General features: G+C 35.3%; 8 protein-coding genes and 2 long non-coding RNA genes across 21 annotated transcripts; 5 read left to right on the forward strand and 5 right to left on the reverse strand.

The window, feature by feature from the left end:
* The first annotated feature begins 13,441 nt into the window (after positions 1-13,441).
* LOC120339171 (kinesin-like protein KIF6) lies at positions 13,442-16,819 on the forward strand. The gene has a single exon (XM_039407250.2). The coding sequence runs from the start codon at positions 13,527-13,529 to the stop codon at positions 15,096-15,098; it is 1,572 nt and encodes a 523-aa protein (XP_039263184.2). The 5' UTR covers positions 13,442-13,526; the 3' UTR covers positions 15,099-16,819.
* Positions 16,820-16,954: 135 nt separating this feature from the next.
* On the reverse strand, positions 16,955-26,761 carry LOC120338937 (uncharacterized). 3 transcript variants are annotated; one of them, XM_039406949.2, is made up of 17 exons: positions 26,607-26,761; positions 26,132-26,256; positions 25,622-25,745; positions 25,430-25,513; positions 24,523-24,756; positions 23,960-24,063; positions 23,658-23,731; positions 23,374-23,460; positions 22,601-23,165; positions 21,790-21,874; positions 20,869-20,983; positions 20,740-20,783; positions 20,258-20,358; positions 19,717-19,848; positions 18,240-18,306; positions 17,982-18,022; positions 16,955-17,530 (listed from the first exon to the last, which is right to left on the reverse strand). In XM_039406949.2, exons 1-17 carry the CDS (start codon positions 26,751-26,753, stop codon positions 17,197-17,199), a joined length of 2,463 nt encoding a protein of 820 aa, XP_039262883.2. In that variant the 5' UTR covers positions 26,754-26,761; the 3' UTR covers positions 16,955-17,196. The 3 variants fall into 3 exon arrangements, 2 of the variants coding, with proteins under 2 accessions (XP_039262883.2, XP_039262882.2); XM_039406948.2 differs by having other exon boundaries at positions 21,790-21,877; XR_005569152.2 differs by lacking the exon at positions 16,955-17,530 and adding an exon at positions 19,026-19,140 and having other exon boundaries at positions 17,992-18,022; positions 21,790-21,877.
* Positions 26,762-26,809: 48 nt separating this feature from the next.
* LOC120338938 (mitochondrial glutathione transporter SLC25A40-like) lies at positions 26,810-32,811 on the reverse strand. 2 transcript variants are annotated; one of them, XM_039406950.2, is made up of 2 exons: positions 32,747-32,811; positions 26,810-28,380 (listed from the first exon to the last, which is right to left on the reverse strand). In XM_039406950.2, the coding sequence occupies exon 2, from the start codon at positions 28,249-28,251 to the stop codon at positions 27,229-27,231; it is 1,023 nt and encodes a 340-aa protein (XP_039262884.2). In that variant the 5' UTR covers positions 28,252-28,380; positions 32,747-32,811; the 3' UTR covers positions 26,810-27,228. The 2 variants fall into 2 exon arrangements, with proteins under 2 accessions (XP_039262884.2, XP_039262886.2); XM_039406952.2 differs by lacking the exon at positions 32,747-32,811 and adding an exon at positions 31,184-31,202.
* Positions 32,812-38,542: 5,731 nt separating this feature from the next.
* LOC120339029 (uncharacterized) lies at positions 38,543-65,095 on the forward strand. Of its 9 annotated transcripts, XR_005569170.2 has the most exons (5): positions 38,592-38,750; positions 41,169-41,258; positions 41,336-43,395; positions 43,919-43,997; positions 44,238-65,095. It is a non-coding gene; the product is annotated as an uncharacterized LOC120339029 (long non-coding RNA). The 9 variants fall into 9 exon arrangements; XR_013477770.1 differs by having other exon boundaries at positions 38,543-38,750; positions 41,336-61,736; positions 62,213-65,095; XR_013477771.1 differs by having other exon boundaries at positions 38,545-38,750; positions 41,336-59,830; positions 60,098-65,095.
* Positions 65,096-66,080: 985 nt separating this feature from the next.
* On the reverse strand, positions 66,081-76,783 carry LOC120339026 (uncharacterized). The gene is made up of 16 exons (XM_039407069.2): positions 76,639-76,783; positions 75,693-75,850; positions 75,186-75,378; positions 74,875-75,102; positions 74,345-74,508; positions 73,225-73,819; positions 72,485-72,568; positions 71,044-71,120; positions 70,328-70,412; positions 70,123-70,252; positions 68,871-68,917; positions 67,870-67,940; positions 67,519-67,723; positions 67,234-67,336; positions 66,477-66,613; positions 66,081-66,245 (listed from the first exon to the last, which is right to left on the reverse strand). Exons 1-16 carry the CDS (start codon positions 76,729-76,731, stop codon positions 66,126-66,128), a joined length of 2,490 nt encoding a protein of 829 aa, XP_039263003.2. The 5' UTR covers positions 76,732-76,783; the 3' UTR covers positions 66,081-66,125.
* Positions 76,771-78,776, reverse strand: LOC120339027 (ATP-dependent RNA helicase SUPV3L1, mitochondrial-like). The gene has a single exon (XM_039407070.2). The coding sequence runs from the start codon at positions 78,774-78,776 to the stop codon at positions 76,848-76,850; it is 1,929 nt and encodes a 642-aa protein (XP_039263004.2). The 3' UTR covers positions 76,771-76,847.
* A 72-nt stretch (positions 78,777-78,848) lies between these two features.
* On the reverse strand, positions 78,849-80,145 carry LOC120339028 (oxidized purine nucleoside triphosphate hydrolase-like). Its single transcript, XM_039407071.2, has one exon. It carries the CDS (start codon positions 79,891-79,893, stop codon positions 79,384-79,386), a length of 510 nt encoding a protein of 169 aa, XP_039263005.2. The 5' UTR covers positions 79,894-80,145; the 3' UTR covers positions 78,849-79,383.
* A 10,829-nt stretch (positions 80,146-90,974) lies between these two features.
* Positions 90,975-94,614, forward strand: LOC120339018 (uncharacterized). The gene is made up of 5 exons (XM_039407060.2): positions 90,975-91,456; positions 91,544-91,697; positions 92,860-92,943; positions 93,029-93,126; positions 93,212-94,614. The coding sequence occupies exons 1-5, from the start codon at positions 91,098-91,100 to the stop codon at positions 94,431-94,433; spliced, it is 1,917 nt and encodes a 638-aa protein (XP_039262994.2). The 5' UTR covers positions 90,975-91,097; the 3' UTR covers positions 94,434-94,614.
* Positions 94,615-117,231: 22,617 nt separating this feature from the next.
* Positions 117,232-118,587, forward strand: LOC144427344 (uncharacterized). Its single transcript, XR_013477910.1, has 2 exons — positions 117,232-117,680; positions 117,756-118,587. It is a non-coding gene; the product is annotated as an uncharacterized LOC144427344 (long non-coding RNA).
* Positions 118,588-123,678: 5,091 nt separating this feature from the next.
* Positions 123,679-124,775, forward strand: LOC144427414 (uncharacterized). The gene is made up of 4 exons (XM_078116601.1): positions 123,679-123,790; positions 123,852-124,130; positions 124,284-124,421; positions 124,532-124,775. The coding sequence occupies exons 1-4, from the start codon at positions 123,679-123,681 to the stop codon at positions 124,684-124,686; spliced, it is 684 nt and encodes a 227-aa protein (XP_077972727.1). The 3' UTR covers positions 124,687-124,775.
* The last annotated feature ends 19,404 nt before the right edge of the window (positions 124,776-144,179 follow it).

Genomic DNA, 144,179 nt, shown 5'->3' on the forward strand with positions numbered 1-144,179 from the left:
CAAAATAAATGTCACAAAATGCATTGTTTTGCGATATAACTTTGTATTTTCGGAGAAGGCATGTCATATATGTACGTAATTTAAATTTTTCGCAAATAATTAATATTTGATCTGAATTTATTGCGAATAATGTTATAAAATTTAGGCCGCGAAATGATTTAATGTAAAATGAAGCATGGTAATCGGAATATCGTCAATAAGTCGGCATCAATAATTATTATAAAATTCTAACTAAGTAGTAAAGTCGGATATTGTGAAAAAACGGTGAAATAACTAGTCTGATTATTAAATTATAAATCTGGAATTTTTAATAATTACGAAAGTCGTATTAATACGTTAATACGATTTTAAAAAGTCAACTATCGTTTCATAAATATCCGTATACCAGTGTTGGTAATGATAAAATTGATCGCATGAAATTAGGTGATAAAGGAAAATCAAAGCTAATACAAAAGATAAAAATCAGAATAAAATTAATTTGAATTCACTCCTTGATATTTGTCTTAAACATCTGTCGCCGGCGTGTAGTACTGCCGGGAATATGAAAACCAAACTTCGATGTCCCATTCGGAATAGAAGTGCATTCAATTGGTTGTTATGATAGTTTTAAATGTGTGAAAAAAATATCGCAATTACGGGGTTATTACGTAATCGATTTGGCCGTAATTACGGAATTGATTTTTGTCAATTACGTGCAAGCCTACTTGTGGTACGCCCATACTAACATTTTGTGAAGTAGATCTAACATTACCAAAACTGACATATTGCATACGTTCACTTATGTAACTTTTTATCAACGCCAGTGCATTACCTCTTATACCATAATGATGAAGTTTGTGCAGTAATATTGAGTGATCAATTGTATCAAAAGCTTTTTTTAAGTCCACGTAAATGTTAACCGAATGTTGTTTTTCAGCAATATTCATATATAGATGAGTAACACTGTCTAAAACCGCGTGAATTGTTGAGTGTTCAAGTCTAAAACCGAATTGTTTATCTGACAAAATGTCAAATTTGTCCAGATATTCTGCCAATCTGATGTGTAATAGTTTTTCGAAAAGTTTGGCTACAGCTGGAAGAACTGAAATTGGTCGATAATTGCTTACTATGCTTGGATCTCCTGATTTAAACACAGGCGTCACTTTTGCCACTTTCAGGCATTGCGGAAAGACTCCATGCTGCATGCATGTATTAAAGATATCTGTAAGATTCTTGCTAATGATATGAATCATCATTTTTAGAAAACGAATAGACAGGCCGTCCGGACCAGAAGCTTTTCTTGAATCCATTTTGTTTACAAGTGAAATAATTTCATATTCTAGTATAGGCTCCAGATAAATTGAATTTTTCTGGGGTTCGCCTAAATATTTCATAAAATTTATAGAATTATTTGTCAGATTTGATGCAAGATTAGGACCAACGTTTACAAAGTAAGTGTTAAATTCTTCGCATATGGACTGGTAGTTGCATATAATGCCATAATTTGTCTCAATTTCGTGTGGAAATTTTTGTTTATGCTTCTTATTAGTGATTGTGTTAATGAGATTCCATGTCTTTTTTGTGTCACCCTCTAGTTCTTTGAATTTTTCTTGATGAAATTTTATTTTAGCCTTTTTCTTGATATGTGTAAGAATGTTAGAGTATCTTTTGTAATATCTTATTTTTGTTTTGTCCATGGATAAAAAATGACTTTTATATAAACGTTTACGAGTCGCGATTGATTTTTTGATACCTATCGTAAACCACGGTTTCGAGTCGAATCTCAGTTCTCTACGCGTTTTTTTTCTCAGCGGAGCATGTTTGTCAACAGCTGATTTCAGAATTTCCAAAAGCGTATCAAATGTTTTTTCGATATCAGGATTGTGTGTATTGGAAATGTCTAATTCAGCTGCTGAGTTTTCAATATCTTCTAAAAAAGAGTCAAGTTGGAAATACTTCAATGATCGCACAAATTTAGTCTCAGAGTTCTTTCTTAAGGTCGTATTGCGAATTATACACACTATAGGTAGATGGTCAGAAATATCATACCACAAGGCATAACCTAGCAACTGTAATTCATTTTCGTTGCTGTATATGTGATCAATTAATGTACAAGAATTATTAGTGATTCTGGTGGGCGCAGATATTAACACTTGTAATGAATTTGACAGTAACATGTTTGAGTATTCCAAAACGAAAGAATCAGAAGTTTTGCACAAATTTATGTTAAAGTCACCAAGAAAAAAAACTATTTTTTTGTTTGCCATAATTTTGTGCATCGACTCATTTAACAATGTGTAAAAAATTTTGCGATCTTGTTTGGGGTGTCTATATATAACTGCAATAATCGCTTGTTTGCCATTGTTTAGTTTGACACTTATCCACAGATCCTCACAGCCAACAAGATTAAGCTTAAATTTATCAGTTTTGAAATATTCTACACAATTTTTTATGTAAAAACACACACCCCCGGCCGCTGTTGGAGAATCCTCGTGTATGAAAGAGTAATTTGGCAAGTTAATATTTACCACAATAGACTTGTGTATTCGTGTTTCTGATACAGCTATGATATCAGGAAAAAAATTTAAATCGTCCAAAAGATTACCAAGTTTTTCTAAATTTTTACCAATCGATCTGATGTTCACATGGATCATAGATATATCACTTGGTAATTTTGTTTTGTTAAGATTGTGAACATCAATATACCCAGGTGAAGATTTCCAGGCTGGGTCTATTTTATCAAAATCTGTACCAGCGAAGGTACTGAAAAACTCTTGATCATTTTCTGACATACCCGGAAAAATATCAATTAAACAGTGATTACAGTAATATGGATCATCTGATTGGCCAAGTTTGATAAATTGATCAATTTTAAGGCCAGAGCATTTCAGATGCAACCATGAGTTACATAAGTCACAGTAAATTACATTGGAAAGGCATCTTTTTTTACATATCTGGCATGGAAATTTAGTAGGCATTCAATACAAAAAGTTCACTCACAGTATGCCAGAATCAAGAGTTATGGGAACTTCACCAGGTCATTTTCTGATCTTATTTCCTTCTTTTCATTTCCTCTTTTGATGAAAATTCTCCCATTGTAGGACCATAAACTTTGGTATCCAATTTCATGTTTCTTCATTCTGGTTTGGTACATGAGGCTTTTCTTCTTCTTGGTCAGGTTTTCGTTTATATACAAAGATGTCATGCCGGGAAAACCATCAAACTCTTTCATCCCTTTGAGGGCTTTCTTACGCTGTAGAAACTCATTTCTTTTATTCCGACTAACAAACTTTGCTATAATTGGTTGAGGCAAGGTACCTCCTTTTGAGATGGAACTGCTTCCACGTACAGAGTCAGTGCCATTGATCACTTCGTTATCATACTGGCCAATTCTATGAGACACAGATATGTCTGATTTCTCAACATCGATCCCAAGTAAATTGCCAAGTTGGGCGATTATTTCATCAGTCTTTTCACCTTTGGAATGCGGAATACCGTGGAATTCAAGGCAATCACGGCGGATGTATTGTTCCAGGGAATCGCAATCACTTTGACAACGGTGATACATCCTTTTCAGGTCCATGCTTTCTTCCTTAAGATTCATAATTTCCTTATTCATTGTTTCTAGTTGTGTATTTACTGCGGCCAACTTTGTCTTAAGATCATCGTGTTCATCGGATAAAAATTGCTGACTTTTTTTCAGCTCCAGCAAGTCTTCCTTGTGCTTAAACATGTTTTTGCTCTGTTTGTCAAGTTCATCTTTCATCTCGTGTTTCATAGTCTGTAGTGACTTGTCAATTAATTCCTGTATGCATGTCTGAAGAACTTTTTTGATGTTTGCTGCCATACTTTCAGTTAGTTTACTTTCCATAGGCCTACATTCCTACATTTAAAGCTGTCTCGGCTGTCTTTATTGACCATATTGTTAACGAAATTTCATGCGCATATTCTCTGTCCAAATATCGGGTTTAGTTCAAAAAATAGGAAGGAATTGACGTTTACGATACCGGTACAAATAATTCGAATTTAGACTAATTAGTATTGGTTTTACATGCGATACGTCTGCCATCAATGGGAATCAGCGGGAAACGAACGCATCCACCTTCAGTAAGTAGGCTAGCGCTGCGCTACACAGAAACAACAGTAACGAGAACATGTTTGTGTATTATGCTGCAAAAGCGGGCCTTTTGGCTGACTTATCGGGACGGCGGGACAAAACGCTGAAAAGCGGGACTGTCCCGCCTAAAGCGGGACGTATGGTAAGCCTACTCAAATATATGGACAGCAAACGAAGCAGTAGTTCGTAACATTATGAGTGCCGGTAACCTCAAAAATCTTTCGAGTTTTTGAACAAGATTTTCCAGAATTGGTCGTCACGCTTGGTGGATTAAAAATCGTGTTCCCGTGATTAAAAAGTGATACAGCAAAATTTTTGATGAAATATTAAATCTCATAGGATTCACAGAAAGTTTGAAAAAAAATAAAAGTAATAGCCTTCTGGAAATTTCAATTCAATTGGTCCAGTACTCGATGAGAAAAGCGATTTTTTAATGATAATGATGACGAAAAACAACAACATAATATTGAAACGATCGTTATGTCCACTATGGTCCAATTATGCAGAGAGCAGCCAGTAGAGTCAGAGTTATTTAATCTATCTCTTCAGTAAAAACACATTTAACAATAATGTTTCTACGATAAGTATCGAAATGAGAGGTGTTGGAAAATACGGCAATATCAGAGATTTTCAATCAATAACCAAAGTTTCGAACCGAGTATTATATTACATCAAGTACACTTATAAACTCCAGTTGAGTAGGTCAAGTCTTCTGCTTCTGTATTTTCTTTTCATTTATGACAATCGGCCTTTCATAAGCGTTTGGTTGGCTGTAGTATATTTTTGGATTTAAAAAAGGCATTCGACACAGTTGATCACAAAATACTTGCAAATTGAAACATTATGGGATCCGCGGTACTGTGAGTAAACTATTTTCTAGTTACCTGCACGGTCGAAATCAATTTGTCACTGTCTCTGCCAATGAATCACCTCACGAACTTGTTTCTGTTGGCGTACCCCAGGGCTCAGTTCTCGGCCCAACCCTTTTTCTTGTTTATATAAATGATGTAGTTAACTGTAGTTCAGGAATATTCAAACTTTTCGCTGATGACACAAGCATAACGTCAATATCTTCCAGTATCATTGATTTGTCCAATCTAGTCAAAATAAACTTACAAAATATTTCTAATTGGATGAAATCTAATAAGTTAACTATAAATCCTGAGAAAACACAGGTACTACTAATAAATCATCCCTATAATAAAAATATCAAGTATCCACATTGTCCTGATTTTACTCTAAGTGGTGTTAGACTAAAAGTTTATGACGCAGTTAAATACCTTGGAATATTCATAGATAACAAGCTTAAATGGGACCAACAGATCAGCCAACATATACTGTTGCGTAAACTCAGTCACTACGGAATTCGAGGCTGTGCTTATACCCTCTTTGAAGATTACCTTCAGGGCAGACTCCAATATGTTGAAGTTGATACTTATCATTCAGAAGTTCTTCCAATCGAAACGGGAGTAATTCAAGGGTCATGTTTGGGCCCGTTATTATTTACCCTCTATATAAATGACATCTCGTATTGCTCTGATTTGCGGACAAAATTATTCGCTGAGGACACCGGTCTTCTCGGCAGCTCTAATTCCTTGTCCGATCTCCAACATTTCTTTAATCTAGAATTGAAAAAGTTTCAAGATTGGATGCTATGCCCCAACAATCATTCAAGTATAATGGTGTAATTCTGTGGAATGGTCTCCAGGGTGAAACACGAAGCATGTCTTACCAACTTTTCAAACCCACTATAAAAAAAAAATAAAATTGTTATCCACTTACAATGAATGTTCTTGATATCTCAACAGACTTGTGGCTTTTCTAGTACGAAACCTGAAGGAAAATATAATAAAAAAAGTTATTAATTCAGGCCATAACTCATTGAACCTTGCATTCAATTATTAACTACGATTGTCGATTTCGTGACATAATATACTCGTATTATTTGTTTATTTTTTATCCGAGCACGTTAACTCTATATAGTGATTTCGCCAGTAGAGTGTTCGTTACCGTATCTTGCCAGACCTAACTGGTCTCTAATTTGTGCTACCGGTACCGGTATACAGTAAATTCAAATGAGTACTCATACCCTAATAAGTATGATTTCATTACGTACCTGTTTTTCTGTAACATTTCCTCACATGTCTTTCAACTAACTTCACCAAATACCTGAAGCGATGGACTGTGACAGAGGCAACTCATGCTCCCACTCAGGCCTTTGTTCAGGCCCACTCTCAGCATTTTTTTCTGCTTGGCAGCGAGCTAAATCGGAGAATACCCTTTTAGCCTCCAAGCAGACTTAATGTATTCACATTTGATTTGTATTACGCGATGTTGGTTATTTATTGGACACGTAGTGGACATAACGATCGTTTCAATATTATGTTGTTGTTGTTCTTGTTCTTTGACACGTTTTTAAAAAGTCGCTTTTCTCTTCGAATACTGGACCAATTGCTTTGAAATGTTCAGTGGTTAAAGATAAAAATTTTCTCCAGAAGGCTATTACTTTTTTTTTCGCTATGACGTCATCAAAATTATGTGACTCTACGTGTCCATATATTTGAGCATAGCTCTCTTGTTTACCTATCGCATCAGATAGTACAACTACCAAGCCTCGATCATCAATGATAACAGTTCTCCAACAATCAAATTGCTAAAACTTGGCTAATGTTTATTTAGATATTTGAACCTTGGGTGTCGCTGCTTGATAACCAGCTTTGGTTCCCCGCGGCTTCCCTTCCCCAGTGAAATGTGTATTCAATATTATTCATTCGTCTTAATTTTGCAGGTTAACTTTTTTTACGGGATGGAAAAAATAAACTTGACTATGACATCAACTCCCTTAAATTGAAACTATCTAGGTCTGTAGGAATAATGACAAGGATAAAAAATTTGATTCTTAAAAAAATCATGCGAACTGTTTACTTTTCTCTCTTTTATTCGCACTTACAGCATGTAATTGTGGCATGGGGTTCCGCTGATAAAACTAGACTTAATGCTATAACTGTATTACAAAATAGAGCTCTCCGGGTTATGACTAATACCAGTGGCGGCGCGTCAATAGGGCCAACCGGGGCAATGCCTCGGTTGTTTTTTCGGTATAATAAAAAATATTCGAAAAATACCTCAATATCGGTTGCACAGACTGTCTACACTAGCCATATTCTCCCGACATGGTTCATTTTTCGCTCGCAAAGCCTTCTCCGAACGTCGACGGGGCGACGCCGATTTTGCCCCGGTTGCTCATTGTATATCGTATTCTCTCTTTTATCTTCCACTCGCCGCGTTTGTCTCGTTTGTTTTCTGTTTCTTTTACTAAATCATCGGGGCTAGCCCCGAAATTATGACGACACAATGCCGACGTTTCTTACAACAACGTGTTGACATATTCACGCATTCCTTCTCGTTCGTTGGTTGCTTGAAGAGTTGATAGTTTCCTCGCCTTCGTTTTTGTCGCTTGTTTCGCTATTTGAATCAGTTAGAGACCTTTAGTCCATTTGCTTTCGATTTTTCACATTCCTTTTGAGCTCCTCACTTCTTTCCAGCTTCGCATTTCTTAGCCTTAGACCTCATAATGAATAAGGTTGATGCAATACTTCGCACTCCGTTTTTGCAGCTGCCGCTGGAACAAAAATTAGAGGTACAACGTCTTGGGCCTTATCAACCAAAAAATTGTTCACTGGAACAATCCCATGACGGAGGAAAGCGTCGGCGTACATTCTGCGCAGAAACTTGGTATAAAAAACACGAATGGTTGTGTTACAGCGAGGACAAAAATGCACTTTTTTGTTTTTATTGCCTACTTTTTGCTACCGCCCGTGACTCACGTTGGTGTAAATTTGGTTTTAGAGATCTTTCCGAGCGTGCCAGGGATCATCAATCTTCTATGGAGCATCTGGACAATGCAGTAATATACCGAACATTCGGAAATGTTAATATTGCAGCACAGTTGGATGAAGGACGCGCGGTTTCTATTCGTCGGCACAGCCAAAACGTCGAGAAAAACCGCCATGTTCTCGGTCGATTGATAGATGTTTTGAAGTTCATTGGTTGTCACGAGCTGTCCCTCCGTGGGCACGATGAACGGGCTGGCTTTTCTAATAGAGGGGTATTTTTGGATATGGTGGAATACACCGCATCTCTAGATACAGTATTGAGAGATCATCTTGATGCCGCAACTGTTTCGAGAGGGACATCTAAGGATATCCAAAATGATTTGCTCGACTCAATGTATAAAATTTATTTACAACATTTGGCTCTGGAAATTGAGAATTGCCAGTTCCTTTCGATTCAGTCTGACGAGACAACTGACATCACGTGCGTTTCCCAATTGGCTGTGATTTTTCGGTTTGTGAAAGATGGTAAACCTACCGAGAGATTTCACAGCTTTGTACCAATCGTTGATCGCTCGGCTTGCGGGATATCGGCTGTACTGAAAGAAGTGTTACAGCCTTACAACGCGAAGTCAAAATTGATAGCTCAAACTTATGACGGCGCGGCAGTCATGAGTGGGTCGAAACATGGTGTTCAAGTTTATATAAAAGAAGATTTTCCTCATGCGCATTTTTTACATTGTTATGCACACCAATTTAACCTCGTCCGTATATTTTTTGCAAATGTTTCGGGGTTTTCTTTATTTTTTTCCGTTTCGCTGAAGCGCTCTGACCTCCTTCGCCAGATATGTAGCCGCCGTCTCCCAGCTTGTGCACCAACACGTTGGAACTTCCCATCACGCGTGGTGCAGGGCGTGTCCGAAATTAGGTCTGAGCTCATTGAGTGTTTCAATGGCATTCAGAGCTCTCCGGTTTGGGACGAACGCTCTGTGAGGGAGGCGGCAGGTCTAAAGCGTCTGCTAGAAGATGGTGAGTTTTCATTTTTTCTCGCTTTTTTCTCCACAATATTCTATCACGTGGATGTATTATACGGCGCATTGCAGTCAAGGCTAATGGATGGAGCGTCTGTGCAGTCGTGTATTTCAGACTTCTGCGATGCTGTATCTCGTATCCGGGAAACAATAAAATACGACGACACATGGAGTGCTCTTTTACGCCGCGGGCAAACAACGCAGCGTTGGATTTTGTCTGCAAAGGAATGCTGTGACATTCTGGTGAATCAAATAGGCGATCGTCTGCGCACTGAACACCTTGCCGCGTTCTCTTTGATGAACCCCAATTTTTTTTCAAAATTTGCACGTCAATTTCCCATCCATTTGTTGGCTACTGTCTCCAAATTTCACCCCATGATAAACGTGGGTAAATTGGAAAATGAATTGCGATGTATATACACCAATCAAACTTTTTTGAACATCACATCAACTTGCGCGCTCTATGGGTTCCTCATAGATAACACTCTAGTAACTACCTTTGCGGCGTCTGCAAAATTTCTGGACATCATTTTGACGACGCCTATTCCTTCCGCCGACGTAGAGCGAACATTCAGCACGCTGAAGCGTATTAAAGCGTATCTCAGAAACACAATGAAGCAAGATAGATTAAAATCCTTGGCTGTTTTATTCATTCACAGAGACGTTATTTCTGGGATGCATGACTTTAATCAGCGCGTTATTGAGCATTTTGCTTCCAAGAAACCGCGGCGTGTTGCATATATGTTCAAGCAGTAGAAGTCTAGCAGCATATATATCTATGAGTGAGCGACGCATGTCCTTATCTTTGCATAGCTTTCCTTTCTTCATAGTAACGTTTTAAACCTTATTTTAGGTTTTGTCTGCTTTCCCGAAGTTTCTGTTAATATGTCATTGTATTTATCTGGGTAAATATTGCCTTTCCCTTTGAAAGAGGTTTCAAAATAAACTATGTCTATATTTATTAATCCCTTGACTTGGACCGGTTTTAAAGACACTTTTTTATCGTTAAAAATTGTCGCTTTTGTCGATTGGTTGTTACCGATGGAATGGTTTTTATACTCATAAAATGATGGGAGAACTTACAGCGCTCATCCTGTCCCCGTAGATGGGGGTGACTTGGTCCCGCAGTAGCTTGCCCCGGTTGTCAAAATGACCACGCGCCGCCACTGACTAATACTCCTTTGCATCATAGTATGAGCCCTATTTACAAGCGTATGAACCTCCTAAAATTAAATGATGTTTATATCTATGAAATTGCTAAATTAATGTTTCAATTCAGGCATTGTATGTTGCCAGAGGCCTTTGACTTGTATTTTAATGAATGTAGTTCTGTGCATTCTTATGGCACTCGTTCCGCTTCTAAGGGAGCATTTTTTATCTAACGAACAAATTCAAAATTTGCTCAAAATTCTATCAAATTCATAGGCTCTAAAATTTGGAATGATATCCCAGACATTCTCAAAACATTCTCGTACAAAAAATTTAAATTTGAGTTCATGAAATACATCATATCCAAATATTAACTGCAAAGCTTAAGTTCTCCAATTTCAATGGGATACTGATGTGGACATGTGTCTAATATGCTTATTTTAACTTGTTCTACATGTATTGGTTTAGTGGATTTACACATATGACTAGTGCCTGATGGTTCATAGTTATTAATTTAATAACTGTATACCTACTTTTGGGCCACCCTGTATGTGCCATGGTATAGTCCAACTATATGGCTAACAAATTGCGAGTCAATATGTTTTGAAACCTAGCTAGATCTTGGAATTATGTAGGATACATTTTTGTAGCATTATGTGATATTTATTCACTCTATTCTTCTTTCCAAACCAAGGTTCAAGATTTATCAATACTTCATGTATGGCATCATATATATTTACATAGTGGCTTAGACATTCCTGAGATGTATTGTACACATTCATGTGCAAATTTTAAATATGTGGTTATTATGCTTTTCTGTAGTTAATGACCTGGGCTAACTGGGTAAATCTGAAGGTGAGAACCTAAATGAATTTCATTATACAATCCAGTATTCTTAATTCATTTTAATAATTAGATGTGTAGTGTAATCAGAATTTCATATTGTGAATTTCATATTAAATCTCATATGTTATAGTTAACAAAGCATGCACTGTTGAATGTGAATCACAATACCATTTCATTATAACAACCAGTTAACTTTTGACGATTCAAGAATTCATGGTTTGTCTCCCATAAAATTGATATACATAACTTGTTTAATTGTATTAATATAATTGTTATATAAATTTTTTATTCTTTAATCATAAAACTCACTTGCTACATTCTAATATATTCCTCCACTCCTCAATTGCGGTTCATGCTACAATGGCTGGAAACTGGTCTCTTTTGGCCCTACAATTAGATTATAGTGTACTTGTGTATATTATTCTTGGTCTATCCTGCCAACTTAATCCACCGTTTCATGTCCTGTCATTTATTATTCTGCAAACAATTCTAATCATTTTCTGATATCCCACCTATGCACAACATTAGGTTGATATTATATAATTACTGTTTCAATTACCATTATGTGTTTGTTATGGTTCATTTAATCAACTGTGAGTGTGATTAACATTTATCGATATTGCAATAAATTAATAAATTTGGCAATTTTTGATACTCCTACCACCAAAGTTTAAGTTTGGGGGATACCAAATTAATCCACTTTTTTTTTTATATATATCTCATGTATTATCATTCTGCAAACATTTCTATTCATTTTCTGCTATCCTATCTATGCACAACATTAGGTCTGGTGTTATATCACCCTAGTAACCCAAAACTGCTCCGCTAAGTGACTTTTGAAATTCATATGATGCTCCTTAATATAATTACATTTTCAATTACTGTTAAGCGGTTGTTATGGATTATTTAATTAACTGTGAGTGTGATTAAAATTTATCGATATGCGATATCTTGATAGATTTGACCATTTTTTTTATACTACTACCACCAAGGTTTACGTTTGGGGTAGACTATGAATTATTGCAAGAATTGAAATGGTTTCTGGACTATTGTAACTGTCTCATCTTTGTCTTTAATAAATCATATCTGCTTAAATTTGCATATGTCTATTTATGTACTATTGTAGTATTATTTTTTTATTTTTTCATAGTGTTAAAATGATGTACTAATTGATTCTCATATATAGGCTCATTTAGGTTAAGTATCTATTTCGGAAACGCACTCCTCTTTTTCTACCATTAAATTAATTTAAAACAAAAACCACATTATGTTACTGTTATAAATGTGTCATTTTTCACAATAAATTCCCAACCCTGATTAGATGAATCCAAAATTTATCCTCGTTTTAATCAGATTTATCCTCGTTTTGTAAATAGTGTAAATAGTTCTCTATAAACTGAGAGTTAAATAAAAAAGAACCTGTGTCAATTTATGTATTTATTCATGTGTTGTATTGGGTGGTAACTGACTCAGATGACCGTAACTGGTCGTATCGTTACCTCCCAGTCATACCGAAAACTTCTGTTTCTTTTATTTTGTTATTATTATATTTTATATTATGTGTTTTCTGGTTGACGAAATAATAAATTCTCTCTCTCTTTTCTCTGAATGATTAGCATGAAAATGCACATCACATTAAATGCTGCTATGCATTAGTATGCAAAAGAAGCACGAAGCTGTTCAGAAGCGTCAACTGTATGCGACGCGCCGAGGTGTTTACATTGCGCGCGTCAATTTTGTATCGCTCAATGGCGCCAGGGGCGGTTGCTTACGAAACATAGACGCGACAAATTCAGTTAGAAATTTCGTTTGCCACTCGCTTAATTATAAATAGAACAAAACAGCGAACACAATTAAAAATATCATATTGATTTAAGAGCAATTAAGGTATTAAATATGAAGTTAACGTTAAACAAGAAGCCGGGAAAATGAAAGTCATTTGTATAATTAATCATTGAAGAACATTAAATTTCAAACTTACCAAGTTTAATAGAAAGCTGGTTTGAACATCAAAAATTTCCCATACTTGGAAATAAAATGCGTTGTGACCTACTCAATTACAAAAAAGACAAAATTGAATGAAAAGACTATTTCAGACTATGCGAGGGCACGTGCAGAAAGATAATTATTATTATGAATTATCATCAATATTACAATTCATTATGTTGAATATTGACAAAATAGATTTGATTAATTTTTATTCTGCAATGTCAGACGATCAGGAATACCCAATTACCATATTCTGATTATCAAATAAAATTTAACCAAGTATTCACTACAGCGCACTGAGCTAATTTTAAATACAGTTCATTATTCAATACATTTGTGCTTGGACATAAGCAGTTGTCTATTTTCGGAAATTGTGGATCAAAACAAACTTTAGCACTGGCAACGAGCCTTATACTTGAAACCAACACCTCAAAGAATGGTGGGATGGAAACAAAAGCCTTTGTTGAATTGTGTGTTTGTTGTGTCGCGAAGTTATATAATAGTTTGGTATTTCGTGGTTCAGAAGTCTAAACAGGTTTTACATTTTGTGTATGTGTAGCTAGTGTTGTATGTAACATCATAATGTCGTCAAAAAATTCAAAAAGAAACGGAGGTAAAACTATATCGACATTCTGCAGAATCAGACCGCCTATCAGTAATGCGAGATTACAGACTCAAATATGGCCATCCTACGATGACTCCTCCCACACACAACTGATACAATTCACAAAACCGACAGATGTTCTTCTAAAATCCAACTCAGCCAAAGAGAAGGAAACGCAGAAATTCGCATTCAACGAAATATTTGACGAAAACGTGTTACAAGCAGAAATATTTCAAACCGTCGGCAGGCCTATAATCGATTATGTGCTCAATGGCTACAACGGTACAGTTTTTGCCCATGGACAAACTGCAACTGGAAAAACATACACCATCATGGGAGAGGAACTGGAATACGAAGCAGACGAAGAATGTGGAATAATTCCTCGCTCTATTGATTACATATTTAAAGATTTGAAAGCCAAAGGCGATCCGTTCGAAGTTCAAGTTTCTTTTCTGGAAATATACCAAAAAAAGATGTATGATTTACTCGGCGCGGAAAGTTATTCTGTTAACCACAAGACATTTTTGAGCAAGCGCGAGGTTATCTGTAGAATGCGTGACACCAAAGTAGAGCTGGAGAATTTGGCTTTACGTAAAGTGGAAACATCAGATGAGACTCTAGACGTCTTTTTGGAAGGGAATTCAAACAGAGAAATTGCACAGACCTATGCCAATAACAGGTCGTCTAGATCTCACGTTGTTTTTACTGTTTATATTAAACGAGAAGATGACACTGGTGTTGTAGAATCAAAACTTCATTTTGTAGACTTAGCTGGATCCGAGCGAGTGGGTAAGGACCAACTTGGGGATAGTTTGTTGGTTTCCGAAGCCAAAGATATAAACCGATCCCTTTTATTTCTGCACAAAGTCATTCAGTCGATTGCCAACAACAGTCAGCCAGAAACATTTCGCAATACCATGATCACAAAAATTCTCCGAGATTCCCTCGTTGGAAATTCAGTGACGAGTTTGGTGGCAACTATCAGCATTGATGAGCATAACCTAGATGAAACCTTGTCTACATGTAACTTTGCACAGAGTGTTTCTATGATTAAGACAAAACCCAAATTAAATCAAATCGAGGATCTGAACCTTATAATCGCGCGACTCCAAGAAGAGAATATTAGACTGAATTCCAAGTTAGATGAACTTCAGCGCTCTAAAATCAACGATCCGTTGACAGAGGAGGAAGTAGAGAATCTGAAACAAATGGTTTTGAATTATTTTAACGATAACGACTCAGACGCCTTTTTGGATGTTTTAGAAGACGATATCCGGGTTCAATTTTGCTTTAACGAGCTGAAAGAACTCGGAAGAGGCTACAATTCTGAACTACCAACTGAGATTGAATCACAACAGAAAAAACTCACAGATAAAGAAATGCGAGATTTGAACGTAGCAGTTGAGGCTTTTATTGCTGACCGACGTGAATTTGCGGAACTCGATTATGGCGGAAACACCGAGTCAGCTCAATATTGTTTACAACGATTGAAATATCTCGTCAAAGAAATGGGTGACAGCAATCAGACTAAAAAGAAAGGCTGCTGTTAAATGAAGATAATATATATATATATATATAAATGAATCGTGCAATCCACTGCGATGGTTCTACAAGTTTTACAAAAAGTATTGTGCTTTAGTTTTGAAGCTCCTATCATTTATACTTACCGTATTATTTCCTCGGGCAAAATCATGGACAATAGAACTCGAAAATTGTTTAAATTTGATATCTCTCCAACTTTATGCCATTGGTGGTAGAACATCAGAAAACTGGGGGTTTTATTTTGTTTATTTGTTCTTGCATTTATGACAACCGATTCTTCCGTAAGTAATTGTCGTAAATAAAATGGAGGAATTGCTACACTTATGCGTTCACCACAATATTTTATCTTGTCGTATGTGTTATAGCTGAGTGTGTTAGTAGTGAATAAATGCACTTATTTTTGACTTTTATTGTGTCCTGGAAGTTGGAATACATATGCTAAAATTCATAAGTGAAACATTATGTTCTTTTCATAACACTGACGACCATACAGCTGATATATTTGTACAGGTGCGTTGTGATCAACGAAGGAACCATTTTGACTTTTCTCTCGTTTAAAAACAACGATAAACATTATTTCTTTTTTATTATATTTGCATAGAACTATTTATGTCAAGTATCATTTTGCAATTTGGAAATTTTGTGAGTTTCATAAAAATCCAATTCTTGTCAACCGACTGAATTCATCTACGTTTCTCGTCTGTAACTCCCTATGAGCCACGCATTATTTGCCACAGATATTAACAGTTCCGCACACAATGGCTTGATGAAAGGGTCATGAATCTATTTTTTCCTGATCATTTCAAAGACAATGTGTGATGATAAATATTGTTCAAAACGATACCCTTTGTCGCGACCGAGACGTGAGTATACCACACAATGAGCAGGACCACCTCTCTGTTTATTATTTTACCAATTATAACAATGGCGGAATCATGGCCCGACCCAGTAATAAATCTCACCTCCGCCAAATTGGATAAGGACATAGTAGATAATAAAAATGACTCCAAACTTTAACATCGTTGTGTTCAAATTACCTGGTCGATATATTTGGTATTTTTGAATAAATTGCACTTGTAGGCCTGCTATGAATTTTTTGTCGACATTGCTGGGAAGTGGAGACTGAAATCACGATTTCTCATTTATACTGATCTGGGTACACACATATGCTATATTACATGCGCATTAACGATAAGTGTAGTTTGTTGGCACGATATGGAGTTTGTCCCACGCTCCAGATTCGAACTTTTTTCATTTGGTTTTTATATAAGAGTTGGTACATGTAGAATATTTGCACATTGTTAACATAATGTTTGCAATACTCTCATGAAGTGCTGTTTTTCTGTTGCCAGTTGTGTCGACATTTAAAAAAATACAATAGTATGGTCACGTTAATATAATCGCTAGCTTTTTTATTCCTGACCGCACAACTGCCACAATGGAAGTCTTGCTCTCCAGTTGCTATAACGCTGACACTGGGAAACTACGGCTCGCTGGGCAAATCCGGCCCGTTGGGTTATTCAATTTGGCCGCCTGATACTGCATAACCAAATTTTAATGTTTTATGTACCACAATAAATATTGTTTATAAAATGTAACTTTTTACGTTACACTTACATGACACGTCAGACTAGGTGGGCAAATATTTTGGCTCCCGGTCTAAAAACTTGGATCTCCCCTGGATAACCCCTTCATGAATATCATGCCCACCAAGGATTTGATATATTTCAGGTTTTCAGACCCCATTAAGTTCGAATAATAAATGGTACGTTTGGAAAAAAATAAATAAATCGGGAAAACTAATCACTGATTGCCGACTTTTAATTGCTATCAGATTAAAATAATAAAATGACATAAATAAGAATTCGTTCGACACCAAAGGTGGCTTGTAATTATTTCAAAAAATTGCAACCCAAATAAGCAAAATATAAATTTTTATCAAAACAAATAATGCAAAATATCACAAAAACAGCTGAAGGTATTCAAAGTAATAAACCAGTTAAATTTTGACTCTAAATTCAGTTCATAATATTCAAAATCATGAGAAAAGAACTAGAAGGCAGTGGTGTGCATGGACAATAAGGAAGAAACATGCAAATTTTCTTGCTAAAATCGAGAAGGCCCCGGCCCGTCATCCCTTCGCAAACCTGGTGGAGGAGATCTACTAGATCGCCTGTGGCTTAGATGAGGTGGCGAACCCCACCTAGGTTTCGGATGTGGAAAAGGTGCCCTGTCGCCAGGAAAACCACCCATCATATGCGGTGGAGGAGAATAAGGACGTCTGGGTGGCGAACGGGGTGAACCAAATGGCATGGGCCCAGGATACTCCATTCTTGGTCCTGGACTGTAACGTAGAGGAGGGCTTCGTCGAAATGATGGAGGCGGTGAAAATCTTGGATGACGAATAGGACGAAAATCCGCAGGATACATCGGTCTGTCTCTAAAATAAGAGTTAATTGTGTTTAGACAAAACATACGCCATGACTCTACTTTCCAATCGTCATATTTTGAACTTACGAACTTCGGATCGTTATATAATCTTGAAATTACCTAATTCTTCCACCAAATTGGGCTTAAAGCAGTGTTATCAACTACCAATCATTTGACCAGTTACAAGAAGCGAAACAAACAATCTAGTTGTTTTATTATTCACATAAACTTCATTTGATTGTTCTTTTTTACATTTACACTTTTCACAAGTGTTGTTAATGTGAATTTCCTCAGATCAATATAGGCCGTTTAATTTGAGCTATATGCAAAATAAGCTTGTTAGGCATTGTGTTATGAAATGAATGAAAGTATCAGTTTTTAATAATTAGATAAATAACCCACTTTTGTGTCATAAACACTTTGATGGTAGCCTATGACACTATGAAAAATACAGATCTTACCTGAAATGAGGGCCTGATGGTCGATATCGTTCTTCTTTAAACTGAAACAGAGAATGCAACGATATTCAAAATATCTAGCAGACAAAATAGTACCAATTTTAAATAATATTGTTTTATTAATTTTAAATATATTCCAATTTATACGAAGATACAAGTCCTGAGATAAGGGATGTAAACTGTGAACAGTGGACAAGCATAAAAGAGAGTGATGTTATATTTATATAAACCATCATTGCGAGTTTATAGGAGTCCACTCACCCTGTGAAAATCAGGAGAAAAAGGTCGCCGTGTAGGTGAATATGGACGTCGCATTCTACCGGGTGAACTGCATAGAAATGAAAAAATATGGTTTGAGATTTCAAAATCAATAGTCTAATATACCAACAATAAGCACCTGGTTCACTGACATAAAAAGCTTTGATAAGTGACTCGAGGGTTCGTAACCAATGGAACTTGTTTTTGAGTTCCCTCCATTACTACCAAATATTGCCTTCATGTGCCTCGTCAGCATTTCATACCAACAGAACATTTAAACATACAACATACCTGATTTAAATTTGCTAAATTATGGTGCGGGCAGTTCATTCAACTCAAAACTTGCTATTCAAAATTAGAATTCAAAGAATATCGTGCTTAATCTACACAAGAGTAAGTTTCCATATAATCATGAGCTGAGTATACCAAATTTAATAAACCGTGATACCTCTTGTAGTCAAAAATTTGGTTGTCGGCCAGAAAATTCTAGTCAAAAATTTTACAGTACTCGCATAAAAATTAGGTGTTCGAGCACCGGAACGCATCGCTGAGTGAGATGACGTCACCCAAGGCACTATCAGAGATTTCCAATCAACAACAAAAGTTGGGAACCGAGTATTATGTTACAGCAAGTACACTTATAAACTCCAATTGAGTAACCATACAATATTTTCCCTTCTGTTTGAAATAATATCCCATTGACACCAAACCTTCAGACGGTAGAAGCTAAAACGCCCTCAAAAATCTATTTTTTTTTAATCTCAACCTGCCTTAAACTAATATACCTACAATCTGAACTTATCTTGTACTGTTGTCTACTCATCATTAATAATAATAGTAAGTACGGTCACGTCTTCTGCCTCTGTATTTTCTTCTCCTTTCATTTATGACAATCTGCCTTTCTCTGAATGATTAGTATGATAATACACATCACATTGAATGCACAGCTTAAGATTTGCTGCTATCTGAGAAAAGGGTACTCCTGAAGTATGCGTACCAAGATAGCGGACACCGGAACGTAGCAGGTTAGGGTTGGGCCTTAATTTTAGGTACAAATACTACGGCAGTCACTTGGCTAGTCCCGAACTTGTAATAGAATGAAAATAAGGAAAATTGGAATAAAATTATAGCCTAACCCTAACCTGGTAGTAACTGGTACACATACTACGTTCCGATGTCCGCCATCTTGGTACGTATCGAGAAAAGCACTCAAAGGATAATATATCAAGGTGCACTCAGCTGTTCAAATGCATTGTACTTAATGCCAATTTCTGAATTCATGAAAATTACTCTTCGAATAATTAAATTAAATTCCATTTTGTAAGTGATAAATAATAATCACAACTTCTTTTGGTAATAGTTCTTATCAAATAAATATCATGCAAGGTCAATAAATTTAGAAAAATATATATTATTACCAAAGTTGAAGATATTATCAAAATCTACCACACTAACAACTGATGAATTTTCAGTATATTACCTGAGATAATCTGAAGAAGATTCTGTATTTTGCCAGAAAGGACGATCTCGAGACGAATCATCTATGTGAACTCTCCTTCTTTCTTCTAATTCATGCAGATCAAGAGGTTTCTGCTTTGGAGGACCTGTTGGTCTGAAATAGTTAGGAGGTGACTAAAATAGAATTTCAAAATATTTATAAAGAGTAGAAAGATGACAAGGTAGTACGTACTTTGGCACAAACCCATTCCACAGCCATTTATAAAGTCACTTGCCAAGTCGGATAAAAACATATCTATTCATTTTACGGTTGGCATATGCATGATAATCAGAGCGGTAGCAAGAGCAACTCGTAGTGACAATAGTTTCAGGTGTACAGTAAACATACACATACAGCAATACAGATGTAATGCAACTTTCATTGATGACCAAGCATTCTTTTAAAATATGATTAAAAATCTGATTTTAGCATTTCAAAATGGTCTCAAAGTCTAGACTTAAGTGTTTGATCTATTACTTGGATTCGCGGAAACCTTACTTATCCCATTCCCAACAATAAATACCTTGTCGGTCTTCTTTCATTACTTGATGAATCTGAAGACAGTTCCCCACTTGATGTAATTTCCCCGCTACTGATACTACTCGATCTATGCCGTTTACGAGCCTGAAGCATAAATATTACTATTATATAATATCATAAAATGTAACTTTCAAAATCAGATAGGCCAAAGAACAATTGTTATTTCCGTACTAAATCTGTGATTGTAGACGAAAGTCAACTTTAAAACTCACAGTTTCACTGGTTAAAAAATAAATCAAAACATATAAAAAATAATAATGCAATTTACTTAATTTTGAGAAAGATGAATCAAATTTGAGGAATCTCAATATCAACTGTTCGGTTGAATACCAAATATTGATTGGTAAGAGTGTTATGTTCATGAACCAATTATAACATAGCAATAGATGGCATGAAACAAACAGCCTAAATCTGACTTCAGTCATAATCTGACTGAATTAGAGAAATATTAAACCAATAAAATACCTTTTTTGTTTTGCGTTTCTTATTTTTCTTTTTCTTCTTTTTATCTATGAGAATGAGATAAATTCAAACTAGAGAACTGGAAAATTGCATGTGACCCACAATGAAGAGATATATATTCTATAAAATCACCTTTAACCTCTGCACTTCCATCACTTTTAATTTCTTCACCTTCTTCTATCTCTATATCTTGTTTTTCTGTGCCAGAATCTGAAGTATATTCTTCAACCACTTCAATTTCCTCAACCTAGAAAGCCAAAAAGATGCCTCAATCATATGGCAAAACACGGCTTCTTGTCTGCTCACCAGCCTATGTCGGATATGGAATCAACAAGCCAGTTATTTGATGCACTTGGTAATAGAGGAAGCCGTAACTGACAAGCGGATACGAGAACTACCCTACAACTACAAGGGGCCCAGCATTCTACTCATACATAATCATCCCTGAATGTGATTCGAACCTGCAAACGCAAGCAAGGTAATCAGAGGTGAAGTGGCGAGCGTATTCCTAACGCTTAGCAAATTGGTTTTCAAAGTAGGGTCTGCAGTCGCTTAGCGATTTGTGAAGCAATTTAAGAGGTACCAAGGAGCAACTTCGACCGTGACACGGAAATACTACTGAAAAAACTTTTGATGTCATGATAGCCTAGCACACGGCTTCCCAAACTTTTAATCTCAAGAACCCTTTCCAATATATTTAAATTTTCACAACCCCTGTTTACGCTTGAAATGCTAAACCATTCGATGCAAGTGAGTGGCTTCTAGGGTCTTACAATCAAAGTCGCTTTCTCTGGTCCTATCTCCTATGTATTCTCAAAAAAAGGTCTTGCAGGATGTGCCACAACGTCGGACTAAGCATACACCATAGCACATGTCATGTTTATGTGTGTTACACAAAACAAGTGATGGTCTTCAAAATGCTTATCCAGTTTGAACATTTTCATTATATATTTTATAGCTGTTTTAAATATACACAAATCAAATATAGAACAAATATTTTCATAAATGTTTGTATTGTGACGTTCTATTCAATGTAATCATATTACTGCTTACCATTTCTTCAACTTCTTGTACAATTACTTGTTCAACAACTGTTTCATCATTTTCATCTTCTGATGACGATGATGACAGAGATCCACTGCTGAAATATTGACAAAGGATTGAGTATAAGAATTCAAGATGTTGATATTTACAATTTTTTTTTAATTTCTCTGACTCCGTGTGAAGATTTTCTAATATTTGATTTTGCCATATAGTTAGTATGTCATGTCTTTGTAGGGTGGATAAATTGGGGAAAAATGCTATCACAGGAAAACTTCAACTTGCCAACCATTATGGGAAAAACGGTTTATTTTAGATACATTTTTTATCTTTATCATAGACCTTTTATTCAACATATGGCTCTGCATAAGCGGCCACTGATAGGAGGAGCTACTTTATTTTGGAAGGATTGGCATCTTTCTGGTTCGGTATTGCCTGCCCAATTTATGACACCCTTTGTAAGGTAGTGAGCATGGAATTTGAACCTGAGATTTTAACCTAAGATGCCATCATAGTTGATTCTAACGCTTAAACCACTGAATTCGCAGCATCTTAGATAAAAACTTCTTTGCTTGAATATTTAAATTTGAAATATCAATGAAAACCACTTTGAATCTGATTAATTACTATTAAAATACATGCACAACGATATAAAATGTAAAAATTGGCTGATAACCATATTCAAAAAAATAACACTTATCATTTCAAAGATGTCTATGAGCAAACAATATCCAAATTTAAAATCAAATTTGCAAGAAACAATGTAATATAATTTTACCCACGTCATCCAGTTGAATTCAACAAACAACAATTTAATACAAACCTGCTACCAGATCCCGATGAACTGGAAGTTGATTTATGTTTACGCCTCCGATCCTTCACTGGTTTTTGATAAAAGCTATCATCGGTTTTTCTCATATCAGTGTCATGTTTACTTTCTTCTGAGAACAAATGTAAATTATCATCTGTGTAACGACCTCTGTCTGTTACGTCTGTGACATCACCCGAGATGGGTGAAGGTGGTGACTGCGCATTCAAGTCTTCTATGTATTGTGTTGAGTCTGACATGCGTTGATACGAAAACTTAGTTGGATCATAAGCTGGAGTGTCTCCCTCATCTAGATTTCTTGAGTCCGTATCAGACCTTGGATCTGCATAAGCTTTGGGAATTTTTTTATGACTTGAGGAGTTACTTGCTGGAGAAACAACTTCTGTAAACTGGCGATTGGGTGAAAGTGGAGAATAAGGACTCGTTGGACTATACGGCTCACTGCAAGGTGGAGATGTAGGAGAATATTGTTCAGAAGGATCAGGACTCTTCGATACATGACGCATTTTTGGTGAATATGGTTCAACCTTCCTTGGAGTCTGAGGTCCAAGGTTTTCATCTAATGAAAAAAAAAAAAAAATTTACCTTACTATCATTAAAGACAACTAAAAAACTATGAAATCATGTCCCACTGTTGCTTCGAAATTTAGACTGTGATAATGTAAGCATGATGTCATTTTTCTAATTACATATTGACTACCTAAATGTTTGAGTCAATAAGACTGACATAAATGAGGTAGAGATAAATAAATATTCAAAACACTGACTTTGAGTTTGTTTTTGGGAGTTGTCATCATCTGCTTCATCATCTGTGAAACCTTCAATCTCCGATGGATCAATAGTCGGTGAATAACCTGAAAACATAACAAACAAACACTCAGGTACAACCACCGCCAACTTGAAACACATCTTCGAAAAGATCAAAATTTTGGTAATAAATATGAAAGTAGTATGCAGGATTAATCAAACAATTTGGATATTTTGCATTTTCCATAACTAATAATCCAGTATACTCGTACAAGACAAAACAATATATTTCTTCAATACAAACCTTCCACTTTTATTGTTTCTTCGCCAATGTCCATCGATTGTTCATCAGCTACTTGTGTGCTTTCGTCATCATTTCTAAAATATTAAACTTTGAATACATGAAGTGAATTTGTTGATCAATTTTTAACAGTCGCATACTTGCATTATAAAACTCAAACAATCTTTAAACAGTAGTCATGAATTGTCAACAATTGTCTATTTAGTAATTATTATTGGTTAGAAATTTCTGTGGGAGAAAAATCTCCCAAATTTCTTGATATTAAATTAGTTTTAAAAAATCAGCAGCAATTAGTGCTTACGTACGTTTCAATGATTGACTTCTTAGAAACGAGCAAGGATTGAATCAAACTTCTAAGAGGATTAACAGCATCTTCCGGTATCTTTGGTGCTTCATCTTCATTCAACTCCTGAATGTTATTATATGTGTGATTTTTTTTAAGAAGTGAAACAAGAGAGCAATGCTCAAAAATATAGACACAAAGTTCAAAATGAAATGACTGCCGACTTCGCTGACAACTAAATCCCTGAAACGCTAATTGTAAATTGGATTACATCACCAAACAAAATTTCAAACAATCCTCAATCCCTGAAAATTTCAAAGTAATTGGTTTAGTAGTTATTAAAGAGAAGCATTCTTTTTACAACAACAAAGCTGACCACAACAACAAGTCAACATCTTAACGAAATTATTCATAGGTCCACTTAATAATAGATAATAAGCTGAAAACAAAACCTGGGATGCAATTTCTGCAATAGTATTGCCCACTTAATATGGTAGCTCTAAAGTAATTGAATCAATTCATTTAATAATCACTGTATTACGAAAAAAAACATCAGAACGAGAAAATAAAATAAAAAGCTCTCACTGGAGAATGCTGAGGTGATGGGGTATTAATTGCTTTTACTATCACATCTTCTGGAGCAATATCCTTCATGCTAATCTCTTGTTCTGGTAAATTCTGGATTTCCTCAACCGTTGTTTCCATTGTAACATCAGTGACTGTTTCGGGAGTCATTTTTGCTGTTTCATTCACGATACCAATTGATGGAGATTCAGGAGGAGGAGGTTGGGCTGGCATTGGAGGAAGATTTTCAGGATGCTGGTAAAAATAAAAAATGCTTCATTTCAAAATATATACATACCTATGTAACATGTACAGCAGGGGCGGGCAAGGTTTTTAGACAAGGGGCCAAAAATTTTACCCACCTGGACTGGCGGGCCATGTAAGTGTGACGCGTAAAGTTACATTTTATGAACAATATTATCAGTGTTACAAAAGCGAAAGTCAAAAACAATGAGCCTTGTGGCAAAGCTAAATTGATTCGCAATCTCAACAAATTCCTTGAGCTATTTTTTAGCTAAAAATTTGATTTTAGTTTAGTTGTGGCAGCATCAGGTCGGCCAGATTGAATTACCTAACAGGCTGACTTTGGCTCTTGGGCCACTGTTTGCCCATGTTAGATGTACAGAGACTCTGAACTATGGTATTGATCTTTTGCAAAATTCTGCGCAGACACTAAAGAGCAAAGTTTTTACATTTATCGAATAGGATGTGTAAGCTTTGATTTAGATTTTGAGAAACTTAGTGGAATTCATAAATAACTGGATGAAAGTTGTGTTGTTTTTCAGATATGCATGATCACCATTTTTATTTTTCATTTTCATGAATCATCGTCATCGTCAATCATTTCAAATGAATTTACTTTAAAAACACAGTTATATAGTTGCATAAATCTTTTAATATTTTCATTCTAAAAATTTATTTTACTTACCATTTCTGGTGGTACAGGAGCTGGAGGAGGAACAAATTGTGCATTTCCCATCATAGGTATCTCCATCGGAGGTGGCAAAAACTCCTGAAGTATAATTGAACAATATTACAAGTCTACCATCATCAGATAAACGAGCAGGTAGTTTCCTTTTAACAGTAACACTTCTACCAAGTAGTAATAATGTAAACGAACTTTTCTCAACTCATCTCCATTTTCTTTTATAAATTCTTCGATCTTTGGAAGAAAAAGAGAATGAACTTTGGCATTGAAAACTTGGAATAAGATTCTTTCAACTCCTTCATTTAAAATTCCGGATCTGTGAACATAATATGACAAAACTTGAAATTCATGAACTTGCTAAACAGTAAACACATTTGCCATATCAATATCATGCAAGAAACAATGATACACTAAATGTGTACCTCAATTTCTTATTTTTAAACTAGGTAAGAGCGATATAAAATGAGCTATTATATAACCTTCAATAAACAAGATTGTTTTGGTGAAAGGCGTATGAATGTGTAGCTGAATCAACTGTCATCAATTGAGGAGTTGGGAAATTCTATTATTCCTCATGCTCTATAAACGAGGTTGCAAAAATTACAATAAGAAATACCTTTTATCAGGATTAATAATTTGGCGAAAATGAGAAATGACACAAAATCTGCAGGTAAAGCATACACCCACACAAGCACAACTTACTGCATAACAGATTCACGAATTTTGCTTCGCAGTTGATTTTTGTTTAAAGTCGGACTCCAACGTTGTCCATCCAATATTCCAGTGACATGTCCTTCGACACGTTGCTTCAAATTTTGAAAAGCTGGCTGTAATATTAAAAATTTTGTCAAAAACATTGATTTCACAAAGAAAAGGATAAAATACATTGCACCTAAGTATATTAACATTGTAGCTTATACATCGTGAAATTAAATTGCATGCACAAAACCTCAAACAGGGTAAAAAAGACTGTTTATACAATATTCCAGTTCTACCATAACAGACGATGGTTAGATAAATTTGCTCGTAGTGAAAGGCACTGGGTTATATATTTTTAATGCAATTGCAGGAATGAAAAATATTCAGCGGGGACCTGCGATTTCTTCTGATATAGTAATATTAAAAAAAATTCAAAAATGTGTATACGTATACCAATATACCAAACGAAGGGTCAAACCTTTGTATCAATATCAGCTAAACAGTCCCTTCTCATTTCATCAAACAGTCCATTTATCTTCAGTTGTTGAACGACTTTCTTCACCAAATCAGGATTTGGAAGATGTTCCGGTACCATGTTTGGTCCCGGTGGCATCATATGAGCCATAATATTAGTTTTTGATACTATACTAAATCATGACATGTTGCAATACAATTGCTATGCTAAAATTATAATAAAATCGCAACACAGTCATGACAGAAATAGGCGAATTGAAACCTGGGTGAAGACGAAAAGGCACTTTCTCAAAAATACGGCATTAAGAGAAAACAAGATAATCATGATAAATTAATGAATATTCCAAATGTTTATCTAGAACTTTTTTCAACTTGTTACCAGTGCAGCAGCAGTAAAGTTATTGAGAACATAATAATAATACTTTATAATGCATTCTGTTAATTATTATTTAAAAAAATTCTTTGCTACATTGAAATTTGAAGAACCTACAGCCTTAGCTTATGATTGTAGAATTGGCAAATAGCGAGATGTGATTATTAGCACAGTAATTGATGACTATAGCATAAAAAAAAATTCAATAGAATTATGAAAAATATTCAAATACATACATTATCAAAATACAGATTCATGTTTTAAAAGATTTATTCAAAGCACCAACATTGTCACTATTATTATCATTATTAAGTGAACCAATATGATTATAATCTCGAAAAAATCTTTTACCAAATTCATACGAACTTATCATTATCGCACAAGCAGGACCTATTTTTGCAAGTCTTGGTAGTAAACCAGAGAAAATTCCCCTCAAACCATTATTGTTTACAACATCTCGCAAAACAGCAAATGTATTCATTGGGGTTGAACTAGAAACTCCAAAAACTTTTTCACCCAGAGCAATTTGTCGTCTTGTTTTTGTAACATCCATAGGGTGTGTGATAACTGTAGCAATAGCACCTGCAGTAAATCCCGATAAGAAAGATTTCAAGAAGAGATTATCAAAAGACAATTTCTGTTTGATTAGTTCATATGAAAACCAATAGAACATTGAGAAAGGTACATCACGCAATATAGTCGGCACCCAGCCAGTCCACAATGATCGTAATCCTGACTGCTGCACCGACTGCCTGATGACCGAAGCTACCTCCTGGTAGGTGAGTGGCCTGGACTGCATTTTTGTTCTGATTAACTCAAGTGGTGAAATAATTGTAGCAGTTCCAGTCCTTGCAACTCCACCAGCTATGGCAGGTATGAATAAAGTATTTCCATATCTACTCTGTAACCTCGACTTCAGCTGATCATAGGATGTGAAATATAAAACGGTCGCTGGAACAGCCATCACTAACGTTGGAGACAATCCACTCCACAAAGAAGAGATGCCTTCATATCGAGTTATTTTGATCATTGCATCGAATGTACCAGAAAACTGCCCAGGTCTTCGGTACCATTTTTCTTTGCCATTGCCATTCATACATACGCAAAGATGATCCATTAATCCATTACAGTAAAGGAAGCATTTGTTGACATTAGCGGCTGTTTGGGATTGAAGTCTTATTTTCACCACATCCAAAGGCGTCACCAAAAGAGAAGTGACCACAGCACCAGAACATGATGCTAACATTTGTTGCGTAGGTGTGATGTCAGTTCCCATAATAAATTTTCAAGGTATTAGTGGAATACTTCAATCATCAATCAAGAAGGAGCTTCATATTTTCATAAGCATCAGAGGAGATTTCAACTGTAACCCCTACAACTGTATTATCATTTGACAACTGCTTTGCTGAAATTTTTACAAAATATAGGCCATTAAAGTTTGTAAGTATGTTTCTTACACAAAGCATATCTATGGTGGCCCAACGTTGTCACGCGTAAAATTTAAAAAAAAATGAAAAAATAAAATGGAAAAGCGAAAATAAAAAAATTGTTGTGGAAAAACATAAAAATAATTGAAAAAAAAAGAAAAGAAAATTTAAATAAAAAAAAAAAATTAAAAATAAAAACAAAAAATACGAAAAAAAAAAAAAATTGGATAAAAAGAAAATAAAAAGGTTGACAACGATGGTCCGCCTCATGGCCCATCGTTGTCACGCGTTTTTATTTTTAGAAATTTTGATGCTGCTTGGGACCAATGTTGTCAGGCTTAATCCTACACGCACAAATGTGTTTCCTGGGTTTCTAACTCACTACTGATTTTCATGAGCAATATCCAATAAATTCAAAACGAAAATGTTCTATAAATTCTCCATGCTAAGTTCAACCACAAGCAATATATTTATAATAATGATAGGAGAATATAGAATTGAATACGAAAATTTGTTTTTACGTGTAAAAGGTAATTGAATTGGAAAATGCTGCTTAACTGCTCAGTTGTCTGGACACTCGTGCGATGCCGGTACGGTACCGTCTGACCGTACCGGTACCCATGCAATCACTCATGAAAGAATGGGAGATACGGATAGTCTTGTAGAATATAGACTACTGAAACACTCTCTGCGCCTGCCCCATAACGTACAGCCGTAACGTACCGATCCAGACAAATGATGAATCGCCCGTGCTCAATTATTTATGTCAATCCATACCTCGACTCACTATATTCTACTAGGATCGAGGTATGGATTGAAATAAATGGTTGAGCACGGGCGATTTATCATTTGTCTGGATCGGTACGTTACGGCTGTACGGTATGAGACAGGCGCAGAGAGTGTTTCAGTAGTTTATATTCTACGAGACTATCCGTATCTTCCATTCTTTCATGAGTGATTGCATGGCTACCGGGACGGTCAGACGCAAAGCGACTATAACCGACTATCGGTATTTGGTAAGACGGTACGGTACCGGCATCGCGAGTGTCCAGACAACTGAGTAGTGAAGCAGCATTCTCCAATTAAATTACCTTCTACACGTAAAAACAAATTTTCCGAATTTTCGTATTCAATTCTATATTCTCTTATCATTATTATAAATATATTACTTCTTGTTGAACTTGTAGTTGTAGCATTTAGAATTTATAGAACATTCTCATATTGAATATTGCTCAAGAAAATCAGTAGTGAGTTGGAAACCCAGGGAACACATTTGTGCGCGTAGGATTATGCCTGACAACGTTGGTCCCAAGCAGAAGCAAATTTTCTAAAAATAAAAACGCGTGACAACGATGGGCCACGAGGCGGACCATCGTTGTCAACCTTTTTATTTTATTTTTATTAAATTTTTTTTTTTTTTTTTTTAATTTTTTTTCACTTTTTTTTTTTGTTTTTTTTTCGTTTTTATTTTTAATTTTTTTTTTTAATTTCAATTTTTTTTTTAATTTTTTTTATGTTTTTTCACAACTATTTTTTTATTTTCGGTTTTTTATTTTTATTTTCAATTTTACGCGTGACAACGATGGGCCACCATACATATCCACTCAAATTACAAAGGCTCAGCAAAGAAACAGGCCATTTCAACAATCAGTAAATTCCACAATATATGGACAGTACAGCCGTAAGTACAGGTTAGGTGTGGTCAGGGTACAGTGGTATGGTCATTCAAATCTCAATACAGGTACGTTGTCATTCAGACTTAGTGCATGCATGCGCCTACACTCCTACAGCCTTGCAATTGACTGCAAACTATATTTATTATGGGTCTAACAAAGTACACACCGGCACTGCAAGTACTTATAAATAACTTATTCGATTTATTGCATTTTATGCTTATCATAAGGGGTGTATGCCGCACGTTCATGTGTTTTAGGCCAGTATGGTCTTGTGTATACATCCCGTCTTCAATGTTGATATTTAAAAACTCCTGTGTTTTTGCTTTTACGAGACGAATACATACAACGCTATACCCTCCCTATTCAGGTATTTGGGATGGGACATACAGACATACCGGAACCTGCTTAGTTTAAAATTTAGTGGGTTTGATTACAAGTGCTAAAACAACTTGATGAGGTGACCGTCCTAATTAAACATGTCTGTTTGTCTGTCAAGAATTTCATTCCATGCCAGATCAACAGATAGACTTTTTTCTCAAAAAACACATCGCATTTCTGTTTGACGTTACTCAATCACACTAGGTCAGTGAACACGTTTCACTTCTTTTTGGCAAAACCTTCCATCTTATATCAGTATGTTTCAGTGTTTTGAACTTTATCCAAGGTTTTATTTGCTCTTCTGATTTCATAATCAGTTTTTATTTATTTGTTTTTATCAATCATTCAATAGTCTTTTATGCTAATTATGGAGTCGAAATAAACTTATCTTATTTCATGAATTTATATTCAATCCATCAAAATGCTAATTATGGAGTCGAAATAAACTTATCTTATTCCATGAATTTAGGTATATTCAATCCATCAAAATGCACATTCAGACATTACATTACAGCATTACCGGTATCATTTTGTTAGCAATGACTGAATGCAGGAATGATGATTGAGATCATAAATATATAAAAGATACGGTACATTAATAAACAAAAATAACAATCAGTAAATGTATATTTCACACTGTTCAGCTGTTATTTCAGCATTTATAAATTATGACTGTATAATACAGTAATAAGACATTACAGCATTCAGTTATTACTGTATTATTTACCAAGAATGAAAGAACTTATCTTTCATCCATCATATCCAGATATCCTTGGGCAAAGGTATTCATATTAAAACATTGTTATTAATATATATATATTTTTTTTTTTTTCTTTTTTTTTTTTAATATGTGTTGATATATACATACATACAATACATATATACAATAAGGTTCATCACATTACACGTCATCATCCAATATGATCCCCATCATTATTATTGTATGTTCCATTCAGCATTAGTATCATCCAATTTTTTCAAATACATATCATTAATATAATCAAATATTTAGGTTATTAACAATAGTTACATAAAAACAAAAATGACAATTAGCAAATGAATAATTCACACTATTGGTATTAGATTAATTTAAAACAATCTTTCTTACATCTATCAAAAACATTGGCATAATATATTTAATATATTAACATATTTGTTATCATTTCTATGCCTTTCTAAATTAAGTCTGTGTTTTAACCCCCTTTTAATTTTTTCTTTCACCCTTGTTACATCTGGAGTAACTCCTTGAAATATAACATCATTTCGTTCCATCCATACTTTAAATCTAACAGTAGACAGGAGCAATATCAAAGCATCTATTTGAGAAGAAGTAGCATTTTGATACTCCTGTCCACCCAGATCCAACATTATGCATGTCCGAAACGTTTTTAAAAATTGACAGTTACAAACTTAATGATAATATCATAAATATAATCATATATGTCCTGTATGAATAAACATTTCCAAAACAAGTGTTCATTATATTCAGGTTCTTTATTACATAGAACACAAATATCATTACCCGCAATAAACTTTATTTTGGGTTTAGTTTTTAAAGGTAGAATTTTCCACATAATCTTGAAATTGAACGTTTTTACATAATTTGCCAAGATACCTCTATGAATATTTTTGCAACAATTGTTTACATCAACAGGATACAAAAAATTAACCAATTCTGAATTCATATTATTGACAATTCTTTTATATATGGTTCTATGATCTCCTTCTGCAATTTCTTTCACCGTTATATTGTGCATTCTTATAAATTCTAATAGAGCATTGTAAAAATAACTTGGTTTTACACCATGGGTAATATTATTTTTTGCTTGTATGCCGATGATTACACTTAATTGTTGACTAATATTATATTCCAACCATTCCATATCTATTTTCTGTTTCACATGATCTACATGTATAATATTCATGCACACTCATTATATACAGAAACATCAAAGATACAGGTATATGTTATTAATATATTGACATATTTGCCATCATTCCTATTCTTTCTAAAGTACGGTACGGTAAGTCTTTGTTTCAATTCTCAGAATTTGGTATATGTCAGAATGTAGTGACATACAGACAGACATAAGAACTATGGCTTTCCTCTCCCCCGGGATAAATATGTAAATCCTTACCCTAACTACTGAACTATGTACTTCATAGCAAGGCAATGAGCGCATGCTGCTGACACGTGACCCACGTGCCTCTGAAGCTTGTATCAACCTGACCTCTGACGAAAAACAAAGCAATTTATACTATCATGAAGGAAGGGTCTCTGTGATATTACCTTATATCCCTGCAACAGAGACGACAAAGCTTTAGTCGTGCAATATATTTTATCCCATAGAGCAGGGGTTCTCAAACTTTTGGTGTTGCGGGGCCCTTGAAAAGGTTAACTATTATTCACGGAGCCCCAAAATAAATGTTAAAATTGTTACTTTCGGATTAATATTCCTGAGCAAGTTAAAAGTACTTTACTCAATTTAAATGCTGAACCTTTTTTGAAAGGGTTAATAAAAGTCATAAAAAAATCTAAATTTCAAACATAAATTATATATACTAAAGCTGTAAATTTGACACTTGACAAACATGGTCGAATCTTTTCCCTTTTGACATGTTTGGAAGACTTAAAAGGCCGCTAATAATGTGCGCGATTGCATTTTGTTACAATCGCCGATTTTTCCTCAGCATGGCGTGTTTTTGAACCTTTAAACATCTTCACGCCGGTGTTTATTCTCCCTGATTCAAATTTCCCTCTGCATATACATGCATTGTTACACAATGACGACGTTAATGGCTTTTGTGTTCTCGTGGGGAATTATGAGTTCAATGTGAAAAACATGTTACCATATTATAGTCATCGGCGACGAAATGCTAAAAATAATAATTAATAAAGAGATAAATCTGCAACTCAAATTTCTTGATTAAAAAGCGGCATTCTGAAATATTAAAACTAAAACTTAAAATGGAAGATCACACGTTTGGTTTCAGCAGACTCACCTAGGATTGAAAACGCTTTTATAGACATTGCAAATCACAGAATTTGGTGTTATGTTAGGTTTTCACTGCGAAATCGAAACACAAGTCAATTGTGCGCGCGATGTAGGCCTACCTTTTTTTCCCTTTTTGAAACTACCGACGGAGCCGCACGCAATCAATTGTGCGCGCGATCCGCGATGTACCTTTTTTCATTCTGAAACTACCGACGGAGCTGAATGCAATAAAATAAATTTCAATTGTTCGTATTTTGCCCAGACATTGTGTTTTTTTAAAGGGCGATATCTTGCTTAAAAATAATTTCAAGTGCGAAAGAACAAATCAAGTTTGACGAATTCCAATATCGCAAAAATACGACTCCAATTTATTGATAGTTGGCAGTTTATCACATATTTTATGTTATTTCAGAATAATATTCTTCCATTTTAGTAATCCTAATAGTAATCTTGAATTAAACGTGAGTAACGATGAGCACAATTACATTTTAACGACGAGACACGTTAAATGCTCGCATTGGTCATGGATTGAATATTTCACACAACAGAAATCTTGTTATACGTTTTTTTTAATCGCGAAGAATGTTGCGCGGTAATTTCCGATTCCAATTTTGAACCACCTCCCTCTTAAGAATCCTGGCTGCGCTCCTGCTTATAAATAATGTCATTTTTTAATTCAGCCTCTTTGCCATATTTCGAGGCCATATTGTTGTCAGATTTTATCAAAGCTGTTATTGCTTCTTTAAACAGTTACAAAATTAGTCAGTATTTTGAAAAGTAATCGAATAGCTCGCGGAGCCCCTGGGTTCCTCTCGCGGAGCCCTGGGGCTCCGTACGGAGCACTTTGAGAACCTATGCCATAGAGCATAGACGAAGACTTCCGGTCATCGATTTAATTGATGTCTGTCACATCAGTGTTTCCTAATGTGCGTTTGATCGAGCACCTGGGGTTCGATGGAGCAATGAGATAATTTATATCCTCATTGGGTGGTGTCATTCCAACGGTTCAAAGAAGGTCTCCTGAAACAGTTTTCAAAGAAAATTCATCTGCTGCCGGTCGACAGATAAAATAAAAATGTCACTGCAAAATCTGGCAAGAGTGCCAAAGGTTTATGAAACCCTTCGAATGGACCAGATTCCGACTATCAAGGGTTTTCGCTACAGAATAAGCACATGACAAGAATACGTACGCGTGAGCGATTAATTAACTAGAACAGGGCTACTCAACTGGCGGACCGCGGTCCAAATCCGGACCTTTCGAGTATTGGATTTGGACCGCACCTAATTATTTATTTTGGATCATTAGCCCCACTTTTTGAATTTCCTATTATAAAATGACTTTCATAGTTTTGAATATATACGAAAAGAACTATAACACCATAATAAACAATTTTAATTTGCTACTAATCATCAGTCGGTCGAGAAAGTGCTCGTTTAAGGATGCCGAAATATCATTTCTGGAAAGACCGGACCCAAATAATTTTAAAGTTTTGTTTGCGTACCTAGTTGAGTAGCCCTGACCTAGAATTCGAGTAGATTACTCAATTCCGGGTGTGGGGGTAGATTACTTTATACAATTCAAAGCGTCATTTTTTTCATCCTTCGATTTTGTCGGGTTTCGCAATGTCAGCAAAAACAAATAGAATATTAAAATATTTGCTACTGCGTTTTATTGTTTTATGTAGGCCTACTTTTATTTGAATTATCAATGGTACATTCGCCAGTAACCCTGGCCTCCCCCGCGCAGGGGGGCAAACGGTATTTATAAAATAAATACAAATAAGATTTTAACCTGAATAAAAAATTGAATTGAACATGTAAAAGTATAACACGTCAATATGAGGAAACAGTATATATTGCTCATAACCGAGCCAGCCAGAAATGAATAGATAAATATTCGGTGGAACGTTGTCCGGCGGATGTTACATTTCAAGATAAATAAATATAAATAAAAGACGCGTCAACGGCAGATACGGACAACTCACAGAGAAAATCATATGCAAAAAATAACAATGTTAAATTGTTGCGAAGGGCTGGCAAACTCGGCGATAGGTTCTAAACATGAAGACTAAATTATAATTACCGTTCGCCTTTTCCTATCAACCTGGGTGAAATTCTGAAACAATAAAAGTGGAAAATTTTGATAGAGTATCAGATTAAAATGACCAAACTAATAAATCCCCGTGGAAAAGTGTTTTAATACCTGCAAATTAAAATTAGGATAATTAAGGCAAGCCGTATACACTAGTATATATGGCATCCAGGTGGGTCCAAGGCCATCGCCAAGCGTGAGTTTGTGCAGGTAAGTGGTGGAGAAAGGAATAAAATACAAACAAACTAATTTTGAGCCACGGGATTAGTGGACTAAATTTAACGAGCAAAGAGATCAAACGACCCAGGGAAACCACTAGTGGGAATCGATCGGGCGAGTATGACCAATTTAATTACCAAACACACATGCAAGCTCGCAAGCATAACCAAGAAGGAAGAAGAAGAAAATAAGACACAGAAAAATTCAGTGTCACAAAAGAGGCTGTGTCAGGCGACACTGTGAGGAAGTCCACATCAGGCCATCCAGACGCGATGGGAACCCCGGATGGAGTTCCTGACACAGTTACGGGAGACCGCTGTAGCGGCACCCCCGGTCACACCCAAATGCACGAAGAGCAGTCTGGTTCCCAACGGCAAAACTGCCAGGGGAACCAACTACAAATGCTCAGAACTCCACCATCTTGCAAGTGGCAAGAGCAATGGGGCGACATAACTCTTCATACTTTTGAGTGCTTCCGATGGGCCGCATCATCTTTGGCAGCCTCACCGTTGTCCGAACCCCTAAGTTTTTCTCACGGAGCCCTGGAGCACTTTGAGAACATAGAGGCCTATCATATACACCTCAATGTTTGTTGAACTCGTCCACATCAGACGAACCCGCGAGGATTTGCCGATAGCTATACTGCTCTAACGGTGAGAAACGCGCGTTGCGAGATTGAGTAATACTCGTAAGATAAGATGAATAGGCTCATTATCAAATATTCACGCTGGTCACGGTCAATATTCGCGGTCTTACAATAAGCATAGCCTAGGCTAGGACGGCTCATCGTCCAAATTTGTAGGTTGCCGTCAATCTGAGTATATTTCTCATTATCGTAACGCACTTGTTTTGTCGGAGGCTGCCCTTGATCCAAATGCTTTTGGATTGTATTGGGCTCTTGAGCTATATCAGTGGTTCTCAAACTTTTTGAAAAATTATGCGTAACGGCCCCCTTGCAATTTTTCTGATGACCCTCGGTCCACTAAAGAAATGAAAGCAAATAACAACGCGGTATATCAAGCGTTCATCTATTGAATGACATTAAAACAGTTCAATGGGAAGGTGCGCTTGATTCTTTTCCTCCAGAACTATCACAGCAAAACCTACTATGAATCATTATATCAAAATCTATTTTTTACGGCCAGGGGGGCATTTTTAAATAAACCCGAAAAAACAAGCCCTTGTTTTGAAACAAGATGTTTTCTTTAGAATTGATAAAAAACAAAACCCTATCGGTCAACGCTCTCACAATGATAATATCCGTGTTGAAAAAATCCAGTGCTTAGGAAATTTCAATTAAATACAAAGAAAATAATATAATGGAGAATGGCTGTTTCCCGACCTCTGATCTCAGAAAAATTCTCTTTCCACTTCATTATTGCAAAATTTTTGATGTCTATTTTAAGAGTAGTTTCGTGAGAAACTGGCCTACATGTTTTAAACCATCAGCATGATTGAAATTATGCAAGAACCTGTTATTTGAAAGTACTGGTTGCAAATTTTAGCTCAGTCTATCACAGCCTAATAGGGTAATGAACTTTTTTTTTGCCCACGCCACACATGTGTCATACGCATTGTTGCAATCGTTCCGCGATAATGAATTATTATCGTCTTTCTTATAAGATAACTGTTACGCCACTGAGACCTAATAACCGCCAAATACGCATTTTGTAGCATAGCTCCAATATTTTTTATTCACAAGTGGACACTCGTGAAATCTAACTTTTGAGTCGAATTCATATTAGATGCTTTTTGTGTAAGGATGGTATTTTATTTTTTGTAATGAATATTTGGAGAATTTTTTTTTTGTAGGATGTGCAGAGATAATATATATGTACTTCAAACATGAAATGATTTTATTAAAACAAATTTTCTGTTTTGGGATTTGACATCGTTTATTCTGTAAATTACCAGCGTTTTTCGAATGTTGGCTGTCAGGATAATGCATATAATCAATTCGCAAGTTATGTATGTTATCAAATCATAGGCGCATTTCTTTATCATAGTTCGCCATTATAACTTCACGTGAGTGTGTCATACTAATTAAATTTTTATCCGGTTACGACTAGAAAATAACACCATGGCAAATTAGTTACTCATTTTGACATAACGAATGAAAATAAAACGTAATTCTCTGATACGTCTGCCTCTATTTCAGCGATGGAATACGGATACTGAATTTCTTTGTTTATCCCTCTGCATAATCATGGCTAAAAAAAATAGCTAAACGCACAATTGTTTCGAGTGCATGAAGTGAAAAATATATTCCACAAAAATTTAGCTGCTATTTATAATATAGAAAGTAAAAAATTCACAAGCCGCAGTATGACCAAACCTACAACAAAACGTTAAGTTAAATTGGTAGTTTAAGCCACTTTTTATAAGTGAATGGATTTCAATGTATATTTTGCAACTACGTATTTAACATATCTTTCAACATACTAGGCTTCTGGAGTCTAAATCAATATGCGAACGTCACTGAAAAGGAATTCTCCTCAGTCGACGTCGAACGTGCGATCACAAACGCAGATCGAACGTCAGTAGTCTAATTTCATCACCTCGGGGCAACACAGCTGATCTCATTTCAACCCGTTGGTATTTTTTCTCTATGACGTAACAGTATTTGCACCAATTTTCACAAGTATTCTTCCATGTAAATAGTACAATATGTTATGAAACAGTAATAACATATTGGCACAGTATATGAAATACTATATTAACCGTGTATATTAAAGTATTAGTTATTTTAAAATATTTGTATTGTATTTAAGTGGAATACTAAACGTCAAAATACCCATTTTTGCTCGCGGATGAATATTTTGGTGTTACTTTATCACGTGATGTTATTGACAACACAGCCAATAAAATCTTGTTTACAACCAGCGTCGTCAGTCACTTGCCGTTTTGTTGAGCGTGGGTGTTCGCGCATTCGTTTATGTGATAGTTGAAGGTTTCGAAGACTTTAAAGAGATGTGAAAGCGGTTCGGGTGAGTTTTTTTTATTCAATTTAAATGAATAGTCTAGCCTATAGAATTTTGTGACTATCTTGAACTCTAATTCCTAACTTAATTCCTGCTCTTTGATTTTAAACTTAACTCACTCAAAGTACAAGTAAAAAGATCAAGTAATTAACATTATTATTTTCTATACGCTTTTCGCAACCATGTTTTTCTTGGATTTATGCACTGGCACAGTTTTTTGTGACAAATTCGGTCTGTTCTCATCAATTAAAATGCTGGAAAACGAGGTCGAAACCATTTGTGGTATTTTCACTAATCACAATACAGCAATACTAAAAAAGTCAGGCATACATTTTTTCTCCAGCAATGCTTATTGTGTATTGTGATTGCTATTTATGTATTTGTTTTATTGTAATAGTCTGATAGTTAAGCAGTTATCTATGAAAGTGGGGCGTTAACATCTCTGTTGACTGTATCTTTTGTGAGTGTTTGCTGCTGAGTGGGCACATGATATACAGGTACTCATGTTTTAAACTTTTTGAAATTTTGCTCGCTCTGCAGAATTTTGGACTTTATTTTGGTTTTTATTTTGGGTGGGTTATGGAGTTTTAAAAAAAAGCTATCCATCCTGTTGCGTGTAAGAAATATGTTTGCCAGTTCTCCCTCATCTCACAACTATGTAACGCAACCGGACAACCATGTTTTGTCCCACGAGGATGGGTTAATTCTGTAATTAATCCTTCTCTGTGGATCCAATGAGAAAAGCAGAAAAAAGAAAATGTCAATATTCAAAACACATAAAAAAAAAAATATGCTGTTCATTACCTGGTTCAATATATAGATAGATAGATAGATAGATAGATAGTTTATTTCGAAAACTCCATAACAAACCTAAATTTAAAATGGAGAATTCTGGAGGGCAAGCAAAACCTACAAAAAAGTTTAAAACATGAAGTATCTCATGTGCCTGCCCACCAGCACGCACACAAAAACGCAAGCCCAATTAAATGAGGCTTGGGCCAAACTTAGAAAACAAAACACACGATAGTAATAAACTTTCGGGCTGTTGTACTCTTTTCAACAATTACGTTGATAATGACCAATACCTACAACCTCATGCAAAGATAATGTGGGGAGTGGAATGTAATAAATTTGCGATGATAGTCATACTCATGAAGCCATGAAAGCTTTAAGAAAAACCAAGCCATGAAAAACTACACTGATTGCTAGATTGGGCATCGCGGAAAAGGTGATAAGTGGTTTAATATACAAACAAACGCAAAACCATGGCGGCAAATTCGGTGTGCGGACACTCATAAAAGCAATTATTAGGAAAAACACTAATCACACGTGAGCAGGTCTGTAGCCTAATTGATACATTGACGTGGCCAACATTGTTAAAACAGTACCGGTATACACACAGAGAGAACAAATCAAAAATATGCCACTAAATGAATGTTTAAAAATGTTACACTGTAAGTTACACTGCAAACTATTTACACATATATAGTTGAATACTCAGTATTCAAGCCGAATTTCTAGAAATAGCAGTATATCATACTCTTTGTCACAAAATAAAATATCTGAATCAATCCCTGTTGTATTCATCTTTCGATTCTGTTATGATGTCCGTATGTTGCCTTTATGCTGCCATGTAATTTCATATTTCGGCCTTTACTTGTTGATATTCCTTAAGTGCTGTTGATTGTTGTCAATCTAATCTTTCTGCGCCGTTCAAAAATGCGACCGCACCCGACGACTGCCGAACACAAACTTTAAATCCAATCTTTTATCCATAAACTTCTTTAATTCCGGTGGATGGGCCTTGATCATGTTGATATCACGAGATACAAATCTAATAGTATTATATAGTATTATATAAACCCCACATTCTTTTCAAGAGCCAGTTTAGCAATAATATTATTTTAGACACTAATTTGCAAGAAGCACAAAACTTATATTTCCCTTTATGAGTATTTGAGAAGAAAAGCACAGTAAATTACTGTAATGACGTGTCCTATTGTAGTATTACTTATTCTTAAACTACTGTCAAGATCGGAAATGGCTTTTTTTGATTGGTCATGGATTGCATATTTTCTGCAATAGAAGAACCACTTTCAGTTGATATCCCGACGTCACAGCTGTAATCTTCGCTAAGAAGGAACAGATGATAAGAAATATGAAACAGTGAAAAATTATTCATGTTTCGGGATATTTACTTTATTCATGTCTCAGCAGTACTAGTACCAAGGGAGACTAAGTTATATGCTTCTAGCCTATAAAGCCTGAATGCCCAAGTTGAAAAATTATTAGTGCAGATTATGTTTGCATGCTTGCAGATTAATGTATTTGCCTCACAAAAATATTCAAAATATCAATAAATACAATACAATTTTTTAAAATATATATCCACATTTCTTTGAGTGCTTGTAATATAATTTTCAGGACTTAGTTGTATTCGTCTTCTTCGTAATGCATATTTTTGCAATGGGAGCTTTGTATTGATGGAGTGGTGCGATACAAGATAAGATCATGGTATTAATTTTTTGAATTTTGTTGTATTTGACAGTTCTTGACTTGAATCTGACCACCCTGCATGTTTCACTTTTCAGAAATCTCGACATATCAAGAAGTGCTGTTTTCAACTTGTGCCTTGATCCCAGGTTGCGGATAATTGGGTCGTGGTTTTGGCTTGTGTATTCGTAGTCTTCACTATAAAGTCAGCTTAGGATCTTCCTATATTCTTTGATCAGTGATTGCCTTCAACCATGTGTATTGTGGTCTTGGTCTCGTGATTTTTGCTGCTTGAATCTTGTTCAGTGTTGTGAGAATATTCAATGGAATCCTGTTCATTACTCTTTGTCTTCTGGTTCACAGATCTTGTGCGTAGGAGTGCAATTGATTCAATAATGTTCAGATCAATTAGCAGTATATCGTGAAGTACAATAATTTGGTTTAATATGCAAACCACAGGATTAAACTGCATTACAGCACAATCAAAATCTGATGATTAGGCAATTATGGCTAGTGAATATCTATGCTCTTGCATTAAGTACAAAAGCTAATGAGGGTGTTTGATTGCACATTGGACCTCATTAACCCTTTGATTTATTATGAACAGGAGGGCATCAAGGGCAAATTTGTTTACCCCACTAATTTTACATCTATGTGTTAATTGATTATACAGTGTATCAAAGTCTAAAGGGAAGAAGTTTTTTGATAAAATGGAATGATATTGTATAGTTATCACATATTTATTGCAGAAAGAAGTTTGTTGTAGTGAGATAAGGATTGTTGATACAAGTTTCTCTGAAATGGAGCGAACCTTTTTGATGTGGTAATGTTCCGACTTTTTTTTTTTTTGGCATAAGGTTGGTTTTAATTGCACAACCTAACAAGAACAAAGGTAAATTGTTATTGTTTAATTCCCAGTTACCCCGTTTCAGTTATGTTTCACTGTATCGAGTGCTTAGCATGGATTGAAATGAAGACAGCATTGAAAATGCATATACTAAACCCTATATGAAAATGGCGCAAAGTAAAACATTGAAGAATGGAATGAATTTTTTGTTGTTTTCAGTTTCATCTAGATTCTAGCTAGAAGTATCAGATGCATTATCCACGGGTTAGCTTGAATGAAATAAAAACAATGAGCGATGCGGGTGTTTTGACTGATAAGTAAGGTAAATTGTTGACTCTGTTTTATCCGCCTAATATATGTCCGTAACGTATCATGTGCATAACATAGATTGAAATAAAGATGGCATTATTGAAACAATCATGAATGTAAAGTGAATCCATAGCAGCTTGGGAATGGAAAAAATTGCAAAGATTATTAAGGTAATTGTAGTAAATTGTGATGCATTAGAGTTTTTATCAATATGCGAATTCTGAAAGAAACATGTTCATTTTTTGTTTAAGCATTTTTTGTGGTTATTAGCATCTTTTATGCATGGTGGGGGTACTAATATTATGTTAGCAGGTAAAAAAAGGATCAAAATCAAACCGAATTGTGTGTAAATCGGTCTTCTTCAGTTGAAGACTAAACAGGAAACATAATCCGTCGATTCACTAATGAACACCTGATAGACCGCAAGTAGTTTACCAGAGCAGCAGTTAATTGGCCTGAAAGTTCCCATGGTTGATTAGAGATCTACTACTCACCACTTAGTATGGTGCACATTTGCAAGTTGTGAAGCCTTGATGACAGAAAGGTTTTGTTTAATGAAGTTTTGTAAGCAGAATTTGTGATGTTAAGTCCGTTCAATTTATCGATGACCTAATATTTTTTTACTCGTGTGGATGTGTTAATGTTGTATTAGCAGGTGAAACAAACGGGATCGGAATCGCTACGTATTTGCATATATGCAACGATTTGCAGAAACAAGAATCAGACTCTAAAATTTTCATCTGATAAAGCTGCGCAATATGCTGATGAACGCCTGTAATTGTAGTAAAGTTACTATGGGAAAACAATCAACATGAAATGTCGCACTTTCAAAATATTGTTGCTACTTGGATTCATAATTGTGAAGCGAAGACTTTCGATATTGTGATTGACAACAGATACACTGGGTTAATCGGATTCGTCTACATGAATATAAAACAAGAATGATAGAAAAAATTTTACTCCAGATCTTGAAGTCGAAATTGCACAATAATTTGGATTTTGGTAAATTCAATCTTTCCATATAAGCTAGTACAACACAAAGTTGATTTTTCAGAATCTCCAATAACTTCGATTGAAGTAGTTGCGTCGTTTGTAAGATTTGAAAAGGAGCGATCGATCAGCGTTGCAAATAAAGTTCATGATAAATAACTTAAATGTGTTCGTGCAAATTTTTCATATCCTTAAGATGGAAAGTGGAACAAGCAAAACAAAATTATCAATTCTTTTTGATTACATAAACAAACTTATCTCTTTTTGCGGCGATTTTTGGTAAGGGGTGACCCTGTAGGTAATTTAATAATGCTCGATTAAAGAAATAATCCAATATACTGTACACTTTGTGGTATTGTCTAAAACTGCCCGAACATTAGTTCTTGTATATTTTAGTATAAAAATATTTAAAGTCTCCGATCTTAACAAATCTAGCTAGAAGTTTTCACGAAATAATCGCTCCATATCGCTCAATTTTTGCATACTCGGATCTTTCATCATTGGGGAGCAGGGGTTTTGATATTCTAATTGGCAGGTTGAGTGGTTTAAGCAGATTCATCCATGAAGATCCATGTGAATATGAAACAAGAATGATTGAAACTTTTTACCCATAGGTAATGGAATGAACTTTGCTCGCTGATTCAAATTTTGGTAAATTGATCATTTTTGTAGGAGATTGTGTTGCAAACTTGAATACAAGGTAGTGCCTTGGTTCTCACAGTATTGAAGCTGCATAGTTGAAATTGATCAATCAAGTATTGTAAGCAGAATTTGTGATGTTAAATATGTCTGTTCAATTTATCTATGATTTAATATTTTTTTTTGCTTGGGTGGGTGTGTTAATGTTGTATTAGCAGGTGAAACAATCCGGATCGGAATCGCTATGTATTGGCATATAGGCAACGAGAATCAAACTAAAAAATTTCATCGGATAAAGCTACCCAATATGCTGATGAACGCCCGTAATTGTAGTCAAGTTACTATGGGAAAACAATCAACCAGAAATGTCGCACTTCAAATATTGTTGCTACTTGGATTCTTAATTGCGGAGCGGACTTTCGATATTGTGATTGACAACAGATTCATTGTTTAAACCGGATTAGTCTACATAATTATAAAACTCGATGATAGAAAAATTTTTGCTCCAGATGTTGAAGTCAATCATGCACAGTAATTTGGATTTTGGTAAATTCAATTCCATATAGGCTAGTACAACTCAAGTTAATTTTTCAGAATCCTCACTAACTTCAGTTCAAGTAGTGGCGGGGTTTGTAGGATATGGAAACTTAAAAAGGATTGGTGGATCAGCGCTGCGAACTAAATTCATGATGGTTTTTTAAAATATGTCCACGCAAATTTTTGGTGACAAAATATCATATCCTAAAGATGAAAAGTGGAACAAGCAAAATAAAATATCTAGTCTTTTGGAATGCATAAACAATATTATATGTCTCCTTGCTGCGATTCTTAATTAATTGAATACCTCTGTAGTTAATAATGCTCAATCGAAGAAATAATCCATTTGACTGTATACTTGTGGAATTGTCTAAAACTGACGAAATTTTAGTTCTGGTAGATTTTTTCATATTTGTGCGGGGTCTTAATGCCGTATTGACAGGTGGAACTTTGGTGATCGGAATTGCTATGTTGTGGCCTATGTGCATCGATTCACTGTAGCTGGAAAGGAATATGAAATTCATCTAATAAAATTATGCAATACGCTGATTAACGCCTGTAATTGTGGTAAAAGTTATTATGTATCTTTTTTCAATTACAATTGTGAGCTTTTATGATACATAATTTTCATTAAACTTCTGCACTTTCGTGATTTTCGGGTTGGTTACTTGCAGGTGAACATATCAATGTCGCGAAAGAGCAAAAAACAAATCAACATAAGTCCGGCTATCAATGATGATGAAAACCAATCCACAAGAAAGCTTGAATGCGTATTTTTACATATAGTGCTATTTTGATTCTTCATCATTAGGGATTGGGTCCACTCGTATTGTAATTGGCAAGGAGTCAACAACCATATTCGGTAACGATGATGTACATCAATATGAAACAAGGACGATAGAAAATTCGCGCTCCATGGTAATGCGATGAATCTTGTTCGTTGATTCGGAATTTGGTAATTTCCATCAATTTTTATAGGAGCTAGTGCAAAAAGTTGATCTTTCAGAATTTTCATCATGTTCAATACCTAGTGCCACGGTTCCGACAGTATGCAAACTATATTGCTGAAAACAATTGATCGATGAAGTATTGTCCTTCATTCAACTTTTTGATGACATAACATTTCATAAAGATGGATAGTGCCCAATACTATTGAGAAAAATTGGTAAATAATCGGGTCCAGTGGAACATGAAAAAGAAATTATCCAGTATTTCATAGAAACTAGAATGTACTCATGCGACATTGTGGTAAAGTAGAAAATTTTTGAGAAGCGCCACTCAGTTTACACGAATATCCACCAGGGTTTGAATATTCCAATGGTGAGGAATCATTTAAAAATCTGTAATTGGGGTAATCTTACAATAATAATTAGATAATTTGCATCAACAGATTTTTTTTCAGTATTTGAGTCTAATACGACTTTTTTAATGGCAAGTTGTGTTTGGAAATAAGATTTCGGAACTTTTTTAAATTATATGAGAAAATTATCGATCATGTACAATTTTAATGTAGAAGAATTGCAATATTTATATCTGCTTTACTGTCAACTGCTTGGTAATTGTTCATTTGTTGTATGCTTTGCCTATTATTATTCGGTTGGGGGTTGTTTATTATGTGTTTACAGAGATGACCTTAGCTTTGCTTGACAAAGAATGATGGTCAACTAGACAAACTAGAAATCCATTTGTTCTGACGAAGTTTGGATAGATTTCTCTACTAAAGGTTCATATAGTTTATTGCCACAATTTTTTTATGTTGCAGAGGAACTAATATAAGGTTGACAGGGGAAAAAAATAAAGGACAATACTTTTTGTATGCTTTTGGGTTTATGCTTTGTTGATGTTGTAGTTGGTTGTGTGGTGTTGATTATATATTTACAGAGACGACATAAGCTCTGCATTAAAGGTTTGTCAGGCTGGACAAGTTTGCAAAAAACATGCTGATGAGATATCATTTGTCAATAGAATAACTTCCAGGAAGTTTTTGGTATTTATTTTATTTGGGAGTTATACTAATATAATTTCAGGATTTTATTAAATCTGTATTTAGGGGAATCTTATAGACATGAAAGTTTCTGAAATATGTCATGTGGGAAATGCTTTTACTACCTACATTTATTTAAACATTTTCTCTACTGTCGCTATTTTATTTTTTTGTTGGGCTTGGGGACTAATATTATATTGGCAGGGAAACAATGAAAATCAGAAGCGAATATTAACATGAACTGTTAATGACAACTACAAGCAATACTAAAATGTGATCATGTGACAAAATCATTCAATTTACTGATGAGAGACTGTGATTGTGGTAAAGTTTGATTGCATCACCTTTGACTCGTATTTTTCATGTAGGAGGAACAAATCGTAGAGCAGTGATTTAATCCTTAGTTTCAATCGCAATTCAAAATTTACAAGTTGATGTGGTAAAAGTAATAAAGAAGGGAGTTAATGCTGGTAATTAGGTTGAAAAAAACACAAATTTTATTGATATTATTATCTAGTATTTGCAACGTTATTGCATGTTGGATTTGATGATACCGCTATTTTTTCTTATGATTGTGTCTTACATTTCTCATTTAAAGTAATTTTTCTTTAATTGGGTGGGGGTGTTTATGTTATGTTAACAGGGGGAAACTTGGTCGCTACTCGGATTCCTCATCATTGAGGAGCGTGGGATTGTGATATTGTAATTAGCAGGTTGAGTGATTTAACCGGATTTGTCCATGAAGATTGCTGTTTATATTGAACAAGGATGATAGAAATCTTTCGCTCTATGGTAAAGAAATACACCTTGCTCGCCGAGGAATTTGGTAAATTCAATAATTTTTATAGAAGTTAGTCCAACACAAAGTTGATTTTTCAGAATGTCCATTAACTTCAATGCAAGTTGTGCCATGGTTCGCAGGGTATGAAAACTGGATAGCTGGATAAATTTTAATCTGATAAAGTTGTGCAATACACAGATGATGCCTGTAGTTGTACTTGTAGTGAAGTTTAAAGAAAACAAATCAACATGAAAGTTTGCGCATTAAAAAATACTGTTGCTACCTGGATTCTCAATTGTGGAACGGGGGTATTTCGATACTGTAATCGACAGATTCAAGTGGTTTCGGATTCGTTTATGAAAATCTAGATAACCACAAACCAAGGACGATGGAAAATTGTTTACTCCAGATAATGAAGTGGAATATGCACGCTAATTTGGACTTTGGTAAATTCCGGCGTTTTTAAAAATATACTAAAACTTTTATTGATTCAAGTAGTGTCACAGTGCACAGAATATGGAACTGAATGGTTAAAAATGATCGATAACTAAGCAAGTGCATTAAATAGTATTTGTGATGATTTATTTCAAATATGCCCATGCAATTTTTTTGACGACTAAATAACATCTCATGAAGTTGAAAAGTGCCTAATACTATCTAGGATCATGGTAAATAGCCAAGTGAAACATAAATAATATGTCCAGTATTTTGAATATCTCAGTAGCTGATTCTCAGTTGTATGTAGAAATATCTAGACATACTAGAGAAATGAATCCAATATTCGGTTGATTTCTGGTTTTATAAATATCTGAAAAGGCATCATTTTTTTTTTTTTTGGTGGGCTGGGTGCTAATGTCATGTTTAGCAGGTTGAATGGTGCAGATTATGGCGACACAAGGATGAATATCATCAAAATCCAGTATTAAGAATATTTTCAGCAGTACCAACAACACTTACGCACTTTCAATTGCGGTAATTTGAACATATTTTATTGCGTATTCTGTATCAGACTTTTTTAGTATTTGAAAGTACGGTATGTGTATAATTTTTTATATAAAAGTATTGCAATATTTATATCTGTTTCATTGTCAGTCGCTGGTTGTTTTGAGTTTGTTACATGTTTTTTGGTTGGAGGTTGTTGATCATGTATTCCTATAGATATTATTAGCTTACTGGAAAAATGGTGGACTAGACGATGTCACATTTTTTTTTTTATCTGAAGCATATGGTTTGCTTCTGAATTGCTCGTATTCCATATATTTCTTTATTAAAGATTACTTTTTTATGACATAACTTCTTTTATGCTTGTTGAGAACTAAAATGGGGTTATCCAGTGAAACATGAATAACAATGGGTGTTGTGGTCTACTTTTTTCCATGCTTTTGGTTGTATGCTTTTTGGTTATGTTGTAGTTGGGTTGTGGGTGTTGATTATGTATTTGCAGAGGCAATATTTGCTTTACTTTAACAAAGTGTTATTTTCGACTGGACAAGTTTGCAAAGCATTCTGATGGGGCATCTGAATCAATTATCAATAGAACAACTTTCACAAGGTTTTTGTAATTTATTTTAATTAGCAGTTGTAAGAATATAATTTTTTGGATTTGATTAAATATGTATTTAGTGAAATCTTTTATATATGTAAAAATTTTCTGAAATGTGTTCAGTGAAAATTGTTTTAACAACCTACACCTGTATATTTACTGTACTCTCTTTTTAATTTTTTTGGGGAGTGGGCGGGGACTAATATTATATTGGCAGGCGAAAGAACAGAAATCAATACTGACATGAATTGTTAATTGCAACTACGAGCATTACTAAAATGTTTTCACGCTACAAAACCATTCGATTTACTGATGAGGGACTGATTGTGGTAAGGTTGAAATTTATGGACTAGGCTGCACAATGTGACTTGAAATCCTACAACAGTGATTTAAAACCACCATTTTTACGAATAATTACATAGGAAAAAAACACATTTAATGGATACCATTCGATGTTAAGTATTATTTCTATCGCTATTATTTCTCATGATCGGGTCATACACTTTCAATCTAAACAATTTTTGTCTAAATTAGGTAGGGTGTTATAATTTTATGTTGGCAGGTGAAACTTTGCAATCGGAATTGGCATGCAGTGGCATATGTGCATCCATTCGCTACGACTAGAAACAATCATGAAACTTTTCATTTGATGAAATTGTGTGATACGCTGATGAACGCCTGTAATTGCGGTGAAGTCATACAATTTTCTCAATTATTAGTGTGAGACTTAATGATGCACAATTCGATGTGTAATCAGTAGCAATACCAAATCAAAAGGATGGTTGTTATACGTCTGCATTGTCACATATTCGGGGTTGTGTTTTTTTTTTCTATTCGAGTAACCGCAGGTGAATATATCAATGGCGCTAAATGCAAAAAGCAAATCATCCACAACCAACAAAAGTCAAATCGATAATTAGGAGAAACCAAACCAGAAAGTAAGCGTATTATTTTACTCATGGTGCTTTTCGGATTCTCATTCATTGGGGAGCGGGCGCTTCAGATATTGTAATTGGCAGGTTGAGTGGTTAAACCAGATTCGTCTATGAAGATCCTCATAAAGATGGAAGAAAGTTTTCGCTCTATGATAATGAAATGAACCTCGGTCGCTGAGTCAGAATTTGGTAAATTTAATCATTTTTATAGAAGCTAGTGCAACGCAAAGTTATTTTTCAGAATATTCAGTAACTTCAATACAAGTAGTGCCATGGTTCGCAGTGTATGAAATCGAGATCGCTGGAAAAAATTGATCGATCACTTGTTCTCATTATATGAAATATGTCCGTTCAATTTACGATGACAAAATAACATTCATAAAGGTGGAAAGTGCCCAATACTACTCGGGATCGTGTTAAATAATCCAGTCCAGTGAAGAAATAAAAAGAAATTATCCGGTATTTCATGACAGAACTAAAATGTACTCGTGCGACAAAACCATTCAATTTACTGACGAGGACTGCGATTGTGGTAAAGTTGAAATTTTTTTGAGCGAGCGCACTAACTATACCAAAACAGTGATTTGATCTGATTGCAACGCAGAGTTACACAAGTTGGTGCAATAGGAATGATGAAAATGGAAGTCAATTCTCATAATTGGGTATTCAAGTGTCTAATTGGTTAGTTAAACGCATTATGACTTGATGGATGGAATTTAATCTAGTATTTGTGATGTTTGTGTTTTCTGGCTTTGTTGGTGCCTGCTATTTTTCTTGTTTGAAGGGTAAATGTCGGCGGGTTCAAGTTATTTTGGCAGGTGAAACGTTGAGGATCAGAGGTTCTAATGTAATGGCAAATATGCATCGATTTGCAAAAAAACAGGAATCAAACTTGTGCAATTCACTGGTGCCTATAATTGTAAAGTAAATATGACAAACCATTCAACATGGAAGGTCAAACATTCAAATATAATTGCTACTTGGATTCTCAATTGCGGAGCTGAGGCGTTCGATATCGCAACTAATAATGGTGGTTTAACTGGTTTCATCTACATAATCATAAAACAAGATTGATAGAAAATTGTATGCTCCAGATGATAAAACATGAACACTAGTTTGGATATTGTTAAATTCAATCATTTTCATAGAAGCTAGTACAACTGAGCTGATTTTTCAGAATTCTCAATAACTGCAATTCAAATAGTGTCGTGGTTTGCAGGTTATTTAATCTTAAAGATTTATTCATCAGTGTTGCAAACGGAAATCATGATGATTTATTTAAATATGTTGATGCAATTTTATAGTGACAAAATAACATATTCTTCAAGATGAAAAGTGGATTAAGCAAAATAAATTATCCAGTCTTTTGAAAAAGCAAACATACTTGTATATCTTCTAGGGTTTTCAATTAATTGAATATCTCTGTAGTTAATGCCAAATTGAGAGAAGAATTTATCATACTCTACACTTGGTAGGATTGTCTAAAACTGACCTAATGTTAAATTCAGTAAATTTTGGTATTGAAAAATTTGAACTGAAATTTATACAAATCACCCCAAAGTTTTCGTGAAAGAATCGCTTAAAATCGCTCAATTTTTGCATACTTGGTTGGGCTGGGGATAATTTCATGTTTAGCAGGTTGAATAGTGCAAAATGCGGTGCCAGTGGATTACTTCACATCAATATCAACAGGGTCCAGGATTTGAATATTTCAATGGCCACGAAGCATATGAACATCTGTATTTGGGGTAATCTTATAATACTTATAAGATATTTTGCATCAACAGATATTTTTTTAGTATTTGAGGTTAATGCGACGTTTAACGGCAAGTTGTTTGAAAATTAAATTTTCGAGACTTTTCTGAATATATAAGAAAATCATAGGTCGTGTACAATTTTAATGTAAAAGAATTGCAATATGTTAGGTTGGGGGGTTGTTAATTATGTATTTACAGAGGCGACCTTTGCTTTAATTGCCAAAGATTGATGGTCAACTGGACAAATTTGAAATGCATTTGTTTCAATGAAGCACATGGTTCGCATTTGACCTACTCTTTACGTATGTAATGCTATATGATTTAGTATTTGTAATGTTACTGTATTTTTGTATTTGTTGGTAAACCGCTATTGTTTCTCTTGACCGAGTCCATTTCTCAATTGAAGCAATTTTTTCTTATTTGGGTGGGGGTGTTGGTGTTCTATTGACAGGTGGAGCTTTGACGATCGAATTGCTATTTAGTGGCATATGTGCATCGATTTGCTGCAACCAGAGACAAACATGAAATTTTTCATCTGATAAAATTGTGCAAAATATTAAAGAACCTGTAAAGGCTGTAATTGGGGTAAAGTTATACATGTTTTCAATTATAATTGTGAGTGTTTACAGTACATAATTCAATGTAGAGTAGTATCAAATTTTTTATTTTACTTTTGCACTTTCATAATTTTCGGGTTTGTGTGTTTTTTAATTAGATTACTTACAGGTGAATATAACACTGGCGCGAACAAACAATAGATAAATCCACAACATATGCCAGGTTATCAGTAATGATGAAAACCAATCAACAAGAAAGTTTAAACGCATTTTTTCGAACATGGTTCTATTTGGATTCTCCATCGTTGGCAGAGAGGGCTTTATTAAGTATTAGGATATGATTAGCAGGTTGAGTGGTTTAACTATATACGTTCGTGAAGATCCACATAATATAAAATAAGGATGATGGAAAATATTCGCTTATGATAAAGAAACGAACTTTGCACGTCGATTTGGTGAATTCATTTATTTTTATAGGAGCTAGTGCAACAAAGTTGATTTTTCAGAATTTTCATCAGCTTCAATGCTAGTCTCATCGTTTGGAGGGTATCAAAACTTAGGTCGCTGAAACGATTGAACGATCAAGTATTATAAACCGAATTTATGATATTTAATATGTCTGTCCAGCTTTTTGATGACGCGATGACATTCTGTATCCAATCAACAAGAAAGTTTGAATGCATTTTTTCGCTTATATCTTTATTTGGATTCTTCATCATTGACAGAGAGGGTTTCAAGTATTGTAATTGGCAGGTTGCGTGGTTTAACTGTATTCATTCATGAAGATCCACATAAATATAAAACAAGGATGAGGGAGAATTTTCACTCATAATAAAGAAATGAACGTTGATTCGGTGAATACATTTATTTTTATAGGAGCTAGTGCAACACAAATTTGATTTTTCAGAATTTTTATCAACTTCAATCCTAGTGCCATGGTTCGGAGGGTATAAAAACTGGGTCGCTGAATCGATTGATCGATAAAGTGTTGTAAACCAAATCCTTGATATTAAATGTCTGTTCAGCTTTTTGATTACGTGATGACATTGCGTATCGATAATGATGAAAACCAATCAACAAGAAAGTTTAAATGCATTTTTTCCGCCTATATTTCCATTTGGATTCTCTATCGTTGGCAGAGAGGGCTTCTAAGTATTGTAATTGGCAGGTTGAGTGGTTTAACCGTATTCGTTCATGAAGATCCACCTACGGGTAAATATAAAACAAGGATGATGGAAAATTTTTGCTTATGATAAAGAAATGAACTTTGCACGTTGATTCGGAATTTGGTGATTTAATTTATTTTTATAGGCGCTAGTGCAACATAAAATTGATTTTTTAGAGTTTTCATCCGCTCTACTAGTGCCATAGTTCGGAAGGTGTGAAAACTAGGTCGCTGAAACGATTGATCGATCAGGTGTTATAAAACGAATTTGTGATATCAAATATGCCCGTTCAGCTTTTTGATGAGGTGATGACATTTCATATTGATGGAAAGTGCCCGATACCATTGAGGACCTGGTAAATAATCCAGTTTAGTGGAACATGAAAAAGAAATGATCCAGTATTTTATGGCAAAATTAGAATGTTTCCATGCAACAAAACCATTCAATTTACTGATGAGGGACTGCGATTTTGGTGAAGTCTAAATTTCCTATATTAGTGAATATAACTGTCGTTTTTACAAATAACTACCTTAGAAAAACACATTAAATTGGAATGTTATATTATTTTGGATCAGTTGGTAAACCGCTATTGTTTCTCTTGACGGGGTCCTATCATTTCCCAATCTAAGCAATTTTCCCTTATTAGGGTGGGGGTGTTGATGTTATATTGGCAGGTGTAGCTTTGACGATCGGAATTTCTACATAGTGGCATATGTGCATCGATTCACTGCACCTAGAAAACAAACATGAAATTCCGCATCTGATGAAATTGTGCAAAACATTAATGAACCAGTAAAGGCTGTAATTGTGGTAAAGTTATGCATTTTTTCAATTATAATTGTGAGCATTTATGATACACCATTTAACGTGTAATCAGCAGCAGTACCGAATCGAAAGGATTTTCATACTTCTGCACTTTAGGATTTTCATACTTCTGCACTTTCATAACTTTCGGGTTTGCGTTTTTCTTCAATTCGATTACTTGCAGGTGAATATATCACCGTTGCGAACGAGCAATAGACAAATCCACAACATATGCCAGGCTATCGATAATGGTGAAAGCCAATCAACAAGAAACCATGAAAGCATTATTTCACATATGGCGCTATTTGGATTCTTCATCGTTGGAAGAAAGGGCTTTCGGTATCGTAATTCGCAGGTTGAGTGGTTTAATCGGATTCGTTCATGAAGATTCACATAAATATGAAACAAGGATGATAGAAAGAGATGAAGGATGATTTTTGCTTTATAATAGAGGAATGAACCTTGCTTGTCAATTCGGAATTTGGTGAATTAATTCATTTTTATAGGAGCTAGTGCAACACAAATTTGATTTTTCAGAATTTAACTGAATATTAGTGCTATGTTCGGACGGTATGAAAACTGGGTCGCTGAAAGCGATTGATCGATCAAGTGTTGTAAACCAAATTTGTTATGTTAGATATGTCCTTTCAGCTTTTTGATGAGGTAATGACATTTCGTTTCAATATTGATGAAAACCAATCAACAAAAAAGTTTAAATGCATTTTTTTCGCTCAAATTTCTATTTGGATTCTCCATCGTTGGCAGAGAGGGCTTCCAAGTATTGTAATTGGCAGGTTGCGTGGTTTAACCATATTCGTTCGTGAAGATCCACATAATATAAAACAAGGATGATGGGGAATTTTTGCTTATGATAAAGAAATGAACTTTGCACGTCGATTCGGAATTTGGTGATTTAATTTATTTTTATAGGAGCTTGTGCAACATAAAATTAATTTTTCAGAATTTTCATTAACTTCAGTACTAATGCCATGGTTAGGAGGGTATGAAAACTAGGTCGCTGAAACGATTGATTGATCAAGTGTTGTAAACCAAATTTGTGATGTTAAATATGTTAGTTCTTTTTGCTGACGTAATGACATTTCATAATGATGGAAAGTGCCCGATACTATTGAGGATCTTGGTAAATTATCCAGTTCAGCGGAACATGAAAAGGAAATGATCCAGTATTTTATGGCAAAATTAGAATGTTTCCATGCAACAAAACCATTCAATTTACTGACGAGGGACCGCGTTTTTGGTGAAGTCTAAATTTCCTACATTAGTGAATTGAACCGCCGTTTTTACGAATAATTATGTTAGGAAAACACATTAAATTGGAATGTTATTGTATTTTGGATCAGTTGGTAAACCGCTATTGTTTCTCTTGACGGGGTCTATCATTTCTCAATTGAAGCAATTTTCTCTTGTTTGGGTGGGGGTATTGATGATATATTGGCAGGGGTAGCTTTGACGATCGGAAGTTCTAGATAATGGCATATGTGCACCGATTCACTGCACCTAGAAAACGAATATGAAATTCCTCATCTTATGGAATTGTGCAAAACATTAATGAACCTGTAAAGGCTGTAATTGTGGTAAAGTTATGCATTTTTTAATTATAATTGTAAGCATTTATGATACGCCATTTACTGCACAATCAGCAGCAGTACCGAATCGAAAGGATTTTCATATTTCTGCACTTTCATAACTTTCGGGTTTGCGTTTTTTTCTTCAATTCGATTACTTGCAGGTGAATATGTCACCGGCGCGAACAAGCAATAGACCAATCCACAACATATGCCATGCTACCAATAATGATGAAAACCAATCAACAAAAAACCTTAAACGCATTTTTTCACATATGGCGCTATTTGGATTCTTCATCGTTGGGAGAGAGGGCTTTTGGTATCGTATTTCGCAGGTTTAGTGGTTTAATCGAATTCGTTCATGAAGATCCACATAAATATGAAACAAGGATGATAGAAAGAGATGAAGGATGATTTTCGCTTTATAAAAAAGAAATGAACCTTGCTTGTCGATTCGGAATTTGGTGAATCAATTCATTTTTATAGGAGCTAGTGTAACACAAATTTGATTTTTCAGAATTTAACAGAATATTACTGCCATGTTCGGAAGTTATGAAAACTGGGTCGCGGAAAACGATTGATCGATCAAGTTTTGTAAACCGAATTTGTGATGTTAAATATGTCCCTTCACCTTTTTGATGAGGTGATGACATTTTGTTTCGATAATGATGAAAACCAATCAACAAAAAAGTTTAAATGCATTTTTTCGCTTGAATTTCTATTTGGATTCTCCATCGTTGACAGAGAGGGCTTCAAGTATTGTAATTGGCAGGTTGCGTGGTTTAACCATATTAGTTCGTGAAGATCCACATAAATATAAAACAAGGATGATGGGAAATTTTCGCTTATGATAAAGAAATGAAATTCGTACGCCGATTCGGAATTTGGTGAAATAATTTATTTTTATAGGTGCTAGTGCAATATAAAGTTGATTTTTCAGAATTTTCATCAACCTCAATACTACTGCCATGGTTCGGAAGGTATAAAAAGTAGGTCGTTGGAAGTTGGAACGATTGATCGATAAAGTGTTGTAAACCGAATTTGTAATGTTAAATATGTCCGTTCAGCTTTTTGTTGATGTAATGGCATTTCATAAAGATGGAAGGAAAGTGCCCGATACTATTAAGGATCGATACTTGTTAGAAAATCCAGTTCTGTGGAAAATATAAAAGAAATGATCCAGTATTCTATGGCAAAGCTAGAGTGTGTTCATGCGACAAAACCATTCAATGTAATGATGGGGGGTTGGAATTAATTTCAGAACAGTGACTTCATCCACAGTCTAGTTTCCAGGTCAAAACTACAAATTGATTCGACAGACATAGGGGGTTAGTTGAACTCTTGAAGATTTGATGGATGTTTCTTATTAAGTAATTGTAATTTTTTGCATTACCTATTCGAGGGTTCAAATATTTCTATTTGGGTTGGGGTGTTGATGTTAAATTGGCAGGTGAAACCATGAGAATCCGAATCACTATGTAGTGGCATAGATGCATCGATTTGCGACAAGGGGAAGCAAACTTGATAATGCTGCGCAATATACTAATGACTTAAATGTAGTGAAATCGGTATGAAAATCAAGAAACAAGACCGATAGAAAGAAAATTTGCTTCAGATTATAAAATGAAACATGCACATTTGGATTCTGGTAAATTCGATCATTTTCTTAGAAGCTAGTACAACACAGTTGATTTTTCAGAATGTTCTATAACTTCACTTCAAGTAGTGTCGCACTTGGCAGGATATGAAAATGAATAGCTGAAAAAGATTAATCGACCGATCAAGTGTAAAGAGTATTCGTTATGCTTTATTTCAAATATGCCCATGCAGTTTTATACGAGGACAAAATAACATCTCAGGAAAGTGAAAAGTGCCCAATACTATCTGTGATTGTGGTAAACAATCCAGTAAAACATGATTAAACTGTCTTGTATTTTGAATAATTTTCTTCCTTGTGATGATTTCAAAATAATTGAATGTCTGTGGACTGTAGCTGATGCCCAATTGAAGTAAAATCTAGACTTACTCGGGTTATCAAAAATTGATCCAATATTTGGTAGATTTCTGGTTTTATAAATATTTAAAACTTCTGTTTGTATGAATCTCTCTCAAACCTTTCGCAAAATGATCTCTCCACATAGTTCAAATCGTTTTTCTTGGGTGGGCGGGGTTCTAATGTCATGTTTAGCAGGTTATATGTTGCAGAATGTGATGACACATGGATGAGTATCAGCTAAATCAAGGATTAGAATATTTCAACAGGCAAAGCTTCATGAAGCACTTTTGCATCTGTAATTTGGGTAATTCTACAACACTTTCTATTAGATAATTTGCATCAACAAATTTTTTTGTCGAGTCTTCTAAAGATTCTACTAATTAGTTGCCATATGAGAGTGGATAATCCCAAATTTCATGAATTATATAACAAAGTTGTGGGTTATTTTAATTTTTTATGTAAGAATATTGCAATATTTTCATTGGTTAAACTGTCAACTACTTGTTTGTCATACATCATTTACATATAGTTGTTGGGTCGGGGGTTGTTGATTATGTATTTACAGAGACAACATTAGCTCTGAAAAAAAGATTGTCAACTGGAGAACCCTGAATTTCATTTATTTTAATGAAGAATCTGAATTTCTCCTAAAAGTTTTTGTCTTCTTGACATAATTTTTTTTACACTAAATGAGAAACCAATAGAAGGTGGCCAGGTGAAGCAATAAGGATGACAGTTATTGTGGTTTACTTTTTTGTATGCTTTTGGTTGTATTTGTGGATATTGTAGTTGGGTTGTGTGGTGTTGATAATGTATTTACAGATTGTCAGTTGGACAAGTTTTCAAAACGTTCTGATGAAGTACATGATTCATTCATCAATAGCATAAAAAGGTTTTTCACAATTTTTTTGATTAGCAGTTGTACAAATATGATTTTTGGATATAATCAAAACTACAATTAGTGGGATATTTTATAGACATGAAAAGTTTCTGAAATTTATTATGTGAAAATTGTTCTTGCTACCTATGCCTATATTTTCTGTACTTTATATAATTTATTCGGGCAGTATCGATTTAAAAGGTTTTCCATAACAATTTTATGCTATTTTTGGGGGTTGGGGTGTTTTTTTTTTATCTGATTACTTACAGGCGAATATATCATTGACACCAGAGACCAAAACCAAATGATGCACAACATGAGTCAGTACACTTTCGTTTGCGAGGAAAAGCTAATCAACATGAACGTTTGGACGCAATTTTCAAATATGGCGCTATTTGGATTCTTCATCATTGGGGAGCGGGGTCTTTTGTTATTGTAATTGGCAGGTTCATTGGTTTAACCAGATTAATCTGCGAAGATCTCTGTGAATATGAAATAAGGATGATAGATTGTTTCCGCATCAGATAATGAAATGATTCATGCACACTAGTTTGGACTATGGTAAATTTAATCATTTTTTAGGAGCTAGAACAAGACACACTTGATTTTTCAGAATTAAATTTCCAATAATTTCAATGCAAGTAATGTTGTGGCTCGCAGGATATGAAAACTGAATAGCTGAAAAAATTTGATCAGCGTTGCAAACGGTATTTGTGTGTCCAATACAATCAAGAATCCTGGTAAATAATCCAGTGGAACAAATTGTCCAGTATATAGACAAAAGAGCGAAAAACAGAAACATGCACAATATATACCAGTTCATCAATAATGAGGAAAAACAAATCAACAAGATAGTTTAAACACAATTTTTTAAATACGGCAAATACTTGGATACTTCATTGGAGATAGAGGGCTTTTGATATCATATTTGGCAGATTTGGTACCCAATTCGTCCATGTGGATCCACATAATTATGAAACAAGGATGATAGACAATTTCTCGTTCCAGGCGATGTGCGCAAGTTTATTTGGATCTTGGTAATTTCCATAATTTTCTTAGGATCTAGTACAACAAAAATATGATTTTATTCAGAATTCCTGTCAGCTTCAATTCAGTAGTGACACAGTTTGCGCAGGGTATGAAACCGAATAGCTGAAAACATCTTTTGATCGGTGTTGCAAACAGAATCAGTTAAAGTTTTATTTCAAATATATGTCCATGCAATTTTATGACGACAAAAAACAATGAAAGTGAAAAGTGCTCAATAGTTTTCAGGAATATGGTAAATAATCCGGTGAAATATGAAAAAAATATGATTTAACTAGCATTTCGAATAAATAGATGATTTGAATTAAATGAATATCTCTGTGTAAGTAAATGAATATCTAAACATACTAAACTGTATAAAACTAATTCAATATTCGGTAGATTTCTTATTTTTACAAATATTTAAAAACTTTGATTTGATTAAACCTCTCGCTTGGCTTTGTTCGGGCTTTGTTCCATTTTCTTTTTTCTTGGGTGAGCTTGGTGCTAATGTTATGTTTAGCAGACTGAATAGTGCAGAATGTGGTGACACATGGATGAATATCATTTGAATCCGGATTTGAAATATTTTCAACAACACATACACATCTGTAGTTTGGGGTAATTTTAACATTTTTCATTGTGTAAGTTGTGTCAGCAGTTTTTGTAAATACCAACTTAACTTTAGATAGAAGATTTTCCAGAATTTTATCAATCTTATAAGAAAGTTATTGTATGTGTGCAATTTCCTATGTAAAAAGTATTGCTATATTAATATGCATTTCACCATCAATTGCTTGTGAATCGTCAGTTTTTTGTATGCTTTGCGCAATATTGTTGGGTTGGGGTTTGTTGATTATGTATTTACAGAGACAACATTAGCTCTGGAAAAAGGTTGATTGTCAACTGAACAAGCTTGAATTTCATTTATTTTAATGAAGAAGGTGAATTTCTTCTAGAAGTTTTTGTCCTCTTGAAATATTTTTTTTACACTGAGAAACCAATACAAGGTGGCCAGGTGAAGCAATAAGGATAAGCAATTATTGTGGTTTACTTTTTTGTATGCTTTATGGATATTGTAGTTTGGTTGTGTGGTGTTGATTATGTATTTACAGAAGCACAATTGCTTTACATTAAAGAAGGTTGTTTGTCAGTTGGACAAGTTTTCAAAACGTTCAGATGAGGTACACGATTCATTCATAAATAGAATAATAACTCTTTGTGAGGTTTTTCACAATTTTTTTATTTGGCAGTTGTACACATATAATTTATGGATAAATAAAATCAAAACAATACTTAGAGGGATATTACATAGACATGATAATTTTCAGAAATTTGTTATGTGAAAATTGCTCTTGCTAACTACGCCTATTTACATATTTTCTGTACTTCATATAATTAATTTGCGCAATATCAAATTAAAAGGTTTTTCATAATACTTTTATGCATATTTTTTGGGATTGGGGTGTTTTTTGATCTGATTACTTACAGGTGAATATATCATTGACACCAGAGACCAAAACCAAATTATGCACAACATATGTCTGTACGCTCATACTTTGAGGAAAAGCCAATCAACATGAAAGTTTGGACGCAATTTTCAAATATGGCGCTATTTGGATTCTTCATCATTGGGAGCGAGGGTTTTGGTATTGCAATTGGCAGGTTTATTGGTTTAACCAGATTCCATGAAGATCCCTGTGGATATGAAATAAGGATGATAGATAGTTTTCGCATCAGATAATGATATGATTTATGCACACGACTTCGGATTTTGGTAAATTCAATCATTTTTTAGGAGCTAGTGCAAAACAAACTTGATTTTTCAGAATTTTCAATAATTTCAATGCAAGTAGTGTTGCGGCTCGCGGGATATGAAAGCCGAATAGCTGAAAAATTTGATTGATCAGTACTGCAAACTGAATTTGTGATGAACGTGCCCAATACGATTCAGGATCCTGGTAAATAATCCAGTAGAACAAATTGTCCAGTATTTTCACAACAAAACTAAAATACGTTATATATACCGATGAGGGACTGTGATTGCGGTAAAGTCAAATTGGCGGCACAATATATCTTGATATCCATTCCTAGAACAGTAATGCGATTCAGTTTCATTCGCTACTCGAAAGTCTAAGCGGTAGGAGCGATGAAGCAAGGAGGTAACGCAGATAATAAGTCTTTTTTTGGTTAGAAATACATGTTATGATTTTAGCTATTAGTTGGTGTTTTAGGTTTATAAATTTATTCATATTATTATTTCACATGGATGTGTCATGCACTTTTCAATCGAAACATTTTTTTGTTATTTGGATGGGAGTGTTAGTGTTATGTTGGCAGGTGAAACTTTGACGATCGAAATCGCTATTTATGTTCATTGATTAGCAGCAACTAGAAAGAAACTTGAAAATTTACATTAATGAACGCCGTTAATTGTGGTAAAAGTATTTTGGAATTTTTCCAATTAGTCCTGACAAAAGAAGTTGATTTCCCAAACCAGCGATGATATTAAAGCATAAATGTTAGCATCCATAATACACAATTCAAAGTACCTGTATAACCTGTACCAACTCAAAAAGATTGTCATTAAACTTCTATGCTTTGCATAATTTTTGGGGTTGGGGTGTTTTTTCATCAGATATCTTACAGGCGAATTGAATTGTGATCAAAGAGCAAAAACAGAATCGTGCACAATGTATGTCAGTTCATCAATAATGAGGAAAAACAAATCAACAAGATAGTTGAAACACAGTTTTCAAATACAGCAGATACTTGGGATTTTTTTTCATTGGAGATTGAGGGGTTTTGATATCAATTTGGCAGATTCAGTAGTTGAACCAAAATCTTCCACGTAGATCCACATAATGTGAAACAAGGATGATAAAAAATTCCAGTCGATGAAGTGATGGGTGCACGTTTATTTGGATCTTGGTAATTTTCATCATTTTCTTAGGATCTAGGACAACAAAAATATGATTTTTTTTCAAAATTCCTGTCAGCTTCAATTCAAGTAGTGACACAGTTCGCGCAGCGCATGAAAACCGAATAGCTGAAAACATTAATCGATCGGTGTTGCAAACAGAATTCATTATGATTTATTTCAAATATATGGCGACAAAAAAATGTAATGAAGGTGAAAACTGCCTAATACTATCCCCGATTATGGTAAATAATCAAGTGGAATATGAAAATAAAGATTTCCCGGCATTTTGAATAAATAGATGATTTAAAATAATCGAATATCTCTGTAAACCTGTCTAAAACTAATCCAATATTCAGTAGCTTTCTCACTTTTACAAGTATTAAAAAACTTCTGATTTGATCAAACCTCTCACTTGATACTGTTCAATATTTTTTTTTTGGGGTGGGCTGGGTGCTAATGTCATGTTTAGCAGATTGAATAGTGCAGAATGTGGTGACACATGGATGAATATCATTTAAACCCAGACTTGAAATATTTTCAACAACACATACACATCTGTAACTGGGTAATTTTAACATTTTTACTGTATAATTTGTGTCAACAGTTTTTTTTTTAGTAAATACCATTAGAAGATTTTCTAGAATTTTATCAATCTTATAAGAAAGTTATTGTATGTGTGCAATTTCTTATGTAAAAGTATTGCTATATTAATATGCATTTTAACGTCAATTGCTTGTGAATTGTTAGTTTGTTGTATGCTTTGCATATTATTGCTGGGTTGGGGGTTGTTGATTATGTATTTACAGAGACAACATTAGCTAGCTCTATTTGAAAAAGTGATTGTCAACTGGACAAGGTTGAAATGCATTTATACAAATGGATCACTCAGTTCGCAGCGATTGTTGCCACCCAGGATATAACAGTTATTCGAAGCAATAGGACAGATTTGTACATGAAGATAATTTTTTTCACTCGAATGGGTTCTGTTAATTTTAACCATTAGGAGCTAGTACAACGCAATATCTTTTTTACAGAATTTACAGTAATCTGAATTCATGTGGCGCGTCGAGCCATCTTCATTTAGTGGTAATAACATGAAGTCGAATAGAATTCATCTTATGTGATCGACAAAATACATGCAGCCAACCTCACTGTGTGGAAAGATATGACGCTTCCTTGTGATGACTAGTATTCTTGTTACATCTCAAATTTGCACGCTACTGGGACTTTTAGTGAATTCGACTGTATTTTTAGGCCCTAGTGCATCGAAAGTTAATATTCCAGATTTTTCAACGATTTTGTCAAACTGAAAACAACAGCAGTGGTCGTAGTTTGCGGAGAATTTGTGAGAGTTTTGATCCGAATGTAAGATCAATCGTGCCGTGTGTTCAATTTGTGAGTCAGATTCTTGCAAAGCTACCGTAATAGATGGTTGGGATATTTTCCATATTCAGTATGGTAAATTTTTATTTTATGAAAAAAAATTAACGGACATAATTTTTTAGACTTGAGTGATGTGCATGCTCGTAGCTCTGTTCAGACCTAAGCCAGGAGTGTAAATTTAAACTTGTTTTGTATGGTGTAAATAGTGTTGAATATAGTGTTTTTTTATTGAAAATACTTTGTGCCCCATTTTTTTCTGGCATATAAAGAAAATTCCCATACATAAAAATTAAATAATGCTATCAGGTAGGGTTGTTTCTTTCTTTTTACTTACAGGTAAATCTCATTGACAATAGAACCAATGGCCTATTTCTTGGTGGCAAAAATGATAAACTCCTTTACAATTTGTGGCTTACGCTGTCTAGTCAACTGGCAAAATTATATGTGATATCATGCAGATATATTGAGGTTGTGACTGATTAATGGTTTGTAAAACTTCGAAAATTTTCATTTGTGCAATGTCGTTTTTCATATTTACTGGCTCAAGAGCCTTTTTCTTCTAGTCGCTTGATTTTTCAGAGTCGGAAGACACCATGCAGATTGTTCCTTGTTTCTTTGTAAATACTCCACAGCCTGACATTTCTTTTCTCTTGGTGGATTGTTCTGTGTATTGATTCTCTACTTCATTCTTCCCAGTCTCTTTTCCCTGCATACCGATTTCTGTCTATGTATGCAGGGGTTTCTCCTGTAAAGAGAAACCCATCACAAAGGCTGCCACCTTGACGTGGTGTGATGGCTTTATACCAAGAACAGCCGACAGAAATGTTACCATGTTTACCATCTGGAAAAACCTTTTGGCAATTTTTAATGGAGAAATATGTCATGACAGTTTTTTTTTTACGAATAATTTGTACGGGGTTTGGGGTGAATTTTAAAGAAAATGCACAATTTTGATTGCATTAATCATAATAAAGGCACCAGTAGAGCTAATTTTTTATCTGTCAATCAATAAGACTGCAGCATGAGCAGAAGAAAATGCTCTCTGCAACATCATAATAAAACAGAAACAAGCAGGTAGCCTCTGTTCGTGTTATGGGGCGAAATGTGAATTCCTCTTGGTTTCAGCCTACTGAGCAATTGTATGGAAGTGCCAAATCCTGCATGAACAACTACCGACATATTTCTATTTTTCCGACTAATACATCCATCAATATATCTTGGAGTTTTGTGAACTTTTAAATGGGATGGTCATGGACAGTTAGTGATATGCATTGACCCAAATTTGGGCATCCTCGAGTTGTTTTAGGCTCTGACTTAATCAAAAAAACAAATTTGATACGTTGGAGTGGTAAATCGATTTGGTATCGTATAAGTACTCATTTTTGGCATCATTAGCAGCAATCTACTGGTGACAATTTTTTATGCAACCAAAGTAACATTTTTTTTCAAGAAGATGTAATTCATTTTATAGCAACATACAGTGTCATCTTCCTATAGTTTACTTATCATGATTGTATAAATTTTTCAATATTCAATGTCAGATTTTGTAATGCAAGTAACAAAACCATGGAAATCAAAAAGGTATATATTAACCATGAAGAATAGTGGTTATGGATATTTAGTATATGTTTCTAAGTGGTTGATTTAAATGCTGCCAGTCTGCCATACCCATTCGAAAAGATAGTGAATATTGGAATTTTGATAGATACAGCAGCGGCTAATGAAAATTAACGAAACAATTTGGCAAATTTTAACGGAAATGGGTTGAAACAGGCAAAATTAACCAAAAAATAATAGTACCGTAATTATAAAGTTATTCAATATATCATATCAAGGACGCCCAAATTGCGACTGTTATGGAGCTGTCAGCCATTTTGTATTTAGGTAATCACAAAAATAGAACATGTGGAAGTCTAACATGACCTCAGAATGTCTGGATAATTGCAAGAGATTTGGAATAGCGATCCTCTTTTCATACTCACATAAGCACCTGAGAACCATTTGAGAGCAAATTTTTTCTGGAGAGACTGAAAAAATCTACTTTTGGAGCGCCCTGAATTGAGTCATAGATGGAACGGTACTGGAAGTGTTTGTGCTAGGGATCGCAACATCTAAATTTTTTTCCTTCAACATCCCCAGACCCCAGCCATGACTGAATCACAAATAGGTTGTCATATGGATTTTTTTATTGCTAGCTTACACGATATACAGTGACTGCATATGATATATGAAAAATTTATGATAATTAAAAGGCTGTGATAGTTCCACAATGTTCGAACATAGATTCTTCACAATATTTGAGTTGCCAAATCTTCCCAGCCCACTGTTCAAACCTCACACGACCCAGCAGTGCAATCAGCTCTTCCTAAACGAATATGAAAAAGATTTTGTCAAGGAACAGAGAGCTAATTAGGATTCCAGAAATATGTGTCTGGTAAATGATGAACAAACACTACACTGCATTTTCATAAAGTCAGGCAGTCATAAAATGGTACAACCATTTCAAGTAAAAATAAGTAAAACGAGTATAATGATGTCAAAAATCATCAAAAGTCCTATTCACACAACTATGCATATTGCATATGAAACTATGTACCTGTAAGGCGTCATCGTTCTCATTAGCATCTAAGACTTCATAAGCACGATGGAGGAGTGGAACGCCCAAACCTTGTATGCAATCTTTCCGAAGAGATACAATGCGATCCATAAGCCTTTGTGTTGAACGCAAGGTAACTAGAAACGAATAATAAACATGCTTATGACATGCGTGAACTATAGACAAAGACTAACTTAGAATGTGGATTATGAAATGCAGACCACAAAAAATGTGAAGTAGTCTGCTTCAGACAGCTGCTAGTGTTAAGTGATACATCTGAGTGATCGGAAAGTGGTTTTGGTCAGCACTGAACAAGTGCATGGTTGTGAGGGATTGTATTGGACACAAATCCTCAAGGTGTAGCCTATATCTCGCGCTCCAGAAGTATGTGTACCAATATAGAAGGGACTAATTTTGTTCGCCTACATCAAGTTGTGTAAAGAGACTGAAACTTATGGGCAGGAGTTACCTATTATTCACTTGGCTAACACAGACAGTCCCCACCCAACTCGTAATAGAACTAGAATAATGAAAATAGCTAACCAGAACCTGGTACACACACAAAAGGAGTACTGTATATCCCATATGTGAAATATGAAACTTTGCTTTTTTTCTAGAGACCCAGTTGCATGCAATTTTACTTAAGATTAGCGAACGACCAACCCCAAGTCCCCAGTAAAAAATGTCTGAAAGTTCAATCATCTATGCTTCCCTGCTGCATAGGTATAAAGAAGAAAAATTGTCTTCGGTCGCTTACCTCCAGATATTCCTTGTTTAGCATCACTGCGTAATTTGTTTGGTGCTAAACCAGGTACATTTATTGGTGTTGCTGCTGGTGTATTCCTCGAGTATGGATTAGACTGAAAAGAATTGTTGTTGAATATTAATACTCAGCAATCGGGAAGGCCTGAGAATGAATGACCCACTCACATGACACGAGGTTGATGTATATGAGATTGAAAACTATGAGTCGTATATAAGTAGTGTAACTTGATTACACATTCAATAAATCAGCGAAAACATGACAACACAAATACCATACCTGATTTGTTACTGTTGAAGATGATGAACTCTCTGATAACTCAGGAACCGGTGACAATTCACCTCCTTGTTCTTCAGTATTATTAGACTCTCTCTCACTTCCCAGATGAAGTGTGGTGTGTAGTAATGTCATAAATTCTTCAATTTCTGGTTGTTGCTGTTGTTCTATATTTCCTAATGCCTGATTTGTATCATTTTCATGAGACCTAAATAAGGATGTACAATTTCTGTCAAAATATATTATCTGCACATAATCGAGTCCAATTATATATGACCGAAACATCTTCCTAACCAACAAACCCCCAGTAAGACTATCTAATACACTAGGTGAGCTTATAGGGATGGAACATACCTTGAAACAACAGATGCTTGGTCACCGGAAGCTCCATCAGTGACATCAGCGAATACTTCATTATTCAGTTTCTGTACAAACAACAAAACGTTTAATGAGTATCATGACATAATATCGTGTCAAAGCAGTATTATCAATTCCCACATTTGTGAGGTGAAATAATAATACTGGTGAAAATAAAGGTTTCATATTCAAGTTCTGTGTTCAAATAATTGAATTTCGGTTCTCGTATATTCTAAATGGACCCTCTACAACAGGGGTTCCCAAACAGCGGCCCACGGGCCAAATCCAGCCCGCATAACAATTTAAAATGGCCCGTCAAGCTTAAGTGAAATAGTGTTCAACAGACTTTGTTTCTACTTTTTTGTGATCTAAAGACACTGCTAATTGTTATGTCATTTTTGCAGTTTAAGACGGCACACCCGTCTCTCAATTATACGTATTAGGTATTAGGATAATATAGGGCAGTAATTCAGATATCAACCATATAAGAAAGCTTGAGATGTCGAATAACAAACATAAACTACACTCTGGAAACAGATTTTTATTTAAATCTTAAATAAGGAAATGGCAGCGTTCGTATTTTTGTATTGGAAAGACTCAAACTTCAGCGATTTGTCTGTCTTCTTTGTCAGCAAACCATCCCGATTCTGAAGGAATACGTCATAAAGCACCATTTATGAGTTAACAAACATGTTTAAAAAAAATGTTGTGATCAAATCATCGCGCACTAAGCTCTTCCGGCCCGCGAACACCCTTCCGATTCTAATTTTGGCCCGTGGCCAATAAAGTTTGGGAACCCCTGCTCTACAATATAAACAATTGAAATTACCTTTAGAATACACAATTTTCAAATTGTTCTTAACTAAAGGTTTTGCACCTAAGTGAAGACAGTATAACACTTTGTGCCAGAAGAAGTAAGTAGGAAAGTGCATATCAACAGTGCTTACACAATCACTATCAAATTTTAGACTATAAATTGAAGAGAATAGTTAACTCACCTTCTCTCTTGATTTTTCTTTCGTTCTGATAGCCTTAGATGGTTTTGCTGTAATTACAACTTGAATTAAAATTCAGTTTGAAACAGCGGATTTGAGTGCTACAACCCGTACTCATTGAAATTTCACCAATGACAATGAAAATACCAATATTCTCGTAACTTTATGCCAACTAGAATCAATTGATTCTAGTTGGAATAAAGTTACGAGAATATTGGTAATTTCTGGAATCTGTACTCATCATATCATATATATTTATCATACAAGTTTGTTAACTCGAAAGTGCTGATTTTCTTCTTCATCAAGGGAATTATATACTTGGATGGATCATTACTTATATCGCAAACATATTTATATTTTCTGCATTACAGAAGATGACTTGTGACAAATAACTGTCTTCAATCTTTTAATGTAGATGTGAGAAAAAGCATATAAAACTAAATCAGTATATGTTCGCGAATAGGCCGAGTTTATTAAAACTCAATAAAAAAGTTGCAAAACTAAGCGACCGTCTTATCCGCGCATAACTCAGATTGCACCAAAAAATCAGCTCATTCGTGCATCAGAATTTGATCACGCAACAAGATGATATTATGCTGACTTGCCGCTAATTCCAAAAGCTTCAAACCATACCAAGTTCTCACGATAAAAAGCGTGCACGCACACACAGTCGCTTGTGAAGGTGGATTGTCTCATCATACAGCTGATGACTTGTACATTCTGTGATTGGTTGTTTAACACGTGACGCTTGTACAGTCTGTGATTGGATTGTTTTCGCTCGCTTGTGCAGGTGTGATTGTCTCATCATAGGCAATTAACGATGCGCGACTTTTAATCACCTTTACGATATGTTATCTGTTAAGGGGCGGTGATAAGGTCTTATCGAAATTAACCGCGTTGTGGACGATCAAAGGAAATTGTTTTATGCTGATTCAAGAACTCTATTTTAAACTTCAGACACAATCACGACGCACTGAAAAGCAATATAGACTTTATTTAACATGAATTAACAAGTAAGAGTTACGTGTAATAATCCACCTACGGCCATCGCTAACATGCTGAAACGATAAACGTGAGAAATGTTTGCATTACAGTAATTTTGTTCTCTTTCTACGTGTTTCTTAAGGCGTCCCGCGTGTAACAATTGGAAGGACCGACCGGCTTATTCGCGAATTTTTATGTAATCGCCGTTTTAAGGGAGTCGGCCTTTTCGCAATATAGGCGTAATTTCGAGTAAATAGGGTAAATTACTTACCATCTCTTTTACTTGAATCTGGCTGTATAATTCCGGAATTTCTACTTCTTCTTATTTCTTCAACAATCGGAGGTGTTTTTGATTTCTCTTTCCTTTGTCTTTCTCGTCTTCGTTGTCTCGCTGAACTAATCTACAGTAAAATATCAACTTATGTTTTTACAGTTCTAGAAGTTGAAACAGTCGAAAGAAGCAGTAGCACACATACCCTAGGAGTACCATCATCATTAGTTGCAGAAGAAACAACAGAGGAAGCTACACTCTCTCCAGATGCATGTAATATATTTCTGTCACTAAAAACAAAACGCAAATTATACTCATTATCGGAAATTTAATATTATTTGATGTTTTCCATGTTACTAAAAATTCTTATTGAAAATAATATTATTGTAATACTTCCCAAACTAAGCTATTTTGTCTGTTTGTAACAAAGCAAACCGTTGTCAAAGCATTTAGCCACATGATCAATGATCTGGCATGCACATCCTTGTAAATTTTAAGTTAAACCAAACAGGCAAAGTAGTATTGAATAAATACCAGTAACAATGCAAGATAGGCATTCAAATCAATTTAATATAATTTATAAAATGCCACATGATCAATGATCTGGCATGCACATCCTTGTAAATTTTAAGTTAAACCAAACAGGCAAAGTAGTATTGAATAAATACCAGTAACAATGCAAGATAGGCATTCAAATCAATTTAATATAATTTATAAAATGCCACATGATCAATGATCTGGCATGCACATCCTTGTAAATTTTAAGTTAAACCAAACAGGCAAAGTAGTATTGAATAATTACCAGTAACAATGCAAGATAGGCATTTAAATCAATTTAATATAATTTATTTTCCAGGAATAGCTTTGTAAAAGGCTTATTCTGAATTTAGTAGTTAGTACCGAAATATCACTTCAAGTTACCTTTTTGGTAAATGGTTGTCTGGCTTGTATTCGAATGATGGTGTGATTACAGGACTAGGCAAAGGTCTTCTATTTCTCTGTAACAAACAATCTTATCAGACCAATTAATCCTTTATTCTATAATCTGTACCAGGGGTGGCCAACCTGCTTTCGTCCGCGATCGACTAAAATCTTCAAAATAGTTCGCGATCGACTGATTGGTAATAAGGTCATATACAAAAACGAATGGGTACTGAATATGCATAACTGCAAACACGCATACAAAAAATACAGCACTGCAAATAAGCTCAGCTCTGTGGGCACATTCTCAATTAAAAAGCCACAAAAATTTGTATGTTTTCTGTTCCATTTAATTTGGTAATTTGATTATGTGATAGTAGCCGGAGTAAATGTTTCATCATCCATTTATCCAAATCATACAATTCAGACCTAACACCTGCCTATTTTTAGCCCAGAGTGTTGTAAATTTCGTAAAGGTATAATAACGTACTATATAAATAGAGAAAAATAAATTTTCGAAAACCATTAATGTAACACTACTGCTCGAATTTCAGCATCCAATTTACAATAATTCAACTCACTGCACATTTGTCAGTTAAAACACACAATATTCGGCGTTCAATTTAAACTTGGTAGCGGCGAAACATGCATTTTTTACGTAATAACATGTAAATCAGGCTTGTCCAGACTCAAATACTGTATGTCTATTTTTGCACATGTACAGTACAGGGAGTCCTCGACTTACGACGTTGGTCCGTTCTTGAGACGTGTGTAACCTGAATTTCAGTATAAGTCGAAACAACCAAAATGGCGTTCACTATCACTGAAACTGTGTACTATGTGACTGAAGCTTAGTCATTATTCTTCATTAATCGTAATAGTTCGCAATTGTTCACGTCATTTACGATGTAATTACGAAAACCAATGAGCCCAAAGCACTGATTTTCTTGATCACAATGATCCAGTGTAAGGGCTAGATATTACAGTACAGTATTATCGTTTATATTTTTATAGAGTGCGATTGAACCTCGAAACAGTGTTATGGAGTGCGCGTTCGTAACCTTGAAACAGCGTAAGTCACGATCGTCGCAACCCGAGGACCCCCTGTACTGTTATTGTCCTGTTTTTAAACACACAACAGGTGCTGCATGAAACTGCTCCAGGAAATTTTGGGGGTATGTTGTTAAATTTACCAACAATAGACGCGATCGACCACTCGGAGCGTGAAGATCGACGAGTTGGCCACCCCTGATCTATACCAATTAAAAAGAAAACATGCCATTATTGTTTATGTGATGTAGAAATGTCCGAATACTTCACAGCACTGCACCTAGTGATATGTGACAGGTCATTTACTCATAGCTAAGAAAATAATTCAACCACTTGATTCAGATTAACTTTTGATGAACGATAGATAACTAATGTGAAGCATATTATGTACCTTTGAGGCATTGGATGCTGAAGAGGAAGTACGTGAGGAAGATGAACAAGATGACGATGCTGAATTTGCACGAGGAGATTTACTCTGGAAGAATATTAAAAAAAATTGAAAGTGTTTGACAAAGCAATCACATTAAACAAGAAATATTACTACGTAAGTACAAACTATATGATATAATGGAATAATGATCAAATTTAACCAACTACTATTCAGCAATTATACCTATATCACGATTAAATGCAATCTTCACTTGAATTCAAGCGAATTTGATCATTTTGGAATGCATGAGAAATCAAATTAGAAGTCATTGTTTGAAGCAATGTGTATGAACCACATGTCACATACTGACTGGCTGGCTGTATTTTCATTAGGTATCGCTTTACGATTTAAGAAAGATACAGATAATGGTGCTCCTGAAGTATGCATACCAAGATGGCAGACACCAGAACGTAGTATGTGTACCAGGTTAGGGTTAGGCCATAATTTTATTCCAATTTTCCTAATTTCAGTTCTATTAGGAGTTCGGGGACTAGCCAAGTGACTCTCGTAGTATTTGTACCTGGAATTATGGCCTAATCTTAACCTGGTACACATACTATGTCCCGGTGTCCGCCATCTTGGTATGCATACTTCAGGAGTATCCAGATAATGGACTTGTGCAATCTTGGTAGATAAAACGTTCAATAATAATTATTTGGTTCGAAACAGTATCAAGTTGTTATTATAATAAAAGTGGGTACCTTTTCAGAATTGGCAGAACTTGGCTTTGGTGATGAATGCTGATTACGAATTTCAACTTTTTCATATTGGTGAGGTTCAGCGAAGTTAACATAAATCCCTGAATCATTATGCACTGCACCAGGACGAGAATTGTTTGAGTTTGTATTGATAGCATGTGAAATATTACTTGGTAATGGTGGTGAAACAATTTGAGGTTTTGGAGATGATGATACAACTTTTGGTTTTGTAATTGAGGTATAATCGGTCTTTATGTCTTTTGGCTCTTGTTTAGGATTATCAATTGGATATAATGGAGAGAGTGGATCCCTTATTTCCTTCATTATCTGAGGTGAACTTTGCTTCGGTGATGATCTGTTTGAGTCTTTTTGTGAATCTGACACCACTGATACCGGTTTGATTGAATTTGGAGAACGAGCTCTGCCGACTCTTGAAGCTTTATTTGGTTCTGAAGCAATAGCAGAAGGTGGGTGAGGGGAAGGTGATAAACAACTACCCTGACTGTTTGTTGACGCTTTCCGTGCTGATGCTGGTCGTGATCCTGCTCCACTTGATGCAACAGAACTTTTTCGAGATGATCTTTCTGATGCGGGTCTCCTGAATACAAAACAATTGTGAAATTCACTAAAATTTGTCTGCAAAATAACTTATGTATATACGTACATGCCAAGAACACTTGAATCCACTAAAGAAACAATCGAATAATATTACAAAATAACGGCGCTCCAGAAGTGTGTGCACCGATATGGAGGTAACTGATTTTGTTCGCCTACTTTACGTCAAGTTGCATAACGGGATTGAAACCTATGTGCAGGGGGTATATTCACTTGGTTAACACAGACAGTCCCCGAACTCATAGTAGAACTAAAATATAGGGAAATCGTAATAAAATTATGGCACAACCCCAACCTGGTACACACACTAGGGGAGTACCCAAATCACTAAGTCGTAACAGATATAGGAATGCATGAATGAGGCTGGTGAAGAAAAAAGGTGCCCAATTCTGAAGATTTTCTCAAAGAGTAATCAGCATCACAATGACAAGCAATACGGCCCAACCATCAAGTAGTATTAAGTGCATGACAAAAATTCACCTCTACCAACATTTCTATTTATTACTACCTTTTACGACTACTACTCTCTTGCAGGAATAGTTTGATGTGCTCTTTGATAAACGGATTACGAAGTATTCTATTAACACTTGGTCTTTTGTCAGGATTTTGATTTAACATATCTTTGATCAGGTTACAGAGTGCCGAAGAATATTCATCTGGCATAGGTGGCATCTGACAAAAAATCAAGAATGACAATTTTCATTATCTATATAGTCAATTGACTATAACAAAGCACATAGCTACTGAAAAGTTGTCTATGTTTTAAAAATTGAAATGCCGCATGCACATACAAAAATGCTAATAATCGCAAGAAGCTGCAACATATCAAAGAATGGCCTTTTTTACAAACAAGTTACTGCCTGGCTCATAGTGACTTTATTGTTGTTTGTTATATGCCGAAACATGTCTCACAAACATATATTAGCCCAAAGTAGAAAGTAGTGACGCAATATAGAAATGATTTCCAACATTGGTAAAAATACATTTAGCTCAATAGTTACCAAAATATGTACAATTACAAAAAAACAGTAAACTTACCTTTCCTTTTAATATTTTATACATTAAAGAATTGATGTCTTTAGCATTGAAAGCATGTTTTAGTGTCACCATCTCATACATACAACATCCGAGAGCCCAAACATCTGATTTGTGGTTGTACGGTCGATTGGAAAATAATTCAGGACTCATATAATAGGGTGTGCCTATGAGTGTAGTAGCCATATCATTTGCACTTTCTAGGACCCTAGCAATTCCTAAATCTCCAACCTGTAAGTCGATGAAAATTTTTTTAAGCGAACTATAGTTGAAAATAAGAGTAAGAGGTTTCTATACATACTAATACGTTATACCTTTATCATATTAGTTTTGGTTAAAAAAATATTTTGAGTTTTGAGATCTCTGTGCAAAATTCTTCTTTCGTGTAGATATTGCAGTGCCATACATATTTGTATGTACCATCTGACAGTTCGCTGTTCACTCAAAGGATCTTTCTTTTCTCTGTGGTCTCGAAGCTTTGTGTACAAATCTCCACCTTCAGCAAATCTATTGGTAGATTGATAGTCATAAATTACAACAGATAAAACTATAACAGTATACAAACAAAGTTAGGTTTGAGAATTTTTTTTTCAAATCCTTAATTAAAAAATAACATGACGCATGATATTGCTGCAAAAACTCTTCAAAAACCATTGTATCTAAATTAGTTAAAAATTTATCAGAATCTTTTAAAGAGACTGTTTGGATTGATTCATATTCAATTTGAAAATATAATTGTTTTTAATGTATTATGTGAATTAAATGAACATGACATGAAGATGGTATATAACTTCAATTAAATTCATATCCAATTACCCTACCCCATAACAATGTATAAATGTCCACTTTCACTTTCAAAAGAATCTTTGTAAGAGACGATATTTGGATGTCGAAGATCAGATAGTAGTTTGGCTTCTTGCTCTGCTGCTTTCCTTTCTTTTGCAGAAGCTTTCACAAGTGCCATTTTCTTAATAACATACTGTAAAATATAAAGATTTTTTAATAACATATATTTCCAATTCCAAACAATACAGAGTGTAAAATAAACATATTGAACCTCTAACATTCACCAAATCAATAACTCCCTTTAAAACTGTGAAACTTTAATCAATGCATATTGTACATACACTCTTATAATAGTAGAGGTTGTCATATTGTACTTGAAAATGACACAGGAAGTGGTTTTGAAAATAAGAATCCAGGCTTTTCAAATATTTAGACAATGTTATTTGAATGCGTTACCATAATTGCTACTAGAACAAATAAAAGACTACTTCAACAAATAAAGCATATTACAGTTCAAATTCCTCATACATAGGCGTAATTGTCAATAGTGGTAAGAAATATGAATGACACTAACTGGTATTATTTTGTATAACAAACAACAGGCAAATCGTAAAAACTCAAAAATATTTGCCTATGAAGAAAAAATATACAATAAGCCCATCCTGTAAGCGTAAAATAACAATACTGTTGGACATATATTGAATCAAATATTTGGATTCATTCTATTCGATGAAGTTATCTTGATTTTAGGTATACATTCCAATATTTTTGTTTCAAAAATGGTAATTTCGGGCAATTGACATCAGGCAGCCAGATATAAGCTTTAACAACTGTAGAAAATCCTATGATGCAATGCTTATTAAGCAATTGATCTTAAGGATATACAATAGTTCTTTCCAAAGGACGATATACTTCTGTACAACACTCTTCTCTATACCAATCCTAAATAAAACAAAATAAAAATTAATGCAAAATACAAACCTGCTTTCGATCTTTCTTGCATGTTACCAGATGAACTTCACCATAGGTGCCACGACCAATTACCTTCAGTACGTTATAATCATCCAGTGACATGTTGGATATGATTTAACACTGTATATATATATATTGATACTGAATAAATATAATGAATAGTTTTGATGATAAATAAAACTTATATAAATAATAATTATGCCTAAAACAATTTTTGATCAATAAAATATGATAGGTTTCATTTTTTGTTTTCTCTGCTTTTTCTTCTTTTTTGACATTCTATCAAAGTTGCCAAATGTAAATTTGCTTCGTATGTTTGTCAAGGAGAGTGTTATTATATTTTCTGCCCTGTTTCTCAAATAAAATATTTTAGCATAGTCAGGAAAATGTCTCGGAAATTTCTGGCTTAACCATAAGTATGCTCCCAAGGCATTATGCACATCTTCTAAATTTGTTATCTCTTTCTGATGGCTTGTTGGCAAAAATGGTAGTTTTATTCCAAAACCAAGTAACATCGATACAATATATGAATAAGTTACGATTTTAGATTGCGAGTAACATTCCGCAAAGCGCATAAACATTGCTACTGGAATATTTCGATCAGAATTAATTGGGCATAATGAAAATCTATAAGCTTCTGTAAAAGACAAATCTAATTTCTTTATAATTTCTGCTAAATCAAGACAGTCTCGTTGACTGCATAGTTGATAGAATTCATCATTGACTTGGCATAATTCTTTAAATTTGGATAATATTTGGTGCAAGTTATAGTTTGGCATGTTATTTGAAAATTTCACATAATGTTCCATGGTGGGATTTATTCTAGCATGTGTTATATCTTGTTTTGCATCTGAAATTAGATCATGTAAAACACCTATGTCATGGCTGTACAGAGTCGTTACTTCACCACTTTGTTGAAATCCATAGCGACCAGCTCTCCCTGCAATTTGTAGAACTTCGGGAGTGGTAAGTTGTTTTCGGACAATTTCACCATTTTTATCTTTCACCCCTTTTTCAAGACTTTTGAAGACAATTCTTTTAATATTTAGATTTAATCCCATTCCTACTGCATCAGTTGCAACTAAAATATCACAACCATTATCAACGTTATTAAATTTCTCTGCCTCTTTTCGTTTAGTTGATGGTGGAAGTTTGCCATAAATCATTGCTACATCTTCTCCATTTCTTTGTAATTCAGAAACAGTTTCATAAATATCTTTTCGCCTGAAACAAACAACACAATCTCCAGATTTTAGTTTATCAATTGAACCAACGGCATATTTTTTTACACGTAACTTGGTCAATCGTTCGTATTCCTGAACAAAAAAATCATCACCACATTCCTCAGAAAGTTTCCTGACAATGGATATAGCTCTGGGCTCTCCACAAACATGGACCTCCGATGCTTGAACTCCTAATAAAGCTTGTGTCCATGCCCACCCCCTCTCCTCATGTGCAATTATCTGTATTTCATCAATGATAGCCACATCAAATTCCTTGTTCAAGTTAGTCATTTCCACAGTACAAGCAACATGAGTGTCAGATTCTTTATGTTTTATTTCTTCTCCGGTTATTAAACTACATTTGACGTTTTTAGCTTTCGATTTTGCAGAAACTTCACGAGCAAGTAGACGTAAAGGACAACAATAAATTCCTGTATTCGAAGCTAGAAACCTTTCAAGTGCAGCATGAGTTTTACCACTATTAGTAGGACCAGCATGAAAAATAATGGATCGCCTCATTTTTCTCGCATGCCTGTACCATTTCTCAGGGTTCGATAGATCAGAGAGTTCATGGAGCTTCGCCCAATTTTGTAACAAAGGAAATTTTTGTTTTGCATAAATGAGAAACAAAGGGAAAATAGATGAATATTCATATTTTGACTCTAATATTCCGTCCAAAACATATTGCACTTTCAGTGACTCCATAATACTAGAGTTGCCGTTATATACAAGATCCCTTGCAAAGGTTTCAAAACTTTGAGAAAGCATAGTCTTTGAAAGTCCAGCATTTCGACACTGATGTTGAAACATTTTGTCCCTAATTATTTTATGGAGCACCCAGTTGTAGCGATACCGACATGAAATCTTTAACAAATTCTTCCATTGCGAGAAAATGAGTGAAGATAATTGGGGTTTTGCAAACATATCTCAGTTTCTAAGTCATCTTTGAGGGTTAATAATATTCTAGTACTATCACTATGATAGTATGGTATAGTCCTAAGCTTGATAAGATAAGAAATTCAAATAATCAAAATAATATAAACTGATATGATGGGGTGTGAAACATGAATGTCATCTGTTAACTGGTCACATAAAAAGAATACAAACAAAATAAATGCAATTTTCCGGATTAAAAGATATCAGAAAGATTCAAAATTTGTCTGTTATGTATCATTTGAAAAATGGGGTCTCCTGAAGTATGGCGGATGACGTAGTCATGTGGGGGTTAGAAATTACATATGCGAAAATTGTAGAGCCAGGCCAACTAGAAGTACTTGTGGCGCATACTTCAGGAGACCTGAAAAATGCAGTCATTGTAATAGTAAAAAGATAAAAAAAGAATAATTTCGCTCAGTCGTCTAGCACAAAATCCTGCTTCTTTTCCTATAGCCTTCTGCAGATGCAAAATTTGGAGCAGATTCAACCACGCCTTCGTGAGATATCGCGTGCATCTAACAGCCAAACAAACAGACAAATACCTATCAACAGACTTACCAATCTGAAGATCAATAAGTAACAAGACGTCAGGTCATCATGAATCTGGGTATTTTTTTGAATCTAATTTATCAACAGCTATTTCTTCTAAATCATATTTTAAAATTTCTGAACGGCCTTTGAATATGAACTTTGCCCAAAATGACCTATCGTTAAACATATAAGGAAACCATATTGGATCATCTGCCCACATATTTTCATATGGGATTTCCGATATTGGAAACCATTGCGGCTTCATTTCTTCAGACTCAGTTATTGTGCCTTCGAAAGAATTTGTTTTGAATGCATTAACTTCAATGAATAAATTTTCACCCTCGAATTCAAATTGCAATAACCCAAACTTCTCCAAATCTTCCTGCTTAGCTTCAACGCCACATTCTTCTTTGAGTTCACGACATGCTGCTTCTAGCACAGTTTCACTTTTCATGATTTTTCCACCAAATCCGTTCCATTTTTGGCTGCCAAATCCGCGTTTTTTATATCCCAATAAAATCTTGCTTTCATGAAAGAGGAAAACTAACGTTGTGCGTAAAATGGATTTCTCCATAATTTCAAACTCCCTTAATATAAGATTCTATAAAATTATGAACCAGATACCGGAGGAAACACCACACATTTACAAAAACTAATCCAGTTTTGAAGGAGCTTTGGTTATCTCCCAAGTAATTCGATCCGCTTGAGTGATGTCGCACGGTGGCGATCTCGAGCTATTCGATTTCGTCTGTGCAGTGAGATATTATATATTCACATGGGTCTGCGCTTTCAGTTAATTTTTTTTTTAATTTTCAAACATTTTTGTGAGTGATTTCTGTTTTATATAATCTTAACTGGGTATTACTGGCACCCGAACAAACGGCCATGAAACCGCTGCTGAAAAATCGAACAAAAATTTATCTGATGATAACGTTTGGAGAAGGATTTCTCATATGTCACTAGATGTTAAGCAGCAAGTAATTGAAGAAGTTAAAGCGTTTCATTTCTTTGCTTTTCATGTTGACGAAAGCAAAGATGTGGCGTTATGCTCACAACTACTTGTTTTTGTGCAATATATATATACATGAACGTGATATCAAAATGGAATTTTTGTTTTGTACTCCTTCAAAAATCACTGTAAAAATGCAGATCTAGTGGGAAATTGTCAACATGTTTCGATATGGAAGGCTTAAATTGCGATTAAGTATGCAGGATATGTACAGGTGATGCACCGGCAACGCTTTGATCAAGATCGGCATTCCAGACTAAAGTGGAAGAGAAATCTCTACAGGCGAAAGGTTTTCATTGCATCATACATCGTTACGCTCTTATTTGTGAGACCCTGCCAAAAAGTGCTCAACTTAGTAATTAGAATCGTTATTTTTGACAAGGGAAACGCATTGAATTCTTGTCTTTTCAAAGAGCTTTGTAAAGATATGAATGCCAACCATAAATCACTACAATTTTACTGAACAGTTCGATGGTTATCGAAGAATAATATTGTTTGTCGGGTTTCCCGACTGAGGAGAAAACCGAAAGAGTTTCTAGTGCTGCAAAGAAAAGATATTTTTGTGGCTGCATTAAAAGTGGAGCAAGCAATTGGCTGATATAGCAATTAGGCATTCGAGCAAGTTGAATTTATAACTTCAAGGAACGGAACTCAATTTCATCACGTTTATACACACATTGACACATTGCGTTTTTTTTGCAAAACTACAGATTTGTTGTCGAAAAGTTGATTTTGGTAACATTGCCATGTTCTAAAATATTTCTGACTTGCATGAAAGTGATCCCACTGAACAGCTTAAATCAGAAATACCGGAGCATCTACAATACATGTACTCGAAGAAGAACTGAACCGCTACTTTCCAGATATTATGGATGGTGGAGAAATGAACATAGCCAACCCTTTCGCACCTAACTTGACATCTCAAAGATTGCAGATGATCTTCAGGACGAACTATTGGATATGATAAATGATTCTTCTGCGCAATTTCTCTTTCTGGAGAAACTTCTCTCTCAATTTTGGGGCTCAATGCAACGTTCATATTCAAAGATCAGTATGGCTGCATTTAAAATCACTATCCCTTTCGTCTCCACTTACTTATGCTAACGCGGTTTTCTACACGTTCAAATTAGAGATGTACCGATACCACTTTTGTCGCCGATACCGATCCGATACCAGCTGAAAACGCCGATACCGATACTACAAAAAGGCCGATATTCCCATACCGATACTATGTAATTATTACTTAATTAGGTGTGCTGTGTAGGGCAGACGGGTTGAAACAATGGTCTTTGAGCGTTGTTCTTAGTACACATTATTTCAGATCGAAAAAAAAGATATATCACATAATATGAAATTAATGTTTGGTGTTTGCTTTAACTGATTAAGATACATTGTACAGTAACGCTAGTAATCTCGGTGTTCAATTAGAAAACTCATAAGCCGGGATGTCCAATTTGAATTTAATGTTAATATTGCGACCTTCGAATATCGTTATTCGTGTTTAAAAGAATATCGAATATCACCCACACATTCTAGCGCCGCCGTCCTACGTTCAAATTAAAAACACTTTACATATATTTTATTTCGTGGCTAATCGTAATCGTCGACGCAATGAGTCAAAGCCAACATGAAAGAATATCAATCAGCACCGACAAAAGGATGTTTTTTTACTTTACTATTTTATAATATTTTACAATTGCTATCATATATTTTGAGACAGTCTAGGGCTAGGCGATCCTGTCAATATATCTATAAAGTAATTGTGTAGTTAAACAAAATTAAAACTAATACCTGCGTAGAGGAATAATTGTGTCAGAATTTAGTTTATCGATGTCGACGGACTAAATGACACTCGTACTTGACGACAAACAGAATTTATACCCTTGCCAAAAGTCTATATGCCGTTAATAAGGCCCCCAATTCCACTGTATGATTTAAAACTGGGCGTCTAGTTGCTTTTTGTTATGTGCTGTGTGGATATATTTCTTTAATATTACTATGTAATATTAAAAATGTCAATATAAAAATTTGACAACGAAAATAGCCAAATTAGTTGAGCTAGTTTGGCTGATAAATAGCTAAAAACACGTGAATCCTATTCTCTCGCGGTGGGGACATGTATGGCTCATGGCTCACGATCTTTCCAGACAAAAAATTAAATTAAAAAGTAGTATTCCAACTAGTCTTTTAACATACTCTGGGCCATATCAAAAAGGTGAATATATCGGAAATATCGCCCTTAATCTAACCGATACCGATACATTGCCGATACCGAAAAAATGGCCGATATTGCCGATACCCGATACATCTCTAGTTCAAATCATCAATCAATCATTACGGCGTCAACAATAACAAATAAATTACTACACAAGTTAAACGGACGCAATGTTTAGGTCACTACAAAAAATCAAGTGAATGCGATTCTCGATGTAACACCAGGGGTGGCTAACACGTCGATCGCGAGTATGTTTGCTATCGATGTTTCGAAACGAACAGACCAAGCGAGTTTTGAGCGACGAACAAAAGATTTGCATATATATGTTCGGTTATTTCCCTCACCCCTACCCTAAAATTTCCTCCCTTATTTTTATTAGCTTGAATATAAAACAATGTGCGTAATGAATATGCCTTGAACAAGTTGTACTCTGGATTTGCCCATATTCGCAAAATGCAGTTGCTCTATTCTCAACAAGGCGTCTGTTCCGTCGTTATGCAGACGTTTCTCGGTGATTCGGCGGTAATTTCGGTACTGTGCGCTGCGAATTGTTTCAACTCACTGTACCTGACAATTTATGGATGATTAAGTGGTATCAAAAAAAAAAGCCCGGTTAGATCATTGGGCCAGTATAATGCTCTGGTGGACTGGTCTCCGCCAGTGGTAGGATCAGAACTGATAAGAATCATCTGATCCTAACGCAAAAGTGCCGTTACCGCTGTTTCTTGCTCTACTATATTTTGATGAAGTGGAGACAAATCGTACTTTTGTTGACTAGGTCGATGTTTCGAACTTTATTTATTGAATATGTCAATTCAGACGTGTTATTGAGTGAACCTACCAATCGGCCATTCGCTGTTTCTTCTGATCAATCGTGAAAGACGATTGGATTATCGTCAAAAAAGGATTATTTAACTAATAAAGGCTTGTAGTTTGTAGTTTTCATTTTCGTTTATTTCGACTTTATTATCGACCAGTCGATCGCAAAACATTACAAAAATTTTATTCGAAGACAGATTGGCCACCCCTGTAATATACCAATGTACAACATACAAATGACACAAGGAAAGGTGTCAGTGCACTTTTACAGTGGCGCCCGTGAGCAATCTTGTACGCAAAGATGAACGAAAAAACCTTGGTATTTCGGTTCGTCAGATAAATTTCTAAAAGTGGTTATTTTATTCTTTCCAATTCTTTCATTTACTTTGCGCCTTTTGGCTACGGCGCTATCCTAGTGTTATTTCATACCAAAACTCTCGACCAATCGTTTTTCATCAACTCAGACAACGTCAGAAACCTTGAAGATGCCGGTAATTTCACAATACATTCTGCGGACTGTCTTATGTAAAGAGGATTTTCGCGGATTTCAGTAGGCGCCAAATGTCATCCTACTCCCCCTTCAGTATATTCAATTGTTCAATCCCTTAGTATACTCAATTGACAGAATTCATAGATAAATGCTAAAGTCGATCAGTCATGTTGTTGCTTATGTGAGTAGAAATTTGGTAATACGAAGAACGGCCGAAGGAGGATTGCTGTGAAATCTAATTTTATGCTTGGCTTTGTTAAAACGTACCTAATACCCATCGCAAATGGATGTTTCCACATGCATCAACTTCCTGTTCATCTGAATAACAATGTTTAATCAGAAAAAAAGCAATGATGACGATACAAGGGAAATTTTCGCAGACGCTTAGTTTCATTTTTCAATTGCACACATTTTTACGTATAGTTGTAATCCGACAGACTGTTGCTGTTGGAGTCATCGAGGAAACTACCAAAAAGGCCGGGAAGGAGGAAAAAACAAGGCAGCGGCGTATGCCAATAAAAAAAGGAAGAAGTGACTGGAAGCATCTAGCGCCCATCAACAGTCTAATCTAAACTCTAAAACTTAAAAATTTTCGTATAGTTTTGGGGGGTTATTCGCCAGTTTTTAGCTATTTCCCGTAAAAGTTAGGGTTGAATCAAAATGATTTGCTGAGTGTTGTAGCTGAGTTACAGAGATACAAGACGCTCTTCAAAATGGTATAGACTAAGATAGGTAACATTTCAGGTCTAGCCCTATTCAAGGATAGGTTAATTGAAAAATACAGGTATGGTAAGTGTCTAACGAAGTAGTCTCTAGCAAATTGTAATCCTTATTTGTTCGTATGTAACATTGTTGCAGTCATCCATCTTCATTAATCTTAGTTTCAAATGGGCATCTGACAGATCTTATGTCTATCTCAATTCTAAAGTGAAGCGAAGATCGCTGTAGTGAGAATGCCACGATAGTCATGAAAATTGACTAAGAAAATTTGCTTTCTCGTATTATTCAAAAGCATAACAAGGTATATAAAAAAGATAAACAACCAGACTAAATCAGTTCTTTTAAAAGTCGGGAACTCAGTCACGCGTTTGCATAAGCGCAGTTAGTGCTGGTTTGTTTATGCCTTGTGGTTGTGGGGTAGACGAAGTATAGAAATTCAGTTAGAATTCCATGTAATATTGATACATTATCTATTATAAGAGTACTCGCGTACTGATTGATAGCCACAAGATTTGAGAAAGAAGCCAAACAAAAGAATTGTAAATGTAAACAAAGGTTAAATTGTGCCAAAATCTGATCATTTTGACTTTGAGTTATTTTTATTTTACGTGAGTAAAGCAACACCGCCAGCATATCGTTGGGTAAGTAATTTATCAACAAACCCATCCATAAAATGAAAGACATACTTTTATATTCGTTTTTATATATTTGTTCTTCTGAAATATATTTTCTCTTGGCAGGACGGTCAATAAGAAAACCACAACCATTAGTACCGTGTTTCCCCGAAAATAAGACTGGGTCATATTTTAATTTTCTTCCGAAAAATAACACTAGGGCTTATTTTCGGGGGATGTCTTATATTTTCATTTATTAACAACAAAATTACAAAATAGAGAAATACGAGATTTTCAAATATACAAATTATAAAAACCTATATCCATTTTTTTCATAAATAACACGTTTTTATTGAATATAACTGCAAAACATAGATCATTATCCATCATTTAAGACGTGTAGAAGAGATTACTTGCTATCGTCAAAAAAATGGCGTTATTGACTAGGTTTTATTTTAAAGGAAGGGCTAATATTAAAATCATTTTTAAAATTCAGTCTAGGTCTTATTTTAGGGGTAGGTCTTATTTTCACGGTACGGTATGTAGAAAATTCTGATTCCTAAAACTTCCAGTTGAAAACAAGAATTGATTTTTAAAGCGTTTTTGGTGATTATATTGAATTAACAATTTTTAGAAATGTTTCCAAAGAAATGTTGACTGATTCGATTGAACTCAACTGCGTGATCCTCCGCATGTCTCCGAGTGCAGTGCTGTAACCAGGATTTCGTTGAGGCGGGAGCGTTTATTTACTAAATGTTCGTGATGGCATAATATGATATCATTTTCTTGTATTTCACTCAACGTGAAAGTCCCACTGTGACGCCATATTGTTTACTCTCATTGGTATTCCCGTAGTATGTGAACCAAGATGGCGGACATCGGAACGTAGTATGTGTACCGGGTTAGGTCATAATTTCAGGTACGAATACTACGGGAGTCATTTGGCTAGTCTCCAAACTCGTAATAAACTAAAATAAGGAAAGTTGGAATAAATTTAGGCCTAACCCTAATCTGGCACACATACTACGTTCCGGTGTCCGCCATCTTAGTGCACATACTACGGGAGCGCCCTCTCATTTGCTTCGTAGTGGTTTTCAGCTCTTAGTAAAAGATATTATGGCGTCATGAATAGTTTTTTTCACATTTGCCTAAAATTAAAAATTGCAGTAATACATAAGTATATATAGTTAATTAAGAAGCTTAAAGCTGTAATAAAACGCCATGGTACCAGAAAACGTAAAGTCACAATACCATTGCAGCCACAACTTTTCAAAAGCATATAAATGGGTGATCTCTTCAGAATCCAAATAATAACTCAAAAATTTTTGGGATCGCATTTTGACATTTCATTTAGGTACTTTGTTACATGTCATAAACTCTCTACTGCTTCCGGAGCGTAAATTGTCCATATTCATTTGTATATTTTTCATTTAGGATATTTCAACTTTAGGTTATTTAATGGGCCGTCATCACATACATAAACCTACGATTGCCACTTTCAACACTTATGAAACAGCGTAAAAGAGAATTACCAGTGTACTTCTGTGTATTTGTTTTTATATTAGTCATTAACTCTTTCGCAAAGTATCTATAATTTTAAAAATCCCGAAAATTAACACTATTTTAACGCCTGAATTAAGGCTGCTTGGAAATTTTCAATCGCCGTCGGGACACGGCCTATTTCAAAATCGAATTCGTTCGTCAAATACTGACCTTTATGCCTGAGTATTTCAGATATAAAGGAATACTCGAGTAATGGTTTGGGCAACTTTATGATATTTTTTAACTAAAATGAGATTGTTTACATTTTCAAAGTTTGCAGAGTGCAATTGGCGAAACGCCTTTTGTGATAAACGACATTTACACTCGCTTTCACTTCGTGTGATAAATGTTATGACACATAATAGGGCGTCCAAAGTTGAAATTGTACAAACTAAATTGCGCGGAACCTCGAATCGGACTGTTTAAGCAAATGTTTTGTAGTTGGAGCAACATAATGATACAGATGAACTTTTTCTGAAAAGCAAAGTAACGCCCAGTAACAGGGGGACCGGGAGCTTCTTTGTTTACGTAGTTATCGAGCGATAGTTAAAATTTAACTTTGTGCCATGAGTCTAGTTCAAGACAGCTAAAGCTACTTGTTGGCAGCTAAACGCTTTAATGCAGTCGAGGTGATATTTGAGGAGGTAATACTGCTTTTATAGTCGTACTTTTGTTAAACAGTTAATTTTCAGTTATAAAATATATACTGATGCATAATTCCTGAGCATCCCTTTGGATCCGATCAGTTTCGTGAAGTCAATAATCTGCTATTTATATATATATATAATATAATTTATTTCTATTTTCAACCGCCGTGATATTATATAATATTATTAATATTACAGAAATCATCATGTCACATGCAGTATTTATGATAATTTATTGAGAAAAGCTTTTATAATTATGTGGGAATCATTGGCAAGATAGGCTTAACGTTAGAAAATATTCTACGAACTTGTGTATTAATATTTATCTGCATTAATTATGAATATATATCTCAATTAATGATTAATATGATCCCATGATAAGGTTTCTAATGAAATACCTGGCAGCTCCAACATATGCATGAAAGTTTCACCGTGGAAAATTAGAAATCAATTCAAGCAAATGGTTTGGTACACTACAATTAGTGGATTATGCATGCGTGGGTAAACCATCTGGTTTACAGCTGAATTCGAACACATTCAGCACTAAATAAGAAAATATGGCGTCAAGCAACGTCTGACAAACAACAAATATATATTTTTTAATTTTACTCTGATGAAAACATTTTGAAAATGTTGAAAGTTTTGATAATTTATAATTAACTTTAATACTAAACTAAAGTTCTAAACCATCATTCATTATCTAGCATAGAGTATCGCAAATTTTGCAATGCAGTTGAACACCTTTGAAAAATGTATGTCTACAAAATTGAATAATGTATTAATTCAACTTATTAGTAAATATCATTTGGATATTTCAAATTTGATCTATTTTACGGGTTGGAGTATTCGAAACAAATATACGTGCAATTGTTTCACTGAATGGGTCGTTATTGATTGCCAGATGAAAACTTTCTTAAATCGCGTTTTTAATTTTTAGTCTACCAAAACAACCTTGGGACCTCCTGAAGTATGCGCACCAAGATGGCGCACAACCTGAACTCATGTTGTGTACCAGGTTAGGGTTCAGGTTATGCGACATCTTGGTGCGCATACTTCAGGAGTACCCAACCTTGAATATTTGAGATTATTACCTATAAAACTGTAATTTGAACCTATGTTTTCAATACACACTATTGTCTCATTGTTTTAATACACACAGAAGGAAATATTATTCCTAAGACGTGTTCAATTTGCGCTCCTCAAAAAGACAAAATATTCAATCGTACGCAATTCGTCCAAACTTATAGTGATGTAACATCTCTCCTTGTCATTGGGCCGAGTTTCACATTATTTAAATTTCCCATTTTCCTGAACGTTGTTCATATTTGTAGTGCAAAATTATAAAACTGTGAACTTCAACATTATTGCGTCACAAATACATATTATTGCATTTAACACTTGTGCCGCACAGATACAAATAGTTACAATATATTTGAATAAAAGAATAGAAAGAAGCTCTTTCCATTGAAGCACCGAAATTGACCTCATTTTTGTTAACAACAAGCTGTATTACCACTGGTGAATCTGAAAATAGGTTTTGATTGTACGTCTAACTTGTGTAAACTATATAAAAACAAATTTTAATTACTATTTTATAGAAACTTGCCAAGTGTACCGCACTAATTAGTATTCTTCACAACAGGCCTTTGTCCTTGTATCGTTTTGCACGTGGATGTAGTAAATATCTTTGTCGTGGGATTTAATTAAACGCCAATAATTATATATCGAGTAAATAAATGTTTTTGGTTAAATACACAAACGATAATTATGTATAAATATCCGGCGATAACCACCATGTTCACCGCTGACTGAGCCGGACACATCTGCATGTCAAGCTTACCCAAAACATACACAGGCAGACTGCATGCGAATAAATTAATCACACGTTACGATCGGAAGTGCTAGAGTGCATGCGACTGGTAAATATGTCGTTCTGCAGTATGGGGTTGTTAAACGTACCCGCTACAATGCTTGATTCGATTTCAATCATATACAAAAATAATTCAGAGATTCATATTTTTTATGCAAATCAAAATTATGAAAGTGGTAAGCTGATAAAATTTGAATGTACAGAATTCGTTGTTATAATATTTAGTAGCACAAAGGCGCGTATGGTATATTTCAAACATGTAGGTTGGTTTGCATATTACAGAGGACTGGCGGCGATTACTTTCATCTGAATAGGTTAATAGCATAATTTACAGAAAATTCAGCCGTCGATTGACAATTTGAAACAGCTGTGTATAATATTTTTTTGTCTTCAAATGACGTCATCGCCTGAAGATTGTATTCTATGCAACTGTTATAATGAATAGTTTGCGGAAACACAAAGGCAAAAACTGAAGATAATTAAACAGTCGACAGCAACAAGAATAAATTTACAAGCTCAATAGATAATTAACAATATAATGTAGGTATTGATAACTGTTTGCCATTCACAACTTTAAAGTGATTTTCAATTGTCGAAATAAAACATGAAAAATCATGCAACAAAAAAGAAAATTTACGATAAAATTATTTTTAACATTTTAACAAACGCAGGTGGTTTTAAAATTAAAAATAGTATTAATTCTCTGTAATTACAGAACATACTGTAAACGCATTTTCTTAGAGTATTGTGTGGTTTATGTTTTGTTAAGATGGTATATATTGTATACAACTTAAGATACAAGCAGATTTGAGTAATTTTTACAAAAAAACAAACGGAAAATTACAAATGTCTTTTCTAATAGATACTTGGTATATACACTAGCTTTCATCCTATATAAAATCGGAGGGGTCTTGCACAAAGAAACACAAGATGACTAAATATTAGAACAATGTCATTCGTATTTTTATTCATATTTCAGAATATGATCGAACTCATGCAATTCGTTCCTCACTTTTGCCCGATCTAACTATATTAGTTATCCCTGCATATCGGTAATTGCCCACTTTATTTAATTAATACGGATTGTGATCCACGGATTGTGATTAATTTGTTTGTGAAAGCGTGACAATTTTATTGCTCTTATATAAACAATATCATTCTACCCATTTCACACCTACGATAATTAACGACAGTCCGATTTGTTTATTTGTACGACGACCCGAAAAGATTATATTCTGCGAACAAAAGAAGACACTTTTCGAAACAGTTGATTCCTTTGTGTGCAAGCGGACGAATTCGTTTTGACAGCGGTTCCGACATAAGTATCTCTTATAGGAAGGGATTTGTGTGGTGCATGTGTTTTGATAGCGTTTTATAGCGTGCACAATCTGCCATGAAAAGTGTGTTTCAATCCTTCTCACTTGAGGCGTATAGCTTTACTTAAACAAACAAAGAATCACTGCACGCACGCTCTCATAGTTTTCTCTCTCATCTTAGGCGCAAAAAACGCAATAGAACTATGTACGCTACACGCGCAGGTTTATTCACATTTTTTCTCGAAAAAGCTGCGATCTCGAAATAGTTAATATTAAAAAGGAAGATATCGAAAATACAAACCATTCAATAATATGGCGCTCTCGGAGAATGTTCTTTTCTGACTCTAGGAAATACAATTCATGAGAAACTTTTTTGTAAATTGAGACTTTATATAACTTTGCATTAGTCTGATATTTGTTTTAGAAGAAGTATTAGAAGCAATATTTCCAATTACTTGTATGGTTCGTGTCTATAAACAATTGAATTATTTTTTTCTACAGCTTCAATAAAAACCATTGAAAAATAGATAGAATTTATGAATATCTTAATTATGAGTCCGGATATTACGGCGAACGATGCCCAGGTTCCAGAAAAGCCAGAATCTACAAAAAGCGAAATGAGTGAATCTAGCGAAGAAATTAATTTTCAAAATAGAAGCATCGAAGATGAAATTTTTGTGAAAGACAGTTCAGGTACGGAAGCCAGTGTTTCTGAGGAAGACGATAACTCCTGCGAAAACGAAATGATAATTGACGTACAAAACGATATCAAAGACAACAGTGAGTTTCAACAAAATGGTGATTGTGCTGCAACATGTGGCAATATCGGTTCAAGCGACGAAAGCCAGGCAGTGGAAAATCAGAAGGACCAAAAGTCAGTCAGCGACAGTACAAGGTATGTCAGACTTTCTAGTACAAAAAATAAATAATTATCAACACGCTATAACCAATCTAAATAAAATGTTCTAATTTGTTTATACAGTCCTCCTTCGAACAAATATGGAAAGAAGCCACCTTATTCGTACAATGCATTGATAATGATGGCCATCCGCCAAAGTCCACAAAAACGCTTGACACTAAGTCAGATTTATCAATTCATCACAACAAACTTCCCGTATTATAAGGAAAACAAACAGGTAAGAAAAGCATCAAAATAATAGAATATTGTGTCAGCCATATTATACGGCCAAAAAAAAAAATTAACTTTACACTTTGAACCGAATTTAATTGTATCTCTGATTTCACACAAATAAAACTTAAACCAAATAATTGAAACAATTTATTGATTATATCATTTTTATATTTACGGTACTATGTGTTTATGATAACAACTTAAAAAAACGTTTTCGCGTCTCGCTTATTTGTTTTCGGCTTGTAAAACACCGTGTTTGTTTGTCGCAAAATATATATATGGGATGTAGTCCGTGAAGACTTCGGAGCAGGTTGTCATCTGTCAAATATGTTTGAAAGATTGAATGCTGTTTTTACAAACAATCCGGTTATAAAGGTAGACTCTGTTCGTTAAAACAATCAAGACGATATTCATATATCAAGCTGAAAAGTACATTTTGCTTTCAGCAATATTTTTAATCAAAAAATAACTTTTGTCAATTTCTAACGGGTCCATTTTGTTGCGCGATGTTTGTAGGGACATATTAACCTGGCGGGAAAAATTGTTTGAAATAAGCTTCGACTGGATTTACCGAAACATGTGTCACGAAATCGCAACATACACAAACACTAATTTAAGCTGGAGGCTACTAAAACTTAATTTCATGTTAATATTTCATTGTATACTTATCACCGATAAAGTTTTTTTGACTAATTCGAGAAGAAAAAAAACACTCGAAACAAAAAATAAATTTCTCGAAAATTTTGCAAGGGTGGCGCCAATAATTGTACTTAATTAAAATGTGTTTGAAAAGGCCATCAGATTTGTTTAAATGAAAGTTGCAAAGGTATAATGAAGCTTGAGGCCGCACTGTAATTATATTCTTCACCGCATGTTTCGGGCGATTTGGATTAACAGAATTAAGGCCGTCGCTGTCTATTTTTGATATTGTCGATTTAAGTGCGCGAAAATGCCGAAAGTTTGTTTACGTGTTTTTATGTTTTTGAGAATCGGGATAATACGGCGGCAAAATTTGTCTGATATCGGATTGTGTCGACATAAGTTACAATACAACATAATAATATATTTTTCTATTTATATCACCATTACAACATAACGAGCTCTTTTCCTAATCAATTTTCAACTAGACTTAACAAAAAATATCAACCATGTTTTTTTTTCATCAGGCATGGCAAAATTCGATTCGTCATAACCTCTCTCTCAACAAATGCTTTGTAAAAGTTCCACGACATTATGATGACCCGGGAAAGGTAAACAAACGTTATATTTTGCATTGGCAGAATTGATTATCATTCAACCTCGGATCTAAATCTAACAAAGAAATCTTTTCCGCAGGGCAATTATTGGATGTTGGACCCATCCAGTGACGACGTATACATTGGCAGCAGCACTGGTAAATTGAGAAGACGAAGTTCAAGTGCATCTCAAGCAAGGTTGGCATAATTTCGATTAATCGATCTATTTGTATTGTTTTCTATAGAAAAACGAGAGTAATATAAATTCAACTTTCTTTTATAGGGGTCGCTTGGCACTTCGTCGACGTGCGTTCGCTCAAGTTTTTGGCACAAACGCGTTTGCAGGAGCACTCGGAGGATTCACAGCTCACGGAAACCGCCTTGGGTTGCATGTTCCAGCAACAATTCCTTCGGCATTCCCACCGCCACTTGGTATTTTTCCGAGACCCATGCAGATGCCGTCAAACTATAGCAATCCCGAATACACATCCAACGCTCTCGGAAACGGCTCCACCGATGCGGACAATAAATTAGACGAGATGCTTCGCTGTACGACACAAGAACAACAAGCTCAAGTGCTACAAAAGCATTTATCGTTGAAATCTCTTTCACCAAAAGAGCAGACGATACCACAGCATGAATTGTTACCAAACAATATGCAATTTTGGAATCTTGCGTCTGCGTTACAAGCTTCTCGTGAACGGGCACCTGGAATCAGTTACGCATCTACCCAGCTGTCAGGGGCAATTTCACCCCCTAGCGTGGGTGCCATGACGTCCCATCCATTCTCATTAATAACACACAATAAAAAGTCATCGATCGAACTACCAACTTCTCAAAATGATCGTTCTCCATTATTTGACGATACAACTGAGGGACAGAAAATTCACAATGAAGAATTCCTACCACCGCTCTCTACATCAGCAGATACAGATATGAAAAAGAAAAGTAATAACGAAGATTCGCCAAAAGAAAATTTTCAGAGATTTTTTATCAATGCCAAAAAGAACAAAGAACCTGATTTGAGCTACGAAAAGAGCAGTCCGCCAACATCTCCTGTGGTACAGCGTCGACCAAGCAGCGAAACAATAAAAAGTCCAACTTATGCAACACCAAAACCTTCATTCCATCCATATAAATCAATGGCTGAATTGATACTATCGCCTAATTCATATCCAATCCCAACGAATCATGCACCACTAAAACCAACACCATCTTTTACCTCAAGTTATTTAGCTGATGCAGCAACAATACTTTCACAACAAAAAGCTATGCTCGGGTTATCCGCTCTATCTCCTTTGTATTTTCCTTATGTAACCCCAGAAATGGCTGCAGCGGCCGCCGCGTACAATGCGCGTGTCAGTGCGTTTTCCTCCGAGGCTCAGCGTCATTATACTCCGTCGTTATTTAACCCGTTTCCATATTCTTTAGGCCATTCGTCGGGTTTTCATTATCCCAATCCAGTTATATCTACCACACCCTTCGGTCGCAACAAATCAAACTAGTGAGTTTTGTAGAATTATAACATGTCAAGAAAAGTCCATTTTGAATATTTGATTGTTTCCAGTATTTATTCTCGTGTTTTATTTTTGTTTCAATATGAATTTTTCTTACTTGCTTTTATTTGGCGTTTTGTTTTCAGTGTCTATCATATTATTAGGAAAATAAATGCTGAAAATTAATTTACATGTTATGCGGTGTGATAAATATGCAAAGTTGTCATATGCAGTAGATAGTAGACAGTTTTTCATTGAATTGTTTGATTTTCGAACTGTTTGAAGCACGAATACCTATTTCTACTAATCAAGCAGCGGCCATTTTGTTTGCAGAGTTGCGCTTGGTGCTGATGTCCGTATAAAATGAATCACAGATATGTAAAAGCAATCGGGTAGTTTGAGACCGGAGACCGTTTGTGTCGTAAAAATAGACGTCAGAATTGAATTAATAAGCATTTTTGGTTTTATTATCTTTAATATCGGCTGATCAGAGCTTTTAACATAATGTCAAAACTGTAATACAGAATAAAGTAGCAAACAGAATTTGAAATGTCTATCATGAAATATGGCTTAGTAAAAAATAATCCAAGTTCAAAGGTGCCCGAGCATAAACTTTGGTCGACTTAGCCATATAAATACATAAACTTCACATTAAGCCACGTCAATCCCAAATGAAGATCAGAGAGAATTTGTCGGCGATGAAAACAACAGGGAATTAATCCAAACGAATTACATGATGCTAAATTAAAGTTACATAAATTTGGAGTGATAAATAAACGAAAATTTTTCTGACATTGCACTTATTGAATTCCGTGGTGTGTTATAAATTTAAAATTGGTCTCCAAAACATTGCCGAAAAATTATGTTTAATATATTAAAATACATTAACGTAACAGTTCTTACAAGTTAAACTGGTCGTGAGATTGTATTCCAGATGCTGATAACTAAGAAAAGTAAACATACAGGTGCAAGTTTCTAGTTTTTGAAGTTCCTCTTACATCCGTGTTGAAAATTACAGCATTCGACTATGTTCTGTTTGTATTACAAAATAAAGTTAATTACCAGATTCGCGGATTTAAAAACATCAGTTGAAAAGCAGTGAAAATATTTTAATATTGCGTTCCTCAGCAGTGGAAGGGCGTGAAGTGTTGTGCCATGTGATATTTGAAGACCGGCAATCATACTTTTTCTCCAAACGTATGGTTTAGTGAAGTTATCTTGTCTATATTTTCTTTTTATAAATTCACCTTGCCCAGTAATACTAGGTTACGAGTGTCAGTAAAATTGCACTGTGTTAGATTACGAACAAGATGTTTGATGTAAACAACAGCAAACTTAATAAACGGGGCCATGATAATAGTATGCTTACAAATACAGAGAACAGGATCACAAAGGATTTAACAAAGGCCACCGGAATCACGCTGAACCAACGGATCGTAGCGGGAGCGTAGGCAAAGCTATATTAAAAAAGTAAAATAAATTTTATTCAGAATCTGATTATACTACATTCCGTATATTCTAACTCATCATCCGTTCATTTAATTTTGTTTGGGTTTAAAACGAATTTGAACTCGTTTATTAAAATATAATTAACAGATAAATGTTCTATTTCTATCCCGTCGTTGATGATATAATTTGGTAAGGTATTTAATCTGTATTCGGTTTCCGTGATATGTGGAAAAGGCATGTTGTGAAGTTTGCATTTACAGGACTCACAACTCGTGTGAGGTCTAAACTTCATTATGTTCTCGCTATTTTTAGAAAAAGCAGTTAGATAAACTACATAGGTTGGTTTGTTGTGTCATCCTTTTAATTTGTCATGAAGCCATCCATCATCCGCCTCCATAACAACACGTCTAAATATTATTATATTCAAAATGCCTATTAAATTAAGAGGGTTTTTAGTATGCGGTGTCTGTCCAATACAAGACACGAAACAACACAGAAAAATACTGCTGTATGAAGATCACGGCATTTTATAAGCTGATTTTACATCGAATCATCAAAGAGTTCGTGACCGCATAATTCTGCAAATCTGCCTGATATTTGCAATTGACGAAAACAAACAAGCTGAAAAACAAGCACTTAGGTCAAATCCCACCATAAAGAACAATTTCAACTTGCCAGTTTTCATTGAGATTTATAATTTGTCCTTTAAACGCACTTCGTACAAGTCCAGTTTTAAATGATTTATTTCTTACAAAATACGCCGCCACCCGCAACTAGATACGAAATCAAAATATTGAGACGATTTAGGAATTAATATTAACGAGTATCTAAGTTTGATAAAAGATGAAAATATATTTCGAAAAATAACTCAATTTGGTTATCCCACTAGTAAATAATAATGAAATATTATTAGTAATATATATAATGTTTGTCAAGTAAAATATATTAAATGTTGCCCAGGGGGTAATATCATTCACAAATTAAGTAGATGTTTTATTTTATCTAAGTTATTTTTTATAAAATAGATGGTAAATTGAGTGTTTTAGACAATTTCTTACTGAAATTTGCATTTGAAATTAATACCCGTTTTTATATATTTTTTGTTTGGAACTATTCAAATAAGTTTAAATTTTTTTTTAGGTATGCATCTGATTAAATTACCATTCGTATTATAATATTTTGATAGTTGTTGTCTTCACGCGACTTCGTTGTATACTCGACAGATTACAGAATAAGTCGCTCTAATAGCCGACGATTACGTTGTCATAACAAATCCCAATTATCGTCGTCAAGTGGACAACAAATAAAATGCGTGTGTCCATCCTCGTCATTTTTGTCTATTGTTGGCAATGGTCGGCAAAATTACAAAGTATTTTATTCATTTTATATCTAAGTTCTTCTGGAACATATCTCTCCTTTTTAATATATTTTATCAATATTCACAAAGTTTTGCCTCGATATTCAACTCTGTACACTCAAAATATTTATCTGGATACGTGGTCAATTTTTTCAGTATTTCAGTAGATAACATGCATGCTTTAAGATTAGATTTTAAAAAAGTCTTATGTATATTTTAGTGACTGCTCAATGGTTTGTAGGTTTTTGTCCATACTACATAACGCAATACAAACTATTAGAAACATCTGGATATACGATATGTGTTTTGGTCATATGTATTTATATATTGTCGTTCTCTTAAGCTCCTTTAATGCTAGATACGTCAATAAACATGTAATCATAAACTGTAGCGACTCCATTCATTAACTTATTCAAACTAATGATTGGCGAGAAACTCGACAAGGAAAAAACGTATAAAGAAAAGCAGAGTTGTGGCATACCACAAAATACACCACAGCACCTCCCTCATAAAAACGAATATTTAACAAAACTTTAACAATTACAATCAGTAAACTGTTACGACATCCTCAACCAATTAAAATTTAAATCCATCTGGTCGGTTTTCTCTGTCGAAGTGGGCAATGTCTTCAGTTAATTTTGGCGATTTGTGTCAGGTTTGGCAGTTTGTTGGTTCCTGGTGTTCGACCCCTATGAGATTCCGGCAAAAGAAGACTCAATTTTTGGATGTTTTTATTATTGGTATCGTTTTGTATCTGCTATCACCACTTTAAATTTACTTGCTCTCGTATAATTCATTCTACCCAGACTATTCGGCGCCGACCTAATTATTGTAACACCTTGATGTTTTGTTTTATTTATAATAAATTGACATTAACAATGTTGAAACACAGTAACAATTTGTTAATGTGTGTTTATATTAATTCGATTGCTTTGTTTTACAAGTTACGAAGTTGAAGTCGGGCTAATCCTTGCGATAAATCTTTTAAATTCCAAACATTGTACTTCATACGTTTTTCAAATCAATCTGGCTAAATTGGTCGCAATGGATTAACTTAACTCTTTAGCAGAATACAGTTCATGATGAACAACTTATGAATCAATTTGCATTTGTCTTAAAGGCATAATATAATGATCAAAATTATGATTGATATTGTATTTTCATTCAATATACAAAATTTAGCCTGTCACAGTGCATTACAAAAATCACTGCTGAATTTGACATTGAAATAGTTTGAAAAAGTTGAAAAAGTTTTTCTTCCATCAAACTCGATGAAAAAACCCGACAGAGTCTTATAATTCGAAGCAGTCTATATACCCACGAGACATTTTTGACAACATGTGATATCGACGCCCGGGGATTAATATTAAAAATCATCATAATTCCAAATAATCCTTTACACGTATCAAACCTAATCCGATGCCAGCAGGTAATAATATGTGAATTGTTGTAATTTCAATGCAAATACTAAAATATGTACGTGCATAAAACGCATCTTTCTTATTGCTTTCGATTCGCCTATATGATATGATGCTGTTTAACTCTGTCCCATGTTTTTCAAACAGTGAGGTTGTTCCCGATTTGACGATTACGCACTTCACCACGAAAAAATAAAAATAATTTTTATCAGAGCGCCATTTCAATATTTGGACAAATTCAAAATATTAATTGCTCGTATATCTGTGCGAAATTGAAGCTTCGGATACATCGCCAATGGTACCAGCCAATCGTCAAGCTTATAACTAGTTATGGATAATTTTAAAGAAGGAATTGTAATGCCGATGAGTCGATAATTTGGGTGGACGCGATGTCTTTCTGGCTAGTCTTGAACTATGTTGGAATCAAAGATTAAATATCTCCGGTTTTAATCGTTACGCCCACCGAAGTGCAACAAATCCGGTATCAAATCCCCAGCAGGAAATATTTCGGCGTTTCCAAACCTACTAACGCCAGTGGGGTTCGTCTTTTTTTGAAAGAAGAAGTGAAAACATAACATGAAAATACGAAAGCAAATCAAAGTTGGTGCAAAAATCCGATAAAATTGTCTGTCAGACATAACTGAGATATAACTAAAGAAAAGACTAAAAAGTCGCCCCAAAGTCGTTCAACATTGAAGTAATTTCAAGATTGAGTGAGGCTCGAGAAATGTTGTTTGTGACACTAATGACGATGTATGTTGTCTGCTTTAATGACAATGTGACCGCTTATCAAGTTTTCTTCCAAGCGGCACGGTACGTTTGTGTCTAATTAGGTATAGTCAATGACCCTTCCGTGAGATGACCGATCACTGAGTCACATCCATAGTCATATGATACATGTTCGCAATGCTTTCGGAATTCCTGCTTGTGATCTGTTAGGGTTCATGGCCGATGTGGCTTCACCGCGTTTACTTACGACAGGGGTTAAGTAAATGTTTTCGTATCTCTTCTCCCACAAAAGTGGGTGTTCTTGACCCCGTGACATCTACAGTATGGTTACCGATGCCTTGTATTCAATAATTGGAGCACGTAAAGAGGACAGTATGTTTTCTCCATGAAATCTGTTTGGGTTTGTTTTAATACTCTTCGTGAAGATTAATTGTCATTTTCACCTTTTTAACGTTTGTATCGACCTGCTGTCTGATAATAACTCATTTCCACTACCTTGTGTTTTCTCTAAGTGACGAAAGATGTCCGCAAACACGCGGCACGTTCTTTTTGCCGTTTTGTGGGCAGCCCCTCGTCATTCGACACCTCCACGGGTCGTCTGAGGGTTGCCTGCTACTCGGTCTAGCTGTCATTCTCGCTTGATTAATAGCCTCTAGTAAAGCATGGGAACTGAATTTTGATTTGTGGGAAGTGTTTGATGTTTTTGTCGTCTTGTTCTGCTTTGCTGTTTTTCCGGACAAACAACGCAAACGGGAACAGTAGATCATGATGCAACACCTGCAAAATCCTTGGCAAATACTGAAATCGAGCTGATTTTTCATGCGATAAAATCGATCGATACTTGTGATACTATTCATGCAGTTATTGTCCAAACTTACAATGATATTTAACTGTCTGAAACAAATTCAATAAAAAGAGATTCAGCAGGTTTTTAGGGAAAGATTTGTCACTCTTGTTGCGCATACAATGTGCTGAGTGAAAGGTCGTTTTGATAATTTTCATATATATATATATATCATGTATTTGTTATCTTTGTCATACTTTGTGTTTTGTAAAAGAATTCCTCAATATATATTAATATGAATCAAAGCAAATATAAAATACTGTAATATTCCGTTATTTCAATGAGAAAGGCGAATTAAATATTTTTCCAAAAACGCGACCGAGCTCTATCTTTTGATTTTCACGTTGCTGTCCGAATTTTCCTTTTCTTAGAATTTTGACCTCGTTTGAAACGTACAACTACAAATTTTGAATTGAGACTAAGTGTGAGAAACTGTAATTATCCGCACTGATAACAGAACACAACATAATCGTGGCTTTGACGATTACAATCAACTGAAAAAGGCGCGTCTGTGTTCGTGTGCCTACCCTTTAATTATGGTAAATGCGGTGAATTTATGATAGAGAACGCCGAGTAATTGCAATCACGCCACAGGAAATAAGACAAACTTTACTTAATCGTATTAGATTCTTGGTTAATTCCCAAACAAAACCGCCTCGACTGATGTTTTGAAGTTTTGTCGCAAGACCATGTTGATCTGAAAACCACAAAATATATATCACTTATCTCAGATGCTTGTTATATGAGACAATCCCATTATGGGACGCCTACCGGTCCTTTCATAGCGCCACAGCCGAAGTGGCGACCAATGTTTGTATTATAGACGTTTTTGGATTTTTAACCAACGTATTCTTAAGCAATACATTTATAATTAAATATATGATCTCAGACCACGTTTTGTCTGCTTTCAGAATCCAAGCGTTTTTAATAACATGGTCGTGACAATAGCTTACTTTGTAAATGGATAATTATTTGATGGAGATATATCAATACCACGCGACATGAATATCATTTTCCAACTTTTGAAAAGACCCGCCTATTGTGGCGTGTCGGTAGAATCAAGGTTATTAAAGGATTACAACATTTGGAAAAGAAGTGGATGAGGTTGAATTCGTGACATGGGCGTTTCAGTCGTGGTATAACCACTTGTTTTGTCTGTAAAATATCGAGATCTTAAGTTATAGGCCTATTGCGATCTGGAAGAAATGAATACTGAAAACAAGATGTCTGACTCATTCATGTGAAGATATTCATAAAATCAATGTACTCTGTATCAGGACGACGACTTTGAATATAATCATATTCGTCAATACAGATTCGAAGGTAATGGATTTGCTCTAACTCAAATCTGCTTTATTATTGAAACAAAATTTTACTCTACCAATAAATGATCTTCCGGCAATTACTACAAATGTAAACTTTGAAAATCAAATTTATGATGATCAAGTCGAATATTGGTCAAAAATCTCCTTGAGAATTAGATATTCTGGCGATACAGAATATTTGCATCTGCAAACAAGCATATAAGCATAGTCAACACCATTTATGGCTTGTTATCAAGCACCTATCATTACTTTGCACTGGCGTTCATTATGTATATGCACATGATAACTAGAATGAAGAATTGTGCATTTGCATTTGCTTCTAGAGTCCAATTTACACGTCATTATTGACAAAGACTGTTTAAAATATTCTCACTTTTCGCGTATTACTTGGGATGGGATGGAATTCACATATAAATCTCCAAGGAACTATTCTAAGCTTTCATAGCTTTAATGCTGTCGCCGAGGATAATTTTCTTTAGCGCTAAAATGCAGAATATATTTTTCTTTTCTTCATATTATAAAATCTTTCAACTCAAAAATGTTAGTTTTGAAATAAAACCAGTTAATTCGTTTACCAATTTGTGGGTTTCATTTATTTTGTGACACCCTATTTGACTTGAAGTATGAACTAAAACGCACTGGAATTATGGTCATCATCAACTAACGAAACTCAAGTGACCGCGACCAGTGTCTTGAAACCTTCCGTATGTATATAATAAATACGTGCTCATCATACATTATGAACTTGATGGTAAAATTATGACAACAATTGTTGAACACGAAATGTACCTATGTTATTATGTTTTATGTTGTTATGTTGTTCTTGTTAGTATTTCATTTCTTCGTGTTTTCAAAAGTGTCATTTGTTTAATGTCATTTATTAACACAGAATAGCGTGGGAACAGGAGTATTAATCAGTTGTACGCCACTGCGATTTGCGACCTTGTAATGATGTTTCATTGAACTTGGAGTAAACTAGCATTAATGGCTTTATTCCGACCTGATCATCGACTTGTAACATTTTCTCCAAACATTATATAAATTTGAGCCTCATAGTTTAAGTAGTTCGACTTAGCGTATTATCCTGTACATGTCTCTGTTTATATTGTTTATAGTCATACGAGATGATTTATAAATATCCTGTAACCTATTTGTAGTGTCAGGTGATGTCGCAATAGATATTAAATGGCTTTTTTGTTTATAAAAGAAAGTACATATAATCTCGCCGAGTTCAAATGCGATTTTCTCCAAAAATATTCATGCTGTATCTCACCTTTCAAACAGGAGAATTGTTTGTTTGTTAATGTATATTTGTTAACGCGATAACAATAATCACATTATAGATTAAAATTTTTCTACATTAAACCTCCATACCTACCTCGGCAAAGTTCTACATTAGGTCACCCGTAAAATTCACGTTTTACAAGCCAAATGAGGTTCAAAACTGGCATTTCTCAAAACCTTAGAACAATATTGGAGATTCGAAATTTATAAAAGTTAAAGTTTTCATTGTATCAAGTTCAAGAAAATTAATCTTTGGTGATGTATGTGGTTGATAATGATGTGCGAACTAAGGCCATGAACTTTTTAGTTCCAATTCCTGCTGTATAAATAAAAACGTGGTTTATTTATCAAATATTGGAAGATTGATTCGGAATAATACGAACATCCACGCTTATTTTATATGTGAAACGAACCTAGTAAACTTATCGAATTTTATGCAAATGTTTACTGCTTTAAAAATACGTAAAGAAGCATATTACTGGCTTGTCTCTTTATCGTGCATGTAGCCGTAATTTGTTCAAATGGTCAGTGCTGTAAAACCACGCAAATACTCAAATATTATAATTATCTCGCACATTTAAATATATTTATCACAAAATCAATTTGCCAAACCATCTCATTGATAAAAATGAGACAAACCAAAAATGTTTCTTAAAAATAAGAACCACTCTTGAAAAAGGGACGTTATATATGGAAGCCCAGGTTATAAATATATATTATTGGTCCAAGACTAGCTTTCCATAAACGAAATGTGACTTATATTTCAAATATTATACCAACTTGTTTTTGCCGGAATTTTATTTGTTTAGTTCTCATCCATGCACTCTCTCTAGATCAGTGGTTCTTTAGCCTTTGCGAGCCTGTGAGTCTAGAACAGGGATGGCGAACCTTTTTCAATGAATGGGTCAAAAATTATATTTTTATCGCGGAACAGAAGAGAGTGGGTCACAGATATTTGATCAATGTTTGTATCTATAAGAAACTTCTGAAACAAATCTTATAGGCTTCTGTTGGTGTTGGCGTAGTTTTGGGCTTTACTTATGCAGCACTTCTATCAGGTACTTTTCATGGCACTCGATTTTATGAACTTAAAGTACGAAAACACGCATATGAATTACCAAAAATGTTTAGGATAATGCGGCGGTTTTATTTTTTTACGGTTCCAAAAAATTTGGAGGGAATTCCACTCTGATGGTGTTATATTTTTCGATCAGCTTTCAACCACATTAGGGCACTTTTACACTGCCCCATTGTTGTTTCAGATTTCTAGGTTTTTATTTCAAGTCTGAAAGATTTTTTTCTCTTAACGGCATCGTATGCAAGAAACTAATAAGATACAAAGTAGCATCTAGTTCTCGCATAACCCCTAAAACAGTCTGTAGATGCACTCCCTAAAGCAGCGTTTCCCAACCTTTTTTGGTCGCGGACTATTTTCTCACCGGCGAAAACCTTTGCGGACTCAACGTGCGTAAATTGCAGACGTACTCTGTGTGAAGAAGTAATAAAACCAAACATAACAGAATTTTAACGAATTTCAAAATTGGAAATTCGCTGCAATTACGCGTTTGTTAAAAGAGTCGACTTTTTAGCGTATAAATGGCCTTTTCTGTCGCACAATATTCAATCCATGACAACAACGAGAATTTAAAACGTCTTTCGATTTTAATTTAATTGTGTTCGTAGTCACTCGCGGTTGCGTCGACCTATGACAAAATGAAAGCATTTTTTCCTCAAAATGCCACGGCAAGGTAGCACCCGAATTTGCTATGTCTTAAAACGCGTTTTTAATCGACCGCGGGTCATCATAAAACAAAACCTAAGATGTTCTCCGTTCTTCTATTTTTAGTATTTTGTATTGCGCTTCTGAAGTTAGGTCGCCACCATTGACAACTACAAAGAAAAAAATTATTTCTCGTTGTTCGAGCTCGCGAGAAACACCACTTAGGTATCTATCCACGAGTGTGCCGACTCGTGTTTTCGTCGGATATCCGCAAGTGAGTTGTGAAATTCAATCGTTGATTAAGCGACGCGCAAGTGACCTGTTGCGTCACCTGTTACCAAAATTTCGAATAGTAAATTGCTATTCTAAAAGTTGAATATTCGAATATATGCCCTGCCCTACTCAGTATCCAGTAATTATTGACTCGATTGATGTTATGTGAATAAACCTGATTTTTATGTTTTATGTAAATTCTAACGTAACTTGACTGATGGTTAAATTTCACAAAAATGTTGCGGACTCATCTGAGACCGCGGTTTGGGAAACACTGTCCTAAAGAGACAAGACGTAGCGACGAATGAACATGTCGGCTGCATTGTTATGTCATAAACGATGTCAGAGTCAATAGCTGAATAACGGTACACAGCGGTGCAGACATGCGTCCAAGATTAAGGGTTTTGAAAATTATCATACCGACCCGAATAATCACCAATTTGAATATGAGCGATCGCGGCCCTGACTGCTCAACTGACGGTACATTATATAATTGATTGTTAGATTAACTTAAGGCCGGTTTTATCAATTTTTATCACTGATATGTTAGCATTTATTTTATTTTATTCGTGCCTTGGCGGGTCACGAATGAAACGCGGTGGGTCACTTTGTGACCCGCGGGTCAGTGGTTCGCCATCCCTGGTCTAGAAGCTTTCGTCGAACCCCAACATATTGAAGAATTTAAATCATCATAGTCGAGCATACGCTTGGTTTTTAATGTTATATTGATGAAGAACATACATTATCAAAAGGTATCAACCAAAATGCTCCTAATTACAAATTATTTTTTAGAATAAATTTGAAACAACCATCCTCACTTTGGGGTAAACACCCTTTGTTGTGCCACAATAGCGTCATGGGACTGCCAGTTGGAAAGGAGAAAATGGCCACTTTTGGGATATGGATGCAGAAATGATGCCTTGAAGTGTTCATGGTCCAGGTCACTCACTCCAAAAAGCAGTCAGATGCCGATTGGATAACAGCTTTGTCCATTGTTTTTGAAACAGTGGTCTGCAAAATCTATCTACTATTGGGACAAATATACAAATTCCCGGTAGCGTGTGGGCCGCCACGTTAAACTTCAAATTATGGCGCACTCGCGCACTCATATTCCTGTGTTAAAAGTCTGACACATAGAGACGTATAGCCTATGTGGTCGCTTCTTATTTATTTTTAAACAAAATACGTTGTCTTATGCATTGACTTATGATCAATGTAAAGAATGATGTTGTGATGATCGTAGCGTTAAAATCAACTGGCAACTTTGTTAATGATATTTGCAGTGGCTTGTCTCAAATGACTACTTGACAAGCGAGTATTTGCTATAACACGTTTCGTAATGACGTTCAACTTTGAATTCTTTCATAACTGCGACGCTGGCTTGGTATGTCAAGCAAACAGATTTTGAATAATCCTCAACAACGAAATAATTTTCTTCCAAGCGCTTTGGAATTTTCCTTCGTTTCTCAGACATTTTAATGCCGAATTTTAAAAATCAAAATAAACCAATCTGATAATTACAACTAACGGTATGCAGGCACGTTCGGCAAGTAAACGGCATACAACTGACTCTACTTGCTACTAAACAAACGCTGTACAACAGCCACTGTTGCGACATATTGTAGACAACAATATATTTAGGATAAATTTTGTTCAAGCATAAAAAGGGGTGTCGTTCGAGGGCAATAAATAATTAGTTAGCGGGCCGCAGTTTGCGATCACTATTTTGAAGCAATAGGTACAACATGACGCAGCACCACATCAAGGTCGTTCAGGACGGGTTATAATAATTTTAAGTAAGCTATGTCATGAAATATTCTTTGCTACGAACTATCTACCATTCAGCTGAAAACCCAAAAGGCATGTCATAGAAGTCTGAAATATTTCTACTATAAGCTACGAGCAAAAAGAATCAAAAAACGAGAATACACAGAAGTACACGAATTGTGTGACCGCCGCGAGGGAACAACAAGATATCGATGAAGTGTACTGGTATTTAGGTAAAACAGTTCAATCAATACAATACAAAGACTTCATGATACGAAGCTGTTTCAGGGAACCTCTATCGTACCCCTGGAGCAACTCCCCCGAACCCCAGTGGTCGAACCCAGTTTAAGAATACTGCTGTAGAGTCAGAGTTAATTTATTTTTTACTTGAGCAGTCAAAAAGATTCAACATTGAAGTTTCTTAATAATATGGAAAGGACAGGAGTTGTGAAGGAAGGATTGCTCCGTTATCAGATCTACAACACCTTTTGAAAAACAAATAAAGCAGTAACATTACATACCAATAGATTGCATTAATTTTTAGTGGCTCACTGGCACACTCAAGTGGTAACAATATCGAAATTGAGTCCTCCAATAAAACGTTATATGGGAAATCGCCAAGGCTTTATCACATGATGGTCAGAAAAAAACCCGAGTTTATTATATACAAAACAAACATCTTCCGAAGGAAGTCAGAAGCGATCACAGGATTTAGAGTAAGATTTTTAGAATTACATTCGAATTATTTGAAGTTTGTGGAAGAAAATGGTGAATTCTGTTTAACAGTTGTCAGTCAGGACTTGGAGGTATTATAACCAGTACTAAAAAAAGTAGAACCGGTAATCTGCCTGCTTAGGGGAAATTTATTTCATTGTCTTACAAAACAGATACTGGTACTTTGATACCATACAAAACCTATATATAGGTGAATACATTACATACTCGTATAACTATTGTTCATTGGTTTATGAGGTGGGCACGATATCAGAGTCATAATCCAGATTGCGAAGGCAGAACCGCAGTAGGGTATGTTATTCCAAACTTTAACCCCGCTATATTCCAAAGGTTGTTGGGTTCGATTGGAAGTAAATCTTTGTTATGATCGTCTACTGGCAGATCTAGTGTTATAGCCATGCACTGATGACTGAGTCGCGAAGTAACCATGGAAAGCTCCAGGCAACATATATATCATGTGTGAATTGGTACATAAATCTGGCAACCTCGAGTGTGCGTATATCGTCAAATTTGAGAATATTGGATAATTTATATAGTCGGATCAAGTTTGCTGATCGACCAGAATTTATGAAAATCGAATTGCTTTGTCTTGCAGGGATTTAATTTTGCGGCTGTGAACCTTCTGGTGAGTTTATCCCACACTGTTATCCCATGTTGAACATATGATTGAAAGAGATCTTTCCTTTACAAGATGATGGAATCCTACTTTATGGAAGCCTCGGGTTTTGCTCCGGACGCAATATATACATCCATACCTTTTTTTTACATAGCCAGAATTATATAAGTGCGCTACTGTCATTTTGAGACACAACAGCAGTGTTAGCACACCTTTATGATGGCTTTGAATGTGACTTTCATTTTCAGATTTTTAGCCATTTTACAGTGGCTCACGAGCAATAAGATGTGTCAATGTGTCATCATCAGCGTATAGTAATTAAATTACAAATAATGCCATCTAAACTTTAAGAATAATAAATGACAAAATGAAGAATTGTACCAGAAATGTGCCGTAGTCGTTATACCTTCACACAATATTTGTAACTGTAATAGATCATCACGTTCAATTGAACTTCCCCCAAGGCTATCATGCCATGGGATTGATGCTTTCTCGCCCCTAGTGGTGAGATAACTTGCTATGTGGAAATCGCTCCGGCTGAAGCACGCTCATCAAGGTATAAGTTGATGTAATATTTCACTATTATATTGAGGGTAAAGTAAATTAGTAGTCCGGCAGAATCGGGCCTTAACATTGTTTTGGGACATAAAGTTTTTTTTATTGTTTAGATATAATGTATAGGGCATATATAATGATACCCAGGTGGGTGTGGAGTATATAATGTTGAGCAATTTTTTTTAAAGTGGATTTAAAGTATTTGTCTAAAATGACGCACATCCTGAACCCTAACCCGGTAAACATACAATTCTCAGGTTGTGCGCCATCTTGGTACGAATACTTCAGGAGCGCCTATTTGTTAAAAACAATTATTTCATAACTACATGGTTTAGTTTTGCATACATAGTAACATTGAATCTCCTTACAATGTCAGAAATTTAATTTTAGTAGAATAAATGGTAGTTTATTTCACTGATACAAGCCAAGATCCATCGACAGCATCTAGCCATTTTCTATTGCGCTCTTCAAACTACATTTGCGTTGCCGCGCGCTTTTCGTTTTCCTAGTTTAAGCTTAGGAACTTCGGAAATATTTTATTAGTTGAATTGGATTGGAATATTTGACCTCGTCTTTCACTCCGAACAAGGCCATGTAAAACCATCCATTGGTATCTAAAGATGTGTAAGGTGTTTTCTTTTGGAAGAACCGCAACCTTTCAGTGCTGCATTGACTTTGGCAAAATTATTATATCTTTGTGGAGATAGAAGGTATGCGTATTCGAAACCGAGATGTGCACCTGTTATGCCAACATAATTGAGGAGTCAAACGTTTTGAATACTAGTACATCACACACTTTTTCCTGCGTGCTTCGGTTGTACGTAGTAACGCGCACATTTTTGCGCACATGCATCAAATTCCACTTGATTATTGAGCTATAGGTTTTTGACGAGCTTTTGTGTATGATTTCATTCTATAGAATTTGTATGTTGTTCTAAAGAATACTAGTTTCAGCTTTTTCATTCATTCAAATCGCGTGTTGAAAGTGGGTTTTGTAATATTGCGTGTTGGTTTTCAACATCCTTAAATCGGTGATGCCAGTAAATCCATAATACAAAAAGATCAGTAACATCTGCAATAAAAACAGCAGTACCCACTCAAATGACAGCTGGGGGATGGATACCCTTAGTATCTGCTCCATCGCGTGCCTTTTACAGTCTTACCAGTTTACATGAGTGCCAATTGGTATCTAAGCTCAGCCAGATCCAAAAAAGTTTCGGACTGCAGTTGGCGTGACGAAATGTTTTTAAATATATATTCTACAATAAGATTATTTGATTGCATACTACTGAAAGTTCCGCCTTATATGTCTTTTACCATTGTACTATTCCTTTACTGATATTCGATAATATGACGCTCATCTGACATAGTTCTTAAAGTGTGTAGATGGGTATAATCTTTTCCAGCTGTTCAGATAGGAATGCGCGAATATATATAAGAATTGCTAATATTGGTTTGCAATGCGATGAAATCTCATCTTGGCATTTCTGCCTCTCGCAATTGCTGCGTATACTTATCGGAGAAGTTCTGTGGCGTGGTTATCAAATGAAAAAAAAAACATGTGAGTATTTTTTCTAATTGCCCACTACTATCAAACCTTGACATTTTGTGAAAACTTTTTTCAATGCAACCTTTTTTTAAAACATCCCCAAGAACCACAATTAATTCTGTTATTAAACTTCCGAAACAAACACATAAAATCATCAACAGATGCATATCACCAAGTAGATATTGCTGAATTGATCTTTATTTACCATTTTTCATGTAATTCTTTTTGGTAAACCTGTTATCTATCGTAAATACAGCACATTTGACAATGTTGTAGTGTGACTTTTTTGGCTTCAAAATTTTTGATATTTGTGGGTAGAGCTCTTGGGGCTCTGTCAAACAAAGTTACATACAAAATATTGGTTGTAGATTGCAAAACATGATCATGTTGTCGGAATAACTTGGCATTTTACCACCCGTATATCATTCATTGTTGAGAATAATAATAAAATCATAAAATTTAAAAATCCGTTTTCGTGAAATTTTTGTTGTAGCTGAATTCCAGGGACAGCATGGCAACAGGCAAGAGAAGCACGGTCGTCTCTTTTAGTTTATGACAGGGTTTCTTAAAAGGGGACCCCGTCCTCCCTGGAGGCCGCTGATCGGTTATCTGAGAGCACGAACAAACAGATGGATTTGCGAATATATAATACCAATGTATTTTTATAGAAGAGAAGAAGCAAAAGTGTTGAGAGTCTTTGGTAGTTTGAAAAGCATTGGCATGGAACATAAGAATGAACTACATTCTTTCCCAGGGATATACTATGAAATGTAGCAATTTTCTCATTCTTGTTCTCGTGATATCATTATCTTTCACTGCGTCGTCGTGATCATCCCGCTGCATAACAATTCTCGCTAACAAATAATTGACTGTTCTCCACCGGGTGTATATCCACTTGAACCACTGGCAACTGCATTAGCAGGCTTGTATTGTTAATTGCAACAACAGAGGGTATTTTGAAATAGTACCCTTTTTTTCGCGTATGTTTCGACAGTATTTCCATATGCTGTATATGGGTCGCGACCCAAAGCTGGGCTCAACAAATACCTAAAAGTTATTGATTTTATTTCCTAGTAAATTTGGTGCTTGCGTAGGCGCACAACCTGAACATAGTATTGTAACAGGTTATTGTTCAGGTTGTGCGTCATTATTATGCACATGTTTGACGAAAACACTAATACAAATATCTCAATAAATACCTAAAAGTTATTGATTTTATTTCCTAGTAAATATGGTGCTTGCGTAGGCGCACAACCTGAACATAGTATTGTAACAGGTTATGGTTCAGGTTGTGCGTCATTATGATGCACAGGTTTGACGACAAACACTAATACAAATATATATCGATCCGTAAAAATATTGCTCAAGGCTGCAAACTCCACACCCATGTAGAAATGATGGGCAATGACCCCAAGATGAATAATCACAAATAAAAAAAACTTTATGTCTGAAATCAAACTTGGGCCAAAAAGGTCTCTATCTGCCGGACTATAGGCGATAGACTACGACGAACTTGTTAATGAAATGATTATTTTGTCTACCTTTTTTATTACTGTGAGTGCGTCCGATTATGCGATCTGTATTTGTGTAAACTTGTCTATGTTTTTATGTAGTTTTATTAGATTACCAATGGTACATTTGCCGGCGCTCCCGAAGTATGCGCACCGAGATGTCGCATAATTTGAACCCTAACCTGGTACACAACCTGAGTTCAGGTTGTGCGCCATCTTGGTGCGCATACTTCAGGAGGTCCCATTTGCCAGTAAACCTGGACCAGCAAAAACGGTATTTATAAAATAAATACAAATATGATTTTAACCTAAATAAAGAATTGAATTGAGCATGTAAAAGTATAACACGTCATTATAAAGAAAATTACGGCATATCTAACTGAGCCAGCCCCTCAAAGAAATATAAGAAATGAAGATAACTATTTAGCAAGTGGTAGGCTACGTCGTTCGGCGGATGGTACATTTCAAGGTAAATAAAAGACGCTTCAACGGCAGACACGGACAACTTACAGAGAAATTCATATGCAAAAATACCAAATATATATAAATACATTCGTCTCGGTTCTGTTGGAGCAACATTGTTCAAACCAGACATCGAATTTATTTCTTTAAATAGCGCTATTCAAACAATATTTTCTAGAATCTGAATGGTTGGAATAATTTGCAAAAGCTGGGAGAACGGTGAAACGTTTCCAGCTGGGTTTATTTTGGGCTTGTTTCAAATCACCTTTTTCTGTATCTTTTGTATTTTTCATTGAAATACCCATTGTGCTGTGAAACTATTGAAAAATGTTGCTTTCTGCAGCTGCTCATGCTACCGGAATAATAATTTTAAAAATAGAAAACAAAAAATTTTTTGATTCAATTTTTACAATTATGTCGTCGGTTTATCGCCAAGTTAGCCCCTACACCAGGGTGGTCCAAACCCAGGCCCACGGGCCACATGTGGCCCGCGTCGAATTTGCTGGAGAGTAATTAAAAATCGCATTTGGTATTGTCTATTCATAAAAATAACCAAAAAAATCCTTGACATATTGTTACATTACTAATGTCACTGAATTGACTAGTGTTATGACTAGCAAAGTTGAATGATGTGCATGGCTAGTCTAAATCGTTAACTGACTTTCTATCATTTTGGTGGGGCATATATGCTAACAATATAGCCATCATAGAAAACTATAAAAATCGAATGCAAAATCTATTAGCCTAGGTTGACTTATGCATGACAACTAAATATATATATATTAATGTTATGGCATAACAATCCTGCCGGGTGTTTTTTTTCCAACCAGCCTAAACAGCCTATTACAAAAAATGATGCTTATAAGTCAGAAAATTTAGTAATTACCCTCGCATTTTGTAATCAAACAGTCTGCAGTTATTTGTAAGTTATTGTGTAAACATGAGTTTGAAAAGAAAGCTGACCAATTCAAACAGGTTTTTAACTGGACATGGAAGGGAATACCACAATGCTTGCTTGATATGTCGGGAAGTTGTGTCGGTGACAAAAGAATATAATTTAAAACGGTATTTCAGAATCTCGTGAGCAAAGAGCATTTTCCAAAGTTGAGGAATTTCGCTCTGAGATTCTTATCGATGTTCGAAGCACTTACATTTGCGGAAGCACCCTTTCCGTTCTGAAGAGTTTGAAATCTTTAACTAAATGTAGATATGTATAAATTATTTGCACGTTTTAGTAAGTTTTTTGGTGGTTTTTGCATGTTTTAGCTTGATAAATTTTTAAATAATTTTTTTTTTGCTGACATAAAATGTTCAACAAATTACATGATCTCTAGGATTTTTTTTTATTATCTTTGTTTATTTGATTCGCAATTTAAAGTGAATTTTTCAACCATTTTTAGTACCCAACATAATTAAAAAATTTAAATGCTTTTATCATAGCTGCCGTTACCAACATTTGAATGGAAGTTTAGTACCCGCACCCAGATATTATTTGATATGTTATAATGAGCTGGCTGATTTATCACTACAAAGCAAAAGAGAAAACAATAAGTTATTGTTGTCTCATTTGGTCTTTTTTTGCAAGAATTGTAGGTCGTGTTGTCTTAAGATCAAAATGTACGGTTTTCTTAACGGTATATACAACGCTTAATGCACTGTCAAGGAACACGCGAATGCTTAAATGGTTAAAATTGGAAATAAAATAAACATCCCATTGAAATCACAGTTGCAGTAATTAAAGATACAGAAATTGGAATTTACAAAACACGAATCTACAATCGGAATCTTAACCTAAATATTACATCAATAAACCCAATACAGACTTCACAGTGTAGTTTTTAGATAACTACGAAATTGAAAGTTAATTCAACTTACAATTAATTAATTTGCACTCGAAAGATTTGATATAGGCCTACATAAAAACTCTACCTTATATCCCCTCACCCATAGTGAATTAAGAAATAAATGAAGACAAGGCGCTGTTTCTCATAGCCCGCAACGTATTGAGCGCATATCGTTTTGTGATATTTGAGGTAACTAAATATATCCTTTTGTGTAATATATTTCAAAATTATACAAAACGAGACCCATTTATATTTGAGGCAATACGTAAAACTTGTGTACTTAGTATCCAGAAACACTATTATTAATGCGGAAAATGTGTCAATATGTTTTTACCATATAGCTGTACGATAAAATGAGATTAAATATATATATATATATATATTTCTATTTTATCGATTTGGTCGACAACACGGGTTTATTTTTGCTGTATTTGGGCGACGGGAATTTTGGGGCGACATAATGCTGTAGCCCAAATAGTTTGGGCTTTATTTTCTCCAAGAATCCCTCAAGATAAAGGTCTGAAACTTTTCGTCATTTTCAACATTGCCCTCAACCATCACCACATAATGTTGGATAAGAAATTCGAGCAAAAAAACTCTGTTTTTTGCCGACAGTTTCTAGGCATAGCTATAACCCGTGTTGCTAGTTTTGCTAAATTGTGGCTACAAAAATAAATCATGATTTTCTCTTTTCTAACCCGGTTATCTTTTGGCCAGAATTAGAGGATTAACAGAAAAAATTTTTCGCTATCGTATTGTATTCCAATAATTCACCGGAAACTTATCTGGAACTTGGTACACTGTTATGGTAAGTTTCACCTTAATAAAATTGCAAACTTGCAGACGGGACTTATTACGTCATATATAGTCTGAGTCCGCTTTGTCAGATACGATGGAGGGTTGATTTTATCCATCAAATTAATAATGAATTCAGTTTGTAGAAAGAATCGTGCTCGCTTTACCGTGCATAACATAGGTTTTCCATTTGTATTGGAAAAGAGGTCGATGGTTTGGTTGGCAAAGATGGAACACATGTCGCTTTGTAGTACAAACGCTCTAAAATACGGTATACAAAGACATAGTTTTGGATATAACCTTGGGTAGACCTACCATACGTCCCGGTTTGGCCGGGACAGTCCCGGTTTAATAAACGCCTTTCCCGGTGTCCCGTCCCGGTTAGCAAAATGTCCCGGAATTTTACTTTAGTGAAATTTTCAAAATTAACTCTAACCTGACGCAAAATTATGAAATAATTCCGTCCCAAAAGGCATAACTTTGCTTTAAGTCGAGTCTTATTTTAATATCTTGTTTTGTTTAGCTTATTAGGTTGAGTGAAATATCACACATAGCTTGAGAAATCTTTTAGTTAGGGAATAATGAGTGACGTTTATTGCGTCATTATTCTATTGACTTCAATGAAACTACAGCAACTGCTGCATTAGAACAAATGTCTGATTTGTGACTTAGTGTTGCTTAAATTTACGTGCATTTTCCTTTAAATAAAGTAATAACATTTTTTTTCAATCTAAGTAGAATACCTAATTATGCAATATTAAAGCTTATAGATATAAATATGGAATAAAAATTTGCCAAGATCAGGCCTTCGGCCTTTCGTCCAGTTATTTCATTCATAGTTTTGAGTTTGTCCCGGATTATGCCCAAGAAATTATGGTAAGTCTAACCTTGGGTATCTTACTACCTCACTATGGGAGCTTCAGGAATATAAGCAGCATTCGAGGCAGTACCTTCCGAGGCGGCATAACAGGTTTCGCATTAGCGATAGTTTCTTCGTAATAGTGAATTCAATATTCTGGGATAGTATATATGGGCACTGTTTTGAATAGCCAGCTGGTTACGTACCCTAAATTCTCATTGGCAGGTCGGTGGAAAATAACCGGATTTTATGACAATTATTTATATATAATAACTTTATTATGTTGCTCTGTTGTGCGAGATAATAAATATAGTGAGTAGCATAATAATAGTTTTATTTAAACAACTAGACAATATATATATATATTCCTAGTTCCTTTATTTGGTCGACAACGCGGGGTTATTTTGCTGTATTTGGGCATCGAAAATATTTGGGCAACATTTTTCTGTCGCCCAAATAGTTTGTGCTTTACTTTCTTTATGAATCCCTTCAGCAAAGAGTCCGGAATTCAACTTTACTCTCAACAATCTACGACGTAATGTTTGCTATGAAATTCGAGCAAAAAAGCTCAACTGGACAATACTGTATATATATATTTTTAGTTTCTTTATTTGGTCGGCAACGCGAAGTTATTTTGCTGTATTTGGGCGTTGAAAACATTTGGGCAACATTTTGCATTTTTCCCACATAGTTTTGTGTTTCACTTTCTTTATAAATCCTTTCAGCAAAGAGTACAAATTTCAACTTTATTCTCAACAATCTACCACATAATAATGTTTTATTTGATATTCGAGCAAAGAAGCCGAAATTATTTAAGCCTAGGTATCTTTCCTGTAGTTGTTTTTGCTACATTGTGGCGACAAATATACATCATTATAAAATTGTTAAAATAGACCACATAAATTCTATTTATCAATGTTTATAAATACGAGCGTATAAACATATTTATCGTAAAATTTCCCGATATAATACTAAATCTTCGAGGTTTGAGGCTTTAATTCCACGTTGCCCCGTCATAAGAAAAGCATGGGCCTCTCCCCAGTCATCGATTTCCTCGTTTACTTCGTGACATTGGCCAAAAGGCAAGATCCAAAAAGCGACGTAGACAACGTTTTTACATTTAAGGGAGGGGGAATAGGGGGGCGCGCAACCAACCACCGTGTTTTTGTCTGTTAGATTGCTACGATGCGGTGCTTTGTTTATAATTTGACGAGTTTTATTCGAAATAACCGTGTTCTTAAAATATATGACGGTCAAAAAGGCAATCAGAAGCCCAAGTTTTCACGCATGGCTGCGTATGACTAGTCTCGACGCAGCAGAAACGATTTTCAAGGTCGTTCGGTCCCAAATACGTCTTCCTAGTGTCATGCCTTGTATGGCTGACGGACAACTCGACTACACGGACAACTCACCAGAGACAACTCGACTACCTAGAGGCCTGGTGAGTTGTCCGTCTTTTGGCATTTTCTACGGTGGTGTTTTAGGTCTATAGAAATGCGTTTTTGATATTTTTAGTGCTCAAATGTTGAGAAAAATAAATAAATATGCTCTAGAAAGCATATTTTATTTGACTGATGTTAGTTGTAAGCCAACTCACCACCTGAGTAGTCTACCAGCCGACGGCTATGTTCCATCTGCTGGGATACAACAATCGGGTTGGAGTTATGATGGGTGTCATGGGCCTGGTAGCAGTCCGGGTACTTCATGTACTTCCACTCAAACGTTACGTCCTGTTTTTTTAATAGGCTGTACTGTTCCCTTGTCATTGCCACATCTGAATTATTAAAACACTTGCGATGAAACCAATTTTGACAGACGTCACAGATGAGTCCCTCCTGCTTCATGGTAACGTTGTCGTCACATTTTTGGAGTAGTCATCTTGAATTCTTGCGTAGTTCTTGTGGAGTTAATATACCGTTAGTCGTCCTCGTTTCAGTATAAAACTGTGATGAGAACGACCTCAGCTAATGAGTATTTACGTTTGTAGGGGGGCAGGCCGGCGATAATGAGGCTTTAAACTCGGCGATAACCGAGCAGTAATCTCGGCGCGCGGCTTCATTATCACCGATCTGGTACCTTATCTAATCTCCGTGCATGGATATCACTTCACTCAGGCCATCATGAAGAATGTGCGTCACAATAATTTGGCTCGCCTATACGACAAGTGAGTGGTTAACCATACTTATATATGTCTTTGTACATCTTTCACTTCTTTTGTATTAACATGTTTTTGTTTTAGGGACGCTGGAACAAGAGACCTGATCAAGCATGCCATGGCGCTGTGCTATATACCAGCTATGTTTATTACGTCCAGATTCAAATCACTGAACGAAAAGATGCAAACTCAAGATCTTCGCCGAAATTGGCATTTCTTCTAAATGCTAAACCTCGAATTAACTTTCTACGACCAGGGGTTAAAGCTATACAAACCACCAAAATACAACACTCTGAAGACGTATTTGCAACCTAACGACCAGTGTGCGGCCATGGATTTCAAGCCTTGCACATCCTGATATCGTTTCTGCTGCGTCGAGACTAAGGCATACGCAGCCATTCGTGAAAAAAATGGGCTTCTAATTGCATTTCTGACCGTCATATATTTTAAGAACACGGTTATTTCGGATAAAACTCGTCAAATAATAAACAAAGCACCACATCACAGCAATCAAACAGACAAAAACACAGTGGTCGCAAATTGGTCGACAAAGCTATTATTGACTTATCGGAAATGCGCACTCCCCTATTCCCCCTCCTTTAAATGTAGAAACACAAAACTTTAAAGATGGTTAAAAGAAACACAACTCTACCCATCTGCCAAGTTTCATCTTGTTATTTCTTATATTTGTATGGACTTTCAAGCTTTTTTAAAGGGACAATAGGTAGTTGGTGACATGGAAAAATGGTTCGTTTTTTCCCTTCAGTCGGGTTTTCGGTCGTAACTTTTTTGTTTGTAGCCACATTTTAGTGTAATTTCGCAGAGCTACGAGGGATAAGTGGATAATAAAGCGTGAGAAATATCTTCGCAATTCGTTAATTTTTTCGGCATCAATTTATTCGATGAAGTTGATGGTCGCAAAGTGGGTAAGTCACCCTATATAAATATAACTGTTCCATTGTGCTTCGCAATTTCCAGAGTAAGATCAGTACTAGTTTTATTTGTTTGTGTGGACATTTCCAACTATTACAGTATTGCCCGTGACAGAAAATGGATGACTCTCTACTTGAAGTTGAAGGTGGTTATAATTTTTATAACATAATATAGTGTTAATACTTCCACCATTCGAATAACAATATCGCTTTATATACATCAGCAGTGTCCAACCCGCGGCTCTCGAACCGGTCTCGTGCGGCTCTTTTCGCCTTGGTTATTTTATGGAAAAAATAAGTTGCAAACTACGATTTTTAATTTTTGATTAAACACATTATGAGTCATTGTGCATTCTTTTTTAACGTTGAAGATACGCTTTCATCCACTTTACAAATGCAATTGTTCTTTATTAGGTCACAATTAAATTCTTTGTTGTGAGACGCACTCTCGTAATCGTAGTTCTGCGAGAAATTTGTTTGCGTTTGGGTAAATTAGTTTATGTCGTCGACGACTCATTTAATTCTGAGACGGTTAGTTTAAAATTCCTTCTAGCCTCAGATGAGGCTGCAACCGAGTTGAAGATAATCTACATTTTGATGAGGAAGACCAACTGCAATGCGCTTTAAATTATGGGAAGAGGCCATTGAGTTAGTGAGAAGCATGCCCATGGAAAAATACGCCAATGTTAAACGAGCCGCACATATGGTATTGTCAATGTTTGGATCAACATACGTCTGCGAATCTGTGTTTTCTACCATAGAAGACGTGAAATCAAAGCATTAATTTGTTATGATGAAAACCCATGTAAAAGAACTGCTTCGATTGGATACAACGACATATCATAATTCCCACTAAGTAGCATGCATAAAAATAAATGGCTTTCAAATTTATGTCATAATCATGTTGGTTAGTGATATTTAATAAAATAAACCAGCATTGCCGCACAGCTGAATATAGGTATATCTGATGTTCATGTATGTTCCGGTTTATAATGCGGCCCTTCGCGTTATCAAAATACGAAAATGAGGCTCTTCGTTTCTGGCTGGTTGGCCACCCCTGATATACATCTTGAGTGTAGTTATTGCAAAAGTGATTTAATTCGTTGAATTTGATATATTTTTTTTAAATTTGCAATACAAAAGTTGCTTAATAGTGTGATGGAATATAGCTGAAGCCAAACCTTCAATTATCAGTTTCATTTATAAATGTATAGAGAGAAGATAGGGAGTTAGTCTTGTGCAACCCCAACTCAAAAGTTCATTCATAATTGCCAGCAAGAATGCGGCCAAAATTATTTAACAAACTGATCCTGTTTATATCTATAATTGACTGAATCATACGGGTTAATTTTTATATTTCACTCTTCAGATAGTCAACAAGAAACTCCTGTTCGACATGCAGTTCAGATCAGACACTACTCACACGATACCGGTATTTATTTTATCAATCCTCAATAATTCATTCCTTTCTGGAATAAATTTAATTTTTGTTTCCATGTTAAGATTCAGAAACTGAAGATGCTGTTATCAGTGACTATGATAGTGAATTTGTGCCTCTGTCTTCCACATCTTCAAATTTGCCATATGATCTACTAATGGTCATTTCCGATAGATCAAGGAAAGGGAAATCCCGTAAGCACAGAAATGAAGAATTTAAAAAAAAAAAAAAAAAAGCCGAAGCGTCCTTGCTTATATTGTGGGAAACTACGAAGCCAGTTAACACTTCATTTGAGAATGCGTCATAAACATGAAGAAAGGGTAAAATTGGCAATGTCTTTGCCAAAACATTTACAAGCCTTTGAATTTGAGAAAATGCGAAAGGATGGTATGTTTGGGCATAATATGAAGATGTTGGAGGAAAGAAAACCCTTATTGTGTGAGAGAGGCCAGATGGAAGATGGAGTCAAAATATGTACTCAGTGTAAAGCTTTTGTGCGCAGAAGATATTTTTTTAGTCATTCAAAAAATTGTGGAAAAAAAAATGGTATACAGGGAACAAAGGGGTTAGCTGCAACATTGATTAATAATGATACAGATGGGTTGAAATTCACTGATTTGCTATCGAGGTTCAGCGGTGATAGGATTAGTAAATTCTGTCAGGAAAATGATGTAATTAAACTAATTGGAAGAAGCCAGTTCAATAAACATAAGCGAAAAAAAGACAAACTGGCTGAATCTCGAAAGGCAGTTATGTGTAAAATGCGTACACTTGCTAATCTATACTTCCATTTTATATCTTTTACAAATGATAAAACAGAAGGCAGAATTTCCCTGCTTTAGAAGAGGCTATACAATCAATGACAACCCATGGAGATGGAACACTTAACCGCTTGAACCCGGCAAGCCGGTTTACCGGCTTGTTTGAGTACGCTCTGTGCCCCGGCAAGCCGGTTTACCGGCTTGTTTTTCGTGTCGGAGGGAATCAACTTTATGATCTCTTATCTCAAGAACCACAAAGAGTATTTAAATAAATTTTATATTGCATGAAAGCTTGTTATTGGGACTAATTATGTTGTAAATATCGGTGCTCTAATATACGATGTTTCAGTAAAATTGGCAATTTGAAAGTGCGTATGAAATTATTGTATGATAACAAATATTTAATATAAAGAATTTCGACTTCTTGCCTAAATAGCCACATATTCAATCGACAATATATGTGGAGAATTTGAATAGCTTTTTATATACGTATCCAAAATGATTTTACGATGAGCCATTCAAATTTTATGGCCAAATATATTAGATTATCTGTAGATTTAACAGCGACGCTGCGTCAAATTGATGTTCTCATTGAAGAGAGGCAACGTCTCGTCACGCACAACTTTACGTATATTACGCAAATGCAACTAAACGTGACGATATCCGCAATAACGTTACGTCAAGATGTTATTATTTAAATGTCCGCAGGAAGTAATTAATTAACCCGATGCTACGCATTCAAAATTCGCACTACGCTTTGACTGCCCGCTCAAGCCCCATTAAGTTGTGGTTACGTATACGCAATATGAACAAGATTGTGATTTTATTAGCGGATAACGGAACAATAAAACCATGAAAAATGTATGTACACAAAAGACTGCTTGCTAAAATTTTTAAATTGAATATTGCACTTTGTTGTGCCCGGAACAATGAAGAACATGAAAATATTATGCAGACTAAATCCAATATTGCACTTTGTTGTGCCAGTTATACCAATGGTTGTTGGTTTCGTTACCTATACATAGGTACTCATTACAGTATTTGTACTTATATACTGTCTCGCATCTTTTCAGCAACGCTTTGTCTTTAGCAGCTGGATTGGTTTTTTGGCAATAATGTAAATTTTGCTGCATACGACGCATCTATTATTAGAACTGGCGTTTTGCGGTGGGGTATCTAGTTCTGGCGACGCATATGATCTTGTTGAAAAAAGAGTTGCTCTTTCTGCATTATTAGTGCTCTCAGATATTGATCCATCCACTTGCTTCGCCTAACATTCGTACCATCAGATATTTTGATCTGCAGAGCAGGCAAGTACTTATTTTGGTTGATATTTGAATAAATACTTATGGGCGAATAAGACATTTTCCACGTGAAATTTTATTGACGATATTAACTTCCCTTCACTTCGCTATTACTGCACGCATTACTCGACTTCGGTACTTCAATCCATACAGGGTTAATATCATATCGAAAATCGGCGACTGATGTCCCGCTGAAAACGTCGTCGTGAAAGTTATCTTGCGCATTTTGCCACGCAATACGTTTCGAACGTACTTATCAACATCTTCATGACGGTAATCACGTGATCGGCTTTTGCGTAGCTGCGTAATCAGTGCGTCATGGCCGCTTATCGAAGTTGTTCACCCGACACAATGATACACAATTAAATATTTAAATATAAAATTGGTTATATGGCAGCCACAATAGTAATTCGATTATCAACAAAAAGCTTATAAAAAACTCTTTATGAACATCAAATACTGGCAGTATATTTTGCACCAAACTAACAAAATTTCAAGCCAAAACTCACATACATGCAGAAAAATGACTGTTAGGTTAGGATCAATTTTATTAATTTTGACAAAATGTATTTCAAAATGGAAAATACATTCCGAATGCACGATAAAATTTCCTTTCGATTGAAATGTCACACAACGTGCTACCTATAATTGGTAAAAAGTTATAAGCGTGCCAAATAGCCAGTATTTAGACTTATTTTATTGTTCTACCAATACCGCGCCGCGAACCTTCAGGGTGAGCGAGTAACTTCGCTCAGAGCCGTCAGAGTTCAAAGAGTTAAGGCTGGTCTTGAAGTGAGTGTAGGAAATTTGCTCAAATTGTCTGCGAAGGTCGTCAAGGGAAGTTATTTAATTGGTGATGATGATTCTAGCGCAGATTTAATCGACAAGTTTGTTGACGTACTTGAACTAAAATGGATCAGCATATTTAGCGATGCTGAGTATTTACTGCTGCAAAACCGCAACCATAAGCAAAGAGATCCTGTTAAATTACCAGACGAAGACGCTGTGAAAAAAATACGAAACTACACTGTAGATAAATTGCAACAGATTGTGAATAATCAGTATGATTTTTTTTGGCCAGAAACATTTGTATTTATTCGGGACCTCACAGTCTCTAGACTCACTCTTTTTAATGCTCGACGAGGGGGTGAGCCATGTAGACTCCAAATGAGCGATTGGTGTGATGCCAAAACGGAGAAATGGATTGACTCTCAAATATGTTAATGACGCTGAGAAAAAACTTCTTAGTACATTTAAAATAATGTACCAAGGAGGAAAAGGCACCAACCGTATGGTACCTGTTTTGGTGCCACCCGATTGTGATTCAGCATTAGATATGCTTGCAAACTCCGAAATTCGAAAGGATTCTGACATCAATAATTAAAACATGTTCCTTTTCCCAAGCACAAAACAATCCCTAGATCATTGTAGCGGATGGCATAGTGTGAAAAATGTAGTTGATGCTGCTGGAGTAGATTCACATATCACAGCCACATCAATGCGCCATCGAGCTTCAACTTTATATGCCAGCTTGGAATACCGGAAGATCAACGCCTAGTGTTTTTTAAGCACATGGGACACACAGAAGATATCAATAAGAATGTATACCAGTGTCCACTCGGTATACAAGAGGTTACGAAAGTTGGGAGTTACTTTGCATCATTGGATGGCATGCAAGTCGAAGGTGAGAAATTTGGTATGTTATTATAATCATGGGTTGGTATTGATGAACCTTTTTAATTCAGGGACGGAAAAGCCAGACATAACAGGAGATTTAGAAGAAGGAAATAGTGTAGAAGGAGAATCATCTGCAGTATCACAAACGCCGGGTGTTGAAGATTCAGAAGAAGAAAATAGTGTAGAAGGAGAATCATCTACAGTATCACAAACGCCGGGTGTTGAAAATTTAGAAGAAGGAAATAGTGTAGAAGGAGAATCATCTGCAGTATCACAAACGCCGGGTGTTGAAGATGGCAGTATGCCATCAGGATTGGGATTGAATACTGAATTTGAGATGTGTCATGGTAAGTATTTCTATCCAAGTATTGAAAAGTGCACTAATATATGAAACTACGTATAAAAGCTAAATAGTGTAAATAGTTTGGTGTTGGGGCTAAATTTAAAAACTTAAACATGTAGAAAATCATTTAATGAGTGTGTCATTTATTTGGTTTCAGATATGCCAAGTACTTCAACTAAGCGCAGAAAACGACAATATGTTAGATGGTCAAGCAGTGACACTGCAGCTTTGTTAACTCATTTCAAGTCTTGTATTGAAGACACTTCTGGTGAAAATAATACCGGTAGCTTACCAGGTAAAGTTTACTTTTTGTCTGTTAATATCAGTCAGAAAATAGAAAGTTTGTTCGAGGACTTGAGCAGTTTACATTATTCTCAGACTAATGCGTTCTAAATTGCTATGCAGGTTACAAAGACATTGAAGAATTTCTCCAAAAGGAGAATATACTGTCAGGCGTTAAAGACAGGAAAAGTAAATTGAGAATAATTCATGCAAAGCTATTTAATGAGAGAAAGAAATTCAGAAAGGACTTTGGGAAAAGGCTTGCAAATTTAAATTAGACATCAGTGGCAGCAAATTTATCAGAAAAACAGCTGACAGCATTAGATTGCATCAAAAACAGATTTCTTTGCTCAAAATACAATATTGAGCAAATACATTTATTCTAATTAAAATACTGACGGCATTAACTTAATTAAAATGCTAATATAATTTTGGAACTGCCAGTAGAATTACAGAATGGATTATTCGAGGGGGAGGTTTATGTAGGCCTATTTAATTTCATAAATATACATTCATCATAATTTTTGTTGAACTTAGCTTTCTGTGAATAAAACCCTCTTCGATAGTTGTGAAAAACAAGTATCATGACTGAAAACAAAAAAGCGTTTTACACTCCATGATAGTGGTTCTCAAAATTTTTAAGATGAGCCCCCTTTTTAGAATTTTCAAGTTTTGCAACCCACCTTAAAAATAATTGTAGCTAAAATAAGTTATGAATAACAGATAGTAAGGCGTATGTATGTTTTATTTACAGCATGTGTGGATGGAACATATATATTCAAAATAAGGCGGGCAAATTCAAATCTCACATATTTATTCAATTAAGCTTTATACCCCCCTCAAAAATTGTCAAAGACCGCCAATTCCCCACCCCCATCGTTTGAAAACCACTTCTCTATTATATCATGTTCCGGTGGAATACTTAAATTATATCGATTATGTAACATTTCTTAATTTAGTTTTATAATATTTTTGTAAAATCATGTCCAAACATCGGACCTGTGTCAGTAATTTTTTTTCATATCTTTGTATGCGAATTTCGTTGACGAATTAACTTATGTGTGACGAGTTCTACTCGCTTACTTATTTTTATTAATAAATTTGTAATTTCATTTTATAGTATTTCTGTAAAATCATGTCCAAACATCGGACCTGTGTCACTAATTTTTTTCCATATCTTTGTATGCGAATTTTGTTGACGAATTAACTTATGTGTGACGAGTTCTACTTGCTTACTTATTTTTATTAATAAATTTGTAATTTCATTTTATAGTATTTCTGTAAAATCATGTCCAAATATTGGACCTGTGTCAATAATTTTTTTCCATATCTTTGTATGCGAATTTCGTTGACGAATTAACTTATGTGTGACGAGTTCTACTCGCTTACTTATTTTTATTAATAAATTTGTAATTTCATTTTATAGTATTTCTGTAAAATAATGTCCAAACATCGGACCTGTGTCAATATTTTTTCCATCTCTCTGTATGCGAATTCCGTTGACAAGTTAAATTGTTTGACGAGGTCTACTCGCTTACTTGAATTTTTTAATAAATTTGCTTACTGTCCGTTTCGTTTTGGCAATAAAATGCTTACAATGAAAAAAATGGTTGCATTGGAATCGAGGGTCGTTAGACATAACAGTCACTAAGTCACAAGGTGCACCACAAACAACATGTGTCCTTTTGCCGTTATGGGTTGAGGAGTGAATGATCTTGCGGAACGATGTTCAAACATGCAAATTTACAGTGACAGCTAGGGCATACATTGCAAACCGATTGATTTTTTCTCGTTTATTACCTTTGAATCATGGTTGGTACAATCCCAAAGGGTATCGGAAAATGTGGAGGTAAGGGCAATGATGGGCAATGATTGCCTAAATAGAATTCTATGGAATGTTACATTCAGCATCTTTATGCGTATGCGCGGAAAATGGCATTGTGGTGTCACATGCATTTGCTCATTTTAAATAATCCTCTGGACTGCTCAAACGATACTTTACCTGCAATGTCATACATAAGCGATTTTACAATTAATACTAACCTATTGTCGAGCAAGCCAATGCCAAAAATCTCTTTAGGTAACTTGCAGTCACAATTGTGGTGAAAATATTATGCCAAAAAAGAAGACAGTTTCAGTGATTATTTCAGTGATAACAACTGAGATACAACTTGTTACTGAACTTGCATAAGACGCAAAAAATATGACATGTATATGTCGTCGATGCTGATATCGTGTTACAGGGGAGTATTTATTTTCTGGGATATAAAAAGCTTTTCGACCTATGATAAATTGTTATGTATAATACAAAAAAAAAACACCACCTGGCTACGTCCCCGTTGTATTACTTCGTTTTTACATTCTGTTTTTTTTCGTATATTTTTTTAGATATCTTTATCGTGGTAACTCACAATTGAAAGAATATGGAATAATAGGTGAGCGAGCGCGTAATACCCTTTTAACAATACCTTTCCATCGGAAATCTGTGCGCTTTTAACCTCACTTGTGATTTTGTTAGCTCACCCGATTCTATAATTCATCTCATTTATTTTGTTTTCATCAATTATCTTATCGTCCATTATGCGGATTATGGGCCAGTTTATACACCGTAGGTCAATTAACCCATGCAGATGCCAAGTTATTTCTTTTTCCACGTTCATTCCCTTTGTTCTCCAGTTTTAATTACATAATTATGCAAACTCACGGTCATCACAACAAGAAATATTGCATTAAATAGGAAAAGTTTATTGCCTTACTAGGCCGGTCTATTGGACTTAATTCTGCGGGAATTTGAGTTTTCATACGTCACCAACTCCTCTTCTCGTTCCCGATATGTTAACTATATTTTTTTAAGGAAGGGGTAATAATTCAGGTGATGGTTTGATTTAATAGTATGAAGTACCAAAATACTAAGTATAGGTATATCCTGCTCATATAAATACTTTCAATTGCTAATACAATAAATTATCGCAAGACAACTTAATAATTATGGCGAAAATTGCGTTTGCGAGACCTCACCATCATAAATCGATATTTTCTAGTTCCTTTGCTTAGAAGTGGTGTAAAGCACGTGTAATGCACTCATTATAGTCAAATGTATTTGAGTGCAACAAAAAAAAAACGATATTGAAAGCATAAAATTGTGATAATCGATGAAACCCTAGTACCTTCAATACGCGTAACTAGTTTTCTAACCCCATTTATTTGCAAATTTCTAAATTCTCAATTTCTTTTCTAGAAATCCAATTTTATCGAGTAAAGTATCGTTGAATGCGTCTCTGAAATACCAATTGAATGGTATTAACATTTTTGGTTTTCATTGTTTATATCAAAAGTTATGACCAAAAAACGATGAAAGAAAATAAATTTCAAATTCAAATTTTTCAAAAACTATTCAACAAATTTTAATGATAATGACATTTTTAGCTTTCTCATGTCAAAATCTATCCGAATATACCAAAATTTATAATCTAAATGCAACAGAACAAATTTTCTATTTTGAGGTCAAAGGTCAAATAGTTAATTGGAACCACTCCCTTAAAATATAAATACAAAATTCCCACATCGACTGATGCAAAAATTTTTAAGTTTGACTGAGAATTCCCTGATTTATATGTGTTTTAAGCTTAACTCACGACTTCCTAACTTTCAGCAATAAGTCATATATCAGACAATCCAATTTATGAAATTATGGAAGTTTTGTCATCTGTTATCTGGAATCCACTAAGAACAACTTTCAAATATCGCTATTGAAGCTATTTTCAGGTTACACTTTGGCCTACGTACATACACAATATATATATATACAGTATATACGCAAATACTTTTTATACTTTCGTGTGAGGGCATCGAGAATTGAAGATACAGGCAATCAAAATCAGCGGCGGATGAATATCACATCGCTCAGCGAGCGATCAACTGTGACGCCAAAATAACAACATATCATGCTGTAAATATTGTCAGACGTCAAGCCTCAGCCACGCCCTAAAACATGCAAACCACTGTTCTTGGCTCTTTCAGCGCACAATTTGTAACCGGGGTTTAATTTACCTTACAAGCAAAGCATTTAGCGGTAGCTGTGAACGATTTTAATGAGGGACAATGAGTAAATATTCAATGACTATATCTATTCCTTGCGGTGACGACCATATCCAATAATGTTCCTCATTCCCGCAAATAGGCTAAAAAAAATAGTCTCTCGGAATTGGGCGACGACGATTGGGCCCCAACTCGACTATATTTTAAACAAACTGTATTACTTGCGTGAAATTTTGTCAAAACATTTCCCACTGAAAACCACCCAAATTAACGCTGTGAGTAGCTCACTATATGCCACAGAAAACGAGTGACCCAAATGCAGCAAAAAATAATATGTAACCTCAATGCAGCAAGTATATATATATATATATATACAGAAAATTTGAGCAATGCGAATAAAATATATTTCATTCAAACTAGTTCATTCAAATGTTACTGAATCAGGATATTTTATGTGAAACTGCCACAGATTTGTATCGTCACAACATGAATTGATTTTTTGCGTGTATCCTGTGCGTCCTCTGACTCAGAGAATCTTCACCCAAATTATAAACAGTTCATTTTGACGTAAAGTAAACATAGAAGGATAGAACAAAACAATAAGTAAGATTCTACTCAAGAACTATGAAATGAAAAAGGGCCTTGGGAGGCATAAAAGCAGCACAATAGAATATAGACTATAGCAGCATTCACACTGCAGCTATGTGAACAACAGTTCATTCTATTTTTGGTTGTTTCATTGAAATAAACTTCTAATTTTTGATAATATAGTTGAGATGTTTTGAATAAGGCGTTTTAAAGAACCTTTGTTTGATACATATAATAAAGATGAACTTTTATACAAAGCAAACCCATATACGAACAACACGTTTTCCTATTTGTTACAGGTAAATTAGAAAAATCACGAAGCGTTTATGGTCATAATGAGCATGATTTCAATTGTTGAATTACTCTTACTATTGTCATCAATTGCACTGATAACAAATGCAAGTCAGTTAGAAAAAAAAAGAGCTGTATTTCAGAGGGCATGGAAATCGATGCTGGAAAGGTACGGTGGAGATGAAGATAACAACTCAAATTGAGACTAAATTATAGAAGTGTGTTGAACCCACTTGTTTTTGCTGATTTTAATGAAAAACATGACTCTTTAAGTTAATATTAAAGTAATTACTTCCAATCCGTTATTAGTCAAAACCATTTTTGTGTAACTAGTATTAAATTCTAATCAACCAATGCTAACATACACCGTGTTTCCCAAATATAAGACAGGATCTTATTTTAATTTTCTTTCGAAAAATAACACTAGGGCTTATATGGGAGGATGCCATTTATCAAAAACAAAATTACGAAGTAGAAAATTACGAGATTTTCAAATATACAAAATTATTATTATTAAACAAAAAACTGCCATTATTCAAAATTGACCATATCATCATCCTCTGGAATGTCATGCCAGTCACTAGATTCATAAATTCCAATGAAGATTTTACTCATTGAACCTTTTCCTTTCTCACGCGTTTTAGTTTAACCATTTGAAACGTGTAAGAGAGATTTCTTGCCCTCGATTAGGTCAAAACAAATTTCACGCTATCGGCTAGATCTTATTTTAAGGGTAGGATTAAAATCATTTTTAAATTTGGGCTAGGTCCTATTTTCAGGCTATAGGACTTATTTTCGGGGAAACACCGTAATTTAGGTTTTTCCCATTTTGTAGTTATCAAAAACTACGTGGTATTCTGGACTGTTGAAACAACGTCTAAGGTCTCTTGTGCCTGATTCACTAATATCACGTCTACAGACTCTGGATTCCAAGCTGTTTCAAAGGACAATGGGTCCAGGTAAATATATGAAAACAAAAAGCAAAATCTACAGAGTATAAATGTGTTACAATAAGCAAAATATTGTTGAAAATAGCTAAAATTAAAAATAAATTATTTACCTATAGTGATTCTTCTACATTTTCATGTGTTGTTTAAATTACCAAATCTACCTGAGAACTCGTCCAAGAGTTACGAGTCTATTTCCTCGGATCTGATAGCATACTAATTAATAATGCTTTCCAATAAATTCTCGAAAACACAGTTATAAAATTAGATAACAGGTTGCATAGAAGGACAATTTTTGTAACACCGTTTTATTTGCCAGATATGTTGAATTTGAATTTCATGTTGACTATGAAGGAGATGGAACTTATCATATTAGGAAATCAGCCGATGGTATGTTGTGTACACAAAATGTATCCCAATTGAATGCTTTCAAAACGTCGTGGAAAGTTATTGATTAGCATAACAATGAAAAGTATCAGTAAACTCTTTTATTATTTTCCTTCTAATTTAAGACATTTGTTAATTTTTTGACACAAATTGAACGTTTGCAGAATTTATTCACCTCGAGCACGGAGAGGAAATGAACGGACTTGCGAATGAAGCGGTGTCAAATATGGGTAAAATTACTAATACATGTACATATAATATTCGATATATAGATAAATTATTATTCTTTTGTTGGTCTGCAGTTAAACTCATTTAATTCTATTTGTTTTAATCAGACAACCTTTTAGACAATGCAGCAATAGTTTTTCTTTCTTACTATGAAAATTATTTGGGGGCTTTGTTATGTCCACTCGACAAAGGTATGAAAACTTATATCAAACTTTTTAAGTACTGGAAGATATTGTAAATTAAATTACCAAGTCGAAGTATTTGTTGTTGCATCATGAACTAGTACAAATACCGGAATATAAATACTTCTTCCATTGAGTTCAAACGTTTGTTCTCTACCCATTGTGGACATGAACAGCAGTCTCGTTTTGCCTTAGCTATATATATATGCAAGGTCTGGTGATATCCGAATCTTATCGAAAAAACTTGTGTGCTTTACTTTGTTCAGATCATCAGGTGATTCGTGGATTTTTTCCAAGTCCAAATCCAACTTTGTGACAGGTTGCAGCCTTCATTAACGTCTTGCATGATGTCGCAATATCTGCAAAATTTTCTCCTTCAACATGTCCAGAAACTGACTGAAGTCATTATTTGAGCTAACCAACTATTATTTATCAATGTTAGTTACATATCTATATATATATATATACTAATTTCATCAACAGTCCTCGATGTTTGCTATTATTCAGAATATTGTATTTTAAAAAATAACGCTGATTACGTTGTTTTATAATTATCTAAATATATTTTATCACACCAGTATATGAATGAAAATAATGACTAACTCGTAACCTGTAAGATAATATCACTATTTGACAATTTAGCCTTTGATAAAAAAAAATGCTAAAAAATACGTTAAATATAATTACTATGACCAAATTTATTGTTAATTAGGTTTTGATTTGGGTATTTTGAGAATTTCGAAAAGTATTGATATTACGTAAAGCGAACTCGCCACGAATTAGCTTGGCTTGGGACAAGATTGTGTTGTCAGTTTAGTTCATGCGATGTGACTGCTATACGTTTCTTAATATAGACGGCGTCGGTAAAAAGTAATGTTCAGAAGGATTGGCAAGATTTACACACAAGCCATTCACAGATTCTCACTTCTCTTTTTATTCACGTTTCTATTGCAAAATATACTAATAGTTTTAAAAATTCGAAATCTTCTTTGCGGTCGATGGAGTATAGTCAATGATTCGAGAAAATTCATTCCAGTATATATACATGCTCTTATCCTCTACGTTCATAATGGTCTCCCGGCAGCTTATGCATATACGTACGATTTCACAAAACATTTTCATGCTTCCGAGTCTTATTCCTCTGTTTTAAATCATTCCTATTTTTACATGTCAATTTGTCGTACTTTTTTCAACTTGACAAGCTGGATATTCATCAAGTACATCCGCTTGCTGTTGCCAACCTCCGTTTTTTTTTCAGAGCTCCAGAAGTATATGCACCAAGATAGCGCACATCCTGAACATAGTATTTGTACCAGGTTATGGTTCAGGTTGTGCGCCATCTTGGTGCACATACTTCGGGAGCGGCGTTTTTTTGATCCTGCTTAAATATAATTTTATCAAAATATTAAACCACATTACAAAATATCATTTTGTTTTAAATTTTAGCATGAATATCAATCGAAAACAAATTTAGCACTTTGCCTTAGCCATGATACATCACAATTATATATACCAGCTTGTCAACAGAATTTCGCAAGTAAAACCAGAGCCAACCTATTTTTAGAATGAGAGCTAAAAATGACAAAGTTATTAGTAGATTATCAGTAGCATTGTGCATTTCTTTATGTTTATATATTTATTGGTATTCGTTATTCACCATATACTTTCTTTTCATATAGTGGGTAAATTATTATTTACTGATAGCCTAATAAACAAATAGTGATATATAATTATCTATGATTTACCCTATGTGGGATACCTTGTGACATCAAGATGCCAAAGATCAGATGCCCAATCAACAAATGTGAATTTGAAACAGAGGATGATACCTCTATTGTTGCTGCATTGCTGAATTTACACGCTACCACACACAGCGCACAAAAAACTCAACAACCCACAACCCAAGTTGAGAAAGTAAAACGTCCAACCATCACATCTGCTAGCTCAACTGAAGTATGGACATATTTTGAATCAAGATGGACAGACTACAAAGCTGCCACAAAAATATTTGGCCAATACATAATTTTCCAACTATTGGAATGCTGTGACGATCCACTGCGCAAAGATCTAACTCGCACCTCACCTAATCTTACAGGAAAATCAGAACAAGACATACTGAACGCTATCAAAGGAAAATACCATGATCGCCAGAGTCAAGCTCGCCAACATGAAACAAGACAGAGACGAACCAGTAAGAAACTTTGGCGCCCGCATTCGTGGCCAAGCGACAGTCTGCCATGCGACAGATTCATAGTCCACAGACGCCATCAGCTCATATCGAAAGGGGCGCATTCAAGTCAAGCCCACATCCGATAAGATGCAAGCCACATGTACTTACTGCGGAGAAACATTTCACGGCAAAAGTTCTCCACTGAGAATCAAATAACGTTCCTGTCCTGCTTTCAATCAGACTTGCTACCACTGCTTGAAACTACACCATTTTGAATCAGTTTGTAGAAGCAAAACATCGTCAAAAATGGTCAAACCATCACAGGAACCTGATGACATGGAGAACTCTATGTCTAATTCATTACGCTCAGTTTACAAGAATTCATCCAACGGAATGGCTCTGGACCACCACCAATATGTGCCAAATATGGGAAAAACGCAAGTCAGATCCACAGCTATTTTTTGATATTATAATCGACATACTGCCATCTGACTTTGCTAAATTGGGGTTTAAAAAGAATTTCAAACCCCAACAACAATGACTGCGACCAATAACAAATGGATACATATCCTTGGCGCCCTAGTTGCAAGATTTTCAGGAACAACTGATAACGGGAAAATAGTTCGTTCCCGTCAGATCATTTACATTACCGACAGCTCGGACAAGCTGTTCTTGGGCAGGAAAGCATGCATTGAACTTGTTTAATTTTTCAAAGATTGGCGGAGTCAACAAGGAAATGACATCAATTAACATGACGGACAAAACTTTGACAGGGACTAAAAATGGTGACATATAAATATGCACATGTCCCCGCCGCAAACTTCCCCCACCAATCCCAACGTCGTTACCAAACTCGCCGAATGGGGAAAACCGACAGAAGCTACAGGAGTATCTAATCGAATAATACAAATCTAGCACTTTCAACACCTGCGAACACCAACCGCTCCCTATATGATGGACGGGCCGCCAAAAAAACTTATGATAGACCCTGAAGCAAAGTCTGTCGTTCATCACACACCAGTACCAGTACCCCTCCACTGGAAAGAAGAGGTAAAAGCCGGCCTAGACAGGGACACTTATAGGACTATAGGATATTGGGTAAACTATCTGCTTTTGGTTAATAGATTACGTGTTTAAACTTAGTCACTCTAATCTTAAAATTAGAAGTAATATCTTAGTCATAAAATACGTAACAATTAGACGTACTGTAGGGCAGGGGTCCGCAACTACGGGGTCGCGACCCAAATTTGGGACGCGAAACCCCCCGCTCTGGATCGCGAAACAATTTAAATTTTCCATAAATATGAGCATTCCGTCTGTGTAGCGTATTTATGTATAACAACTTTATAAATCACTGATTATAATTATGAATGTTTCCCCGAGTATACACTTCCTTATTTACTGTCGTAACATTTTCCAATCAGCATAATTGCAAAAATGAAGTAACAATAAACGTTTCAGAAGCGCTCAGATACTTTTTCCATTCAGACAGTCTTTCGTGGTTGTGGATATTATCTCGTTTTGGCAATTTTCGCGTGTTGTTTGTTAGTTTTTAGTTGTGTTTTGGTAAATATACGTCCTAATCAAATAACTAAGTCCTAATTCTTGAAATAAGAACCAATAATTTTGCAATGGTAGAGTGTAGATCCAAGAGATCAAAAGTCGAGGAAACATTCGTTACTTAGTTGTTCGCATTGCTACATCCTACTACGTAGACTTTAGGTTTTCAAAATGCTCCGTACGCACCCTCAGGACTCTGTTAAAGACACTTAGACCTCCGCGAGCTATTCGTTCACTTGAAAACTGTCCTCGACCCACTGCCCTACATCAATCTACTTATCTATCCTCGACCCACTGCCCGACCTCCCTCAACTTTCCTATCCTCAACCCACTGCCCTATCTCCCTCAACCTTCCTATCCACGACCCACTGCCCCATCCCCCCACTTTCACATCCCCGAACCACCACTCTATCTCCCTGAACCTTTCCCCTCTCGACCTACTGCCCTATCTCCCTCAACCTACCTATCCTCGACCCACTGCCCTATCTGCTACAACCTACCTATCTTTGACCTACGGTGCTATACTATTATTTACTACCCGATCGCCACACTGAACTTTACTATCTTGCGACCAACTTCCATGGGTTAAACTGGTCGTATATGCCAATGAGATGATTCAATCGTACGTCGACAAAACAGGATTGACGACATTCGTATAATATGTAGGCTGAAATCTCAAATGGTAAACAATAACCATAATTGACAGTTTAAAAATGTGTTACTAATTGGGCTACTGATGGTTTCTTGCTGGGAATGACAGTTTTCTAAATTTTAACAAGCCGTTTTATGCCCTTAATGATTGGCCATGTCGTGAGTCTTGTGACAATATGATTCCGATCCGTAATGAGCAATAGTGCTCCTGTTCGTATAAAGTATTTTTCTTTGACATTTTATAGTAAAAGCTGCGTCCTTTGCAGCTTCATAAGTTTCAGATAAGATAAGCTCAATTTTGGGACTACACGCTGGATTGGAGGGCAGTTGGCAACGCTAGATACGACAAAACATTTCATGTCTTAAAAATAGTTTGGAAGGAATTACACTCACTAAGCGACTTATATTTTTGACTGTTTTTGACTATTCAGCCTCCTCAGCCACGTAAAAAAAATTTGTATATACAACAAGGATATGGCAGAACATTCGTTGAAAAAGACTAAGCGTGCAAATATTCGATTACTTCCTCGTCGTTTTGCCCTGCACGGAAATACAGGCGACATTAAATGAGTTTCTGAAAAGGAACTCAGATATTTCGATATCGAAAGGCCTGTTAAAATTTTAAAAACAGTGACTCCAAGCCCGATGCCATCAGTAGCCTAATTAGTAGCACATTTTTAATCCACTAATTATGGTTATTGATTACCAATTGAGATTCCAGCCTACATTTACGAATGCCGTCAATCATGTTTTGTCGACGTACGATTGAATCATCTCATTGGCATACTCGACCAGTATAACACATGGGAGTTGGTCGCAAGGTGGTAGAGTTCATTTTGACGGTCGAGTCGTAATTTTAGCGCCGTTATGTTAGGTACTCAGTGGTATAGCGTCGTGGGTCAAAGATAAGTAAGTTGAGGGAGGTCGGACAGTGGGTCGAGGGTGGGAAGTTTGAGGCAGATAGTGCAGGGGATTGAGGGTAGAAAAGTTGAGGGAGATAGGGCAATGAGTCGAGGATAAAAAAGTTGGGAGGGGATAGGAAGGTTGGGGAAATAGGAAAGTGGGTCGAGGATAAAAAGATTGAGGGAGATTGGGCGGTGCGTCGAGGATAGGAAGGTTGAGGGAGGTGGAGCAGTTGGCCGAGGCGAGAGAGACAGGGCAGCGGATCGAGGATAGGAAAGTGGAGGGAGATAGAACAGTGGGTCGAGGATTTGAGTTGGAATCACTGTATAACTTCACTGGCTCTAAAGTCTAAATCAGAGGTCGGCAATCTTCTGTCGTTCGCGGACCAAAATAAAGGTTGCAAATCATTGGCGGGCCGCACGTATTTTAGAAAGTTAAAAACCAAAGGAATGACCAATAAATCACATTTTTTCACCCAGAAATTTCAAGCAGTGCGCGAAGACTGATTATTTGAATATTTTCAGCGTCATTAAACCATTTGCGCTCAGCATCAACGTTTTTACGTTCTGTTGCCATTTCTCTAATTATAATCAATTATAGGCTCAATAAACGAGTGAATGTGAATTATATACTTGTTAGGTTATAGTATAATTTAGTTTCTCAAAACAAATTTTGACACGTAAAGAATATATTCGTCAATAAAGCTGTTTTGTTAATATAATTCAGTGAAGCGTCGCGGGCCGAATCCGAATGTGGTTTGCCGACCCCATATTTTAACCCTCCAATGAAAGTTTGATCATTTTACTGTGTCGGTCGATATTTGTCTCATCACTGCATCTAGAAATCACTGATACATTTATGCATAGACCGAATTCGATATGAAAGTATCAAATATAATTGGCTTCATAACTGCAAACTCTGCCTTAACAACGAAACATTGCGATAATCCTAAGTGCTGAAAGAGCAACTCAAAAATACGATTTCAATCCATTCCTTGCTAGTAGACGGCTAAAAAAGTAATCCATGGTTGCCGTAGTGTAGTATATTAGTCAACTCAAAGGCGAGCAACGATGAACACAATTGAATTGATATGACAAGACATTTTAAATTCACGGGTCGACCATGGATTTAGCGATGAATGTTGCTCGGGAATTTTCTATTCTGAACTTCTATTCTCCCTTCTATTCTCCCTTATAGACAGGGTTGCCATACCGTGCTTATTTCTAAGATTTTTGCTTATTTTCTAGCCCGCGTCTTATAAAGTAACGATGTGCTTATTCCTAAGTAAAGTGCTTATTTTTGACTCGCGTGCTTATTTGGTCTTAGAAACGTGGATGACCAATACTTGTTTTGCGTACAAAGCTTGCGTGAAAACGATGGACGAACTTTTTCTGTCAACAATGGGGTTTGCGGTATTTCCAGGCAAACTGTGACACACACAATAGTTGCTGCTAGTTTTTAGGAATACTGTTTTTAGGGACAAACTGCAATTTAGAGTAAGCGTAACCATGAGTTCTGTTTCGAACATGAAAAGAATTTTTTTTTATTAACTACTGCTATTGCGACATCGAGAAAGGTGGAAAACAGTAATCGGTGCCCACAATACTACCATAAAAACACAAGAAGCATTGTGGGAAACCAAAGTATGAGGACTTTCCAATCTTTATGAAAAAAAATCGCTTTTGTTTTCAATTACTTAACCAAAATAAAATTTTCCTTGCAAAGAACTAGGATTAGTGATAGACATTTAGAAAATTTTGATTTTATCTAGTGTGTCACCTAGTGTCGCATTAAATATTATTTGTAAATATTTTGTATAATAAGACGACTTGAGTCAACGAGTTGTCGGACTGTTCGCTCGCTATTAAAGTCCGAAATTTGAATTTCTAATCTGTATGAATAATGTGGTTCATCAGCCACCCGTTCAGTTTTTAACTTTCTTGAAAAAATATGTGCGGCCCGCCAAGATTCGTAACACTTGGCTTTGGCTCGGGAGCGACAAAAGTTGCCGATCCATGTCTTAGAGATTGCGTGTGGCAGTGACTTCGTCTCTTTTCATAGCTTTTTGCAATTTTAGAGCTGCGTACAACGTAGTAGTATATATTTACGGTACAACCATGTTTGAAGCGACTTCTAATGATATAAAGTGGGAGACTCGTGTATGATTTCATGCCTATTTTTGGCTCTGGGTAGATGGCAACCCTGCTTATTTTATTAGTGATGGTAATGCTTCTTCACAGATACAAAATTAACCAAGTCAGTTTTCCAAGTGAAAGAATAGCTCGCGGAGCCCTGAGGCTCCGTAGGGAGCACTTATAGCAGTGGGGATCAACGCCCGACAAATAACTCATCTTCTCACCCTCATCGGATAGAAATACATCACTCAAACCCTAAATATAAGCGGAATAACAGCGAATATTTTATAAAGATTGGTTCCACGCGTATCTTACAGCAAAGCATCCAAAATTCATTAAAAAACCAATACATTTTCCCGCCTATCAGCGTTTTCATACATAAAATACAATTACAGATCAAGGCTAGAGGTAGAAAAATATCTTCGAGTTGCTGTCTCCCAAATTAAACCTCGATTTGATATGTTGTGTATTATACACAAAGCTTATAATTTGCATTAGTCATAATAAATGCTATTATTCACAATTTTATGTGATAAGTTTCATATAATTTTGTGCAAGAAAAATGCTAGTGTCGACAATAGTCTTAAATCGATAACTAATTACATGTTTACCAAATGCTTGGGTCGCGAGAAGTTGAAATTTTTTTTGGTCGCGCTAAAATGTAGTTGCGGACCCTTGCTGTAGGGTACAATGACGATAATGCGTCATGCCCTAAGGATACCAAAACCAGCATAAAAGCGACCATTCGTTAGGAGAGAAAAAGGGGATAACGATAGACAAGTAATTAACGAACTCGGGCTTGCAGTGAAACTTAGATTTAACAGTCATGACTTGAACTGATCTTTGTATCTGTAAATATATAATTGTAATACATGTATTCGGAACCAGGAGTATGTCTTCATAAGATCAGATCAGAGAGCAACAGAAATAGCCAGAAACAACAGCAAATACAAAAACAATAGCAAATACTCATTTGTTCCCTAAACACTCAACTAGGAGTAATCGAACCTGTCCCTATCGATCACATGGTGCCACGAAATGGTTATATGCGCAAAGAAAAATGGTAAGCCTCGACGAACTATTGATCTACAGCCCCTGAACAAGTTTGCTATTCGCGAAACACATCACACTTTATCACCTTTCTACCAAGCTCACCAGGTACCTCGTATCACAAAGAAGACAGTTTTCGATGCTTGGAGCGGCTACCATAGCCTACCCCTACACAAAGATGACCGCCATCTAACAAGTTTCATCACACCTTGGGGCAGATACCGTTACAAAACAGCCCCACAGGGATATATTGCATCTGGCGATGGCTACAGCAGACGTTTTGACGAAATCGCCTCTGATATTTCCGACAAAACAAAGTGTATCGATGACACATTATTATGGTCGGACAGCATTGAAAAAGCATTTTTCCAAGCTGTTCAGTGGCTCGAGCTTAACCGATGCCCGGTCCTGGTTTGGCATGGTGGTCCTGGTTTGGCATGTTCATGTGTCACACAAAACCCATTCTGCTGCAAATCAGGATGGAAAATAACACTTGTCGGTATCACGCCCTAGCGAGGCCCTAGCTGTTGTTGACGCCCTTGAGAGCGCGCTATTTTGTTCTTGGGTGTGAGAACCTTACAGTTGCTGTTGATCACAAACCACTCTTGAAAATATTTGGAGACAGATCACTGGAGAACATTTCGAACCCTCACCTAATGAACTTAAAAGAAAAGTTGCTACGCTACCGTTTCAAAATGATACACGTTCCAGGCCTAAAAAACCTAGCGGCTGACAACATGTCAAGACATCCAGTTGGTAAAGCAACAAAGATGACATTGATTGATGACATATCTGCATTAGATAACGCAATCGAGCATTCTAATGATCATAATTCGATACCCTTTCTACCTGGCTCTTTCATTGCTAACATCTGCATATCTAATGAATCAGAGAAGTTTCTCACATCCTGCGAAAATGCCACCACAATCCATGCTCTACAATCAGTGGGACGACGTAAAAGTAGCCACTAATAGCGACCCAGGCATGTCAAAACTCATGACTATGATCAAAGATGGCATCCCAGAATTCCGTATGAACTCCCCGTGGAACTACGCGAAAATCATAGATTTCGTAACGACCTCCACACTTACGACGGGATAATACTCTACAACAGGGGTGGGCAACCCCTGGCACACGTGCCAAAATTGACTACAAAGAATTATATTATGACGTAACAAAAGAGTGAGGTCCCGAGAAATTTTGTCGAGAAGACCGCAGCATTCATTTTGCTACATTCTTACGTAATATAGTTCGTCTGTGCTGCCCTTTTTCTTCATTTCTGCCTGATTTATGAAGTATAGCTCATGTTGGTTAGAGTTACTATTTGCTACCTTACTGTTATAAATTGATTTCGAAAGAACTATAAGCGATTAGGGAAGGGAATACAAGAGAGAAGTGCAGAAAACGAATTATTGCATGATTGGAATGCCATTGCCAAAAATATTTCGTGTCTTAAAAACTTTGCAACTGCATTACTCATGTATGTTTTCATTTACATATGCGTGTGAATCTCTGTTCTCAGTTATGAACTTTATTAAGTCTCGTAACAGGAGTATCCCAAAAGATGAAACGAGTAGTTTGTCTATTTTTTTGAAAGTTACCAAATATAAAACCAATGTAAAATCTCCATCAGCGGTAATGCAGCAGCAGAAGGCTCACTGATATAGAATAAGAAAAGTAATCAAATCTATTTGCCGGACTGATATTTTACCGAATAGTGGATCCGTCTGTACATGTTTAAAAAGTTTTTTGTTTTGACAGTAGCAAAGCATTGTTTCTATATTGGTAGGCACGCGGAAGAATTATGTCGTTAAATTTAGCCGATTTTGGCACCCGAGCCGAAAAAGGCCCACCCTGCTCTACAAGAACCGGATTGTGGTTCCACCGTACCTCAGGGAACGCATCCTAAAATCCACTCATTCTGCCCATCAAGGGTATCTTCTATGTCAAGACATCACGAGCAGAGACATCCGTTTTCTGACCAGGCATCCCAAATGGTATCACAGCTGCGAGGACAAGATGCAAGCACTGCAATCGTATGGCACCATCTCAGCCAAGCCACCTACGCCCACAATCCAACCAGTATATCCATTCCAATTTATATGTGCAGACTATTTTCACTATAAAGTGTTTAACTACTCTGTCATAGTCGACAGATATTCACAAATTGAGAATTAAACACGGATGCATTCCAGCGAGCGATGCTACAATATCGCAACATCCCAGATCAGGATACTAAAATGTCTCCGGCCATGCAGGTATTTGGTAGGCCAATTCGGGACTTTATTCCTATTCCACCCGGAAAATACGTACCTCAACAGACATGGCGAGAAACAAGAATAGCCAGAGAGGAAGCCTTGAGGAATCGTCACATGAAGGCTGCGGAACGCTGGACTGAACACATGCGACAACTCCTCGCCTTGGAAATCATGTCCGAATCCAAAATCGAACTGGCACACATCCGAATAAATGGGATAAGACTGGAATTATCATAGAGGTGAAACAGTTTGACCAATACATGGTTAAAGTTGACGGATCTGGTCGAATTATCATGAGGAACAGAAAATATCTTAGGCGATATGTACCAATGTATTCTAGGAGCCCAATTATTGACCTCTTTCAAAATATGGCATCCCCATACATGCCACAAATTCAACATGGTCGCACGTCCAAAAGCGTTGACCGGTCACGAACAATACCACCTGATGATGAAGCAAAAATCCGTACTCCAGAAGAATAAACACCAGAGAGCAAACCCAACCACCCGCAGAAACCAACAACTGAGTCCCCGATGACACCAACATCTTTAAACTATAAGAAACTACCTAGAGCAGGGTGGTCCAAACCCAGCCCCGCCGCCGCTTCATTATCTGTGGCCCGCGTCACATTCGGAGAGTAATCAATAAATCGCATTTCGAGTTGTTTTGTAATCAAATTAATCAGAAAAACATATTGTTACATATTAATGATACATATATTTGACACTAATGTCACTGAATTGACTATAGTGTTATGGCTAGCTGAGGCAATTGGCGAAATTGAATGATGTGCTTGGCAGTCTAAATTATTATCTGGCTTTCTATCTTTTTGGTCGGGAATATATGCTAACAATATAGGCATCATAGAAAACTGAAAATCAAATGCGGATTCTATTAGCCTGGGATGGCTATGTCTGATAACTATGTGTTTGCACAATAAAAAAAAGCGTTTGTTTTGTATTGCACTGTTTACCTTTTCTTGGCACTATTGTGGCCCGCAAACAATAAAAAATAAATTTGTGGCCCGCGGAGCCGACAACCTTGGATCACCATGACCTAGAGCGTTATCCAGGCTTCAACCTTATAACAACCCTGGTCTACACGAATAGCCACGAATAACTTCACACAGGCCTAATACCTTGCCAAATCAAGATCTACCACTTCGGTCATTAAGACACAAGAAAACCGACTAATGACACAAATTTAAAATAATTTGCAATTATTGATATTGCAAAATTGTGTCAAACATTTATTTGTCACAATGCTCATTTATATATCAGTCTTTGTCTAAACTGGAACGCTATCCAAAAACTTGGGAGCGCATAGTGGATTATCAGTAGCATTATGCATTTCTTTTTGTATATATATTTATTGGTATTCGTTATTCACCATATACTTTCTGTTCATACATTGTTTACTGATAGCCTAATAAACAAATAGTGATTTATACTTATCTAGTTATAGTCGTCAAACATCATAACTTTACTCGAAGCAAAGATAAAAAATAATCCGTAAGAGAAATATTGTCAGACAAGCCAACTCAATTTGAAAACCTGCATACATTTTGTGATTTTCATTCAATGCTTCGGTAAGATTATGGGTTGATGCGACAGACGTTCGCATTTTTTTTTTTCAATTTTCATGATATCCAAAGGTGAAGAATTAGCCTTGGTGTTTCCGGCGGAACCTTATACATGCATGAGAATGAAATATTTCACTTTGGCCATTCATTTGCGTCCCATATTCAGATAATAAACATATATAAAATGGCCTTTAAATTTTTAGCAATTTTATCTATGTTCGATCAAGATTCGTCTGAATATAGAGGTTTCATCTGCGTCCGAGGATATTTTACTGATGCAATAATGGCACAATCTGAACTCAAGCTGTGAACAACCAAATGCGCAATTGCGCAATCTACCTTACGCAAAGCGTTACGCACGAAACGTCGCGTGAACGTTATCACGACAATGTCGTCGTCGCCCTTTGCGTTGTTACGCAAACTTGGCGTCAAAATAGTTGATCAATTTTGTTCACAAACCATTGGAATCGATAGCACAAATTCTGCAACAAAATGAGTTATGCGTAATTTAAGAAAGTCATCCGTATATCTCCTGATAGGTAATTGATTATACTTTTCAAAATTTTATATAAATTGATGACACATTTCTAAAAAAGTTGTCAAATCTTACCAAAATACAAAAAATTAGTAGATGGGGCTAAAAGGGCTTACACATCTCATCAAAACATCTCGTAAGAAATGATGCCAGTTATAAATAAAAGACTAGATTAGCTTTTATAAGACATATTACATACCATCTGATATCTAATGGTTTAGAAGTTACATTGATTTAAAATTAGGGATATTACAAATTTTTAACGC

Source organism: Styela clava, chromosome 9 (genome assembly GCF_964204865.1).
Source record: "Styela clava chromosome 9, kaStyClav1.hap1.2, whole genome shotgun sequence".
NCBI classification, from domain to species: Eukaryota; Metazoa; Chordata; class Ascidiacea; order Stolidobranchia; family Styelidae; genus Styela; species Styela clava.

What these genes read in the sequence shown, in the direction of transcription:
- LOC120339171 (XM_039407250.2), top strand. Translation starts at nt 13,527, where the DNA reads ATGTCGTCAAAAAATTCAAAAAGAAACGGAGGTAAAACTATATCGACA.
- LOC120338937 (XM_039406948.2), bottom strand. Translation starts at nt 26,753, where the DNA reads ATGGCTCATATGATGCCACCGGGACCAAACATGGTACCGGAACATCTT. An exon ending in CTCCTGTACCACCAGAAATG is followed by an intron (nt 24,757 to 25,429) that starts GTAAGTAAAATA and finishes TATTTTTACCAG; the next exon opens with CATCCTGAAAATCTTCCTCC. An exon ending in AGAAACAATAAAAGTGGAAG is followed by an intron (nt 23,461 to 23,657) that starts GTTTGTATTGAA and finishes TTATGTTTTCAG; the next exon opens with GTTATTCACCGACTATTGAT.
- LOC120338938 (XM_039406950.2), bottom strand. Translation starts at nt 28,251, where the DNA reads ATGGGAACTGACATCACACCTACGCAACAAATGTTAGCATCATGTTCT.
- LOC120339026 (XM_039407069.2), bottom strand. Translation starts at nt 76,731, where the DNA reads ATGTCACTGGATGATTATAACGTACTGAAGGTAATTGGTCGTGGCACC. An exon ending in CATTTATACATTGTTATGGG is followed by an intron (nt 75,379 to 75,692) that starts GTAGGGTAATTG and finishes ATCTACCAATAG; the next exon opens with ATTTGCTGAAGGTGGAGATT. An exon ending in GACAACCATTTACCAAAAAG is followed by an intron (nt 70,413 to 71,043) that starts GTAACTTGAAGT and finishes TTTTGTTTTTAG; the next exon opens with TGACAGAAATATATTACATG.
- LOC120339027 (XM_039407070.2), bottom strand. Translation starts at nt 78,776, where the DNA reads ATGTTTGCAAAACCCCAATTATCTTCACTCATTTTCTCGCAATGGAAG.
- LOC120339028 (XM_039407071.2), bottom strand. Translation starts at nt 79,893, where the DNA reads ATGGAGAAATCCATTTTACGCACAACGTTAGTTTTCCTCTTTCATGAA.
- LOC120339018 (XM_039407060.2), top strand. Translation starts at nt 91,098, where the DNA reads ATGAATATCTTAATTATGAGTCCGGATATTACGGCGAACGATGCCCAG. An exon ending in ATTATAAGGAAAACAAACAG is followed by an intron (nt 91,698 to 92,859) that starts GTAAGAAAAGCA and finishes TTTTTTCATCAG; the next exon opens with GCATGGCAAAATTCGATTCG. An exon ending in ATTATGATGACCCGGGAAAG is followed by an intron (nt 92,944 to 93,028) that starts GTAAACAAACGT and finishes TCTTTTCCGCAG; the next exon opens with GGCAATTATTGGATGTTGGA.
- LOC144427414 (XM_078116601.1), top strand. Translation starts at nt 123,679, where the DNA reads ATGGGACACACAGAAGATATCAATAAGAATGTATACCAGTGTCCACTC. An exon ending in TGAATTTGAGATGTGTCATG is followed by an intron (nt 124,131 to 124,283) that starts GTAAGTATTTCT and finishes ATTTGGTTTCAG; the next exon opens with ATATGCCAAGTACTTCAACT. An exon ending in TAATACCGGTAGCTTACCAG is followed by an intron (nt 124,422 to 124,531) that starts GTAAAGTTTACT and finishes ATTGCTATGCAG; the next exon opens with GTTACAAAGACATTGAAGAA.